Source organism: Chlorocebus sabaeus, chromosome 28 (assembly GCF_047675955.1).
Source record: "Chlorocebus sabaeus isolate Y175 chromosome 28, mChlSab1.0.hap1, whole genome shotgun sequence".
In the NCBI taxonomy this organism is placed as follows: domain Eukaryota; kingdom Metazoa; phylum Chordata; class Mammalia; order Primates; family Cercopithecidae; genus Chlorocebus; species Chlorocebus sabaeus.
This window is the reverse complement of record NC_132931.1, coordinates 11443370-11579320: the sequence shown is the minus strand read 5'-3', so window position 1 is coordinate 11579320 and position 135951 is coordinate 11443370. Positions and strand designations below refer to the sequence as shown.

General features: G+C 52.8%; 8 protein-coding genes, 1 long non-coding RNA gene and 2 pseudogenes across 24 annotated transcripts in view; 4 read left to right on the top strand and 7 right to left on the bottom strand.

Moving 5' to 3' along the window:
- The window catches only part of TRIM56 (tripartite motif containing 56), an 11016-nt gene extending 8745 nt beyond the window's left edge, over window positions 1–2271 (top strand). For both annotated transcript variants that reach the window (XM_037990447.2, XM_073012727.1), the window contains exon 3: window positions 1–2271. This exon is cut by the window's left edge and continues 6860 nt beyond it. The gene's annotated coding sequence lies outside the window, so the exon portion shown is untranslated.
- A 13154-nt stretch (window positions 2272–15425) lies between these two features.
- LOC103246699 (uncharacterized) lies at window positions 15426–26475 on the bottom strand. The gene is made up of 2 exons (XR_502527.3): window positions 26396–26475; window positions 15426–15681 (listed from the first exon to the last, which is right to left on the bottom strand). It is a non-coding gene; the product is annotated as an uncharacterized lncRNA (long non-coding RNA).
- A 4515-nt stretch (window positions 26476–30990) lies between these two features.
- Window positions 30991–43644, top strand: SERPINE1 (serpin family E member 1). Its single transcript, XM_037990449.2, has 9 exons — window positions 30991–31139; window positions 32264–32535; window positions 34234–34467; window positions 36005–36199; window positions 37812–38010; window positions 39933–40033; window positions 40153–40239; window positions 41386–41469; window positions 41795–43644. Exons 2-9 carry the CDS (start codon window positions 32265–32267, stop codon window positions 41830–41832), a joined length of 1209 nt encoding a protein of 402 aa, XP_037846377.2. The 5' UTR covers window positions 30991–31139; window position 32264; the 3' UTR covers window positions 41833–43644.
- A 12190-nt stretch (window positions 43645–55834) lies between these two features.
- On the top strand, window positions 55835–62618 carry AP1S1 (adaptor related protein complex 1 subunit sigma 1). 5 transcript variants are annotated; one of them, XM_008018475.3, is made up of 5 exons: window positions 55835–55939; window positions 57978–58156; window positions 58749–58857; window positions 60428–60565; window positions 61861–62618. In XM_008018475.3, the coding sequence occupies exons 1-5, from the start codon at window positions 55937–55939 to the stop codon at window positions 61906–61908; spliced, it is 477 nt and encodes a 158-aa protein (XP_008016666.2). In that variant the 5' UTR covers window positions 55835–55936; the 3' UTR covers window positions 61909–62618. The 5 variants fall into 5 exon arrangements, with proteins under 5 accessions (XP_008016666.2, XP_037846380.1, XP_037846379.1 ...); XM_037990452.2 differs by lacking the exon at window positions 55835–55939 and adding an exon at window positions 55953–56021; XM_037990451.2 differs by lacking the exon at window positions 55835–55939 and adding an exon at window positions 55975–56074.
- Window positions 62619–63845: 1227 nt separating this feature from the next.
- VGF (VGF nerve growth factor inducible) lies at window positions 63846–66914 on the bottom strand. Of its 3 annotated transcripts, none has more exons than XM_008018473.3 (3): window positions 66701–66914; window positions 66319–66367; window positions 64278–66196 (listed from the first exon to the last, which is right to left on the bottom strand). In XM_008018473.3, exon 3 carries the CDS (start codon window positions 66174–66176, stop codon window positions 64329–64331), a length of 1848 nt encoding a protein of 615 aa, XP_008016664.2. In that variant the 5' UTR covers window positions 66177–66196; window positions 66319–66367; window positions 66701–66914; the 3' UTR covers window positions 64278–64328. The 3 variants fall into 3 exon arrangements, with proteins under 3 accessions (XP_008016663.2, XP_008016664.2, XP_072868826.1); XM_073012725.1 differs by having other exon boundaries at window positions 66806–66914; XM_008018472.3 differs by lacking the exon at window positions 66319–66367 and having other exon boundaries at window positions 63846–66196; window positions 66701–66913.
- Window positions 66915–71779: 4865 nt separating this feature from the next.
- On the bottom strand, window positions 71780–81832 carry NAT16 (N-acetyltransferase 16 (putative)). Of its 4 annotated transcripts, none has more exons than XM_073012726.1 (5): window positions 81443–81832; window positions 77026–77118; window positions 75724–76135; window positions 74535–74759; window positions 71780–73893 (listed from the first exon to the last, which is right to left on the bottom strand). In XM_073012726.1, the coding sequence occupies exons 3-5, from the start codon at window positions 76129–76131 to the stop codon at window positions 73321–73323; spliced, it is 1206 nt and encodes a 401-aa protein (XP_072868827.1). In that variant the 5' UTR covers window positions 76132–76135; window positions 77026–77118; window positions 81443–81832; the 3' UTR covers window positions 71780–73320. The 4 variants fall into 4 exon arrangements, with proteins under 4 accessions (XP_072868827.1, XP_037846378.1, XP_008016661.2 ...); XM_037990450.2 differs by lacking the exon at window positions 81443–81832 and adding an exon at window positions 80498–80760; XM_008018470.3 differs by lacking the exon at window positions 77026–77118.
- Window positions 81833–98505: 16673 nt separating this feature from the next.
- MOGAT3 (monoacylglycerol O-acyltransferase 3) lies at window positions 98506–104875 on the bottom strand. Of its 3 annotated transcripts, XM_008018468.3 has the most exons (7): window positions 104585–104875; window positions 104245–104352; window positions 104072–104142; window positions 102494–102698; window positions 102076–102250; window positions 99672–99874; window positions 98506–99582 (listed from the first exon to the last, which is right to left on the bottom strand). In XM_008018468.3, the coding sequence occupies exons 1-7, from the start codon at window positions 104691–104693 to the stop codon at window positions 99428–99430; spliced, it is 1026 nt and encodes a 341-aa protein (XP_008016659.1). In that variant the 5' UTR covers window positions 104694–104875; the 3' UTR covers window positions 98506–99427. The 3 variants fall into 3 exon arrangements, with proteins under 3 accessions (XP_008016659.1, XP_037846269.1, XP_037846268.1); XM_037990341.2 differs by lacking the exon at window positions 99672–99874 and having other exon boundaries at window positions 99483–99582; window positions 104585–104693; XM_037990340.2 differs by having other exon boundaries at window positions 99505–99874; window positions 104585–104693.
- Window positions 104876–105760: 885 nt separating this feature from the next.
- On the bottom strand, window positions 105761–107526 carry LOC140710596 (putative diacylglycerol O-acyltransferase 2-like protein DGAT2L7P; annotated as a pseudogene).
- Window positions 107527–110700: 3174 nt separating this feature from the next.
- LOC103246691 (small ribosomal subunit protein uS2-like) lies at window positions 110701–111748 on the bottom strand (annotated as a pseudogene).
- A 1240-nt stretch (window positions 111749–112988) lies between these two features.
- Window positions 112989–125225, bottom strand: PLOD3 (procollagen-lysine,2-oxoglutarate 5-dioxygenase 3). 2 transcript variants are annotated; one of them, XM_008018465.3, is made up of 19 exons: window positions 124798–125225; window positions 124327–124418; window positions 124038–124174; window positions 123791–123954; window positions 123538–123650; window positions 122717–122780; window positions 120907–121004; window positions 120642–120743; window positions 120330–120455; window positions 120044–120165; window positions 119637–119741; window positions 119382–119507; window positions 118323–118464; window positions 118122–118235; window positions 117884–117952; window positions 115711–115815; window positions 114554–114700; window positions 113767–113892; window positions 112989–113441 (listed from the first exon to the last, which is right to left on the bottom strand). In XM_008018465.3, exons 1-19 carry the CDS (start codon window positions 124898–124900, stop codon window positions 113286–113288), a joined length of 2211 nt encoding a protein of 736 aa, XP_008016656.2. In that variant the 5' UTR covers window positions 124901–125225; the 3' UTR covers window positions 112989–113285. The 2 variants fall into 2 exon arrangements, with proteins under 2 accessions (XP_008016656.2, XP_008016657.2); XM_008018466.3 differs by having other exon boundaries at window positions 114554–114643; window positions 124798–125196.
- Window positions 125226–125714: 489 nt separating this feature from the next.
- ZNHIT1 (zinc finger HIT-type containing 1) lies at window positions 125715–131782 on the top strand. 3 transcript variants are annotated; one of them, XM_073012722.1, is made up of 6 exons: window positions 125744–125835; window positions 128554–128651; window positions 130192–130362; window positions 131070–131149; window positions 131266–131435; window positions 131530–131782. In XM_073012722.1, exons 2-6 carry the CDS (start codon window positions 128648–128650, stop codon window positions 131549–131551), a joined length of 447 nt encoding a protein of 148 aa, XP_072868823.1. In that variant the 5' UTR covers window positions 125744–125835; window positions 128554–128647; the 3' UTR covers window positions 131552–131782. The 3 variants fall into 3 exon arrangements, with proteins under 3 accessions (XP_008016658.1, XP_072868823.1, XP_072868824.1); XM_073012723.1 differs by having other exon boundaries at window positions 125781–125835; window positions 128557–128651; XM_008018467.3 differs by lacking the exon at window positions 128554–128651 and having other exon boundaries at window positions 125715–125835.
- Window positions 131783–135951: the final 4169 nt, after the last annotated feature.

Sequence of the window (135951 nt, the reverse complement as noted above, 5' to 3'; positions counted from 1 at the left end):
ATACTAAGTTTTCTTCGTAAAGAGGTGAGGGGGTGGGAGCAGCAGAGGACACTGGAAAAATGAGAAACATGGATGGGAAGTGCTGCCTTGAGCATAATTTGGAGGTAAAATCTCCAACACTGTAATTGGGTGGCCTGGGGACCTGATAGAAAGCCCTGCTTAGGACTAAGGCAGAGTTCCTAGTTATATCGCAGATGCAAAGAGACCAGGAACACGCTTGTAATCCCAGCACTTAGGGAGCCTGAGGTGGGTGGATGACCTGAGGTGAGGAGTTCGAGATCAGCCCGGCCAACATGGTGAAACCCCATCTCTACTAAAAATACAAAAATTAGCCAGGTGTGGTGGTGCATGCCTGTAATCCCAGCTATTCGGGAGGCTGCGGTGGGAGAATCGCTTGAACCCAGGAGGCAGAGGTTGCAGTGAGCTGAGATCGTACCACTGCACTCCAGGCTGGGCAACAGAGTAAGACCCTGTCTCAAAAAGAAAAAAAAAAGAGAGAGAGAGAAAGAGAGCAATCGGGAACATCATGAAAGATACAGCAAAATGTTTCACCCCAGCCCACTGCACCACACCTGGGATTGTGACAATTAACTTGATAGATTGTTCCTTTTCCTGTTCGGAACTGACTAGGTTGTGCATGGATGGACCAGTGAAAAGAAAATCCTGTTTGGGTAGAGAGGAGGGAAGTAAAAAACCTCTTTTATATTCTTGGTGCCAAGAAATAGGAAGAGAATGAGGGAGCAGAGACCTGGGTTGAGTGCTGGCTCTGCACTAAACAGCTGTGTGATCTTGGTCTAGTTCCTTAACCTCTCTGAGCCTCAGTTTGTCCATCAGTAACATTGGATGATGACATCCACATGCCCACTTCACAGAGCTGCTGTGAGGACTGCATGAGAAATGTAGAGAAGTATTTTGGACACCATAAAGCTCAAATCCAAGGTATCGGTTAGGAAAAGGTTCGACTGACTTGTACCCACCTGATACCCCTCCATCAGCATAAGCGTGTATGAGGATGTTAGGTACATGTGTTGTGTGGTGAAAGCTCTGGAACACCGGAGTAGAGCTTCCTGCAAATCAGCTTCTCCTTTAGAGGAGACCATTTTGTTTTGCTTTCCAGCAGTTACTTGAAGAAACCATATCTGAAGTCACAACAGTGACTTCAGGAATAGAAGGGACCAACGACCAGCTTGCTGAAATGTAACGCCATTCCTAAAAGCCAGCTAAGAATCAGACCGCATTAGTTAAGGACCCATAACCGTAGACATTTAGAAAAAGTGAAAAATGGCAAGAGTAGCCCAATCTTTTGAGAGTCTAGAGAAAATATCATTTAGAAAGGGAGTAACTCTCCTTCTCTTATAGCCTTATTATTACGGTATCTATAAAGCAATGCCATATTCTAAATCTGCAGAAATAAAATTCTAAGGGGCGAAAGTCCAAGGCAGAAGTCAAAAGTTTTGCAAGGAAATTGATGAGGTTGGTGACCTGAGCTGGGCAGGGTTGGACAGTTAAGTGCCAAGATCAAGGTCTCCGATTATCTCTCCTTGAAAGGTAAGCAGAGAACTAGGGCTATCCCATAAATTAAGTGGGAGATTGGAAAGGGGTGCAGACTTCTGTACTGGGGAGAAAGTCTTGGATGAGCTGGGGTAAAGAACTGCCAGAGAGAGTACCCGGGGAGACGTTATTAGCAGGAGAAAGACCAAGTTCAGATGCAGACTTGGGAAAGTAGATAACTTGACAGGAGGAAGCGAAATTAGACTACCCAACTGGATTGTGAATGCAGTTTATGAAATGGATCAGGACAGGAGCCAAAATAGATTTTCTAGAAACGGCAGACTCCTGTGATTGGAGCAGTGTACAAAGTACAGCAACATCAGACACGATCTCACCTGAGGTGCTGGGTGAGAAATCTTAGGGACCAGGTAGAAGAGGGCCTGTGTATAAAGAGATTAGGAAGGAGGTTTGGGAGGGCAGTCTGACTTGTCTCCAGAGAAAGTTGGAACTGGTTGGCTTAGCGACCAAGAGATACTGGGTTGAAGATGAGGAATCAGGGCTTCGGTGCCTAGTGACTGAGCACCAGCCCAGCCCATTTCTCTACATTGCCATGGGGTAAACCCAGTGTGCTAATAAACTCTTCAATTCCTTTGGTTATGGATTTTGTATCTTTCCTGTGTTTCTTAATAAAGTTCTTTTGAAAAAAATGGGAAACTTTCTCAGATGGAAATTTTGTATCTTTCCTCTGTTTCTTAATAAAGTTCTTTTGAAAAATTGCAACCGTTTCTCAGAAGGGTTTATGGATACAGGGAAACTTTTTTTTGAGACAGTTTTGCTCTTGTCGGCCAGGCTGAAGTGCAGTGGCGCGATCTGGGCTCACTACAACCTCCACCTCCCAGGTTCAAGTGATTCTCCTGCCTTAACCTCTCAAGTAGCTGGGATTATAGGTGTGTGCCAACACGCCCAGTAATTTTTGTATTTTTGGTAGAGATGGGGTTTCACCATGTTGGCCGGGTTGGTCTCGAACTCCTGACCTCAGGTGATCTACCCGCCTCAGCCTCCCAAAGTGCTGGGATTTCAGGTGTGAGCCACCGTGCCCGGCTGGATACGGGGAGCCTTTAACACCCAGGCCCAGATAGTGAAGGAAATCAGGTCATCAACGCCACCCAGTGGAAGGTAGCTCCCAGGGTGGCCACACAGATTCCTTGGGGACATTGCAGAATCATGCCAACCTGGGTGGGAACCAGCCAACCCTGGGTGGGAACCAGCAGGTGATCTGGCCCGTGCTGACCCGTGCAGGGCTCCGCCTGGGCACATATAGGTGTGATGTGCAGGACGTGCATGAGGGACCCGGGTCATGGTGGCTGTGCCCATCACGTGGGGCTTTGTCTGTTTTTTGTTTTGGGGGAGCCAAACAAGCATCTGTGGATACTTTCCCTTTTTTATTTTTTTAATTGATTTTTTTTTTTTTGAGATGGAGTCTCTGGCGTTCAGGCTGGAGTGCAGTGGCGCAATCTCAGTTCACTGCAACCTCCGCCTCCTGGGTTCAAGCAATTCTCCTGCCTCAGTCTCCTGAGTAGCTGGGATTACAGGCACCCACCACCACGCCCTGCTAATTTTGGTATTTTTAGTAGAGACGAGGTTTCACCATATTAGCCAGGCTGGTCTTGAACTCCTGACCTTGTGATCTACCCGCCTTGGCCTCCCAAAGTGCTGGGATTACAGGCATGAGCCACCGCGCCTGGCCCACTTTTTTTATTTTGTTTTTTGAGACAGGGTCTCACTGTGTCACCCAGGCTGGAGGGCAGTGGTGCGATCTCGGCTCACCGCAGCCTCTGCCTCCCAGGTTCAAGTGATTCTCCTGCCTCAGTCCCCCGAGTAGCTGGGATTACAGGCGCCTGCCACCACGCCCAGCTAATTTTTGTATTTTTTTGTAGAGATGGGGTTTCGCCATGTTGGTCAGGCTGCTCTCAAACTCCTGGGCTCAAGCGATCCGCCCACCTCAGCCTCTCAAAGCACTGGGATTCCAGGCCTGAGCTGTCGCATCTGGCTGCATCTGTGGGTACTTTCCAGCATATGGCATTTGGGGTCCTCCCTGCAGGGGCGGGGTTTCTAGGAACATCTGCCTACTGGCCAAACCCACTCCCTTAACCTGGTATCCAAGAGCCCCCAAAAAAGGCTTCTTCCTCTCCCCTCCAAGTTTTCCCAAAGAGGAAGAGGAATGATCTCAGCCTCTGGCCTCCCCATCAAATACAGGAGATCCAATAGCAGTGGCTGAGATCTTGCCGTCGCCTGCTACCTATCCATTAACTCCCGGAAGCCTTCACATTCTGTTACAGATGAGAAAACCAACCGAGGCTTGGTGAGGCTTGCTTAGAATAAGTCGATTTCGATTTAGACTGAGAATTGTCTGACTCCAAAGCTGCCCTTCCTAGCATCCAATGCCCAGTTCTCTGCCTTCTCAAGCAGCTCGAATCCTGGCCGAGTCACTCGAGCCTATCTGTATCTCTGTTTCCTCATTTATAAGATGAGTGAGTGAATGAAATAAGATCTGAGATGCTAAGCCGGGCACAGTGGCTCATGCCTGTAATCCCAGCACTTTGGGAGGCTGAGGCGGGTGGATCACCTGAGGTTGGGAGTTCAAGACCAGCCTGACCAACATGGTGAAACCCCGTCTCTACTAAAAATACAAAATTAGCCAGGTGTGGTGTCGCATGCCTGTAATCTCAGCTACTCAGGAGGCTGAGGCAGAAGAATCGCTTGAACCTGGGAGGCAGAGGTTGCAGTGAGTGGAGATCGCATCACTGCACTCCAGCATGGGTAACAACAGCGAAACTCTGTCTCAAATAAACAAACAAAAAAGATCTGAGATGCTGCCCTGTGCTAATAAACCAGGCCCCTGTCCCTATTAGGAGAGGTCTGGAATTTTGACCTAAGTGGGGTGCTCAGAGACACCCCAAGCACCCTGCTGGCATCCTGTTCAAGGCCCCCAAGACAGAGACTGAGACAGAGACACAATGACAAGGGGGGAGGGAATGCTTTGAATGACTTGGCGGGGGAGCAGGGCCCTCGGCTGCCGGTGACAGCCTGAATAAGAATTCTGCAATTCATCCTCTGATGACTCAGTCAGTTGGACCGGCGCCTCTGCCAACCCTGGGGAGCATGAGTCAGCAGCTGAGGGGGCCGGTGGCAGGAGAGATCACTGTGGTCCATGTGAGCAGTGACTGTAGGGAGAACGGCCTGTTCCCAGCTCCTAACCCCAAGGCGGAGCATCTGCCTCTGCGGTCGGACACACACGGGCCTCGGGTTCTTAGCCATGTGGCCAAGCCTCCTCCCTCAGACCTGATCTCTCCTCTTTTGCACTGGTGCAGTCACAGCCCCAGAAATGCAGGGGTCGCTTCTGCTCCCCACAGCCTTGGTGAGCAGCAGTGTCTGCAACAAGAGACTCTGCTCCTCCCTCCTCTTCACTGTTTCAGTGGGTTAGGTTGGCCTCCCAAGGACAGCAATGAAGCCCATGCCGGAGAAGAGGAGAAGAAGGGAAATGGCGCAGGCTGGGTACATGGCTGGGCAGATGGCCACGGCGTCCCTCCCTGCTCCTGGGGGCTGGGGAATGGGTCTCTCGGGGCTTGATATTTTTGCTCAGGGACCAGCTCAGAAAACATCTCTTCACACTTGGAAATAGCCGTATCTATGTTGCCTCCCGTGATCGTAGGTTAGGGATAGTCCATCCACTTATTAGAAGAAAACAGCCAAAGCAAGCCAAGGTGCAGCAGACCCCTGAGTCTAGAGAGAGGCCGGCGGGACGAGGCGGCAGAGTGAGGCGCACACACAGACCTCACCGCCTTCAGCAGTGCCTGCCTGTCATGCCTGTCAGCTCTGATCACCATCTAACTTTTTTTTTTTTTTTTTTTGAGACAGAGTCTCTGTCACCCAGGCTGGAATGCAATGGTACAATCTCAGCTCACTGCCACCTCTGTCTCCCGGGTCCAAGTGATTCTCCTGCCTCAGCCCCCCGAGTAGCTGGGATTATAGGCTCACACCACCAAGCCCAGCTATTTTTTCTATTTTTAGTAGAGACGGGGTTTCACTATGTTGGCCAGGCTGGTCTCGAACTCCTGACCTCTAGTGATCCGCCCGTCTCAGCCTTCCAGAGTGCTGGGATTACAGGCATGAGCCACCGCACCCAGCCTCACTGTCTAACTTAGATTGTTCACATGCAGCTCTTTCTCTGCCTACAAAACCCTTCAGGGGAACAAGGGCTTCTAATTCATAGTGGGCACTCCATAATCAGGTATTTTGGAGATATCTGTTGGTTGAAATAACAAGTGAGTGAATGTATGCTAAAACCTAGTCATTTTCATTCAGATCGCATATACCTTCCAGGGCAGGCAGCAACTCTATTGAGGGGGTGAGGCCCTTCTGCGAAAGAGATTTATTATATTACTCCTTTCCTTGGAAGGGAGGCATAAGTAAGAATGAAGTTATTCAAGCGCAGTGGCTCATTCCTGTCATCCCAGAGCTTTGGGAGGCCAAGGAAGGAGGATCACTTGAACCCGGGAGTTCGAGACCAACCTGAGCAGTATAGCAAGACACCATCTCTACAAAAAGCTTAAAAATTAGCTGGGTGTGGTTGTGTGCACTTGTAATCCCAGCTACTTGGGAGGCTAAGAGCAGGAGGATCACTTGATTCTAGGAGGTGGAGGTTGCAGTAAACTGAGATTGCACCACTGCACTCCAGCCTGGGCAACAGAGCGAGACCCTGTCTCAAAACAAAACAAACAGAAAGATAATAACCCGTCCCTGCTGGGCTTTTTATTTTTCCATATCTCTCTAACTTTCTAACATACTCTACCCTTTCATTATGTATTCTGCTTATTGTTACTGATTTTCAACCCCTGTAGAATGCAAGCCCCACGAGGACGGGGACTGTGTTTTGTTCACTGATAGGTCTGGAATAGTGCCTGAACTATAGTGCATACTGAATGCATGAATGAGTGAACGCATGCAGGCATGATGGTGGGATACAGTGTACATTTCCTCCCAGCCAGGCGCCTTTCTGCTTGCCGTGCACACCACATGGATTCTCTTTTAGTTCTCTCAGCAATTCTGTGTGAGGGGGTATCACTCTCATCCCCATTTTATTTATTTATTTATTTATTTATTTATTTATTTATTTATTTATTTATTTTTGAGATGGAGTTTCGCTCTTTCGCCCAGGCTGGAGTGTAGTAGTGCAATCTCAGCTCACTGCAACCTCCACATCCTGGGTTCAAGCAATTCTCCTGCCCCAGCCTTCCAAGTAGCTGGGATTACAGGCATGTGCCACCATGCCCGGCTAATTTTTGTATTTTTGGTAGAGACGGGATTTCACCATGTTGGCCAGGCTGCTCTGGAACTCCTGCCTCAAGAGATCCACCCGCCTCAGCCTCCCAAAGTGCTGGGATTACAGGTGTGAGCCACTGCTCCTGACCATCCTCGTATTAAAGATGAGGAAGGTAGCTAGATGTGTTGGCTCATGCCTATAATATCAGCACTTTGGGAGACAGAAGCCAGTGTATCACTTGAGCCCAGGAGTTTGAGACCAGCCTGGGCAACATGGCGAAATCCCATCTCCACAAAAAATACAAAAACTTAGCCAGATGTTGTGGCGTGTACCTGTCGTTTCAGCTACTTGGGAGGCCGAATTGGGAGGATCATCTGAGTCTGGGAGGTTGAGGCTGCGGCGAGCCATGACTACACCACTGCACTCCACGCTGGGCAACAGAGCTAGACCCTGTCTCAAAAACAAAGAAATAGGCAGGGTGCGGTGGTTCACGCCTGTAAACCCAGCACTTTAGGAGGCCAAGGTGGGAGGATCACAAGGTCAGGAGTTCAATACCAGCCTGGCCAGTATGGTGAAATCCTGTCTCTACTAAAAATACAAAAAAAAATTAGCCTGACGTGGTGGCAGACGCTTGTAATCCCAGCTACTTGGGAGGCTGAGGCAGGAGAATTGCTTGAACCCGGGAGGTGGAGGTTGCAGTGAACTGAGATCGCACCACTACCCTCCAGCCTGGTGACACAGCGAGACTCTGTCTCAAAAACATACGAACAAAAAAACCATGAGGAAGGTGAGGCTAGAGAGATTATGCAACAAGGTCACCAGTTAACTTCACCACACCCTGGGGGTCTGCACAAGAGACTTTTCAGGAATGCCACACCCCACTTCATCTTCCCAGTGTTTTTCTCTATCTCCCTGCCCACCGACTTCACATGTGACCTCATTCCATCCCACAAAATATATCTCTGCCCTGAGGTACAGTTTCCCCTCAGCTAAGATTTCCTTCTGGCAGGAAAACAGGGAGTTCACAGAGACACAGGGGCAGCGTAGGACTAGGCAGGTGAGGTGGAACGAGAGTGGGTGTGGGTTCAAGCTGGCCCGAGGCTCCCGGACCTGGCACCCCCTGCCCTCCACCTGCAGAACTGGTCTTCAGAGGAAGGTGTGTCTTGGAGCAGTGGGGTTTTAGGGTAGGCAGAGCTGTCCCTACAAGCTCAGCTCCAGACAGCAGAAATGTGAACAGAGGTCGGGTGCGGTGGCCCACGCCTATAATCCCAGCACTTTGGGAGGCTGAGGCGGGCGGATCATTTGAGGTCAGGAGTTCAGGACCACCCTGGTCAATATGGCAAAATGTCATCTCTACTAAAAATACAAAAATTAGGCTGGGCGCAGTGGCTCACGCTGTAATCCCAGCAGTTTGGGATGCCACAAGGGGGTGGATCACTTGAGGTCAGGACCAACCTGGCCAACATGGTGAAACCCCATTTGTACTAAAAATACAAAAATTAGCCAGGCCCAGTGGCACATACCTGTAATCTCAGCTACTCAGGAGGTTGAGGGTCGATCGCTTGAACCAGGAGGTGGAGGTTGCAGCAAACTGAGATCGTGCCATTGCACTCCAGCCTGGGCAGTAGAGTGAGACTTTGTCTCAAAAGAAAAACAAAACAAAACAAAACAAAAACCAAAACAATACAAAAACAAACAAAAAATTGGCCAGATTAAGTGGGGTGTGGCTTCCCCGGAAGCCCTCATGTGCAGCCTTCGCCAAGGCTGACAAAGTTGTCCCAGGCCGGCCACGTGGGCTTTGATCTCTCCCCCACTGTTTGCTGCCACGTGATCCCTGGAGAAAAGAATGGAGATGCTTGAATATCAGCAACAGGCGGCAGGATGCAGATCCTCCTCCCCTCAGGAAGACACGCGCGGGTGTCTCCACCCATGGGAGAGCCTGTCGAGAGAGCCCCTGGTGTCTCCTGTGGGGGTCCTGCACTTGGCTGGGGAAGGCCCTCCTCTTTGGTGTTTTTTTTTTTTAATATTTATGTTTATTTTTTGAGATAGGATCTCACTGTGTTGCCCAGGCTGGAGTGCAGTGGTGCGATCTCGGCTCAAGGCAACCTCCACCTCCCGGGTTCAAGCGATTCTTCTGCCTCAGCCTCCTGAGTAGCTGGGACTACAGGCCTCTGCCAGCATGCCTGACTCATCTTTGTATTTTTAGTAGAGACAAGATTTTGCCATGCTGCTCAGGCTGATCTCAAACTCCTGACCTCAGGGGATCCGCCCACCTCAGTCTCCCAAAGTGCTGGGATTACAGGTGTGAACCACCAAGCCTGGCCTCCTTGGTGTTTAGATGGGGAAGGGGGTGTATCTCTGTGATCTGTCAGGGTGTACCCAGACAGGGCACCAGACCAGCTCCTGCGTCATCCAAGGATCAAGACTGGAATTTCCCTCCATTTCTTATCATTTAGTCCTCATCTGAGGACCACAGCTGCCAAGTCTGTCTCTCACAGGCAAATGCTGGGCATAGGCGAGGGGCAGAGCCCTCCCCATCACCTCTATGTCCTGCCCAACCTCCCTCCAGAAGCCCCTGTCCTCAGACAGAAGGTGCATCCTCTCCACCTTGGGTCCCTCTGCCTTTCCAAGACAGGGATTCAGGGCAAGGAGAGCTTAACGCAGCTCCACCACTCACTAACTGGGTGACCTCTGCATCGGTTACTTAACCTCTCTGAACCTCTGTTCTTCGTCTGTAAAATGATCACAGTAAGACATGCCATGGGATTCCTGGAATAAATGAGATTAATAGCATAAACAAACCAGGTGGCAGTGACTTGTGCCTGTAATTCCAGCTACTCAGGAGGTTGAGGCGGGAGGATCACTTGAGCCCAGGAGTTCAAGACCAGCCTGGGCCACATAATGAGACCCTGTCTCTACAACATACTTTTTTTCTTTTTTGAGACAGGGTCTCGCTGTCTTACCCAGGCTGGAGTGCAGTGGCGCAATCTAGGGTCACTGCAACCTCTGCCTCCCAGGTTCAAGCCATTCTCTTGCCTCAGCCTTCTGAGGAGCTGAGATTACAAGCGCCCACCACCACGCCCGGCTAATTTTTGTATTTTTAGTAGACATGGGGTTTCCCCATGTTGGCCAGATTGGTCTCAAACTTCTGACTTTAAATGATCCACCCTCCTCGGCCTCTCAAAGTGTTGGGATTATAGGCATGAGCCACTGTGCCTGGCCCGTCTCTACAAAATATTTAAAAATTAACAAGGCATGATGGCGCGTGCCTATAGTCCCAGCTACTCAGGAGGCTAAGGTGAGAGGACCGTTTGAGTCTGAAAGTTTGAGACTGTAGTGAGCTATGATGGCATCCCCGCACTAAAGCCTGGATGACAGAGCAAGACTGTCTCTTAATAAAAAAAATAGGCCAGGCACGGTGGCTTATGCCTGTAATCCCAGCACTTTGGGAGGCCAAGGTGGACGGATCACCTGAGGTCAAGAGTTCGAGACCAGCCTAGCTAACATGGTGAAACCCCATCTCTACTAAAAATACAAAAATTAGCCAGGCATGGTGGCACTCACCTGTAATCCCAGCTATTCAGGAGGCTGAGACAGGAGAATCACTTGAACCTGAGAGGTGGAGGTTGCAGTGAGCTGAGCTGGCGCCACTGCACTCCAGCCTGGGCAACAGAGCAAGTCTCTGTCTCAAATAAAAATAAATAAATAAATAAATAAATAAATAAATAAATAAAACAATAAAACAAGGCCAAGGCAGAGTGTTGGATGATCCTAATGACTGCTGTAGTCTAGCAATGACAATCAGAGACAGCCTCACCACTTGGGGACACATCTGTCCCATGGCCTGGGCAGTGACATTTTTGGGACAGGACACCAACTCTTCTGAACAATTGGAGATCCAGCACCAAGCATGCTCTCTCTGGATTCCCCCCTTTCTAAAGCCTGCAGAACACCCTCCTAACGCCCACAGAACACCCTCCTCAAACTGGCATTTTCCTTCAGACAGACAGCGATGCTGTTGCTTCTCTATGTTGCCATCAAACAATTGCATCGGCTCCTCTGAGGTTCCTCCCAGGTCTCCTTAATTGGATTTGGAACATTTGCAGACAGACAGTCGCCTAAGGTAATTTCTAGAAGGCTAATATCCTCTCCTAAACTGAGTTTCTTCCTAATTAAGTTCTCAGAAGGCCATGTTCACTTTGGAGCACTTCACTGTTGGACCCAAGGACCATGCCTTGTTAAGTGCAGTATTCTGTTTGTTCATTTTTGGCTTTTTTTGCTTTTGTTTGTTTGCTTTAAGATGGGCTCTTGCTCTGTCCCCTAGGCTGAAGTGCAATGGTGTGATCTCAGCCCACTGCAGCCTCCGCCTCCCTGGTTCAAGCAATTCTCCCACCTCAGCCTCCTAAGTAGCTGGGATTACAGGCGTGCGCCACCATGCCCGGCTGATTTTTGTATTTTTAGTAGAGATGGGGTTTCACCATGTTGGCCAGGCTGGTCTCGAACTCCTGACCTCAGGTGATCCACACTCCTCACCCTCCCAATGTGCTGGGATTACAAATGTGAGTCACCGTGCCCAGCCTGTTTTTTTTTTTTTTTTTTTTTTTGAGATAGGGTCTCACTCTGTCACCCAGCCTGAAGTGCAGTGGTGTGAGCATAGCTCACTGCAGCCTCCAACTCTTAGGCTCAAGCAATCTTCCCATCTCAGCCTCCCGAGTACCTGGGACCACAGGTATGTGCCACCACGCCCAGCTAATTATTTTATTTTTTGTAGAGGAGGGATCTCACTGTGTTACCCAGGCTGGTCTTGAACTCCTGGGCTCAAGTGGTTCTCCTATCTCAGTCTCCCAAAATGCTGGGATTACAGGCATGAGCACTTGGCCCATATCAGGCAGTATTAAGGGGCATAGGAGGAAAGTGTAGACCCAAACTGTTCCTAACCCCTAAATCGCTTACCATCCAGTAGGGAAAGCAAAATGAATACATGGCAGTATTTTTAGTAGGGACAGGATTTCGCCATGTTGGCCAGGCTGGTCTCAAACCCCTGACAGCGGAAAGCAAGCCAGTGCTGAACTCTGTGTGTGATGCTGTGGGTCCTGTTGCAAGAATTTTCAGGTTCAAAGGACAGACAGCAGAGGGTGGCTTTGGGGGAAAGGTGGAAGCCCTAGAAGACTCTGCGGACCGCAGATCTGCAAAGGAGGGGCAACATTCCAGAGATGAGTGTGTGTGGCGGGAGACTGGCTGCAAAAGAGCCCCAGAAGTTGAAGTGGGGGCAGTGAGTGGCCCAATTGCAAGAGATGGGTGGCAAAACCAAAAATCAAATCGTGTGATGGGAGGAGAGGAACAGATGTGGCAAATCGAGATGTGCCCCCAACCCCGCATTTACAGATAACTTCCCAGTTTCCCCTTTCACCCACACAGCTTCTGCTCCTCTCCTGCAGAAGAGGCACAGGGGGCCGGGCACGGTGGCTCATGCCTTTAATCCCAGCACTTTGGGAGGCCGAGGCAGGTGGATCACTTGAGGTCAGGAGTTCGAGACCAGCCTGACCAACATGGTGAAACCTGTCTCTACTAAAAATACAAAAATTAGCCAGGCGTGGTGGCACATGCCTGTAGTCCCAGCTACTTAGGAGGCTGAGGTAGGAGAATCACCTGAACCCAGGAGGCAGAGATCGCAGCGAGCGGAAATCACGTCACTGCACTCCAGCCTGGGCGACAGGGCAAGACTCTGTCTCAAAAAAAAAAAAAAAAAAGAGTCACTGGGTTTGTTGGGAAATGTGGGGAGCCCTGGGGAGGCCCTGTAATTAGCACAGCCCTGACAGATGCCCATTACACAAACACAAACACACACACACACGCATGCACGCTCATTCATCCGGCCAGCGGAACTAACGGTCTACTAGACAGGAAAGCCTGTTGGAGAGAGAGGGTGGGGAATCCCGCCCAGGCCAAGGGGGACAGCCCTGCTGCCCTCCACCTGCTGCAGAGCTGCTGACCGGCTCTGATTCAACCTTGTGTTTTGGACACAACATGACCTCTTACCCGTGAGCCCCTCGGGATTCTCAGAAATGGCAACAGGTGGGGGGTGGGGCGGTTCCCGAGTCTGGGGCTTTCCTTCTGGGCTCAGCCCCCGCCTCCACCCCCATTTCCCTGATGAGCTACTACCAAAGACAGACAAGAGCAAATGGAGTTTGGCTTATCAGTTCCTGAAAGGATGGGGACTTGAAGACAAGATCCCCTGGGCCCAGTTCCCAGAGTTTAGGTTCAAGAATGAGACGCTAGATCCACCCAAAGCAAAACAGCTTCTGTTAGCTCTAAATCAGTGGCTTAGAAATTGAAGGGGGCTCCCAAACCTCCTAGACCCTAAAACTCCTCTGTTGGTCTCTCTGTAGTTCCCCTGGTGTCGCCTGTCCAGGAGCAAGGCTGTGGACACACGACAGCTGCCTCTGCTTCCTGAGATGCTGATCCTTGAACCAAGCTGGCCAGCCCAGGGCTAAGGGGCTCAGGAGGAGGGAGAGGCCTCTGCCTGCAGGGCCCCAAGCATCTGCTGTCCCTGGCACGACCCGGGTTGTCTGGGTCTGGGGCCAGCCTCCTAGGGGAATGAGCTGGCAGGCTGGGTTGTACCCAGGGAGTGTGCCTGGAGGGAGACAGCCGTCGTGGTTCAGGCTGTGAATAACGGGAGCCTCATCTCCTCCCCAGAGCTTCAGGGAAGGGAACAACTGGCACAGGAGTGACTAAGAGAGCAGGTCCAGGCGGGCAGGTGATGTGCAGTGAACAAGAAAACAGGAGGTTCCCCCAGGTTCCCTCACACGGAGCAAATCCCACGGCCTGCCCTTTGGGGGTCCTCCATGTCCAGACCCTCCAACCTAGTTTCTGCACACAACTCTGCTACTCCAGGCTGAGACGTCCTCCCAACCAGTCCCCCACCATGCCCCTCTGCTCTATGCCAAGGTCACTGGACCCTTCCCTGTCTGCTCCAGGCCTCCCACATACCCTCCCTAGGGGCCTAATCTGATCTCATGGGTCACTCAATAGCCCCTTGGTGTAAATCTCCTTAAAACCTGTTTTTTGTTTGCTTGTTTGTTTGAAACACGGTCTCACAGCCAGGCACAGTGAGAATTGCTTGAACCCGGAAGGTGGAGGTTGCAGTGAGCTGAGATTGCGCCACTGCACTCCAACCTGGGTGACAGAGGGACACTCCATCTCAAGAAAAAATAAAAAATAAAATAAATAAATAAATAAATAATTTAAAATGGGTATTGAGACCAGATGTGGGGGCTCACGCCTGTAATCCCAGCACTTTGAAAGGCTGAGACTGGAGGATCCCTTGAGGCCAGGAACTGGAGGCCAGGGGTTGGAGACCAGCCTGGACAACATAGCAAGACTCTGTCTCTGCCACACACACACACACACACACCCAGTAATAATACTAATAATTAGCTGGGTGTGGTGGCATGCACCTGTAGTCCCAGCTACTCTGGAGGCTGAGGTGGGAGGGTAGATTGAGGGCAGGAGTTCGAGGCTAGAGTGAGCTATGTTCATGCCGCTATACTCCAGCCTGGATGACGGAGAAAGATTCTGTCTCTTAAAATAACAAAATAAGGTATTGGTCCTATTCTCACTTGAAAGATGAGGAAACTGACAGATAGAGGAGTTGCTGTCTTGCTCAGAGTCACTCAGCTAAGAGAGAGACTGGCTCCAGCAGCCCCAGCTCTTAACCAGACTTCATCCTGTTTCTCAGTATCTCAGCTGTTCCCCCCACGTGACCCTTGCCTGCCTGTCCCCCATTCCCAACCCAGGATAGCTCAAGCCCCTCACCGTGTGTCCCACTGCTCCCTATAAGTCCCTTCATTGGCCCCTTCCTTCAAAACTTTTTTTTTAAGAGACAGACTCTCACTCTGTCGCCCAGGCTGGAGTGCAGTGACATCATTTTGGCTCACTGAAGCCTCCACCTTCCGGGTCCAAGTGATTTTCCTGCATCAGCCTCCTGAGTAGCTGGGATTACAGGCACCTGCCACCATGCCCGGTTAATTTTGTATTTTTAGTAGAGATGGTATTTCACCAAACTGTCCAGGCTGGTCTCGAACTCCTGAGCTCAAGTAATCCACCCACCCTGGCCTCCCAAAGTGTTGGGATTACAGGCATGAGCCACCACGCCCGGTGGTCAATCACCCATTTTTCAGTTGTGTGAAAATGAAGTAGAATAATGAGTATGAAACAGGGCCTAGCAAACAGCAACTACTATATGTATCTTAGCCCTGTTATTGCTGCAGTTTGGGGATGGGAACTTCAAAAAAGAAAAGGCAAGCAGGGCCGGGCGTAGTGGCTCATGCCTGTAATCCCAGGACTTTGGAAGGCCGAGGCGGGTGGATCACCTGAGGTCAGGAGTTCGAGACCAGCCTGACCAACATGGTGAAACCTCGTCTCTACTAAAATACAAACATTAGCTAGGCGTGGTTCGGGAGGCTGAGGCAGGAGAATCGTTTGAACCAGGGAGGCGGAGGTTGCGGTGAGCCAAGATCGTGCCATTGCACTCCAGCCTGGGCCACAAGAGCGAAACTCCATCTCAAAAAAAAAAAAAAAAAAAAAAAAAGGGCAAGCAGACCCTGAAAGCTGAAAAACAAATGGTTTCATAGATCAAAAGCCACCTAAACAAATGACAGAAGCAACCACAAATCCAGACGAAGGCGGGCATGAATTTTCAGACTCCTTGCATCAATCCTCCCTCCAGCCCTGCCAGCATGGGAGGCTGGGCTGGGGATCCCAGGCGCGCCGTGTCATTTCTTTGGCCCCTTCCGGATGGAAGCTTCTTTTCCAGCCCTGGGAGAAGGCTCATTCCTGCTCTGCTCAAGGCTAGCCTGGTCTGGGCCCTGAAAGAAAAGGAAATTTTCCCCTGTAGCACCACAGAGGGTGGCCCTAGACTGGCCTCTTTCACCCCTAATGGAGCTTTCCACAAGCTCTGGCTCCTGAAAATCCTGCCCTAAACCTGGAGCCCACTGGGCATGGTGGCTCATGCTTGTATTACCAGCACTTTGCGAGGCCAAAACAGGAGGATTGCTTAAGCCCAGGAGTTTGAGACCAGCTTGGGCAACATAGCGAGACCCCATTTCTAGAAATTTTTTTTTTTTTTTTTTTTGAGACGGAGTCTCGCTCTGTCGCCCAGGCTGGAGTGCAGTGGCTGGATCTCAGCTCACTGCAAGCTCGGCCTCCCGGGTTCACGCCATTCTCCTGCCTCAGCCTCCCGAGTAGCTGGGACTACAGACGCCCGCCACCTCGCCCGGCTAGTTTTTTGTATTTTTTTAGTAGAGACGGGGTTTCACCGTGTTAGCCAGGATGGTCTCAATCTCCTGACCTTGTGATCCGCCCGTCTCGGCCTCCCAAAGTGTTGGGATTACCGGCTTGAGCCACCGTGCCCGGCCTAGAAATTTTTTTTTTAATTTTTGGGTGTGCTGGGCGTGCTGCTGTGCGCCTATGGTCCCAGCTACTAGGGAGGCTGAGGAGGGAGGATCACTTGAGCCCTAGAGCTTGAGGCTGCGGTGAGCCGTGATCATACCTCTGAACTCCAACCTGGGTGACAGAAAGAGACCCTGTCTCAAAACAAAAATAGAAAACAAACAAACAAAAAAAACCTAGGGTGGTCTTATTTGGTGGCCAGCAGCTGACTGGCCATTGAGGGCTATGGCCATTGCGGCCTCAGCCACAGCGGAACCTCTTTAGCTGTTTCCTCCTCCAGTTCTTCCCTTGATCCCCCTGACTTTGGCAGTGGAATCCTGTTCCTCCCCATAGGAGCATATCAGCCTTGAAAGGCCAGAAAACAGCGCAGGGACACATTTCTTCCCGCTGGTCCAAGGCAGCGCCTCACCCAGCACTCCAGCCCTGCCCGGAAGACGCTAGCAGCTGTGGGCTTCCCCAGGCCTGGGTTGTTTACCCCACTTGGGGCAGGAAGGCCCTGTCTCTTCCCTTGCCCCCGTGGGGATGACTCTATTCCCTACGCATTGTTTCCCTTCCGCTGGAATTTCTGTTCTTGAAGACTTCGTGTTCTACCCCTCACATAACGGTTTCCTCCTGTCCAGACAGGGCTGGCCACCAGCCAGGGCCTTGACCATTGGTGCAGAGGACGGGGGCCGAACACAGCAAAGCGTTGAAGTAGGAAGAGGGAAGCTGGAATTCTTCCTGGGTCAGGGCCTTGGGGCCCCTTCTGCAGGGGCCTGCGGTGCATTCACTGTGGATGGGACTTCAGGCCCAGGCCACCACGCCGGAATATATATACATACACACACACATATACACACACACATATATACATATATACATATGTGTGTGTGTGTGTGTATATATTTGTATTTTTTGTGGAGACGGTGTCTCACTATGTTGCCCAGGCTGGTCTCAAACTCCCAAGCTCGAGCGATCCTCCTGCCTCGGCCTCCCAAAGTGCTGGGATTACAGGCATGAGCCAATGCACCTTGTCCCCAATACCCATTTTTTTAGTTTAGTTGTATGAAAATTAAATAAAATAATGGTATGAAACAGGGCCTAGCAAACAAACAGCAAGTGGTCTGTATATACTAGCCCTGTTATTGCTGAAGTTAGGGGAATGGGACTTCTAAAACTCTAAAGAAGGCCAGGCGCAGTGGCTCACGCGTGGAATCCCAGCACTTTGGGAGGCCAAGGCAGGCAGGTCAATTGAGGCCAGGAGTTTGAGACCACCCTGGCAAATATGGCAAAACCCTGTCTCTAGTAAAGATACCAAAAAGAGCAGGTCGTGGTGGCACATGCCTGTAATTCCGGCTATTTGGAAGGCCGAGGCAGGAGAATCGCTTAAACCTGGGAGGCAGAGGTTGCCGTGAGCTGAGATTGCACCACTGCACTCCAGCCTGGGTGACAGAGCAAGACTTTGTCAAAAGAGAAAGAGAGAGAGAAAGAACTGTAAAGAAAAAGCAAGCCAGCTGGACGCAGTGGCTCATGCCTGTAATCCCAGCACTTCGGGAGGCTGAGGCAAGTGGATCACCTGAGGTTAGGAGTTCGAGACCAGCCTGACTGATATGGTGAAACCCCGTCTCTACTAGAAATAAAAAAATTAGCTGGACGTGGTGGCACGTGCATGTAGTTCCAGCTACTTGGGAAGCTGAGAGAGAAGAATTGCTTGAACCTGGGAGATGGAAGTTGCAGTGAGCCAAGATTGCGCCACTGCATTCCAGCCTGGGCAACAGAGGGAGACTCCATCTCAAAAATAAAATAATAATAACAATAATAAAAGAAAAAGTAAGCTGGCCGGGCGCAGTGTTTCACACCTGTAATCCCAGCACTTCTGAAGTCTGAGGCAGGTGGATCACTTGAGGTTGAGTTTGAGACCAGCCTGACCAACACCGTAAAACCCCGTCAACTTCGCCTCTACTAAAAATACAAAATTAGCTGAGTGCAATGGTGCACGCCTGTAATCCCAGTTACTTAGGAGGCTGAGGCAGGAGAATCACTTGAACCCGGGAGGCAGAGTTTGCAGTGAACTGAGATCGTGCCACTGCACTCCAGCCTGGGTGACAGAGGGAAATTCTGTCTCAAAAGAAAAAAAAAAAGAAACAAAAAGAAAAAGCAAGTGAGAGGTCCTTCCTCTCTGCAGTGGAGCAGTGTGAGTCCACGGAGCAAATCCAGACTGGACAGATGAGGAAGTTCCACGCAGATGGGGACACACCCTACCACTTTGAATTTCATACTCCCAAATTGGGTTCTCCTGCCATTTGCTACAAGACCCTCCCAGCTAATGAGGAAGGCAAAGAGCTCAAATGGACAGGTAACGGTTGAGGCCAACCTCCAATGTCATCACAGGGCAGGGGGTGGTTCTGCCCCATACCTGTCCCAACTCTCCTGCCCATGGCATTCCCTGTGGGGTTTTGCGAGGTAGGGAGAAGGGGGAGATGCGGTGGGGTTGGCGATGGCCTCCCCTCTCCTGTCTTAGCCCCTAGCCTGAGTGCTGAGTCTGAAAAACAGCCCAAGTCTGATCCCTGAGGTGCTCAATACGCCCAGATCATCCTGCCTCCCAGACCCAGAGCAGAAGGGGCCCCAGAGCCCTTTGTCAAGTCTTAGCTGCCTCATATCTGCCACCTCAGCGCCCCCTCACCCCAACAGCCCCAGCTCCCTCCCCCAGGCACCCGGGAAGTCAGTGCTATTGTGTGAATAACAGTTACTCGTCCTGCCTGCATCAGCTGTTACTCACACAGTCCCGGGAGTTCCTGACACAGATGGGGGAGGGGGGACAGAGAGGACTCATCAGAGCCCCCCAGGAGGGGACTCAGGGGGAGAGCATGTCATAACTCTCAGATGGCGCTTCGGGCCCTGGGAGTAGTGGAGGCATCAGGATTGCAGACTGGAGGGGTCAGCTTTGGATTCGAGTTCTTTGTTTGCTTCATGTCTTTTTAATTTGTTTTTATTATTTATTTATTTATTCATTTATTTTGAGACCGCTCTGTCACCTAGGCTGGAGTATGATGGTGTGATCTCAGCTCACTGCCACCTCTGCCTCCTGGGTTCAAGCAATTCCCAAGCCTCAGCCTCCCGAGTAGCTAGGATTACAGGCGTGTGCCACCATGCCCAGCTAATTTTAGGATTTTTAGTAGAAACGGGGTTTCACCATGTTGGTTAGGTTGGTCTTGAACTACTGGCCTCAGCCTCCCCAGTAGCTGGGACCACAGGTGTGCACCACTGCACCCAGCTAATGTTTTAATAAATATATTGTAGCTACAGGGTCTGGCTATGTTGCCCTGACTGATCTCAAACTCCCTGCCTCTAATGACCCCCAGTCTTAGCCTCCTAAAGTGCTGGGATTACAGGCATCAGCCACCTCACTCAGCCTAGATTCAAGTTCTTACTGTGGTATGAATGGCCTCGTTGGGCCTCCTTTTCCACAGTTCTTACAGGCCAGTGCCAGACATAGGCCACAGCCCTTGGTGGCCTTCCCTGTCCAAGCAGGGCCTGGCGCAGTGCCACCTGGTGACTGTCTGGAGTTTCGTCACCTTAGAGCCTCATTGGTGAACCCCCTTCTAGCACAGGAGACCCTCAGGAAACCAATGGGCTCAAGAAAAGACGTCTTTTTTAAAATAATTACTTTTTTTTTTTTTTTTTTGGAGACAGAGTTCCACCCTGTCACCCAGGCTGGAGTGCAGTGGGGCAATCTCACCTCATTGCAACCTCCGTCTCCCAGACTCAAGCAATTCTCCTGCCTCAGCCTCCCGAGTAGCTGGAACTACAGGCGCCCGCCACCACGCCCGGCTAACTTTTTTTTTTTTGTATAGAAATGGGGTTTCACCAGGTTGGCCAGAATGGTCTCCATCTCCTGACCTCGTGATCCACCCGTCTTGGCCTCCCAAAGTGCTGGGATTACAGGAAGAGCCACCGCGCCCAGCCACCATTTTTGCAACCTACTGATGACTTTCTATGGATGGATGCAGTTGGGCTTTTCATTCACACCATCCATTGAAATCCGAATGCCACTGTTACGGAATTGGCATCATTATTCCCACTTTACAGGGCAGAAAATTAAGACTCAGAGGAGAAATGGGAGTTGCCCAGAATTTCCTGCTTGTACATGTGCCCTGTCAGCCTCTTTCTCCAGAGATGGGAGTTCTAGAAGGTAAAGAACCTGTTCACGATCACCCAGCTCACTGGAGCCAGAGCTGTATGGTCACGGTCATGACCACAGGAGAAGTCTGTGTCCAGAGCAAACACGAAGGGCTCCTCAGAAGCAGGTTGGATTTGAATCCTTTTTTTTTTTTTTTTTTTTTTTGAGATGGAGTCTCGCTCTGTCCAAGCAGGGAGAGGCCAGGCGAGGTGGCTCGCCCTTGTAATCCCAGCACTTTGTGAGACCAAGGCAGGCAGACTTGAGGTCAGGAGTTCGAGATCAGCCTGGCCAACATGGCACAACCCCGTCCCTACTAAAAATACAAAAATGAGCCGGGTGTGTTAGCGTGGGCCTACAATCCCAGCTACTCGAGAGGTTGAGGCAGGAGACTTACTTGAACCCGGGAGGCGGATGGTGCAGTGAGCCGAGATTGTGCCATTGCACTCCAACCTGGGTGACACAGCAAGACTGTCTCAAAAAAAAGAAGGAGGAAGCCGAGTGTGGGCAGCCTGGGAAAGTCCTCCTACGCGGCACTCAGTCTGCACTGGAGTAGAGGGCGTTGCTCAGGACAGAGACAACTGCACAAGTTCCTGAGACAAGGCGTGTCTGTCCCATGCATCTGTGAAGGTCCCGTAACAACCATTCCAGAAAAGACCCTAAGATGCCGCTCCGTGCTCTCACTGGCTGTGTTGGAGGAAGGCAGGAGGCAGCCATCCCATGTCTCCCCCATCTAGGCCAGGGTCCCTGCTCCCCTTCTCTCCCACACCTCACTGCTCTCCCAGCCCTCCAGCCACAAACCTACACAAGGGGTTCTGGGATGGGATCTGGGCCCAGACAGATCCAAGCAATCCAGCAGCCCAGCTGCATGACAGTGGTGAGGACAGCTGAGGGAGCCCAGGGTGACTCAGATGAAGAGACATGCAAGAAGCCTGCTCCCATATGGAGGGGAAGCTGGGGAGATAACAATGGCCAGTGACTCTGGGCATGCTGGCGTCCCACGGTGAATTCCATCTGCACTGTATCAGCCAGACAGCTTCATCCCTGGGACCTCCCCCCCTACCCATCCCCCAATGACCTTGGGTCACCGTCTCTCTGGACACCTGCCCAACTCAGTAGGAGCTCAGTCATATAGTCATATCCAGAGCCAGAATGGAGACTAGAAAAAGAACTTTTGTGTCCAAGCCAGGCATGGTGGTGCGAGCCTATAGTTCCAGCGACTCAGGAGGCAGAGGTGAGAGGATCACTTGAGCCCAGGAGTTCAAGACTAGCCTGGGCAATATAGTGAGACCCGATTTCTTTTTTTTCTTTTTTTTTTGAGATGGAGTCTTGCTATGTTGCCCAGGATGGAGTGCAGTGGCAAGATCTCGGCTCACTGCAACCTCCACCTCCCAGGTTCAAGCAATTCTCCTGCCTCAGCCCTCCCGAGTAACTGGGACTATAGGCACGCATCACCACACCCGGCTAATTTTTGTATTTTTAGTAGAGACGGAGTTTCACCATATTGGCCAGGCTGGTCTCAAACTCCTGACCTCATGATCCACCCACCTCAGCCTCCCAAAGTGCTGGGATTACAGGCGTGAGCCACCACTCCCAGCCTAGTGAGACCCCATTTCTAAAAAAAATGTTTTGAATTAGCCAGGCCTGGTGGTGTGCGCCTGCAGTCCCAGCTACTTAGGAGGCTGAGGCAGGAGGATGGCTTGAGCCCAGGTAGTGATGGCTGCAGTGAGCTATGATCGTGCCACTGCACTCCAGTCTGGGTGACAGAGCAAGATCCTTTCTCAAAACAAACAGGAACAACAACAAAAAGCAGAATGTATCCAGAGAAAGGCATAAAGGGAGACACAAGAATGTAGAGAATGAGGAGCAAGTTCTGGTAAAGATGAACGAAAGTGAATCAGAGTCAGATAAGCCACATATGTGGGTAAAGAGAAGTGGATGGAGGGATGGAATCTGGCCAGTGGCCCAGAGGCGCCCTGCAGGCCTGCACTGCCTCATCAGCCTGACGTAATTGGCTCCATGGCCACATCTACCCCAGAAGCCCGGTGCTGCACCATTCCCTGCCGTTGAAATTCCCCTTGGTGACCACATTGGAGGCATGTTCCTTTTTTAAATTAATTAATTAATTTATTTATTTATTTATTTTTCATTTTATTTTATTTTATTTTTTTTGAGATAGAGTCTCGCTCTGTTGCCCAGGCTGGAGTGCAGCAATGCAATTATGACTCACTGCAAGCCTCAAACTCCTGGACTCAAGCGACTCTCCTGTCTCAGCCTCCCAAGTATCTGGGACTACAGGCACATGCCACCATGCCTGACTCATTTATTTATTTTTTGTAGAGGTGGGGGTCTCCCTGTGTTGCCCAGGCTGGTCTCGAACTCCTGGCCTCAAGCGATCCTGCCACCTTGGCTTCCCAAAGTGTTGGGATTACAGGCGTGAGCCACTGCGCCCGGCCGGCCAGCCGGGGAGCCTCATTCTTGCCTGATGGTGAAAGGACATTTGGAATACCCACATTACAAAAGGTCCAGCACTAAGCGCCCTCAGGAAATAAGACACTTCGATGGCCACATAAGTTTAAATTCAGAAATAACTGTAAGAGAAGGGAGAATGCAAATGTATAAAAGTGATTAAAGTTAAAAATTAGCTGAGTGTGATGGTGCATGCCTGTGGTCCCAGCTCCTCAGGAGGCTGAGGTGAGAGGATTGTTTGAGCCCAGGAGTTGGAGGCTTCAGTGAGCCGTGATCACACAACTGCACTCCAACCTGGGCAACAAAGTGAGACCCTATCTTAAAAAAAAAAAAAAAAATCAGCCGGGCGCGGTGGCTCATGCCTGTAACCCCAGCACTTCGGAAGGCTGAGGTGGGAAGATCAGTTGAGCTCGGGAGTTTGAGACCAGCCTGGCCAACATGGTGAAACCCTGTCTCTACTAAAAATCCAAAAATTAGTCAGGTGTGGTAGTGCAGGCCTGTAGTCCCTGCTACGCAGGAGGCTGAGGCACGAGAATCGCTTGAACCCATGGGGTGGAGGTTGCAGTGAGCCATGATCGTGTCACTGCACTCCAGCTTGGGTGACTGAACGAGACTCTGTCTCAAAAAAAAAAAAAAAAGATAAAATTGGCTATGGTAGAACACACATTTTTTAAGTGATTAAAGCATTATAGGTGTCATGGGGAATCGATAAGAGATGGGAGATGGGAGCTGCAGGGGCCTAGCCTGGAAGAGTGGGTCAAGCTCAGCTCTATTTTGGTAAATCAAGTCCCCCTCCTCCCTAGTATGCTCGGAAGATAAGGACACACTTGGAACAGCAGTGGGGTACATCCATGACCTGCAGCCTAGAGGGGAATATCTTCCTGGGATCTGAAACCTGTAAAGTCAGCCAGTGGGAGTATGTTAGGACCAGGGAGACAGCAGAAGGATCTGGTATGAAATGGATGCGTGGGGCTGCCAGGCATCCCCTCGGGTAAGCAGCCACTCCACTTCCGAGGCATTTAAGGCCCACGCTCCGCTAAATGCTGACAGACGTAAAAACAAACACCTAAAACATCCATCCCGCAAGGAGCTTGCATTATATCAAAACGGACAGCTCAGGCTGTCTGGGTTCCTGTCCTGGCTCTGCCGCCCACCAAGAGCAGCTGCCACCAGGGAGAACCTAGAATGTGTCGGGCATTTGGCAGGCGATGTTTTATCTAATTCTCATTGCAACCTTGAAAGATGGGAATCCTTACCTGTCTTTTACAAATAAGAATACTGAGGCTGTGATCCCTCAATCATAGGGAAGGAAAGAAGGGAGGGAGGGGGAGGGGGAGGAGGACGGGAGGAGGAGGGGGAAGAGAAGGAGAAGAGATTAAGTTTTACCTAGTCACATAGCCAATGTCAGATCCCTAACTAGCAGCCAGGTCCGCCTGATCCAATGACCACTATTCTCTCATTTATGGTGTAGTCACCGTGTGGCTTCAAGCACAGTGGACCTCTCCAGACCTAAGTGCCCTTGCTTGTAAATTAGAAGAACTAGGTCAGGGCCAGGCATGGTGGCTCATACCTGTAATCTCAGCACTTTGGGAGGCTGAGGCAGGTGGATCACTTGAGCTCAGGAGTTCGAGAACAGTCTGAGCAACGTGGCGAAACCCCGTCTCTACCAAAAATACAAAAACTTAGCCAGGTGTGGTGGTGTATGCCTGTGGTCCTAGCTACTGGGAGGCTGAGGTGGGAGGATCACTTGAGCCTGGGAGGTAGAGGCTGCAGTAAGCTGAAATGGCACCACTGCACTCCAATCTTGAGCCCAGGAGTTTGAGACTAGCCTGGGCAACATAGAGAGACCCCCATCTCTGAAAAAAAAAAAAAAATTAGGCGGGGCACGGTGGCTCATATCTGTAATCCCAGCACTTTGGGAGGCCGAGGAAGGTGGATCACTTGAGGTCAGGAGTTCAAGACCAGCCTGGCCAAAATGGTGAAACCCCATCTCTACTAAAAATACAAAAATCAGCTGGGCGTGGTGGCAGGTGCCTGTAATCCCAGCTACTTGGGAGGCTGAAGCAGGAGAATTGCTTGAGCCTGGGAGGTAGAGGTTGCAGTGAACCAAGACCGTACCATTGTACTCCAACCTGGGCAAGAAGAGTGAAACTCTGTCTCAAAACAAACAAACAAACAAACAAAAATTAGTGGGGCATGGTGGTGCACACCTGTAGTCCCAACTAGCAGCTCCTCGGGAGGCTGAGATGGGAGGATCGCTTGAGCCTGGGAGGTCAAGGCTGCAGTGAGTCATGATTGTGCCAAGGCTGGGAGCCATGATTGTGCCACTGCACTCCTACCTGGGCGACAGAGCGTGGCCCCCACTCAAAAAAAAAAAATGCAGTTGTGGACAAGCAAGGGCTATATTGGGTGAGGCAGCACCAGTTAGAGTGTTCGGGAATTTAAAGAGAAATGGCCAGCCGGGGGCTGGCAGGGGAGAGGGGACACAGTAGGAGAGGAGGGGGACGTCAGGCACAGAGCCAGGGTAAGGAAGGGCCCCTGGACAGGCTGTCCCAGGGCTACGATCTTCAATAAAAGGCAGTGGAGGGCCAGGCACAGTGGCTCACGCCTATAATCCCAGCACTTTGGAAGGCCGAGGCGGGTGGATAATGAGGTCAGCAGATCGAGACCAGCCTGGACAACATGGTAAAACCTGTCTCTACTAAAAATACAAAAATTAGCCAGGTATGGTGGCGCACGACTATAATCCCAGCTACTCGGGAGGCGGAGGCAGGAGAATCGCTTGAACCTGGAAGGCGGAGGATACAGTGAGCCAAGATCACTGTATTGCCACGGCACTCTAGTTTGGGCAAGAGAGCAGGACTCCATCTCAAAAAAAAAAAAAATAGAGGCAGTGGAGACACCTAGTACTGGTTCCCTCCTAGAGAGGGGCAGAGAGCAGAGCCCAAACACAGGCTATTTTTGGAGTTGTGTTGTTTGGAGAGCAACCAAGCCAGAAATAGTGCTGTTAGCAAGACCCTGCCTTCTCCACCCCCGGCTCTCCCAGTGAAATCACCAGGAATCAGGGAGGCCGGGCCCCACATTCCTGGGAGCCTATGTAACGGGCAGTGCTCTCTTCCCTACCGGAAGGGCTCGGGAGCTGAGCATTTGACTGTAAATGGGATACTGGGATTCCAGAGGGAGAGAAGGACTGAGTCAGAGACAGCAGAAAAGAGAGAGAGAGAGAGAGAGAGAGTAGAAATGGGGGGCAACCTCCTGCAGCAGAGAAGAGGGGACAGGAGGGAAGGTTCGGGGAGAAAGGGTAGGCAGGAGGTCAGAGAGAAGACAGCAGGCAGCAGGAGGCTCTGAGAGAGAAAAGGAAAGTGAAAAAGAGAGCAGGGAAGACAGAAGCAAAGAGGAAGAGCAGAGATCGGGCCAGAAGGCAGGAGGTCAGGGGACAACGGGTGGTGGGAAGGCCCCCGTCCACCCAGGGCCCACCAGTGGGTGGGGGGCAGAGGGACACTCACGGAAAATCTGAGTGTGATCTACAGTCACGAGCCACCTGCTCAGGGACAGATGGACACATCTTTCCCAGTAGGCTGGAAACAGAACTTTCCCCTGAAATCCACAGCCCGGTAACTCACTCTCTTATCTCTGACCTTCCGGAAGCCAGAGATCTAGCTATTTCAACAGCACGGACTTTTCTCTCTGTGCCCGTGTGACCCCTTACAAAAGAGCCCAAGCTGGAAAGAAAGGATTGGATCAAGAAAGAGATAACTTGGGATTCAGGGGAAAAGGGGAAAGTGGTAACCCCTTGAGTCAGACTCTGAGGGGTCGGCTGGGGAGCAGCCCGCAGGCAGCTGGACCCTGGGATGGAAGGGCTCAGCGCCTAAGGCAGGCAAGAGAAGGCAGCGCCATGTGCATGAAGTAGAGGCAGGGGTCATGGCCAAGTCTGGGTTCTATTTATTTATTTATTTATTTGAGACAATCTTGTTATTTATTTGAGACGATCTTGCTCTGTCTCTGAAGTTGGAGTGCGGTGGTGCAATCTCAGCTCACTGCAACCTCCACCTTCCGGGTTCAAAAGATTCCCCCACCTCAGGCTCCCGAGTAGCTGGGACTACAGGTGCGTGCCGCCATGCCCGGCTAATTTTTGTATTTTTTTTAAATAGAGATGGGGTTTCACTCCAAGTCCAGGTTCTAGAGCAGCTAGGCAGCCCCAGCTCATCAGAGTCAAGGGAGAAATCGGAAACTTCACATGGACCCGACAACACAGGTTCTGCCTCGGTTTCTAATACACATCCTCCTTATGCCTACAAGTTTCCACCGATTTGGGTAAAGACCCCTTAGTAAGTCAGTCACTTCTGAGTCCAAAGTAAAACGCTCCCCACCCTCCACCCCAATCAGGACTAGAGCTGTTCCCCAGCTTTCCCGTGCCCAAGGATGGAATGTCCTTTTTGCTCTTTGCCTTGTCCTTTGAGACAGGTCTCTCTTTGTCCCCCAGGCTGGAGTGCAGTGGTGCGATCATAGCTCACTGCAGCCTTGAGCTCCTAGGCTCAAGCGATCCTCCTGCCTCAGCTTCCCAGGTAGCTGGGACCATAGGCACATGGGTTAATTTTTTTTCTTTTTTTTTTTTTTTGGTAGAGATGGGATCTCACTGTGTTGCCCAGTCTGGCTCAAATTCCTGGGCTCAAGTAATCCTCCTGCCTCAGCCTCCCCAAAGACTGGGATTACAGGTGTGAGCCACCACCCCCAGCTGGGGTGTCTGTTTTGGATCAGCATCAGGATCATCCACCCAGTCTATCAGTGGGGACTAAATTGGTGAGTGCTCCTGCAGAGCCCTGGCTGTCCACAGAAAATAGCAGAGACCTGGCAAAGTATGGGACAATGGCTCCTGGTATGACAGGCAAGGAAGGGATGGAGGCTAAGCTGCAGGCTGGAGAGGCTGGCACTGACACCTGAGGAGGCCACATCTAGCTATGTCTAGACTCATTGATCTTTCAAGTCCTTGAGGCTTGGTACTCCCTGATCCCTGTTCCCCACTGATCCTTAAGGTCAGAAAGCAAAGCCTTGGGGGGTACTTTTTTTTTTTTGAGACAGATTCTTACTCTGTCACCCAGGCTGGAGTGCAATAGCATGATCTCGGCTCACTGCAACCTCCACCTCCCAGGTTCAAAAGATTCTCCTGCCTCAGCCTCCCAAGCAGCTGGGATTACAGGTATGCACCACCATGCCTAGCTAATTTTTGTACTTTTAGTAGAGATGGGGTTTCACCATATTGGCCGGGTTGGTCTTGAACTCCTGGCCTCAAGTGATCCACCCACCTTAGCCTCCCAAAGTGCTAGGATTACAGGTGTGAGCCACCACACCCAACCTTGGGGTGCTTTTGAGGACAAGAGATAAGTTTGGGACTAAGCATGGTGGCTTATACACTTTGGGAGGCAAAGGTGAGAGGATTGTTCCAGCCCAGGAGTTCGAAACCAGCCTGGTCAACATAGCAAGACTCTGTCTGTATAAGAAAAAATAATCATTAGCTGGGCGTGGTGGTGCTTGCCTGTAGTCCCCGCTACTTACTTGCTCGAGCCCAGGAGTTCAAGTCTACAGTGAGCTATGATCACACCACCGCACTCCAGCCTTGGTGACAGAGTGAGACCCTCTCTCCAAAAAAAAAAAAAAAAAGATAGGTTTGGGGCTGGACTTGTCTTCATCCAAGAGGTCAGGGCAGTTTCTTCTTCCTCACCACTAACCACACTCTCAGGGACTCCAAACCACAACTAACAAAAGGAAAAAGACATAAACAAGAGGCAGTTTCACAGGAAGAGTTCTCCTAATGTGTCTGTGAGCCTAACTTTCCGACTGACCGAAGTTCTCCTCTCTTTGCCCGCCAGCTGTGAGAAAACAAAGCCTAAGGCAGATTAAAAAGCAGGAGGACTGCTCAGAGTGGTTGCCCTTGGTATCTGTTTACCGAAAAAATCCAAAACAAACATCCGACGCTTCCACCCACTGAAACTTCCTGTGACTCTGCTACCAGCTGTCTCCATGGATTCTCCCAATTAAACCCCACCATCTACACAAAACTCAACTGTGTGTGGACCCCAAGTATGCCGTCTCTCCGATACAGGACCCCCGGGCAGCACCCTGGCCACCCTTACATCCACAACATCTAGACCACACGGCCAAGGGCGCCTGACCCTGTCAAAACCCCAAATGCGGCCAGGCACAGTGGCTCATGCCTGTAATCCCAGCACTTTGGGAGGCTGAGGCAGCCGGATCACGAGGTCGGGAGTTCGAGACCAGCCTGACCAACATGGTGAAACCCCGTCTCTACTAAAATACAAAAATTAGCCGGGCATGGTAGTGAGCACCTGTAATCCCAGCTACTTGGGAGGCTGAGGCAGGAGAATCACTTGAACCCAGGAACCCAGGAGGCAGAGATTGCAGTGAGCCAAGATAGTGCTACTGCACTCAGCCTGGGCAACAAAACAAGACTCTATCTCAAAAAAAAAAAAAAAAAACCAAAAAGGAAAATCCACTAGTCTAGTCCTACACGCTCACCCACGGCTAGCCAGCTTCCACCCTCTACAGCAGAGGTCCCCAACCTCTGGGCCAGGGGCTGGTACTGGTCAATGCCCTGTTAGGAACCAGGCTACATAGCAGGAGGTGAGTGGCAGGTGAGTGAAATTTCATCTGTAGTTACAGCCACTCCCCATTGCTTGCATTACCACCTGAGCTCCGCCTCCTGTCAGATCAGCGGCGGCATTAGATTCTCATAGGAGCTTGAACCCTGTTCTAAACTGTTCATGTGAGGGATGTAGGTTGCACGCTCCCTATGAGAATCGAATGCCTGATGATCTGTCATGTCTCCCATCACCCCAGCTGGACCGTCTAGTTGCAGGAAAACAAGCTCAGGGGTCCCACTGATCCTACACGATGGTGAATTGTGGAATTATTTCATTATATATGTTACAATGTAATAATAATAGAAATAAAGCACACAATAAATGTAATGCACTTGAATCATCCTGAAAGCATCCCACCCTGGTCTGTGAAAAAATTGTCTTCCATGAAACCGGTCCCTGGTACCAAAAACGTTGAGGACCACTGCTGCTCAGAATCTATCAGTCACTCTTCTTCCCCTCACCCCCTTGCCCTAGAAGCACACCCTGCAAACCCGCCGTGAATTGACACTCTGCTTCTATCCCTCTTCCCCTCGTGTCTGTTTCTGGAGGAAGAGGATAAAGGACCAGCTGCCCCAAGTCCTAGCGGGCAGCTCGAAGAAGTGAAACTTACACGTTGGTCTCCTGTTTCCTTGCCAAGCCTTTACCATGGTAACAACCCCTGGTCCCGTTCAGCCACCACCGCCCCACCCAGCACACCTCCAACCCCAGACAAGGTTGTTGACACAAGAGAGCCCTCAGGGGCACAGAGAGAGTCTGGACACGTGGGGGAGTCAGCCATGTATCACCGGAGGCGGCTGGGCACATGGCGGGGATGAGGGAAAGACCAAGAGTCCTCTGTTGGACCAAAGTCCTAGACAGACAAAACCTAGACAATCACGTGGCTGGCTGCATGCCCTGTGGCTGCTGGGCTAGGCCCAGGAGGAGGGAGGGGCGCTGTTTCCTGGAGGTGGCCCGGGGCACCGGGTGGACAGCCCCGGGGGGAAAAACATCCACATTTTGATGGAAGTTATCTTTGATAACTCCACAGTGACCTGGTTCTCCAAAGGAAAAGCAGGCAACGTGAGCTGGTTTTTTTTCTCCAAGCTGAACACTAGGGGTCCTGGGCTTTTTGGGTCACCCGGTATGGCAGACGGTCAACCTGGCAGGACATCCGGGAGAGACAGACACAGGCAGAGGGCAGAAGGGTCAAGCGAGGTCCTCAGGCCAAGGCTATTGGGGTTTGCTTAATTGTTCCTGAACCCTCTTACACACGTACACACACAGAGCAGCACGCACACACACACACACACATGCCTCAGCAAGTCCCGGAGAGGGAGGTGTCGAGGGAAGGGGGCCCCGCTGGCTGTTCAGACGGACTCCCACAGCCAGCGAGTGGGTGGGGCTGGAGTATGAGTTCATCTATTTCCTGCCCACATCTGGTATAAAAGGAGGCAGCGGCCCACGGAGGAGCACAGCTGTGTCTGGCTGCAGGGCCAAGAGCGCTGTCAAGAAGAGCCACACGCCCCCCTCCAGCCACTGAATTCCTGCAACTCAGCAGCCGCCGCCAGGGCAGGTCGAATCGCCAATCGCAAAGCACCTCTGAGAACTTCAGGTAGGAGAAAAGCAAACTCCCTCCAACCTCTTACTTCGGGCTTAGAAGTAAGGCAGAGAACTTGCCTCCCCAGAGTCCCCTCCCTCCATCATCCCCCGCTATTCCTCTATTTTCTTTTTCTCAGACCTGCAGCCTTGAGTCGACCCTGTCCTGGGGTGATTGCAGGAGAGCAGGGAGGATGGTCAGGCCCCACCAACAACCCCATCACCCAGAAACAAGAACCTTGACTCTCTCGGTCCCTCTGCATCAAGACACTTACCCATTTCCCACCTCATACCTCTTAACTTGAATGAAACAATCACTGGGAAAGCATTATAAGAGAATTAAGGCCAGGCACTGTGGCTCATGCCTGTAATCGCAGGACTTTGTGAGGCTGAGGCAGGCAGATAACTTGAGCCCAGGAGTTTGAGACCAGCCTGGGCAACATGGCAAAACCCTGTTCTCCCAAAAAAAAATACAAAAATTAGCTGGGCGTGCTGGTGTGCCTGTATTCCCAGCTACTTGGGAGGCTGAGGTGGGAGGATTGCTTGAGCCAAGGAGGCAGAGGCTGCAGTGAGCCAAGATTGAGCCATTGCACCCAGCCTGGATGACGGAGCAAGACTCTGTCTCAAAAAATGAATGGAAGGAAGGAAGGAAGGAAGAAAGAGAGAAAGAGAGAGAAAGAGAAAGAGGAAGGAAAGAAAGAGAGAGAAGGAAGGAAGGAAGGAAGGAAGGAAGGAAGGAAGGAAGGAAGGAAGGAAGGAAAAGAAAGCAAATGTAAAGGCTCATGCAAATCAAAGATGTTGTGATAATTGATAATTGAGCCCGGGCTAAATCCCCCCTCTGCTGCAAAGGCAGCGGGACACAGAGAGAAGGCAGATGGACTGGATTCCAAGATTCCCGTAGGGCAAGATGGCCAAAGACTCACTGCCACTGCCCGGGGATAAGTCCGTCTGAGTGAGATGGAGTGGGACGGGCTAAGAATCTGAATGTGTCATGGTCTGTTCCTGCACCTTGCCCTAGTGTTCACCCACCACCTGCTTGCAGGAAACAAGAAGAGCAGGGCCCACAGCTGGCCAGCTCCCCTCCCCTCCTGCCTGTCTTCCAGAAAGATTCCTTCACCAGCCCTCTTTCCATTGCTCTAGGATGCAGATGTCTCCAGCCCTCGCCTGCCTAGTCCTGGGCCTGGCCTTCGTCTTTGGTGAAGGGTCCACCGTGCACCATCCCCCATCCTACGTGGCCCACCTGGCCTCAGACTTCGGGGTTAGGGTGTTTCAGCAGGTGGCGCAGGCCTCCAAAGACCGCAACGTGGTTTTCTCACCCTATGGGGTGGCCTCGGTGTTGGCCATGCTCCAGCTGACAACGGGAGGAGAAACCCGGCAGCAGATCCAAGCGGCCATGGGATTCAAGATTGATGGTGAGCCACGGGACACTGGGGGAGGTGGAGGCATGCAAAATAGACCAACCAGAAGCCAAGGAAAGGCTGGCTCTGGCTTAGCCGAGCCAAGCCCCGTACAGCTGTGCTGCAGGGGTCACCCCATCTTCTTCCCACTACACCCCAAGTCACTGGACCCTTGAATCGCCAAGGGTGTCTGGCCAGTGGATTTACCGCTTATTCACCACCGCATGATCTTAACCTCATTAAGCCTCAGTTTGCCCATCTATAAAATGAGGATCATAAAAATACCAACCACATAGGGCTGTCCTAAAGAATTCATGGGCCGGGCGCGGTGGCTCACGCCTGTAATCTCAGCATTTTGAGAGGCTGAGGCAGGCGGATCAGGAGGTCAGGAGATTGAGACCATCCTGGCTAACATGGTGAAACCCCGTGTCTACTAAAAATACAAAAAAATTAGCCGGGCGTGGTGGCGAGCGCCTGTAGTCCCAGCTACTCGGGAGGCTGAGGCAGGAGAATGGCGTGAACCTGGGAGGTGGACCTTGCAGTGAGCCGAGACCGTGCCACTGCACTCCGGCCTGAGCAATAGAGCGAGACTCTATCTCAAAAAAAAAAAAAAAAAAAAAAAAAAGAATTCATGGAATTACACTTGTGAAATGCTTAGCACAGCCATCACTATAAGAAAAAAAAATCTAAGGCCAGTCATAGTGCCTCGTATCTGTAATCTCAGCACTTTGGGAGGTTGAGGCAGGAGGATCACTTGAGGCTAGGAGTTCGAGGCCAGCCTGGGCAATACGGTGAAACCACGTATCTACTAAAAATATAAAAATTAGTCCGATGTGATGGTGTACACCTGTAATGCCAGTTACTCAGGAAGTTGAGGCACAAGAATCGCTTGAACTCGGGAGGTGGAGGTTGCGGTGAGCTGATATCGCACCACTGCACTCCAGCCTGGGTGACAGAGTGAGACTCTGTCTCAAAAAAAAACAAAAACAAAAAAAAAAAGAAAAGAAAAAAAGTAAGGTCAGGCAAGGTGGCTTATGACTGTAATCTCAGCATTTTGGAAGGTTGAAGCAGGAAGATCACTTGAGGCCAGAAGTTTGAGACCAGACTGAGCAACAGTGAGACCCCTGCCTCTACAAAAAATTTAAAAATTAGCCAGATGTGGTGGCACACACCTGTAGTCCCAGCTACTTAGGAGGCTGAGGTGGGAGGATGGCTTGAGCCCAGGAACTGGAGGCTGCAGTGAGCTATGACTGCACCACTGCACTTCAGCCTGGACAACAAAGGGAGGCCCTGTCTAGGAAAAAAAAAAAGAAGAAAGAAAATATTTAGGGTTCATCCAGGAGGTGGAGGTTGCAGTGAGCTGAGATCACGTCATTGCACTCCAGCCTGGGAGGCAAGAGCAAAACTCCATCTCAAAAAAAAAAAAAAAGAAAAAGAAAAAAATCAGGAAGAAAATATTTAGGGTTCATAACTTAAGAACAGAGAAGAATATTCTAGCCCAAAGAGAGGGTTGGGATCTGAGACGTTTGAAGAAAGGAAGAGATACAGAAAAGAGATTTTGTCCTGGAATGAAATCTCCCTCCAGAGAGCCCTGGGAAAGCATGGTAGCCCCCATTCATCAGGGTGGAGCCTCTTGTGGAGGAAGTGGGCTCGGCTGGGAACCCTCGATTCAGCACGAGCCTGACTTGTCCTCTCCTCTCTGCCCCTGCGCAGACAAGGGCATGGCTCCCGCCCTCCGGCATCTGTACAAGGAGCTCTTGGGGCCGTGGAACAAGGATGAGATCAGCACCACAGACGCGATCTTCGTCCAGCGGGATCTGAAGCTGGTCCAGGGCTTCATGCCCCACTTCTTCAGGCTGTTCCGGAGTACAGTCAAGCAAGTGGACTTTTCAGAGGCGGAGAGAGCCAGATTCATCATCAACGACTGGGTGAAAACACACACAAAAGGTGAGCAGGCAGGGAAAGGAAGCCAGTTCCCCGGGCCTCAAGAGAAAGGGAATTTGGAAACAAATTCATATATCCCAGTTGGGTGCAGTAGTTTACACCTGTAATCCCAGCCCAACACTTTGGGAGGTCTAGGCGAGAGGATGGCTTGAGGTCTGGAGTTTGAGACTAGCCTGGCCAACATAACAAGACCCCATCTCTACAAAAAATTTAAAAACCAGCCGGGCATGATGGTACACACCTGTAGTCCCAGCCACTTGGGAGGCTGAGGTGGGAGGATCACTTGAGTCCTGGAGTTCAAGGCTGCATTAAGTAAGCTATGTTTGCAACACTGCACTCCAGCCTGGGAGTGCAGAACAAGACCTCATCTCTAAAAAAACAAACAAAAACCAAACCCACATATCCTAAACAACGCTCCTTTTCAGCATTCTCTTCTCTATGGACAGAGGGCTGGATGCTTTAAGAACCAAATCTTAGGCTGGGCATGGTGGCTCACACCTCTAATCCTAGCATTTTGGGAGGCCGGGGCGGGCAGATTGCCTGAGCACAGGAGTTCGAGACCAGCCTGGCCAACATAGTGAAACCCTGTCTCTATCAAAAATACAAAAAATTAGCCAGGTGTGTTGGCACCTGCCTATAATCCCAGCTGCTCAGGAGGATGAGGCTCAAGAATCACTTGAACCCGGGAGGCGGAGGCTGCAGTGAGCTGAGATCGTGCCACTGCACTCCAGCCTGGGTGACAGAGCAAGACTTTGTCTCCAAAAAAAAAAAAGGAACTAGACGGGTTCATTTAAACCCCTGACTGCAGCCCTTTGATATACATCCAGTTGAGGACTGTGAACTCTGGGAAACATCTAAAAGGCTTGAAAATTTTGTCTAGGCCGGGCGCGGTGGCTCACGCCTGTAATCCCAGCACTTTGGGTGGCCGAGGTGGGCGGATCATAAGGTCATGAGATTGAGACCATCCTGGCTAACACGGTGAAACCCCATCTCTAATAAAAAATACAAAAAATTAGCTGGGTGTGGTGGTGGGCGCCTGTAGTTGCAGCTACTCGGGAGGCTGAGGCAGGGGAATGGCATGAACCCGGGAGGCGGAGCTTGCAGTGAGCCAAGATCGCACCATTGCATTCCAGCCTGGGTGAGAGTGCAAGACTCCGTCTCAAACAACAAAAAATAATAATAATTTGTCTAACTTCAGCCGGGCGTGGTGGCTCACACCTGTAATCCCAGCACTTTGGGAGGCCGAGGCAGGTGGATCATGAGGTCAGGAGTTTGAGACCAGCCTGACCAACATGATGAAACCCCATCTCTACTAAAAATACAAAAATTAGCCAGGCATGGTGGCGGGTGCACGTAATCCCAGTTATTCAGTAGGCTGAGGCAGGAGAATCACTTGAACCCAGGAGACGGAGGTTGCGGTGAGCCAAGATCGCGCCACTGCACTCCAGCCTGGCGACAGAGCGAGACTCCATCTCAAAACAACAACAACAAAAAAAGCTGTCTAACTTCCTGATCTTCCTGATCGTTGGTTTTCCCACAGGGATGATCAGTGACTTGCTTGGGAAAGGAGCTGTGGACCAGCTGACACGGCTGGTGCTGGTGAATGCCCTCTACTTCAACGGCCACTGGAAGACTCCCTTCCCCGACTCCAGCACCCACCGCCGCCTCTTCCACAAATCAGATGGCAGCACTGTCTCTGTGCCCATGATGGCTCAGACCAACAAGTTCAACTACAGTAAGTCCAAGAGCCCCTTCCCCACAGCCCACAGCAACTACATCTCATTCCTGGGGTATCCCAAGGGATGCCCAAATTGTCACCCTCCGAGGGAGGAAGACCACAGGGAATGCTCCCCTTTAAGGGAGGAGAGACCCTAGAATATACTCCAGCTTTGACAAAGATTCCCCAAGCAGGAGACATCAGGATAATGGGAACAGAAGACAAGAGGTTTATCCCATGAAGGATGAAGCTGAAATCCAGAAATTCCCTCAGGGCCACATTTGTCCACCTGACTCCAGGGTCTCCTCTTCATGTGTTGCTGGTGTGACTACCTGGGGATGAGAAATCCTGCTGGGGGAGTTGAGGTTAAGAGGATGAGGACTCCAGGTGCGGTGGCTCATGCCTGTAATCCCAGCACTTTGGGAGGCCAAAACGGGTGGATCACCTGAGGTCAGGAGTTTGAGACCAACCTGGCCAACACGGTGAAACCCCGTCTCTACTAAAAATGCAAAAATTAGCCAGGCGTGGTGGCACGTGCCTGTAATCCCAGCTACTCAGGAGGCTAAGGCAGGAGAATCACTTGAGCTTGGGAGGTGGGGGTTACAGTGAGCCGAACAAAATTGAGCCACTTCACCCCAGCCTGGGCGAAAGAGTGAAACTCCGTCTCAAAAAAAATTAAAATAAAATAAAAAAAAAGGATGAGGACTGGGATGAATTGGTGGCTGGGTGTGAGGAAAATGGAAGTGAAGGAAGGCCAAAAGAGACAGAGAAGGCCTGGCACGGTGGCTCACGCCTATAATCCCAGCACTTTGGGAGGCTGAGAAGAGGGATTGCTTGAGGCCAGAAGTTGAAGACCAGCCTGGGCAACATAGCAAGACCCTGCCTCTACAAAAAAATTTTTTTTAATTAGCCAGGCTTGGTGACATGTATCTGTAATCTACTCAAGAAGCTGAGGTGAGGCCAGGCGCGTTGGCTCGCGCCTGCATTCCCAGCACTTTGGGAGGTCCAGGCGGGTGGATGACCTGAGGTCAGGAGTTCAAGACCAGCCTGGCCAACATGGTGAACCCCCATCTCTACAAAAATACAAAAATTAGCTGGGCATGATGGCAGGTGCCTGTAATCCCAGCTACTCGGGAGGCTGAGGTGGGAGAATCGATTGAACCGGGGAGGGGGAGGTTGCAGTGAGCTGAGATTGCACCATTGCACTCCAGCCTGGGTGACAGAGTGAGACTCCTCAAAACAAACAAACAAACAAACAAAAAACAGAAGCTGAGGTGGGAGGAGCATTTGAACCAGGATTCAGAGGCTGCAGTGAGCTATGATTGCACCACTGCACCACACTCCAGTCTGTGTGACAGAGTGAGACCCTGTTTCTTACAGACACACACACACACACACACACAGAGAGAGAAACTAGAAGATACTGAATTGGCAGAAGAGAAGGGCAATAGAAATTAAAATACTGAATAGGGGAGCAGTGAACAGGGGATCTCCAAAAGCCAAGAGGGAGAGAGAGCCTGGCTTCCAGAAAAAGCGGAGAAGCCAGGAGAACTAGGTGAAAATCCAGTGCTGGGTTGCCATCAGCGAGAGCTGGAGCCCTTTCCAACAAGCCATCTTGGTGTCTTCACAGCCGAGTTCACCACGCCCAATGGCCATTACTATGACATCCTGGAACTGCCCTACCACGGGAACACCCTCAGCATGTTCATTGCTGCCCCTTATGAAAAGCAGGTGCCTCTCTCTGCCCTCACCAACATTCTGAGTGCCCAGCTCATCAGCCACTGGAAAGGCAACATGACCAGGCTGCCCCGCCTCCTGGTTCTGCCCAAGTAAGTCACAACCGCTATCTCTCCCACCCACCCACCCACCCCTCTCTCCAGGCTCCCCAAAGTCGCTGCCCCCCAGGTTGAATTTCCCCGATCTGTGACGTTTGCAGGGCAGGGACATGCATGTGTGGGAGGCTGATGGGAAACTGTGGCCTGGGTTTGATTAGGAGTCATGTAATCATCCCTCCCCCTGTTTCTGCTGGAGGGCAGGGGACAGCTCTTCCCGACCACACCTCCACATTGACTATCCCCCCAGAATACTCAACAAAAGCCCCCAAAGGAGAGCCAGAGAAATGAGGGAGGTGGGGGCCCAATCAGTCCACATCGACTTAAGGTCTCACCCCACCAGCACTCCCATCCCCCACCCTTTCAAGTCAACATCCAGACAAAAGAAATCACTTCCAAGGACAGAGCAGCTCAAAGCGCAGCTTCTAGCTGGGGTTCCAAGAAAGCAGATTTTTCGAAATCCTTCTGCAGAAGGAAGCAAAGAGATTTTTCGAAATCCTTCTGCAGAAGAAGGCTGGGCCTGGGGAACTCCAGAATTATAGGGAAGCCTCCCACCACGCTCATCCCAAATTTCCAGATGCTACAATGCCAGGCTTGGGGAAAGAACAGAATGTAGTTGGTTAGCTGGTGCATGCTCTCACTTGCATCCTCTCTCTCTCTTCCTCTTTTCCTCCCCGCCCCCCCCCCTGGCTCATAAAAATCGAGGTAATTAGTCGTGCCCTAGTGAGAAGCAGAGAGTGCTCAAAGGCCCCCTGCTTGAGTCCTCTTCAGGGTTAGCTCTCAGAAACACAATCTGCAGAACAGATTTTTGTTCCAACATCCTTGCAGGAGAATTTGCCCTTAGCTTCCCCCGCCCCAGCCAGGCTGAATAAAATTGTGCTGAAACTACTGTCTTATTTGAGGAAAGTAATTAGTCATAGGTGGGAGGGGGTGGGGAGATTGCAGAAGAATGTTCATGAATATTAGGATTTCCAGCAATAAGGAGGACTTTGTAAACAGCTTTAGAAAAAGAATGAGGCCGGCTGGGTGCTGTGGCTCATGCCTGTAATCTCAGCATTTGGGGAGGCCAAGATGGGTGGATCACTTGAGGCCAGGAGTTCAAGACCAGCCTGGCCAACAGGGTGAAACCCTGTCTCTACTAAAAATACAAAAATTAGCCAGCCATGGTGGCAAGCGCCTATGAGCCCAGCTACTCGGGAGGCTGAGACACGAGAATTGCTTGAACCCGGGAGGCAGAGGCTGCAATGAGCTGAGATCACACCACTGCACTCCAGCCTGGGGGACAGAGCAAGACTCTGTTTCAAAAAAAAAAAAAAAAAAAAAAAGAAGGCCGGGCGCTGTGGCTCACGCCTGTAATTCCAGCACTTTGGGAGGCTGAGGCGGGTGGATCACGAGGTCAGGAGATCGAGACCATCCTGGCGAACATGGTGAAACCCTGTCTCTACTAAAAATACAAAAAAATTAGCCGGGTGTGGTGGTGGGCTCCTGTAGTCCCAGCTTCTCGGGAGGCTGAGGCAGGAGAATGGCGTGAACCCGGGAGGCAGCGGAGCTTGCAGTGAGCCGAGATCGCGCCACTGCACTCCAGCCTGGGTGACAGAACAAGACTCCATCTCAAAAAAAAAAAAAAAAGAAAAGAAAAGAAAAGAAAAAAAGGAAGGAAAGAAAGAAAAGGAAAGGAAAGGACAGGACAGGACAGGACAGGACAGGACAGGAAAGGAAAGGGAGAGGAAGGAAGGAAGGGAGGGAGGGAGGGAGGGAAGGGAAGAAAAGGGAGAGGACCAGGCCTCCCTCTCCAAACTTCACCTCCATTCCTATTCTGGCCACTTGATTTGGGGGACACCTGGTAGGGGATGGGGAAAGGTGCAGGCTGCCAGTCAAAGGGGACCCCGGCTTGAGCAGCCTCTTACTGCTATCCACAGGTTCTCCCTGGAGACTGAAGTTGACCTCAGGAAGCCCCTAGAGAACCTGGGAATGACCGACATGTTCAGACAATTTCAGGCGGACTTCACGAGTCTTTCAAGTAAGAGGACCTTCTTTGCTTTTTCTTACCCCAGTGGAGTGCGGGGGCCCCTAAGAGGAAAAAGCAACCTCTCCTTGAGAGTGGCAGCTGATCTAATCCTGTATCCACATCTGTTTCAGACCAAGAGCCTCTCCACGTTGCGCAAGCGCTGCAGAAAGTGAAGATCGAGGTGAACGAGAGTGGCACGGTGGCCTCCTCATCCACAGGTGAGTCTGGCTCAGGTGAGGCTCCATGGGCCTGTCGCCTCCATCACCCCTCAGGATAACTGGTCCCCAGACCCAGGAAGGACCCGCATCCCTCTCCACACAGACCTCTCTGCACAGAGCAGCTCTGTCTGTGCTTAGCCATCACCCGTTCCCCACCTGTTTCTCAGCCTGGAAAACGGGCTTGGGACCATGGAACCCTGTTTCCTCACCTGATGGCTCCTAAGTTCCCTGACTGTGAAAAGGCCTCCTAAAGGAAAACCCAAGTTGTTCCCACAGTGGGAAGTAAACTTAAGAAATGTGCTTATCAGGCTGGGCGTGGTGGCTCACATCTGTAATCCCAGCACTTTGGGGGACCAAGGCGGGTGGATCACTTGAGGTCAGGAATTCGAGACCAGCCTGGCCAACATGGCAAAACCCTGTCTCTACTAAAAATACAAAAATTAGCCAGGCCTGGTGGCGTGTGTCTGTGGTCCCAGCTACTCGGGAGGCGGAGGCAGAAGAATCACTTGAATCCAGGAGGCAGAGGTTGCAGTGAGCTGATATCACGCTGCTGCACTCCAGACTGGGCAATAGAACGCAAGTCTGAAGAAAAGAGGGGGAGAGAGAGAGAGAGAGACAGAGAGAGAGAGAGAAAGAGAAAAGAAAAGAAAGAGCTTATCAATAAGCCCTTAAAGGATTTAGATAAATGTGTGTAAGGGAAGAGCTGATCCATTGCTACCAAGCTCCTGGAGGAAACCAGGTCTCAGAGGATATCCCTAAACTTTTAAGGTTCATATTCAGGAAAACAACTTCCAGCTGGGCTCAGTGGCTCACACCTGTAATCCCAGCACTTTGGGAGGCTGAGGCAGGAGGATCACTTAAGCCCAGGCATTTGAGACCAGCCTGGGCAGCATAAGGAGATGCTGTCTCTATAAAAATTAGAAAAAATTTAGCCAGGCATGGTGGCATGCACCTGTAGCCCCAGCTACTTGGGAGACTGAGGTGGGAGGATCACTTGAGCCCAGGAGTTCGAGGCTGTGGTGAGCCATGAAGGCACCACTGCACTCCAGCCTGGGCAACAGAGGGAGACCCTGTCTCTAAGAAAAAGGGTGGGGGGTGCCAGTGCCAGCATCCCTCTGTTCTAAGGCATTGTCCCTTCTCTTGCAGCTGTCATAGTCTCAGCCCGGATGGCCCCTGAGGAGATCATCATGGACAGACCTTTCCTCTTTGTGGTCCGGCACAACCCCACAGGTGAGCCTGGAACCCATCATGTTCCACATCCTCCCACCCATTCTTTCTCTCAGGAACTAGTCCCGACAGATGCAGACATCTCTCTACCCCGAGAGGGCTCTGGGCAGGGAATCCATAACCCTACCCTGCTTCCTGTCCCAAGAGGAGGCCACCTTCTATCACCCACAGACAGTGCCGGGCCACCATCCCTGCTCTGTCACTCAGGCAGCTGAGACTCCAGACAGCTCACTCATCTGCCCAGATCTCAGTCCTTCCACCCACATCCAGCCTGATGAGCTGTCCCACTCCTTCCGCTTCTCAACTCCCACGGTTCTTTCATCCTCAGGAACAGTCCTTTTCATGGGCCAAGTGATGGAACCCTGACCCTGGGGAAAGACACCTTCATCTGGGACAAAACTGGAGATGCATCGGGAAAGAAGAAACTCCAAAGAAAAGAATTTTAGTGTTAATGACTCTTTCTGGAGGAAGAGAAGACATTTGCCTTTTGTTAAAAGATGGTAACCCAGATCTGTCTCCAAGAGCTCGGCCTCTCCTTGGAGGACATTTAGGTCAAAATCCCTAGTCTCCACCTGGAACCCTGGGAGAGAAGTTTGAAGCACAACTCCCTTAAGGTCTCCAAACCAGACGGTGACGACTGTGGGACCATCTGGGGCACCTGCTTCCGCCTGTCTCTCTGCCCACTCGGGTCTGCAGACCTGGTTCCCACTGAGGCCTTTTGCAGGACGGAACTACGGGGCTTACAGGAGCTTTTGTGTGCCTAGTAGAAACTATTTCTGTTCCAGTCACATTGCCGTAACTCTTGTACTGTCTGCCACCGTGGAGGAGGCTGGGGACAGGCCAAAGGCCAATGGAAGAAGCACCCTTTCATCTCAGAGTCCATTCTGGCACTGGCCACCCCTCCCCAGTACAGGGGTGCTGCACATGGCAGAGTGACTATCCCCCATCACGTGACCCAACCCTCCTGGCCTGGCTGTCTCCCTCCCCAGAAACAGTGTGCATGGGTTATTTTGGAGTGTAGGTGACTTGTTTACTCATTGAAGCAGATTTCTGCTTCCTTTTATTTTTATAGGAATAGAGGAAGAAAGGTCAGATGTGTGCCCAGCTCTTCACCCCCCAAGCTCTTGGTGGGGAGGGGTGTACCTGAATATTTATCATATCCTTGCCCTTGTGTGCTTGTTAGAGAGAAAGAGAACTATTAAGGAAAATAACATTATGTAAACTTGCTCCTAGTGTTTCTTTCTGGTCTGTGTCACCGTATCTCAGGAAGTCCGGCCACTTGACTGGTACACACCCCTCGGGACATCCAGCGTGATGGAGCCCACACTGCCACCTTGTGGCCACCCGAGCCCCTCGCGCCCCTCTTGTCCTCGTCTTTCTCCCCTTGATGGAAATTGACCATTCAATTTCAGCCTCCTTCAGGGGACCGAAAGGACGGAGTGGGGGAGAGAGACTCAGATGAGGACAGAGTGGTTTCCAATGTGTTCAATAGATTTAGGAGCAGAAATTCAAGGGGCTGCATGACCTACCAGGACAGAACTTTCCCCAATTACAGGGTGACTCACAGCCGCATTGGTGACTCACTTCAATGTGTCATTTCCGGCTGCTGTGTGTGAGCAGTGGACACGTGAGGGGGGGTGGGTGAGAGAGACAGGCAGCTCGGATTCAACTACCTTAGATAATCTTTCTGAAAACCTACCAGCCAGAGGGTAGGGCACAAAGACGGATGTAATGCACTTTGGGAGGCCAAGGCGGGAGGATCACTTGAGCCCAGGAGTTCAAGACCAGCCTGGGCAACATACCAAAGGCCCTGTCTCTTTAAAAATATATATTTTAAATATATTTAAATATATATTTTTAATATCTTTAAATATATATGTATATATTTTAAAGACCAATTTATGGGAGAATTGCACATAGATGTGAAATGAATGTAATCTAATAGAAGCCTAATCAGCCCACCATGTTCTCCAATGAAAAATCCTCTTTCTTTGGGGTTTTTCTTTCTTTCTTTCTTTTTTGATTTTGCACTGGATAGTGATGTCAGCCACATACAGGATCCACAGGGGTGGTGTCAGATGCTATTGAATTGTGTTGAATTGTATGCTTTTTCACTTTTGATATATAAACATGTAAAAATGTTTCAAAAAATAATAAAATACATAAATATAAAAAATATTTCAGGACAGTCACTGCCCTCACCTTCTCCATTTCACACCATACAAGAAATCAGAAGCCTAGGCCGGGTGCTGTGGTTCACGCCTGTAATCCCAGCACTTTGGGAAGCCGAGGTGGGTGGATCACCTGAGGTCAGGAGTCTGAGACCAACCTGGACAACATGGTGAAACCCCGTCTCTACTAAAAATACAAAAATTAGCTGGGCGTGGTGGCATGTGCCTGTAATCCCAGCTACTCAGGATGCTGAGGCAAGAGAATCACTTGAAGCCAGGAGGCAGAGGTTGCAGTGAGCCGAGATTGCGCCACTGAACTCCAGGCTGGGTGACAGAGCGAGACTCCCTCTGAAAAAACAAACAATAACAACAACAACAAACCCAGAAATCAAAATCCTGTTGGTCCATAGACCTTATGGGTGGAAGGGAACTTCCTACATCCAGGTTGACCCAATATGGGGGTGTCCATGAAATGGTCACCTCAGCTCTACCACAAGCCCCAAGGATACGTTGATTCTCTGCCCCTGGGAATCATCTTCAAAAAGGAAAAAAATGCTCCCCTGCCATAAACTTTCCACTTATCCAGATGGACCTGCTCATAAGTCACCATCCCTGTGGGCTCCCAACTCTGTTCATGCCACTTCCTTCCAGCACCAAATGCTTCCCACTCCCCATTCTTCAAACCCAGCTCAAGTTCCAGTTCCTCCACCTAGCACTTCCCATGGATCCAACCAATATCATTACTATCAGGCCCGGAGCAGTGGCCCACACCTGTAATCCCAGGACTTTGGGAGGCTGGGGCAGGAGGATTACTTGAGGCCAGGAGTTTCAGACCAGCCTGGACAACAAAGTGAGACCCTTCCTCTAAGAAAAGAAAGAAAGAGAAAGATAAAGAGAAAGAGAGAGAAGAAAGAAAGAAAGAAAGAAAGAAAGAAAGAAAGAAAGAAAGAAAGAAAGAGGGAGGGAGGGTGGGTGGGAGGGAAAGAAAGAAAGAAAGAAAGAAAGAGAGAGAGAGAAAGAAAGAAAGAAAGAAAGAAAGAAAGAAAGAAAGAAAGAAAGAAAGAAAGAAAGAAAAAGAAAGAAAGAAAGAAAAAAAGAAAAAGAAAGAAGGAAAGAAAGAAAGGAGGGAGGGAGGGAGGGAGGGAGGGGAGAGGGGGGAGGGAGGGAAGGAAGGGGATGAAAACATCATCACTCCCAACTTGACACTGAGTTTTCTTCTCCCTGGTCTGTAACAGTGCTTGGATTGTCGAGTGTTCTTTAGCTTTGCCTGTGTGTGTCTTACCCTCCCCAAACCCATCAAGGTATCAGGTTTCTTGAAAACAAGGCTCTCTTGTTATATATACTCTAGCATCTTCCTGAAAATGGCTTCCTGAAAAGTCTTTTATTATCTTCCTGCAGCATCTTGAAGGCTCTTGGCAGAGGCACACTTCCCTCCATTAGTTTCTGTTCAAATATTCAAAAATAATTTTTTTAACTGAAAAAAGACCAATAACCATCTGTCGAACTTGTATACTGTCTAACTCCAGAACCCTGAAGATAGGATTCAGAGATGTGACCCTCTGAACACCCAGCTCGTTTCTATTGCTTTTTAAACATTTTTTTTTTTTTTTTGTAGAAACGGGGTTTCACCATGTTTTGAACTTCTGAGTTCAAACAATCCTCCTGCCTCAGCCCCCCAAATTGCTGGGATCACAGGTGTGAGCCACCATGCCCAGCTTGGCCCAGGTATATCTTTCAACCTCCTTATACCCTGTAAATATGACTAATTCCAGGCCCTAGGCTAGTGGCTGAAAAGTTACCCATCTGTAACAGATTTGCTTGGAAAGCTAAACAGCCTCTTTTTGCACAAAATGCTTCAAAAAGCGGAACAAATTAGCCCCAACTCTGCAGTATACAGTTCAAAAACTGCCCGCCCATGCTGAGATGGCTCTAGAGGAAAAAGAGTTCTTCAAAAAGCCCCCTCACCACAGAGGAGGCTTGTTCCAGGAAATGCCCCATGTAACAGACTGTCAGCTATTGTGAGGATAAAAATGATGTAGACTCACCTGCCCAGCCCTGTTTGACTTTGCCTGGCCCTGTTCCTTGCCTGTTCTAAGTTTGTCTTCCCTTCTCTATTGTTTTGTTTTGTTTTGTTTTTCCTTTTAAGACAGGGTCTTGCTTTGTTGCTGAGGCAAAAGCGCAGTGGCACAATCTCAGCTTATTACTGCCTCCATCTCCTGGGCCCAAGCCATCCTTGCACCTCAGCGTCCCGAGTAGCTGGGACCACAGGTGTGCACCGCCAAGCCCTGCTAATCTTTGCATTTTTTGTAGAGATGGTGTCTCACTGTGTTGCCTGGGCTGCTCTCAAATTCCTAGGCTCAAGCAATCCACCTGTCTCGGCCTCCCAAAATGCTGTGATTACAAAGTGCTGGGCCACCATGCCTGGCCTGCTATTCTTTAGGGATAAGAAATTAACAAGATCTGCCTCCAGCCACCGTTATTGTAGATTTCTTGTAAACCTTAAATAGTGGAATTATTTATCTGCTCATGTGTGGGCAAAGAGTATGAATGTTGTAAATCCCTTGATGGTAAAAATATTCTATCAAAGGAAATTTGTCAAGGAGACACTATCGGTTTTTGAAATCATTTTTTTAGGTGGTTTCTCAAGTAAGGTTTGTTGAAATAATAGTAGCAAGTGGCCAGGCACGGTGACTCAGGTCTGTAATCCCAGCACTTTAGGAGGCCAAGGTGGGTGGATCACCTGAGGTCAGAAGAGAAAGAAAGAAACAAAGAAAGAGAGAAAAGAAGGGCTCAGATGTGGTGGAGTATAAAGGTGCTGGCTGGGTGGTGGCTCATGCCTGTAATTCCAGCACTTTGGAAGCCCAAGGCAAGTGAATCACTTGAGTCCAGGAGTTCGAGACCAGCCTGGGCAACACGGCGAAACCTTGTCTCCACAGAAAAATACAAAAATGAGCCTGGTGTGGTGGCGGGAGCCAGTAGTCCCAGCTACTCTGGAGGCTGAGATGGGAGGATCGTCTGAGCCAGGGAGGTCGAGGTTGCAGTGAGCCAAGATCATGCCACTACACTCCAGTCTGGGGTGACAGAGCAAGACCCTGGCTCAAAAAAAAAAAAAAAAAAAAAAAAAAAAAAAAAAGAAAGAAAGAAAGAAAAGAAAAGTGCTGCCCTCACGTGCAGCAGCAGCTTCTACATTGCCACCAGCCGCCTGGCCAGCCTGAACACTCGCTTGCTGAACGGGGTCTTTGATCCCCTCGCCACCAGAGGTCGCTTTCGCTCCAGTGGAAAGCTCTTCCCTGAAGCAAAGCAGCTGTGGCTTCCACCAAAATCTTGCCAAGTTGGAATTCCATTCAAATTAATGAGTATTTATTTAAAAGCTGACCTTTAGACCGGGTACTGGGAAGCACTAAAAAGAAAGTGTCAGCTATTCTTCTTCTTTTTTTTTTTTTTTTGAGACGGAGTCTTGCTCTGTCGCCTAGGCTGGAGTGCAGTGGCGACATCTTGGCTCACTGCAAGCTCTGCCTCCTGGGTTCAGGCCATTCTCCTGCCTCAGCCTCCCAAGTAGCTGGGACTACAGGCGCCCGCCATGACACCCGGCTAATTTTTTTTTTTTTTTTTTTTTTTTTTTTTTGTATTTTTAGTAGAGACGGGGTTTCACCATGTTAGCCAGAAAGGTCTCTATCTCCTCACCTCGTGATCCACTCACCTCGGCCTCCCAAAGTGCTGGGATTACAGGCGTGAGCCACCGCGCCCGGCCAGCTATTCTTCTTAATAGCAGATATCTAAGGACAAAGGACATCAAAAAGCTGGGCAACAAAGCTATGCTGGCCAGGTGCAGTGGCTCATGCCTGTAATCCCAACATTTTGAGAGGCCAAGGTGGGAGGACCACTTGAGGCCAGGAGTTTGAGATCAGCCTGGACAACATGGTGAAACATTGTCTCAACTAAAAATCAAAAAACTTAGCCAGGCATGGTGGTGCATGTCTGTGATCCCAGTTACTCCGGAGGCTGAGGCCAGAGGATCACTTGAGCCCTGGGAAGTCGAGGCTGCAGTAAGCTGTGATTGCATTACTACATTCCAGCCGGGGCAACAGAGCGAGACCCTGTCTTGAAAAGAAAAAAGAAAAGAAATGGAAGAAAAACTATGCAAGTCACTACAAAAATAATTGAAAGGAACACTGTATAAATGATCACTATAGTCTGGACTAGAATGTAGACCCATTAGAGGAGGGGCTATTTGAAACCATAAAGGATAAATCAGATGGGTTTGCGTCTATAGGGAGGGAATGGCAGGGCATTCCAGAAAATAGCATGAACAAAATCCCAAAGGAAAACGTATAGCAAGGCAGATGCAAGGGACACTTGAGAATGAAGTCTCAGATCTCCAGCTGGTTTCAGCCTGTCCCCTCGTCCCTCCTCTGATAACCCAGCCACTCCTCTCTAGGCCCTCTCCTAATCTAGTCCAGCAAGTCTTCCCTAGGGCCCTTGAATAAGCCACAATTTCGTGTCACCCGCCTCATGTCCCAGGCTTACAGCTCACAAGGCTAGAAAAAGGCAGTGACATCAACCACAGTGGGAAACCAAGAGGGGATAATTTCAGGGGAAGGAAGTGGCAGCACGTTTTTGGCAAGTGAAGTTTGAGATGACAATGGAATACTTACTTTATTTCATTTTATTTTTAAAAAATGGAAACTGGCTGGGTGCAGTGGCTCACACCTGTAATCCCAGCACTTTGGGAGGCCGAGCAGGTGGATCACCTGAGGTCTGGAGTTTGAGACCGACCTGGCCAACATGGTGAAACCCCATCTTTACTAAAAATACAAAAATTAGCCCGGCATGGTGGCGGGCACCTGTAAACCCAGCTACTCGGGCGGCTGAGGCAGGAGAATTGTTTGAACTCTGGAGGCAGAGGCTGCAGTGAGCCAAGATCATGCCATTGCACTCCAGCCTGGGCTCCAAAAAAAAAAAAGGAGGAGGAGGAGAAGGGAAGGAAGAAAAGAAAAGAAAAGAAAAGAAAAGAAGGAAATTGGGCAATTCAGGAAATCGCCAGGGCAGCCAGAGAACCAAACTGGAGGGAGGTCTCACACTATCGCACTAGGAACAATGCCCCACATCATACCTGTGCCCCTGCCTGTCCTGTGGACACAAGACACTGCCATTAGCGCCACTCTACTGCCACCCTAGGAACTTGATCCTCTGTCCTTCTGCCAGGGTCTTAACTACCCTCCATCTCCTAATGCCCACCCCAGTCTCTCCTGGAGCAAAGTTTGGCAGGTGCACAGATGGGTAGAGTCCAGCTGACAGGCCCATGCTATGCCCAGAAACAATGCTGCGAAAGTGAATATCTGGAAATTGCAAATGCTACTCTGGGAGGTTGGTCTATCTCCTCCCTAGATTCGTAAGACAGGGGATTCCCATACTCCAAGAAGCAGGGTTAGAACCTGAGTGCTGAAAGAATGACAAACATCAACCACAGAGAGTGTTCCAGCCGAGTGTGGTGTATGGGATTACGCCTGTAATCCCAGCACTTTGGGAGGCCAAGGCAGGAGGATCACTTGAGCCCAGGAGTTTGAGACCAGCCTCGGAAACATAGCGAGACCTGGTGTCTACAAACAATTTTTTTTTTTAGACAGAGTCTCACTCTATTGCCCAGGCTGGAGTGCAGTGTTGAGATCTCAGATCACCGTAACCTCTGCCTCCCGGGTTCAAGCAATTCTCCTGCCTCAGCCTCCCAAATAGCTGGGATTACAAGTGTGCACCACCACACCCAGCTAATTTTTGTATTTTTAATAGAGACGGGGTTTCACCATGTTGGCCAGGCTGGTCTTGAACTCCTGACCTCAAGTGATCCACCCACCTCAGCCTCCCAAAATGCTGGGATTATAGGTGTGAGCCACCGCACCCAGCCCTACAAACAAATATTTAAAAATAGCTAGGTATGGTGGCGCGTGCCTACAGTCTCAGCTACTTGGAAGGCTGGGGCAGGAGGATCACTTGAGCCCATGAGTTTGAGGCTGCAGTGATCGTGATCACACCACTGCACTCCAGCCTGGGGAACAGAGCGAGACCCTGACTCTTAAAAAAATGGGAAAAAAAAATGGTGGGAAGGAACATGGATCATAGACTCACAAAGATGAGAGGCTTCAGAAGCCATCTGGCCACCCTCTCAACCACCACAGGAACTACCTCTACAACCACATGAGTAAAGGCATGGGGAGGTGTCAGTGTGGTTTATAGGATGACAGTACAAACACCATTCCTAATGATGAAGATAAATCTTACCTCTTCAACCAGGTGCGGTGGCTCAGGCCTGTAATCCCAGCACTTTGGGAGGCCAAGGTGGGTGGATCACTTGAGGTCAGGAGTTCAAAACCAGCCTGGCCAATATGGTGAAACCCCATCTCTACTAAAAATACAAAAATTAGCCAGGTGTGGTGGCGTGCGCCTGTCATCCCAGCTACTGGAGAGGCAGAGGCAGGAGAATTGCTTGTACCCAGGAGGCAGAGTTGCAGCGAGCTGAGATCGCGCCATTGCACTCCAGCCTGGGCCACAAAGCGAGACTCCATCTCAAAAACAGAAGAAGAGGAAGGAGAAGAATAAGAGTAAGAATAAGAATCTCACCTCTTCCACGTTTCCTTTTATACAAGTGGCACCACTAACCCTCCAAGATTCTTCTCCCTTCCTCTCTACCTAGATGACGATCAACTTCAGATCACCAGCTCCTTTGAGGGATCTCTCTAATTTGTCCCTCCCATTTCATCCTGGAGCCAGGATTCCCAAAACTCTCAGACAATCTTTCAGCTTTCCAGTTGTCCTCTCAAATTCTCCCACATATGACTGTAAGATTAATTTTTTTTTATTCTGAGACAAGGTCCTGCTCTGTCACCCAGGCTGGACTGCAGTGGAAAAATCATGACTCACTGCAGCCTCTACCTCCTGGGTTCAAGCGATCCTCCCACCTCAGCCTCCTAAGTAGCTGGGACCACAGGCATGTGCCACCACGCCTGGCTAATTTTGTTTATTTTTTTCTAGAAATAGGGTCTATGTTGCCCAGGCTGGTCTCAAATCCTGAGCTCAAGCAATCCTGCCACCTCAGCGTCCCAAAGTGCTGGGCTTACGAGCATGAGCCACCATGTGCCTGGCCAAGATTAACTTTCTTAACACTGTTTTCACCAAGTTATTCACTAGTTCACACAGCCATAATGACTCTCAACTGCCAACTGCATCAAATCTCAATTCAGCTCCATGCACAAACTGTATCGGATCCACTAATTCATAGATTCTCCACATTCATCATTCACTAACAATGAAGAAATCCCAGTTGGGTGTGGTGGCTCATGCCTATAATCCCAGCACTTTGGGAGGCTGAAACAGGTGGATCACTTGAGGTCAGGAGTTCGAGACTAGCCTGGCCAATATGGTGAAACCCTGTCTTTACTAAAAATACGATAAAATTAGCCAGGTGTGGTGATGCATGCCTATGGTCCCAGCTACTCAGGAGGCTGAGGCAGGAGAATCACTTGAACCTGTGAGGCAGAGGTTGCAGTGAGCCAAGATCGCACCACTGCACTCCAGCCTGGGAGACAGGGCAAGACTTTAGTTTCAACCACTTGAATTCTATGACTCCCTACAAGCAAAACCCATATTTCTTTTTCATTTGTAACTTATTTCATTTTTTGAGACAGGTTCTTTCTCTGTCATCCAGGTTGGAGTGCAGTGGTGAGATATCGGCTCACTGCAACCTCCACCTGCCAGACTCAAGCAATCCTCCCACCTCAACCTCCTGGGACCACAGATGTGTGCCACCATGCCCAAGTAATTTTTGTATCTTTTGTAGAGACAGGGTTTTGCCAGGTTGCCCAAGCTGGTCTTGAACTCTTGGGCTCCTGCAATCCTCCCGCCTCAGTCTCCTGAAGTGCTAGGATTATAGGCGTGAGCCACTGTGCCTGGCTGCAAAACCCACATTTCTAACAATTCTCTCACAAAGCCTATCTTTCCTGCAGTTACGCATATCACATTGAGGCAAGGAATTTTAAAGAGTGTCGGCTTTCCAAGAAGTGTAGGAGTTGACATCTCTAGAGCTTCCAAACTTCTGCAAGCTGCTGCCTGGCCCTCTGCTTTATTTCTTTTTCTTTCTTTCTTTCTTTTTGAGATGGAGTTTTCTGCTCTTGTTGCCCAGGCTGGAGTGCAGTGGTGCAATCTCGGCTCATCGCAACCTCCACCTCCCAGGTTTAAGCAATTCTCCTGCCTCAGCCTCCTGAGTAGCTGGGATTACTGGCAGGTACCACCATGCCTGGCTAATTTTGTATTTTTAGTAGAGACGGGTTTTCTCCATGTTGAGGCTGGTCTCGAACTCCTGACCTCAGGTGATCCGCCCGCCTCAGACTCCCAAAGTGCTGGGAATTACAGGCGTGAGTCACTGTGCCCAGAATTTTTTTTTTTTTTTTTTTTTTTTTTTTTTGAGGCATAGTCTTGCTCTGTAGCCGAGGCTGGAGTGCAGTGGTGCGATCTCTGCTCACTGCAGCCTCTGCCTCCTGGGTTCCCGCGATTATCCTGCCTCAGCCTCCTGGGTAGCTGGGATTACAGGTGCCCACCACCATGCCTGGTTAATTTTTGTATTTAGTAGAGACGGGGTTTCACCATGTTGGCCAGGCTAGTCTCCAACTCCTGACCTCAGGTGATCCGCCCACCTCAGCCTCCCAAAGTGCTGGGATTACAGGCATGAGCCACCAAGCCTGGCAGCTAAGGTGGAGAGAGAGGAGAAAAGGAAACAAAAGCAAAAGGAAGAAGAAAAAGTAAAAGAAGAAAGAAGTTGGAGCCGGGCACGGTGGCTCACAGCTGTAATCCCAGAACTTTTGGGAGGCCAAGGCAGGTGGATCACTTGAGGTCAGGAGTTCGAGACCAGCGTGGCCAACATGATGAAACCCCCATCTCTACTAAAAATATAAAACTTAGCGAGGTGTGGTGGCAGGTATCTGTAGTCCCAGCTACTTGGGAGGCTGAGGAAGGAGAATTGCTTGATCCGGGGATGTGGAGGCTGCAGTGAGCCGAGACTGTGCCACTGCACTCCAGCTTCGGCAACAAGAACAAGACTCTGTCTCAACAACAGCAACAACAAAAAAAAAAAAAAAAAGAAGAGGCTGGGAAGAGGAAATGATAGGTACCATTATGAAGTGTTTACAGATACTTTCTATAAATACCTCTAATCCTCAGAACCAGAACCACCTTGCAAGATAGGTACTGTTGTCTTCTTTTTTTTTTTTTTTTTTGAGACAGAAGACTGAGTCAGGAGGCTGAGTCAGAAGAATCACTTGAACCCGGGAGGTGGAGGTTGCAGTGAGCCAAGATTGTGCCACTGCACTCCAGCCTGGACAACAGAGCGAGACTCCATCTCAAAAAAATAAATACATAAAATAAATAAATAAATAAAGTGGAGACAGGAAGTGAGCCCTTACCAACAACTGCATCACATGCTACTCAAAAATAACAGCACATTAGTTGCCAACAATGATCTATCATTAACTTTTCTGCATGACAAAATTTAAGATTTTCTCTTATCCTTCTATCCAGACCTCTATGCTTTATCACTTGTGCTAGGGAAGCAGGGGCCTCAGAGAGCCAGTCTAAAACCATTTTAAGTTCAGCTCCATCTTGAAACTAACAAGGGACATTCCTTGTCAGTCACAACCCATAGCTGTTTACAGTTGGGGAAATAGTTTAAAGATACCTGCAAGGACAGACTCCTCCAACTACAGAAAATCCAGATGCCCCAATACCCATAACAATATATGCTTTTAAGATAATTATAGTTCTGGCTGGGGGTGGAGGCTAAGGCAGGAGGATTGCTTGAGGCCAGGAGTTCGAGACCAGCCTGGCCAACATAGCGAAACCCCCCTCTCTGCTAAAAATACAAAAATTAGCTGGACGTGGTAGCACATGCCTATAATCCCAGTAGTGAGACCCCATCTCTACAACAAAATATTTTTGTAATTAACTGGATGCACTGGTTCATGCCTGCAGTCACAGCTACTTGGGAGGCTGAAATGGAAGGATGTAACTATAATCCAGCTACTAGGGAGGCTGAGACACAAGAATGGCTTTAACCCAGGAGGTGGAGGTTGCAGTGAGCTGACATCACACCACTGCACTCCAGCCTGGGCGACAGATCAAGACTCTGTCTCCAAAAAAAAAAAAAAAAAAGGGAAGAAAGATAATTATAGTTTTGCTTTGATGTACTTACCTACTAGAATGTCAAGGATAGTTAAATCAACAGAACAATACATTTTGTCATGCCATTGGCCCATCTGCACATTGACTCGGCTTAGTTTAGTCTCTACAAAAACAAGACCCCTATATAAGAAAAACTTGGCGGGGCGCGGTGGCTCACGCCTGTAATCCCAGCACTTTGGGAGGCCGAGGCGGGCGGTTCACGAGGTCAGGAGACTGAGACCATCCTGGCTAACAGGGTGAAACCCCATCTCTACTAAAAATACAAAAAAATTAGCCGGCTGTGGTGGCGGTCACCTGTAGTCCCAGCTACTCCGGAGGCTGAGGCAGGAGAATGGCTAAACCCGGGAGGTGGAGCTTGCGGTGAGCTGAGATCGCACTACTGCACTCCAGCCTGGGCAACAGAGCAAGACTCTGTCTCAAAAACAAAAACAAAAACAAAAACAAAAACTTAAAGGTCAGGGGCGGTGGCTCATGCCCGTAATTCCAACACTTTGGGAAGCCGAGGAGGTTGGATAGCCTGAGCCCAGGAGTTCCAGACCAGCTTGGGTAGCATGACAAAACCCTGTCTCTACAAAACATACAAAAATTAGCTGGGTGTTGGGGTGGCACGCCTGTAGTCCTAGCTACTTGGGAGACTGAGGTGGGAGGATCGCTGGAGCCCAGGAGGTGGAAGCTGTAGTGAACTATAATCAGGCTACTACACTCCAGACTGGGCAACAGAGTAAGACCCTGTCTCAAAAAAAGAAAAAGAAAAAAAAAGAAAGAAAGAAAGAAAGAAAAGGAAAAATTAAGACAGTGTGTTCCTCTGTTTGCTTTCTGAGGACGCCCTACTCCGTAAGGGGACAGCTTTCAATAAACTCTCTCTTCCCATAGCACTCTGCGGCTTGCTTTGAATTTCTTCTGCATGAGATCCAAGAATCCTCTCTTGGGGTCTGGATCAGGACCCCTTTTTCCAGTAACACGTAGACACACACACACATTCAGTTTAAAAGCCCATATTACAACGTACATCCACCACATCTTCACACTGAGATTTGGGTTACATCTGTCCCTTTTTGAGTTTTGACCCAAGTTAACCTTTTCAGACGCTCTTTATTTCTTCCCCTTTTGCCTCAGTTCACGTTCCTCCTCCTTCTCCTTACATGCCTTTTATAGCAGCCTCTCCTTTTCTCTTTTATTCATTTTCTACACATTTCTCTTACTTTAAGATCAGAAGTCAGGTGCGGTGGCTCACGCCTGTAATCCCAGCACTTTGAGAAACCAAGGCGGGAGGGTCTCTTGAACCCAGGAGTTCGAGACCAGCTTGGGCAACATAGTAAGACCCCTGTCTCTACAAAAAAAAAAAAATTAAAAATTAGCTGGGCATGATGGTGTGCGTCTGTAGTCCCAGCTACTCAGGAGGCTGAGGCGGGAGGCTCGCTTGAGGCCAGGAGTTCAAGGCCGCAGAGAATCACGATCTCACCACTGCACTCCAGCCTGGGTGACGCGACCAGACCCTGTCTCTAAAAAGAAAAAAAACAGAGGGGTGTATCTATCACGCTCTCAGTAGGTATTTAGCTTGAGTTCTATACTTTTTTCATGACCGTTTGTCTCCTGTTTTCCAGGTCATTCCTCCTCCCCTACACTTAATTCCCACCCTGCTCCCTCTTCACAGCTCACGCCCCTTCCAGGGGTCCTGCCTGCTGCCTCGAACTCCAATGATCGTCCCATTCACCTCTCACCCCTTTTCCCGCCTTTTTGCCCCACAAGGCTTCAAAGCACGAGGACCTCATTGTCCTCCTCCCCCATCCTCCAACCAGCCCACAGGACAGCCGCGTTACCATGACGACCGGGCTCCTAGAAGCTGCAGTCAAGGACCTGGTTGCCATGGTTTCCGCTTCTCCGCCTCCAGCCCCGCCCGCGCTCCCCGCGGCGTCGGCGCCTGCGCAGTGTGTGGCGCGTCGGGAGTCAGAACCTGGGCGGGACGGGGCGGGGCTTCGGCCGAGAGGGAGGGAAGCCGGAGAAAGGATAAGAAAGGGAGTGGGACTGGCGCCTACGGTGGCCGAAGTGGGACGCGCCGAGCCGGAGGCTGCAGGATGGTAGGCTGTGCGAAGAGGGAGGGGAGGGGGAAGCGAGGGGCGTGGGCTGCACCTGCGGGGGTCCTCGGGGGCCGCCCTCGGGGTGAGCCGCTCTGTCTTCCCTCTGGTCCTCAGAGGCCTCCCTTGCCTCAGCTGGTGGGCGAGCCGGGCTCGGGAGGAAGAGTGGGAGGTGGCATTCGGGAGAGGGGCGGGGAGGGGGTGCATTTGCAGGGAGAGCGTGGGCTGACGAAGGGGCGGCTGGGCAGTCCCGAGCCGGGAGGGGCGCTCGGGTCTTGGCTCCCGGGGGTCCCTCGATCCCCGCCGCAGGGAAGCAGCCTAAAGCAGAGGGTTGTGGGGGTCTCTTTGCGGAGGGAGGGAGTGGGGGTCACCGAGAACCCCTTCCCGGGCGGCACAGGCGGGAGCGGGGACCCCGGTGGGGAGAGAGGTGTGGGAGGGGAGTTTCCGGGTCGGAAAAGGGAGCGCCCTTTTGGGTTCGTGGCAGTGCTTGCCTAGAGGCTGGGCCCAGGTAAGGAAGCGAGGTGGACTCGTGGTTTTGCTCCGAGGGACCCAGGCTTTGGGATCCCGGGCTCCAGGGCTCTCTGCCCCCAATCCCACTCTCTTTCCGGAACCCAGGCCTCTCGTCTTCCTGCTCGCTCCTCACCCCGCTATCTGAGCGCCGCACGAGGCTCCCCGGTGCCCCTCTTTTCCCCTCCACCAAAAAAATCAGTTCTGAATTCTGATTTTTCACCTACTAAGCTATACAGTGCCACACACCCAGGGATTCCAACCCTGGGCATGTCCATGAATAGGAGAGCTTCTGGGGGAAGGAGAAGACTCCAGGATGTGGCCCAGACCCCCTGGAACTGGGAAGCTGGGGTGCACTGGGCAGTGAGGGTTCTGTCTTCCATCCCACTTGACCCAGCTTGCTGTCTGTTCTGCAGACATTCTTTAGGGGAACCCCCTGGGTGGCGGGGCCCTGAGGGAGATTGGTCACCTGGTGTCTGGGGAGGAGTGGGTGCTTAGCAGGAGGCACCCTAAAAGGGAGAACAGTTAAAGAGAAATGTCAAAGACATCTGGGTGCCCACAGAGAGGAAGGTGGAATTTGGGCATCTCCATACGCTGTGTGGTGTTGGAAATACATACTGCAGAGGAGGATACCCCTGGCACTGGAGGGTGGTGTGTTTGGGAGATCATTAAGATCTTATGGTTATGATGGGGTGGAAAATTGAGGTAGCTTCTCCAGGGACAAAATACCAGATTTCAGCACGGTGGTGGATAGAGAGAGGGTGGAAGAGAACAGGCATTTCTTTGGCATTGGTTACTGGTTTCTTGTCGCTCTGCTAGGCATTTTACTTACCTTTAGAAAGCAGAACCAGTAAGCAAGAGGTCAGGGAATCATGGTAATAATAATAGTAACTAACAGCCGGGCGCAGTGGCTCACACCTGTAATGCCAGCACTTTGGGAGGCCGAGGTGGACGGATCACCTCAGGTCGGGAGTTGGAGACCAGGGCCTGGCCAACGTGGTGAAACCCCGTCTCTACTAAAAATACAAAAATTAGCTGGGTGTGGTGGCACATGACTGTAATCCCAGCTACTCAGGAGGCTGAGGCAGGAGAATCGCTGGAACCCAGAAGGCGGAGATTGCACTGAGCAGTGATCGTGCCACTGCACTCCAGCCTGGGTGACAGAGAGAGAGGACAGAGAGAGATTCTGTCTCAATAATAATAATAATAATAGCTAACATGTTATACTGCCTGCCTGTGCTAGGGACTTGCATATATCAACTCATTTAGTCTCAACAACTGTGCAAGGCAGGTACGATGTCCATTTTATAGATAAGGAAACTGAGGCCCAGAGACTTACAGTAGTAATTGGCCCAAGGCCCTGCATAACTAGTAGAGCCAGGATTTGAACCCAAATGATGGACTCAGAAGCTCTGACTTCCCCCTGCTGGTGGAAACACCCAGTGTTGAGAGCAAGGGGCTGGATGAAGAATTACCGGGGATGAGTTTGGGGAATGTGTGTTTACCCTTGGTTCTGCCCTCCCATCCCCCGCAGATGCGGTTCATGCTGCTATTCAGCCGGCAGGGAAAACTGCGGCTGCAAAAATGGTACCTGGCCACTTCGGACAAGGAACGGAAGAAGATGGTGCGGGAGCTTATGCAGGTTGTCCTGGCTCGCAAGCCCAAGATGTGCAGCTTCCTGGAGTGGAGGGACCTCAAAGTTGTCTATAAGAGGTGACTCCCCACCTACTTTCAGACCTGCCTAGATTCGAGTTGGGCAGTGGGTTAAAATGGCTGAGAAATGGTCGTCCCTTAGGTCAGGGAGACCTGGGAGCTGAGGACCTCTGGAGGACAGTGATGAATGTCAGCTTCCTTTTTTTTGCCCCCCAAACTCTTAAATAAGTTCTTGTTTACCACTTGGTTGTGCTCACACGCAACACCTGCCTCACTCACGTGTCCCTTTGGGCCCTATCTTGTCCCACCGCACATGTCCCTTGCAGTCAAAGGTCCTGCCCTACTTTTCCTAACACACACGCGCACACACCCTTTCCAGTTCCTTCTCCTCGGAGCAGGTAAATTACTTGGCTCAGGTTTTTGCTGAGTCAGACTTAGGAGGTCAGAGGGCAGGAAGGAAAAAGCGTGCATTCTGTGCATGTTTTTAAGACAGAGCAAAGAGGCAAGAGAGTTACTCTTTACATGCCCTGGGGCCACCCCACCTGTGGCCAGCCAGGGCACAGACCACCCCCAGGCTGGTGGGAGGTTTGAGCCCGGAATGCCTGGGTCCTGAAGCAAGCTTGTAGCATGTCTCATGCATTCCCCCCCGCAGATATGCCAGCCTCTACTTCTGCTGCGCCATCGAGGGCCAAGACAATGAGCTCATCACACTGGAGCTGATCCACCGATACGTGGAGCTCTTAGACAAATACTTTGGCAGTGTAAGTCTCCTCTGCCCACAAGTTTCCATTCCCAGCAATCCCCTTTGGTAATCTACCAAACTTTGAGGCACCTCCAGTCTCTGCTCTGGAAGTCTCAGGGGAGAGGTGAAGTTGGAGCAGTAAGAACAGTAATTAATTTCCCTTTTTAAGCTTTAAGCCTATTAACCATGTCCCATAATCGTCCCTGAGTGGGGAGAGTGGGGGCAGGATCAGGCAGTTAATCTCCACTTAGTGCTTAGCTCGGACTTTTCACACAGAGACCAAGTTCAGATTTTTTGTTTAGTTTAAATTTTTATTTTTTTAGAGACAGAGCCTCACCCTGTCACCTGGAGGAATGCCTCCTATGGCTGGAGTGCAGTGGCACAATCATAGCTCACTGAAGCCTTAACCTCTGGGCTCAAGCCATCCTCCTGCCTCAGTACCCTGAGGAGCTGGGACTGCAAGTGCACACCACTATGCCCAGCTAATTTTTGTATTTTTTTTTTTTAGAGATGGGGTCTCGCTATGTTGCCCAGGCTGGTCTCTGGGGCTCAAGTGATCCTCCCACCTCAGCCTCCCGAAGTCTGGGATTACAGGCGTGAGCCACTGTACCTGGCCCCATATTCAGATTTTTATCACTGGTTCCTGATCTTGGATTTGCATTGGAATTTTCTGGAGAATTTTTTTGAATAGCAATGTCCAGGTTCTACTATCAGAGATTCTGAATTAACTTATCTGAGGGACAGCTCAGATCTTAGATGGGGTGTAGTAATAACTCCATAATTTGTGTCCCACTTAACAATTTATAAAATGCTTTTGCGTCCTCTTGTTTGCTCCTTATCCCATCCTAGCAGTAGGTGTTGGTATCTCCATTTTTGAGGCCAGAAAACTGAGACTTAGAGATGTTTAAGGACATGTTTAGCTAGATGGTTAGTGGCAGAGCCCTGCTTGGAACTCAAGTCTTCCACCCCATGGTCCAGAATTCTCTCCTTCCCTGCCCCATGGGCTACCGCAACCTTTGGTGGGAACAACGTCACAGATTTTGTGGGGAAGGCAAGGGGAACCACAGGCAAGGGTAGATAAAGCAACTAATGTTTCATGATCAGGAGGAAAGAGGCAAGAGGAAGAGGGAAAAAACTGATCCAAGGCAAGGTGCGGTGGCTCATGCCTGTGATCCCAGCACTTTGGGAAGCCGAGGCAGGTGGGTCACTTGAGGCCAGAAGTTCGAGACCAGCCTGGCCAACATGGCAAGACCTTGTCTTTACAAAATATTTTAAAAATTAGCTGGGCATGATAGCGTGCACCTGTAGTCCCAGCTACTCAGGAAGCTGAGGCAGGAGGATCACTTGAGCCCAGGAATTCGAGGCTGCAGTGAGCTATGATCATGCCACTGCACTCCAGCCTAGAAAACAGAACAAGAGACCCTGTCTGTAACAAAATAACGAAACAAAACAAAAAAAGTGAAAAAGCTGAACCAACTACTAAGGCTTGGGGGTTGAGGACAGAACCCAAGGTGGGAGGCATTGTCTAGAAAAGGAAGTGGCTCCAGTTGACCCTCCATGCTCAACTGAGCCTCTCCCCGCCCTCCCAGGTGTGTGAGCTGGACATCATCTTCAACTTTGAGAAGGCCTACTTCATCCTGGATGAGTTTTTGATGGGGGGGGATGTCCAGGACACCTCCAAGAAGAGTGTGCTGAAAGCCATCGAGCAGGCTGACCTACTGCAGGAGGTATGGGCCAGGGACAGTGAGGAGGAGGAGGAAGCTCACAGTGGTGGATAGGGCCTTCCCTCCCCTGGACGCCCTGCCTGTCCTGCCCATCGTCACCAAGGGCCCCCCCTCCCTGTGGTATCTGACCCCCACTACGCCCGGCTCTCCAGCTTACCCTCAAGCCCTGACCCCATGGGGTGGGAGGTAGGGTGGCAGATAGCCCACCTGTGCACCCCTCATTCCAAGCTCTGTCCTTCCCCCAAGCCCCCAGATGTCTCATGGCCACCCAGTCTCCTTTGTCCAATTCTCTGAGCAAGGCTTAACGCCAAGGGGTTAAGGGTTTGCTTTGGAGTTAAGGGTTGCTTGGAGAATTGGAGAAGGGGCCCCTGGTAGGTCATTCTTTTCTTCCCTGGTTTCTTCCCCCACCCCTCTTTTTTTTTTTCAACACACACATACTCCAAAGCCTCTGCATCTCAGGAGGAAAAGGCTATGGGGATTTGGGGGCTGGGGCAGAGGGCACCTGGATGTTGGTTCTCCCTGCTCCCCAGCGCCCCCGCTCTCACCCCATTACTGCCTGCCCCCTCTCTGCTGTGCCATCACCGAGCCCTGGTGCAGGGAGATGAGTCACCGGAATCTGCAGTGATGAGCGAGCCCGGCCTGAGCTGGCTCTGAGGAGGGGGAGAGATGGGGGGCGAGGGGGGGCTCATCTCTGCAGTGGGAGAGAGGGCAGAGCTGAACTTGCCACCTCACTGGTTGAGCTTCACCTTCCCACACACTCGCATATACACACCCTGGCACACACACACATGGCCTGGCACACACACCCACCGTGTCACCAGTGTTGTGCTCAGACCCTAATGACGCATCTCCCTGCTGCCTGGTTCACCTTCCCTCAGGGACCTGGCACTCACCTCCCACTGCCTCACCCGACTCTGAAAAACAGGACCCAGCCATCTGTACCCCCCAGGGCCCCAGAAAGATCCCCCACCTCCTTGTCCCAGCTTCACTCCCTTTACTCCCAGGTGTCAAGGCGGGGCCCCTACTCACCAAGCTCCCAGCTTTGGGCTCTCTGGGTGGTGGCGGACTCAACCTGGACCCCACCTGCCACCGTTGGCTGGCTCTGGGGCTGGCCCTGGGAGGCTGGTGGGCGCCCCCTGAAGGGCTCGCTGGTCCAGCCTTGGGCTCACATTGGCTTCTCTCCCCCTCCCCCGTGTCTGTGCCTCCCCCGTCTGACTCTTCCTCGTGACTGCTGTCTTGCCCACCCTGTTGGCCTCTCCTGGTGTCTCTGCGTCACCCTCTGTCTGTCTCTGCCTTAGGAGGATGAGTCGCCGCGGAGCGTGCTGGAGGAGATGGGTCTGGCATAGCCCCCGCTGGGCTGGGGCATGGCGATGGGGTCCTGGCAGCATGGCGGGAACGGCTGCTTCTCCTCTGCCCAGGGCCCTATTCTTGGTGGGACTCGGCTGCCCCTCCTCTGCTGCCTCACCTTCTTTCAGAGTGAGCTGTGGGCTCAGGCCCTTCAAACATTCCCTCCCTCCACCCCCTACCTCCACTTTCCCCTTTACCCACCAAAGGTTTTAGGAGCTAGGAGGCAGGAAAATGTGACCCAGATGGGGGTGCTATTTGGCTTTTATTCCCTGCCTTTGCAGAACTGATGTCACCCCAGACGTCCTTCCCTCCCTAATAACTGTAAATATATAAATATGTCAGGTTAAAGGGAAAAGGTTTTCAGGGCACTTCTCTTCCTCTCTGCCCCGTAACCTACCTCCACCCTCCCCCTAGCCAGCCAGGGTGGCTTCTCTGCCTGGGAGGGGAGCCTGACCCCCCTCTTTCTCCTTGGCTGCAGTGGGGCTTCTATCCAGTGCCAGGGAGGAACAACATAGTTCATTTTTTTCTAACCTTGCCACTTTGAGGGAAGGAAGGGTTGGGGGAAGGGCGAGCTTTATGAGACCCTGGTCCTGGCCCTGTCCCTCTTTCACTCCAGTTCTGGGTGAGGCAGGAGCTGGGAGGGGTGCGGAGGGGGAAGTGTCTGCCTTTATTTCCTTTCTTCTGAAATAAAAGGAAAAGCATTTCTGGACTTTGCTGGCCTCGGGCTCTATGAAGGAAGGCAGGGCTGCTGGCATCATCGGGAGGCCAAGGGGATCCTGCCAGCCTTGGGAAGAAAGGGAGAGCACGCAGTTAAATGAGAATTTCAGATACACAAATCATTTTGGGGATACATGTGTCCCAGCAATGTTTGGGACACATTGAACTCTAAAACTTCATCCGTTGTCTATCTGGAATTTCAAATTTCCATTTCCTGTATTTTATCTGGCTACCCTACCTTAAACGGACTTTTATGCCCAATGAGTCTCCAAACAGGCTGCCCCCAACTCCCTGAGCTGCCTTTATGGAAGGAGGAACAACTCCTCAGGATGCGGATCTGTTATGGGCGATTTCATTTGCCCAGTTTAGTTTTATTTGAATCAGTTCACAAGTACCTGTGATTAGAAAAGGCTTAAGATGGGAGGCCAAGGTGGGCAGGTCGCTTGAACCCAGGAGTTCCAGACCAGCTGAGCAACATGGCACAACCCCATCCCTACAAAAAAATGCAAAAATTAGCTGGGCATGATGGTGCACACCTGTAGTCTCAGCTACTCAGGAGGCTGAAGTAGGAGGATCACCTGAGCCCAGGAAGGTGAGGTTGCAGTGAGCTGTGATTGCAACACTGCATTCCAGCCTGGGCGACAGAGTGAGATCCTGTCTCAAAAAAAAAAAAAAAAAAAAAAGTTAAGAAGTAGCTTTAGCCAGGGTGTCTCTGTGGCTGCCACCCCCTCCTCCCGGCATTTCTTGCAAAGTACCTAGGACCAGGAATTTAGGGAGCAGTGGAGGGAGGTGGGTGGGTGAAAACAGGAAACTCTGGCATTACTCGTGTGGCCCCAGGATCTTGGGAAGAAGGAGCCGAGTGGCGCCCAGAGCTGTGGCACCTTCTGCGGGTCGCCTGTTTCTTTTGAATCAGAGGTGGCTGGACTCATCGCAGACAATTGGCTCTTTTATTGCATACCGCTGGGCCTCCCTCTGTCAAGCCCTGGGGAACGATGACTTTCCCACCATCCCCCAAGCTGGAAGTGGAATTTCGGGTTTTTTAATGGGTGCAAGCCATATCCTCCTCTAAAAACAGTTTCAGACTTTCTCCACTTACCCCTCGCCTTAGTTTGAGGTCAGGAAGCAGGAGGACATGGGGACTGTAGCTGGCGCTTCCCTCACCGCCCCTTGGGAAGGACCACACAGGCCCAAGGGGACGGGTGAATAACCGAGAACAAAGTCCTAATAAAATAGTCACTTTTATTTCTTAGCAAAACTATTTCCTCCGTGAGGGGTATTTACAACAGAGAAAGGAAAGAAGGGGTCGATTCACAGCGATTTGGAGAGGTTGGAGGGGCTCGTGGGAGGCCCGAAGGGCTGGAGACAGACACACTTCACACAATTAACTGGAACTGCTTTTTCCGGTTTCGGACGGGGACGTCCCCAGAGGGACTTGATGGGGCTGGGGCCCCGCGTGGGGAGGGAACTCGCACAAACCACCCGCCGTCCTGGGCTGGCCCCGGGTCACCCGCGGGTGAGCTCTGGGAGTTCGGGCTCTGGACCCGGGAAGGGGGTCTGGCAGGTCCCGGCGCAGCCTGGGGACGGGGGCGGGGCCGAGGGGCGGGGCCGGGTCGCATGCAAACACCGAGGGGGAGCGGGCGACACGGAGGGGGGCGGCGGCGCGCGCGGCGGGGGCGCGCGGGGGCGGGGCCGGGGGGGGCGGTCACGGGCGCCGGAGCAGCACGTGCTCGATGTAATTCTCCAGCTCTTCCTGCTCCTGCAGCCGACGCTCCTCAGCCTCCGCCTCCTCCTGTGCGCGCCGCGCCTGGGCCTCCCGGCCGGGATAGTGGCGCGAAGGCGGCAAGGCGTGGTGGTAGTGGCGGCGGCGCAAGGCCGAGGGCGGCTGCAGTGTCCGCGGCCGGATGTAGTTGGGGAAAGGGTGGTACGGCCCTGGCGGGTACACCTCGTCCTCCTCTCGATCCCAGGGCGGGAGCACCTCGTTCCAGTCCGGTAGCTCGTCTCTAGCGGGGGCGGGGGCCGGGGGCGGGGGCTGCGGGGAGCGGACGTGGGTGGGGGCGGGGGCGGCACGGGGGGGCGGCACGGGCTCTGGAGGGGCGTTCTTCTTCCGCTTCCGCTTCTCCTCCACCTCCTCGATGATGCTGACCACGTCGTCCGCTGGCAGGTGGAGTTTGGTGGACAGCTCAATGAGGCTGTCGATCGTCTGCGGGTCCATCTCCTCGTCGTCGTCCTCCTCCCCGCCCTCCTCTGCCCCCTCGGCCTCCTTCCGCCGGTGGCCCGGCGTCTCCTCCTGGGAGCGCTTGTCCTCGGCGCCGGCTTCCCCGTCCTCCTCCTCCGCGAACAGGAGCGCGTTCTGCCGCGCCCTCTCCGCCTCCTCCGCCTCTGCCTCCGCCTCCGCCGCCTCCTCATCCTCTTCCCCCACCCTCTCCTCCCCGCCGCGTCTCTCCTGCTCCGCCTCCTCCTCCTCCCTTGCGCTCTCTCGCTCCTCTGCCGCCTCCTGCAGCCCCCGACCCCCGAGGCCGCGCTGCCGAGCCCCGCCCTGCAGCAAATACTGGAGCAGCAGGTCCGAGGCGAGGTCGGCCAGCCGCTCTTCCTGCGCCGCGGCCTGCCGCGTGGCCTCCGCCTGCCGCCGCCCGGCCTCCACCTGCGCCAGCCCTTGCTGGAGAAGGCGCTCGCCCGCCTCGGAGCCGCCAAGGAGTGCGCTCTCCGGCCGGCGCGCCTTGGGGAACGGGGCGGCCAGGCCTTGGTACGCCTTGGACAAGGGTGCCAGTGCCTCGCCTAGGTGTGTTTTGGGGGAGGACACTCCTTCCCCGAACTTGTGGGTTTCGGGAAGGGGCCCGCTCTCAGGCATACGCGCCTGAAATTGCGAGGGGGCCGGGGGCGGCAGGGGCGCGCGCTCCGGGACACGCGCCTGGAACTCTCCCCAGGAAGCGCGCCACACGCGCTCTGGCCCCGGGCTCTCCAGATTCACTCGGGTCAGCGTGTGCGTGCGGGTTTCCGTCTCTGCTGCCGCCGTCTCCTGCTGGCGCTTGGCGCTACTTGGACTGAAATCTCGCAGTTCCTGGAGCAGGGACGCTAGCGCCTCGAGCTCCTCGGAGGGATCGCTCGCCTCGGGCCCATTCTCCGGAGTCTGAGGGCGAGGCGGAGCCGCGGGCTCCGGGCTCTCCGGCACCGGGAGGCTGTGGGTCTGGCTGCGCACGGTCTCAGTCAGCAGAGCTTCAGCTGCTTCTTCCGCCGGCCCCTGCTGGGAGCCGCTTGGTGCGGGGGGCGAGGCGGGGCGGTCGAGTGCCTGCAGCAGCACCGCGGCCAGCGCCCGGGGATCCACGCCCTGGAAAAGCTCTCCCTCGTCCTGCGGCTCGGAATTCCGAGCGGCTCGGACCTCTGGGGCGCTGCCATCCTTTGGCCCGGGCACTGCGTCCCCGGCTACCGGCTCTTTATGCTCAGAGCTGAGGGGAGGAGGCTGTGCCTCAGGGCGACCCGGGGGTGCTGCCCCTAACCCCTTGATCAGCAGAAGGCAGAAGAGGGCCGAAGCCGACAATCTGAGGGCTTTCATGACCAAGGGGCTGCCGGAGACTGAAAAATAGAAGGGACCAAAAAAAGAGGATTTCTGTAAGAATTCCCCTCTCTAGGTCTACGTTCCCTTCCCCCACCTTTCAGCAGGAAACCCGGGGCTTCCCTGATCCCCCAAACCTTACCCAGAAGAGGAACGTTTAGGAGCAAAGGAGGAAGATGTTGTGCCGATCTCTGGAGCCGTGTAAATGGGAAAATAACCACCGAAGCCCTCGCTTACCCAGGGCCTCCTCGCCCCCTTCCCTGAGCCATCTCACTGCCATCGCCCACGTACTAAGCAGCAGCAATATGGGGGAAAAAAATCTCTGCTCCCTCCCTGTAGGACTCCCCGGATGGTGCGTGGGCGACTTCAGCAGCGAGAGAAAAAGCTGCGACTCCCCCGTTTACCGGGGACCCTTACCAGGGGGCTCCCTGCTGTGTTTGCAACACCCGCATCGAGAGGAGAGAGAACCCTCCCTCACGCCCACGGCTGCCGAGGGTTTGAGGGACGGACAGCGGAGTATTTACCAGCTGGTGTCACGACGCGAGAGGTGGAGAGGAGGGTCGGGGCGGGGTGGGGACAGGGGAAGATCGGGACGCGTCCGCCTCGGCTCGGAGCGGTGGCCGGGATACGAGCGACGGTCGAGGTCTGGCGTCCCGTGGGCTGGGCTCAGCTGGGTCGGCGCGGCTTCGGGCGGCTCGTTCGCTCCGGCTTCAGCACGCTGGACAGCGCCCGCGCCTCCACCGCCTTATAAAGGGGAGCGCGCGGGGTCACGTGGGCGCGCCCCGCCCCATTGACGTCAATGTTCATTCATGGGGAAGCGGGCGGGCGCCCGGAGGAGGGAGGACGCCCTATGATTGGAGGGTGCCTGCCTCTCCCGGCCTGCGCCTGCGCGCTGGGGCCTTCGGCTGAAGGGGTGTGCGCTAGCGGAGCTCCGGGAAATGAATGAATGAATGAATGAATGAAATGCTGAAGCGGGCAGGGCGGGGGGCTATGAATGAATGAAGGAGGGACGAAGAGAAAAGGATGAATGAATGAATGGGAGAATGAATGGAAGGGTGGATGCAGAGGCGCTGGAAGGCGGGAGGGTGGGTTGCAGAGCAACTTGGAGCTGCTGGATGGAGCCCGCGTTGCTGAGTGGAATAGAAAAAGGGCAGCCCCAGCGTCTGACTGGGCACCAGTGGGAGATCAATACTGGGGAGGGGAAGGATAAAGATTCAAGAGCCGAGGAGGGGGCCGGGTTCCCTACCCCAAGACCACGCGCCCAAGGACGGCATGAACCTGAGCGCGGAGGGACAGATCTGCGCGCCTGCAGGCGCTGTCCGTGGATCAGCGGTGCGGGTGGCAGCCCCCTGGCAGGGTCAGATGGGTGGATCTTGCGGTTTTGGTAATCCCATCGGGAAGGGTCCGAGTCGGAAGAGAAGGGGGAAAGAATGAGCATGTGTGTGCCTCTGGGTCGTGTCTGTTTCACGACCCGTGCTGTGTCTGGAGAAAAAGGTGTGTCTGTCCTTCTGTCCCCTGACTGCCGCTTGTGTCAAGGCCCCCCGCTGTGCCTCCTTAGCCCATCTCTTCCCACCCTCCCCCGTCGCTTTCCCTCCTGCCGCTCCCCTCCCCCAAGGACGTTTGGAGGGCGAGACCAGACCAGGTGGGGAGGGGGTTGCGCAGGTGGGGGGGTGACTCAACTCCAGCTCTCTCCACCGCTTAAAGGGAAGGTTTGAACGCGATGGGAGGGGGGCCTGCAACGTCAGAGATAGCCCCTCTCTGCCACCAGCCCCTTCGACCGTATCTCCTGCCAGAGAGGTTGGGGCTGGGGGCTTGGACAGCTAGAGGTTCCGGGGGTGGGGGGCGATGACGCACAGATTTGCGCAAAGAGAATCCATCAGCGAGCTGGGTCCGGTGAAGGGAGACCAGCCGTGGGCGGGGGTGGGGGGGAGGACGGAAATGGGGAGGGGGCAGGGGAGAGGAGAGGGTGGCAAGGGGGGCAGCCACTGCAGGAATGAAGGGGAGGGAGGGAGGAAGCCTGGAGGGGGCTGCGGTGCTGGCAGAGAGCGGTGCGGGGGCGTGGGCAGGGAAGGGGGGAATGACAATGACACACGCCAGACACACACGAACTGCGGACACAGGGGTGCTCGTGGGCACACGCAGGGCACCCGCACCCTGAGACTCTGGAAACCGAGGTCAGGGCTGTCTGTCAGGGGCTTAGAGACTCTTTCAGAAATGGTCCTCGCCCCCCTCCTCACCTCTTCCTGGCACTGACCCTCCTTCTAACCTCCCCCTCCCTACACACACACTCACGTGCTTTCTCTCTATAACCAGCAGTGGCTTCTCGCTTCCATCAGTGGCTCGACTTTCCCAGAAGAAAGCCCATCAGCTCTGCGGGGAAAGAAATGGGGAGGAGTGGAGAGGGAGAAAAGAGAGAAGAGATGGCAGGGGAGGAGGAAGGAATGAAGGGATCTGGAACAGGTAGAAAGAGCAAGCTAAAGGAGAAAAAAAAAAAAAAAAAAACTGAGAACCAAGGTGACAGTGGAAATTCCAAAGAAAGGAGGGAAAAGAGGGGATAGGAGACCCCGAGGCAATGCCTCCCATCCCCACACACAACTAGCCATGGCCTCCCCTCCTTCCTCTCCCTGCCCCCCATCTCCCCTTCATCTTCCCAGCCTGGATACAGAGAGCAGTGGGATGGGGAGGGGGTCACGTTACCTTCCTGAGGAGGATGAATCAGAGAGAGATGGCTCAGACATCTGGAGAGGGGGAGGGGAAGCCATCCAAGAGAGAAGGGAGAGGGGAGGGAGCCAGCCAAGGGGGCTGACTGAGTAGCTGATGGGGATTAGAGACCAAGTTGCAAGAGGAGAGGAGACAGGCACCTAGAGAAACTATTTGCCTGTAGGCTTGTGTGTGCACACACACCTGCGTGTACATGTACATGGCTTGTGCATGTGTGTTTATGTGTGTATGGAGATGAATGAGATACATGGCTGGGAGCGGGGAGAAAAATAAAGGGAATGGGGGGAAGCAATTGTGCATTTAATCAGATCAAGAGTGGATGGGCATGGTAGTGTTTGCAATTTAACTACGTGATGTTCTATTCCGGTCTGTGTGGCTGTGATTGTGTTTGCTTCCAGGTGTGTGTGCATGTGTGTGTGTGTTGGGGGGTTCCTATCTATTCTGCATGCCTGTATGCCCGTGCAGTTTGGAGTCTTTGAGCACACCCAGTTCTGGGCATCCGTTGGTGTCCAAAAAGTGTGCCTGGCTTGGTGGCACACAACAATGTATGTGTAAGCACACACATGCCCCCACTCCCCATCCCTCCCTTCCTCCACTTAAGTTCAAAAGCCCAGGAGAACTTCTCAGAAATCAGCATCCTCAAGGCTCCAGTCATCCTATGGTGAGGGACGGGGTGGATGTGAATGCCTGGGGCACCAAAGGCTTGGAGATTCCACAATCTGGGTCTTGACTCTGTCTGCATGGTCTCTGGACTCATTCTGTTTCTGCCACTCTCCATCCCAGTTCCCTACTGGGTCAGCTCATTCACACACTCCCCCCCTCTACTGGGGGTGAGCTGTGCCCTTCATACCCTGCTGCCTCTAGGGGCTTCTGGACTGGGCACAGGTTCTTGGGATGGGGAAAGGAGGGAGACAGTAGAAAAAGAAAGAGAACTGAAGAGAGTGGGAGAGACAGAGTGCTGGAAAAGGCAGAGCCGATATGGGGACCTGGTTGGGGATGCCTGGTATTGGCTCTGACTTGTTTGTGTGAATCCATCATCTCTCTTTGTATTTGTTTCTGAATCTCCCTCCAAGAGGGTTTCTGGAGAAGATGGGATCCAGCATCGTAGGAATCCAAGCTGAAGATTTGGAAAACCAGGAGAGTGAAGAAGAGCACTGGGTCTTTTCTCTGAGAAGGTCTGGGAGAGAAAGAGAGAGCAGGGGCTTGTGGACCCCGAAGCTCACCGTTCCCCTCTTCTCCTCCCCCTCCCCCCAACCGGTGACTCACCTCTGCAGCCTTTAACTGCGTCAGCCATGGTGGAGGGGAAGGCAGGAAGGGGCCACTTTATGAGAGGGGAAGGGGTCTCCACTTTGAACTTACAGAAGATGCTGAAGGCCCCCTGAAAATTGCCCCATTGAAAATCTTGCCCTATCCCCTCCCCATCCCAGAGCTGGGGAGTCCTGGGGAAGGGACTGAGGGGTGGGCTGGGGGCTATGGGAGGGTCTAGAATGATGAGTGATGGGAAGGGGGTGCCCACCCTGATTTTTAGTCCCTAGGTCCCACTCGCCCTCAGACCCCCACCCACTCCTGAGTGGGGGAGGGGAGACCCAGCAAGCGGGGGAGGGCAACGCCGCAGAGATGAGTCACCAAGAAAGAGAGAGAAAGAGACAGAGATGGGGAGAGACACGAGGAGAGAGCCACTGGGGAGAGACACACACACACACACACACTCAAATACACACAGACACACACACACACACCATCAAGGTGTTACCCACCAAGAGAAAGAAAACCACTTCAGTCATCCTGAACCAGCCTCTTGCAACTTCCACCTGTCACACACACAACACACTGTCCTACAGAATCACACTGAGATTCGGAGACACACCCACTTACACAAACACAATGTCACACCTAGCCTAGCAGTTACCCAGACCTAGGCTGGAGATGTGTGCAGGGCAATGGAGATGTGCTCTAAGTGTTCTCATTCATTCCTTTTACCAGGTGGAGGGAGGGGCGCCAAAACCCTCAAGGAATGCGACTTCAGAAATCCAAGACGCGGTTGCAGGGACTCACAGGCTGCGCTGTGCACACTCGACAATACACACAAGTCGCCTGCCTCCCCGTCCACACGTACATAGTAACATATCAAGCATCGTCCTCATCAAAAAACAAACAACAGAAAAAAAAACCACTTGAGGTACCTGATTCTGGGGTACACCAGGCACGTTGTCCCGAATCCATCCCACCCAGACACCCCCCTGACTCGTGCACACATGTACAGAAACGCAGACACACAAAGACGCCCACGAACACACTCACACGGACGAAAACCACCTTGTGCTGCCTCGCCCGCGTCCGCGCACGTCCTGGCGCCCCCGCGTGTTACTTTGGGGGATCGCAGTCTCCGCAGATCCAGAGCAGGCTCGCGGGGGCGGTGCCCAGGCTCTCTCCACCTCCTCCACCCACCACGGGTTGCCCACCTAGAAAAGGGGATAGCAAGCCCGGCTGGCCACGGGCGAGTCTGGAACTGGGGGGTTAGAGGCCTGGATCCTGGCTGATGGAAGCTGGTCTTGGATGCCAAGCAGGACTTGGATGCCACAGAATTGGGTAGCCGCCGACTCCCAGGTCCAGGGAAAAGCGAGGCCCAGGGCAAGCCAGGAGGCCCCGCCGCTGCCCACCTCGGTCCTGAGCAGCGGCTTCTTTCCTCCACTTGGCAGGGGTGGGGTAGGGGCGCACAGCCGGCAGCCCTCCCCAGAACCCCTCCCCACCTCCCCCGCTCCCTGGGGAGTCATTAGCCCAATTGCCACAGGGCTTAGAGATCTCTGATACAGGCTGCTGGGGAAAAGGGAAGAAAATGTGTCTCATTCCTCTTCACTGGGAAGTGAAACAGACACAGAGGGTGGCCAAAAGGTCCATTTTATTGTCATACAGTCATGGTCACCTTGACAAGGAGGGTGGCAGTGTGGCCAGGCACAGGAGGCAGCCAAGCAGAGCAGCACAGTAGCAAAACCAGAGCTGGGGCAAGTGGCGAAGCGGCGGTTGCCCCTCCTCCCCCACCTTGTCTACATTCTTCCACCTGCTGGTGTCCACCTCTGCCCACATCTCAGATCCCATCCCCAGCGAACCCCGAACTCACTGCCAACATTCTCCTAGCACCTATGCATTGCTAACATCATCACACAGAGTGAAGTTCTAGGTCATGCTCTAGGCTTGGGACACCTGGGTTCTTTTCACTGGGAGGCTCCTAGCTACTATGAATGACTTAGAAGTCACTTTGATCTTTCCCAGCCTTCTGTTTTCTCCCTCTGCCTTTGATGTGGGGAACCAGTATTGGAGACAGCGCTGTGCAGATGCAGCTGTTACTACTTGCAATTAAATAGAAGACTCTCAAAGTTCTAAAAGCATAAATGATCCAGAGGAAGGGAGTGGTGTCCAGAAATACCAGGAGGTGGGGATTCCAGTTGCACTAGAAGGCGGCCTGGTTGGAACCAGGAGACAGCCCCTATGCCACGCTGAGGGACCTGCCGTCCACTGTACCAAACTCTCCAGCCAGAACCACACCACACCCGCGCCCGGGTGAGCTGGGGCACGGGGGAGCCTGCGAAATAGCAACGTTGTGCAAAGCTGGAGGGAACCCCGGTGAGAGAGGCAGGCTCAGAAAGTGCATCACCAGATGAACAAGGACTCAAATGGGGGAGCAATCTAAATACGTTTCATTTTACAGGATCTCTCTCTCTCTCTCTCTCTCTCTCTCGATTGCACACTGGGCTGGTGATAGGAAGAGAAACAGGGACAGAAAAATGGGCACTGTGATGTTAAGCGTGGTAGAGATCCAGAGAGGATGAGGATGGGAGGCTAGAGAGAATTGGGGAGAGGGCACTGATCTCTGGCACCAGAGCAGATCTCTGGCACTTGAGCAGGGGGAGGGGCTTGAGGTGGAGAGGGCAGTGCAGGGCCAGTTTTTAGGGCTTTAGAAAGGGCAGGAGGAAGAAAAGAAATGTGAATTGGCATCCCACACACTTCTGAGCGCTTCCACCCAGGAGGGGGCAGAAGGGAGAAGCCAGGAAAGGGGGAGTTCACGCCCGGGCTGAGGTGATGGAGAAGGAAGGAAGGACTCTGAAGCCTGTGCAGGGACCAGTTCTTTGGGAAAAGGGTGGATAATAGCAACTCAAGGCCCCCACCTCCACCCCACACCCAATAGTCCGCAAGTTCAGGTCAGGGAATGGGCAATGGTGTTTGGGGGAGCTAGAGGCAAGATAGTAAGGGGAAAAGGAACAGAGTGGGGGGACCCGCGCCGGCAAGGGCAGGAGGGCAGGACTCAGAGGGGACTTCCCAGGGGATGCAGCGTCGGAAATGGCAGGAGAGAGGCTGGTGGGGGAAACTGTGGAAGGGGGCGGGTCCAAAGTACTTCTTTTTCCCATTCCCCGCCAGAGGAGAGGCCTCAGATGTCGGCCTCCAGCAGGTACTGTTCAGTATAACCCTTCACCAGCTCCAGCCCCAGCCCGGCCTGGCAGAAGTCAGCCAGCTGCGACCACAGCTGGGGCTCCAGGAAGAGCTGGCACATGACGTTGAGGCCGGCGAGGCGCGGGGCCTGGCGCTGCAGGTGCCACAGCAGCTGGCTCTGCACCTGCGCGCCGTCGCTGCCGAAGGCGTCGATGTTGAGATAGCGCCAAGTGCCGTCCCCTCCGTGCGGGATGGGGAAGGGGCGCGTGCACAGCGTGAGCACGCGCGGGCGCGCGCGGCTGTCCACGCGCCACTCCAGGCCCTTGGCCGCCAGCAGGCTCAGGTTGCTCTCGCTAGGCCGGTAGGGCTGCCAGTCCTGGATGATGGTCCCGCCCGGAAGCACTTCGCGCTGCACGGAGGGCGACAGCAGGAGGCGTGCCACGTCGCCGCCTGCCTCGGACACGGCCTCGGTGGGCAGCGGTGAGAAGGTGCCGGAGGTCCGCAGAGCCGCTAGCCGCGCGCCCAGCCCGGCCAGCAGCGCGGACGCGTTGAATCGGACCAAAAGGATGCCCTGCGGGGGGCACGAGTGAGCGCGGGGCCGGCGCGGGAGGGCTAGCGAGCCCGGTGCCTCTCGGCAGGCATCTTCACTCCCAAGTTCACGGCCACGGGCTCCCACCTGCGTCCCTCCGGAGGAGCGACTGTGAGGGCTCCGGGCCGAGTAGGGTATGGGAAAGCCTGGGTTTCAAGGGTACCAGACAGGGACCAGGGACACGGGCTCCCAATACGTGGGTCCCCAAGAAGAGGTGGGATCAGTATGGTGTAGCCAGGGAACCGAGGGTGCGGGTCCCCGAGATTCCAGGGACGTGAAAGCCAGGGAGGCCGATCAGTCCGTAGGATTGGAGAGGCGCAGAGGGAGGACAAAGGCTCAAAGGAGGATGCTTGGGTCCCTGAACAGAGGCAGGATCCTAGGGGAGGCAGGGTGCCCGAAGTTGGGAAGCGAGGACTAGGGTTTCAAGCTGGGAGTCGGGAGTTTGGCTTCCCCTGGGTCAAAAGGTCTGGTGAGGACTGGGAGTCCCAGGGCAAGGCTTAGGGGCCGCGCCACTCGGTAGAGCCCAGAGAGAAGGCAAGCCCGTGTTCTGCTGGGGGTGGGGAGGGTCTCCTCTTGTGCCCCAGCAGAGAGGCCCAGCCGTCCGAGTTCCCCGTCCTTCTCACCTGCTTGGTGATTAGGCGGTATTTCTTCAGCTCCCGGGGGCCCAGCTGGTCGTCCCGGGTGAGCCGTGCCACCTTGACCCCCGGGTGCTGTCGCTTGACCAGCTGCGAGCAGAAGCGCTGCAGCAGCCCGGCCACGCCCTTCCCGCGCTCCCAGGGCGCCACGCGCAGGCCCTCCACCAGCGCCGTCTCCCCGGCGTCGATCACGTTCACCGACTCCAGCGCGATCTGCGGACCGAGGCCGTTAGCCGGGGCCCCTCCCCGCCTCCGTCCCTGCCAGGGCTGTCGGCTCACTGGGCTCTCCACTTCCCACACGCTGAGCACTCCGTCGTCACCACTCGGGCACCAGGCCAGGCCTGGGTTGGCACGGCCCTTGGGCCTCAGATTACAGAGCCGACAGAACAGTCATTCGCCGGGGCCTCGTCCACCATTTTTTTTTTTTTTTTTTTTTTTTTTTTTTTAATTTAGGACAGGGTCTCCTCACCCAGGCTGGAGCGCAGTGGTGCGATCACAGGTCACTACAGCCTCAAACTCCTGGGCTCAAGCGATGCCCCCCACCCCCAAGCCTTTCTAGTAGCTGGGACCACAGACACGCACCCCTACTCCCGGCTGTTTCTTTATTTTTATTTTTTAGAGCGGAGGTCTCCCATGTTGCCCAGGCTGGTCTGGAACTCCTAGCCTCAAGTGATCCTCCAGCCTCGGCCTCCCAAAGAGCTGGGGTTACAGGCGTGAGCCGACGCGCCCGGCCCCTTCTACCTCGTGAGATGCTCCAGCTCCGAGTGTGTCAAGTCCTGGACCGCTAGCCACGCCCCTTCTCTGGCTCCTTCCTGGGGAGTTTGCCACGCCCCACATCCTCTTAGCTCCTCCCCCAGCCCAATTCTAAGCTCATCCTGCTCCCAACCTTAACCTACCCTGTCTCTCCTGCTCCCCACCTCTTTTGCTTTTACCCCCAGAAAAATCCTCCAGTGGATCCTCAAACTTTCAAGCGCTCACCTGTCCCTCTTGTTCCTCTGCTTTAGGAGTCCTCCACCCCACCCTCACTGACATAGCCCCTGGATCCGCGCTGCAAGCCCTGCGCTTCCTCAGCATCCGGACGAAGGCTGGGGAGAAGCTCTCATCCTCCTCTTCCTAAGGTCCACGCACCCTCAGGTGGCTTCACCCCATGTCACCTGGGCCCTGCCCCCGGGCTCACCACGCCTCCGTTGCGCTTGGCCAGCACCACCGTGCGGTCCGGGTCCCGGAGCCAGCTGTGGTAGCGGCTGGGAAGGTAGTCCAGGCCGCCGTAGATGCCCCCCGAGATGGCCAGCACTTCCTCAAACTCCCGTTCCGTGGCTACCACGAAGTCCAATGGCTCGGCCTCAGCCTCAGCCTCAGGCCCAGATCTGGACCCAGGCTCGGCCCCGGACAACTCGGCCTTGGTCTCAGGCCCTGACTCGGCCCCCTGGGGCTCAGCCTCAGCCTCAGGCCCCGATCCGGACCTGGGTTCGGCCTCCACCTCCTGTGGCCGGGTTTCAGAGCTTGGCTCTGCATCTCGGGCAGCCTCTTTTTCCGGCTTAGTGACCTCTGAGGTGTCTGTGCCACAGCTGGCTTCCAGCTTCATGATCCTGCAGAAAAAAGAGAATGCAGCACCTGGATCAGAGCCCTTTGTTTCCACATCTGGGCCCCTGCACACAAACGGTCCTAATGCCCCTTCCTACACAAATACCCTTTCTTTTTTTTTCTTTTCTTTTCTTTCTTTCTTATTTATTTATTTATTTATTTATTGAGATGGAGTCTCCTTTTGTCGCCCAGGCTGGAGTGCAGTGTCGCCATCTCGGCTCACTGCAATCTCTGCCTGCCAGTTTCAAACTATTCTCCTGCCTTCACCTCCTGAGTTGCTGGGACTACAGGCACGGTGCCGCCATGCCTGGCTAATTTTTATATTTTTAGTAGAGACGGAGTTTCACCATGTTGGCCAGGCTGGTCTTGAACCCCTGATTTCAGGTGATCCTGCCACCTCAGCTTCCCAAAGTGCTGGGATTACAGGCATGAGCCACCACACCGGCCCCTTTCTTCACTTCTTCTTATTATTATTTTTAAATACAGATAGGGGTCTCACTATGTTGCCCAGGCTGGTCTCGAACTCCTGGGCTCAAGATCCTCCCACCTTGTCCTCCCACAGTGCTGGGATTACAGGTGTGAGCCACTGTACCTGGCCCACAAACACCCTTTCTTTTCTGCTGTCCACACAGACCCTGGGAGTGGAGGGCTCCCAGCTCCCTCCCTCTTCCACCAGTTTCCAGAAATCTCAGCTCTACCCACTCCACTCTTACGGGATGCTCCCTAACAGTCAGAAACTTAGAACCCTGTGAGCTCCCCATAGACCAGCCCCAGATCTCCTCCAGGCCCAGCCAGCAACCAGGGACCCAGGCAAAAGAAAAAAGGCATTTGGGGGTAGTTAAAAAAAAAAAAAAAAAAAAAAAAAAACAAGAAGGCCGGGCACGAAGACTCATACCTGTACTCCCAGCACTTTGGGAGGCCAAGGCAGGTGGATTGGTTGAGTCATGGAGTTTAAGAACAGCCTGGGCAATATAGTGAGACTCTGTCTCTACAAAAAAAAAAAAAAAATTAGCCGGGCATGGTGGTGCGGTGGGCCTGTAGTCCCAGCTGCTCTGGAGGCTGAAGTGGGAGGATCATTTGAGCCAAGGAGGCAAAGGTTGCAGTGAGCCATGATCATACCACTGCACTCCCGCCTGTGTGATAGAGAGAAACCCTGTCTCAAAAAAAAAAAAAAAGTAGTAAAAAAAAGAGGCACACTCCTTCAAGGATCCCATAACCTCTCTAAGACTTCTGCAAGGACAACATGAGAAAGAAACTCCCCTCTATACACAAGAAAGTTCCCAGAGAACAGTGAAGGATTCACCCCCACCCCCATTTCCTGCCACTGCCAGTTACAATCCCAGCCAGGGCAAAGGGAGGAGAGTGTAGACCCCAAATATCCTCCATATTGCTGCCCCAGTTCCCCATCCCCCCACCTCCACCTCTTGACATACACATTCAAATATAAGCAAGATAGACAGCTCCACTAGAAAATGTCAAGGCAGCCTAGCACGGTGGCTCAGCCAAGGTGGGTAGATCACCTGAGGTCAGAAGTTCGAGACCAGCCTGGCCAGCATGATGAAACACCATCTCTACCAAAAATACAAAAATTAGCTGAGCATAGTGGTGGATGCCTGTAAGCCCAGCTGCTAGGGAGGCTGAGGAACAAGAGTCACTTGAAGCCGGGAGGTGGAGGTTGTAGTGAGCCTGAGCCAAGGTTGAGCCACTGCACTCCAGCCTGGGCAACAGAGACTCTGTCAAAAAAAAAAAAAAAAAAAAAAGAAAGAAAGAAAAAGAAAAAGAAAATGTCGAGCCATTCCTTCTAAGCCAATCAACCCCCACCCCCCACCCTCCTTTCCTTCCTTCTGCCCCTCTTCCCCATAGGGAGACTTGGGCTCTGTCCACTCCAGGACTAGGAACCATTTGAAAAGGTTCCATCAAAACGAAAGAGAAAGCCCCCTATCCAAGTCCCAGCGACTTCTATTTCTGGGCCTGTCTCTTCCAGATCAGCCAAATCGACCAATCAAATCCCCCCTCTCTCTTTCAGCCAATGATAATGCTCACCTCAGATAACCTACATTAAGCCTCATTAACCAACATCCCAAGGGCACAAAGACCAGCTACTCTGTGGGGGTGATATTGACTTAACTGGAGTTTTTTTTTTGTTTGTTTGTTTTTTACAAAAGCCTGACCTGGGTTCTTAGGTTTGGGGAAGGTTGACCAGCAGTGGGACCAAGGAGTGCTTTGCACTTCCAAGTCATAAACAGAGCTTGCCTAAACGCGGTATGCTCGCTATACAAACCAAGCTTCAAGACAAGAGTTCCATCTCCCTCTTTGTTTTCTGATTCTTTCTCATCTGATTCCAACACCTGGAAGTTACCTGGATATGGAGCCAGAATTATCAGAGGAGAGGAGGAAGCCAAGCTCAGAGGATTTAGATCCCCTGCTGGGGCCATTAGAGACCATCAGTTTCAACCCATTGTTTTCACAATCAAGGAGATTACCCTTGATTTCACAATCAAGGAGATTAGCCTTGATTTCACAATCAAGGAGATTAGCCTTGCCTGAGGTGACTCAGTCTGGGTAGAGCCAGGCTAAAAGTTAAGTTTCCTTGGCTTCCAGGCCAGGGGAGAAGACTTATTATTTTTGTTGTTGCTTATTTGTTTATTTTATTTTATTCTTTGAGTCAGGGTCTTGCTCTGTCGCCCAGGCTGGAATGCAATGGCATCATCATAGCTCACTGCAGCCTCAACCTCCTGGGCTCAAGCGATCATCCCACCTTAGCCTCCCGAGTAGCTGAGACTACCGTGTGCCACTACACTTGGCTACTTTTTTAAATGTTTAAGTTTTTTAGAGATGGGGTCCCACTATGTTGCCCAGGCTGGTCTTCGTCCCACCTCCACTTCCCAAAGTGCTGGGATATTAGGTGTGAGCCACCATGCCCAGCCAAGATCTCTTTGTGGTGTATCTGGATCTCTGAACTCAGCCTGAAGGGCAAGGAGGGGAACTACTGGGTCCTCGAACAGGAGTTGAAGGGCTCAGGTGGTATAAGATGATGAAGAACCAGAGATGGGGTTGCTGGGAACTCCCTCACTGTCTGGCCCACACGGTCAGCAATCCCTATGCCAATACACAAGCCTCCATGCCTGGGACCAACCCAAGCCCCAGACCTCTTGCACCACACTCTGGGGACAATGCGACCCAAAGAAGAGCAAGTTAGCTTCTGACTCCATCTGCAGCTCCAGGCAACATGAAGCAGCTATTCATGGCTCCCAGGAAAATGCAAGCTGGTGGTTCAGTGGTGCCTCCAGTAATACCCTCGCTGCCCCCAAAGGTGATGAGGTGTGAGCAACGGGTAGACTGGAACCCACCTGACTCATTCAAGACATTCGGCTCCAGTCTCCTTCCCTTGCTTACAGTGGGGAGACCTTTTCCAAATGGTATTTCTACATCTCAGATAAGGTTGTTTGTGGCAGGAGGTAAGGGTAGGGGTGGACGTGGGGAGTTCTCAGAGTCACGGGGAAGGAAGAACTTTCCAACGCATCCCCCATCTTTCAACCTAGGCACCACCACTACCCCATTCCTTTTTTGGGGACATGAACAAAGCTTCCCAGCTCCTTAAACCTTGGAGGAGGTGAGTAATAAAACAGGTCAGGGATTTCAGACCAAGCCAAACCTGTGGGCTGGCCCGTAACCCTTGCTTCACGCGCTGACCGCTTCCTACCCTCCAGTCCAGCACCCTCTAGCCTGGTTCCATGGAACTCTTAACTCTCATCAGATGTCTAGGCAGAGGTGGAGGCAGCTGGTGAGTCCAGGGCACTGTCGGGGATGTAGTCCAGGTATCTCCTGGACCAAACGCCCTCCTAAAAGAGGAACAGCATTTCTTGGCCCGGCAAGGTGGCTCATGCCTTTAATCCCCGCACTTTGGGAGGCGGAGGGAGGCGGATCATCTGAGGTCAGGAGCTGGAGACCAGCCTGACCAACATGGAGAAATCCTGTCTCTACTAAAAAAACAAACAAACAAACAAACAAAAAAACAAAATTAGCCTGGCGGGCTGGTGCATTCCTGTAATCCCAGCTACTCAGGAGGCTGAGGCAGGAGAATCGCTTGAACCCGGGAGGCAGAGATTGTGGTGACCCGAGATTGTGCCATTGCACTCCAGCCTGAACAACGAGAGTGAGATGCCGTCAAAAAAAAAAAGAGGGACAGCATTTCTTTCTTCATCCCTATCCCCACATCCTTGGGGACATTCTTTAAATCTCATAAATATGAATGATTGCTTTGGGGAGGGGGTGATCCGAGTCATAGCTGGGCATGATCGGAGTCAGAGCTGGGAATGCCGGGAGCCCACCCACCCGCACCCCACTCCCACCGCACCCCCACACACCTGAAATATCGATGCCCTTGAGGCCGATGGTTTCTTGACACTGGGGGAGGGAGCAGAGGGAGGGAAGGGAGAGCCCAGTCGCCGGGGAGGCGGAGACAAAGAAGGCGGCTGCACAAAGCGCCCAAAGATGAGAGCGAAAAGAACGGGAATGGAGGCAGAGAGCAGACAAAAGCAGACAGGAGATGCGGCCGCAGGGGACAGGCCGGGAAGCGGGAGGAGGCTTCGACACTGAATCACAGACATGACACCTCGTGACTCAGGGCCCAGCAGATTAAAAAAAAAAAAAAAAAAATCCTAGCACGCACCCCCTCCCCTGGGACACTGTAAATAGAAAGGAGCGTGACACACCCCCTTCGCCCCGGGGTGTGGAGGGCGGGGATCCGGGGGCGGAAGGGGTCAAGGGGAAAAGAAAGTCAGAAAAAAGGCTGGAAGAGAACAACCTTGGAAACAGAGACAAGGGAGAGGCGATGAAGTGGGGGCTGGAGGGAAGGCCTAGGGAGTGGGCAGAGGCAGGGGCTGAGGAAGTTGGCCCAGCGAATAGGGGTGGGGACCCCAGAGGGCCATAGTCGTGGAGGAGGGGGGCTGTCCTGGAGGGTCTTCCCGAGTGAGGGTCATCCCCCTGCCTCTATCCCGGTGTGGGGGCTTGGGCTTGGGCGAGAGGAAGACTGCGAAGGGAGCGGTCTGTTTGGCGGGGGTTCCCCTGGGCACCGGACCCTGGGGACAGGTGGGAGCGACATGGCAACAGAGGGGGGCAGGGGAGCGCTTCTGGACACCTGAAGCGCAGCCTCTGACTCAGTTTTCTGGGTCACCGGACTGGGAGGGGTGGGCAGGAGGGGGCGCAGCCCCTTGGTACCCCTGGGGGGCGGTGGCCTTCTGCTGCCCCATTCTGAGGTGAAGGAGCACGGTAGTCCCCTCCCCAGTCCCCAGGCCCGGCCGCCCCCCTACCTCGCCGGAGCCGGAGCTGGAGCCAGGGCCGAGATGCCGCAAAGCCAATCGGGGCGGGCGGCGGGCGCAGACACCCCCGGTGCCAAGCGAGAGGTCCCTTTGGAGCCCCCAAGAGTCAAAGGAGGATGATGCTCGGGGACTCCGCCGCGCTGTCGGAGCCCGACTCGAACGTCGAAGGTCAGCTCCGGGGCTGCGCCGCAGCACCGTTGGCGACGCGGGCCGGGGCGCCCAGCGGTTCAGGGGTTCGGGTGGCACGCGTGGCTCCCGCGGCGACGCTTCGGCGGCAGCTTAGAGGGGCGGAGACCCCGGCGACACGGGAGAAACCCGGGACGGATCCGGAGCGGACTCGTGCCCTGCTGGCGGGGCCGGGGGTCGGGGTGCGCCCTGGGCAGCTGGGTGGCCTCAAGCCCTACTGCCGAGACTCCGCCCTGTATCCCGGCTGGGGAGTGGGACTGGGGATCGGGATGTCTCGGGTTTTGGTGGTGGTGATGCTGGAGTTGCTGGCTTAGTTATCTCCCCACCCCACGCCCAGCACCTCTGTTCTCTGCCTGGGGGTCCACCATTGCCCCGAAGTCCCCCTCCTCTAGGAGCCACCCCTCAATGAAATCTCCTGTCTCCATTGTAAGAGCGGCTGGGAAGGGGGACTCTGAGCCTTCGTCCCCAGAAACTGATCGAGGGAATCAGAAACCTTAGAACACCGGGAAGGCGAAGAGACATCAAGAGACAGAAGTTGAGAGGCTAAAAAGGGCAGAGGGAGGCCAAGACCTCTCCATCTTCTCACCACGGTGTGGGCGCCCGAGCACCCTGGTCCCCCAGGTGCACAAGGCCCCTCAGTCCACAAAGTACCCCGCGGGGCAGCAGGCAGAAAGACCTCCAGGTAGGCAGCGCACACCGTGGCACATTCACACAGACCTCTGCACGCAGGAGGCTCTGCACCCCATGCTGATCCTGGTAGCTGGGGAGGAAGAGGGAAGTGTGGAGTTGGGACCCGGGTGGGTGCAGCGCTGCCCCTGGCTCTAATAAGCTGGTGGCCCAGGCTCTTAACTCCTACAAGGTTCTCCATCCCACCTATAAAATGAACTTAAGGCTGGGTGCGGTGGCTCACGCCTGTGATCCCAGCACTTTGGGAGGCCGAGGCGGGCGAATCACTTGAGGTCAGGAGTTCGAGACCAGCCTGGCCAACATGGTGGAACCCCGTATCTACTAAAAATACAAAAATTAGCCTGGCCTGGCCGGGCGCGGGGGCTCATGCCTGTAATTCCAGCACTCTGGCAGGCCGAGGTGGGCGGATCACCTAAGGTCAGGAGTTCAAGACCAGCATGGCCAACATGGCGAAACCCCGTTTCTACTGAAAAAAATACAAAAATCAGCCGGGCACAGTGGCGTGCGCCTGTAATCCCAGCTACGCGGGAGGCTGACGCAGGAGAAACGCTTGAACCCAGGAGGCAGAGGCTGCAGTGCGCCGCGATCGTGCCATTGCGCTCCAGCCTGGGCGGCAGAGCGAGAATCCAACTCAAAATAAAATAAAATAATAAATAAATAAAGTGAGATCAGAACACCTTCAGTTCTACCTTGTAAGGAACCAAGAAAGTGATGGACAAAGTAACTGTAAACTGGGTAATGGACATAGTAACTGATGGAAAGATGATGGGAAGTGATGGACGTAGTAACTGTAAACTGCTTTGGAGATGCAGGGAAAAATGTTAAGGACTTTCAAGGTCTGCTGGAGTCCTCTCTCCAGGGGCTGCCCAGCTCTCATGCTCCCCCTACCCTCTCCCCCACCCTGAAATTCATTTTCACTCATCTTATTCCTTTTTTTTTTTTTTTTACTTTCCGAGGTGATAACTTCATAGCTAGGCAAACTGACCCCATTGGATGTGCCAATGTAATAAGAAGGAAGGTCATGTTCCTGGAATCCCACATACAGGAATTCCAACCGAGGGTTAAAGGGCTAAACAGAAATAACACCAAGGGTTAAAGGGATGAGAATCAGGACGTTTAGGCTGAGGCAGGGCGAAAGGCAACTGACAAGTTATTCAACCTTTTGATATAATAGGACTTCCCCCATTTCTGATTTCTGAAAGCGCTAACACATTGTGCGTCTCACCAAACTGCAGATTGCAGTTAAGGTGCCATATGTTTCACAGTGGGAAAGAACTTCAAAAAGTTACAGATTTCAAGGAAAAAATCACTAGTGGCCAAAGGGAGAGACCATCATACGCTAATCCCGCCCCTGTAGCCAGAAGCCACACCTTCCACCAACAGAAACTCTTGGATTGGCCCAACACTCACACACTTCCAGTTCCATCAGCCAATCAGAATCAAAAGTTTCCCAACGTTTCGACCCCTCCCCTTAATCCAAGCCACTCAGAAGCAACTTGTCGCTGTAAGTCCCGCCTCCAAACCGCTCACTGGACCAATGGAAAGCCATCTTGTTCCAGGCTTCATTCTCAGACATCTAGGAGAGCCGGTTTCCCTCTCAGCAACAGAACAAGTGGCTTTCAGCTTCTTAAGTGTTCAGAGGATGCAGGGAGGCGGCCTACTCTGGGATGGAGGAGAGCTCTGGCTGAGAGGAGACAGCCCTGGAGTGGCTGGCCTCGGTTCCAGGACTACCCTCTACCCAGTACTGGTGGTGATGTGGTGAATGTTTACTAAGCACTGTAGCTGAATCTTCATAACGCTGTAGGGGAGGGGGGATTGTTTAGCCATTTTACAGAAGAGCAAAGTAGCTTCGGAGAAGGCTATGGACTAGATCCCATAGGATTTGTTTTATTTTATTTTATTTTTTATTTTTTATTTTGAGAAAGAGTCTCGCTCTGTCGCCCAGGCTGGAGTCCAGTGGCGCGATCTCGGCTCACTGCAGCCTCCGCCTCCTGGGTTCAAGCGATTCTCTGGCCTCAGCTTCCTGAGTAGCTGCACCACCACGCCCAGGTAATTTTTTTTTTTTTTTTTTTTTTTTTTTTTTTTTTGAGACAGAGTTTCACTCTTGTTGCCCAGGCTGGAGTGCAGTCTCTTGATCTTGGCTCACCGCAGCCTCCGCAGCCTCCGCCTCCCGGGATCAAGAGATTCTCCTGCCTCAGCCTACCAAGTAGCTGAGATTACAGGTATGCGTCACCACGCCCGGCTAATTTTTGTATTTTTAGTAGAGACTGGGTTTCTCCATGTTTGTCAGGCTGGTTTTAAACTCCTAACCTCAGGTGATCCGCCCACCTCGACCTCCCAAAGTGCTGGGATTACAGGCGTGAGCCATGGCACCTGGCCATGCCCAGCTAATTTTTGTATTTTTAGTAGAGACAGGGTTTCACCATATTGGCCAGGCTGGTCTCAAACTCCTGACCACAAGTGATCCTCCTGGCTCAGGCCTGTAATGCCAACACTTTGGGAGGCCGACGCACGGTGGCATGCACCTGTGGTCTCAGCTACTCAGGAGGCTGAGGCGGGAGGATCGCTAGCACCCTGGAGTCTGGAGTTGCAATGAGCTCTGAAGGTGCCACTGGGTGACAGCCTGGGTGACAAAGGGAGACACGTCTCTCTCTCTCCCCCCCCCACACACATATATACACGTGTATCTATATGTATATGTATATATATGTGTATCTACGTGTGTGTATGTGTGCGTGTATATATATACATACATATATATACACATACATATATACATATATACACATACATATATATATATATAGAGAGAGAGAGAATAAAGCACCAATCAAGTATTAGTGCCATTAATACTGGAGATAGGCTGGGTGCCGTGGCTCATGCCTGTAATCCCAACACTTTGAGAGGCCAAGGCATGTGGATCACTTGAGGTCAGGAGATCAAGACCAGCCTGGCCAACATAGCAAAACCCCTTCTCTACTAAAAATACAAAAATTAGCTGGGCATGGTGGCACGTGCCTGTAATCCCAGCTACTCTGGAGGCTGAGGCAGGATAATCTTTGAACCCGGGATGTGGAGGTTGCAGTGAGCCAAAATGGTGCCACTGCACTCCAGCCTGGGCAACAGAGCGAGACCTAGTCTCAAAAAAAAAAAACAAAATTTTTTTTTAAGAGACAGGATCTTGCTCTTTCACCTGAAGTGGAGTGTAGTGGCACAATCATAGCTCACTGCAACCTCAAACTCCTGGGCTCAAGAGATCTCCCACCTCAGCCCCCTGAGTAACTGAGACTACAGGCACATGTCACCACACCCAGCTAATTATTGTATTTTTTGTAGAGGCAGAGTCTTGCTATGTTGCCCAGGCTGGTCTTGAACTCCTAGCCTCAAGCCATCCTCCTGCCTTGGTCTCCCAAAGTGCTGGAATTACAGACATGGGCCACCTCTCCAGGCCATAATAAGCCACCTTGACTCTTCATACTCAGCAAGCTGAAAGCCTTGGCATCTCAGGATTCTGATGAAGACTTCTTCCTCTGGATTTTTGCTTTTGAGTGTTTTCCTCTTAGACCCCGCTTCTCCCTGTCCCACTGTGAAATCAATGCTAAGTCTTCTGCCATCCCCCTTATCACACCCTATCCAGTGACCTCTCTCTCTCGACAATTCCCCAATCTACAAATCAAGTCTTGACCTCCCAGGCTGTCTCCAGCTATCTATGGAACATCTGTGCTGTGACGAGGGCAGTGAAATAAAAGATGTGAATGATTTACAGGAAATGACCTGGACCTGGATCCCTCATATGCTTTTTCTCTTTTTATTTTATTTTTTAAATTTTTTGTAGACATGGGGTCTTGCTACATTGCCCAGGTTCATCTCAAATTCCTGGCTTCAAGTGATCCTCCCACCTTGGCCTCCCAAAGTTCTGGGATTACAGGCATGAGCCACCACCTCTGGCCAATACCTTGTATGCTTTACAACCTTCACAATCAGCTCCTCTTGCAGACAAAGGAAGGAGACCAGAGATGAAAGGGTTAAGTAATTGCACCCACCCCCCCCACAAGTCACAGAGCCAGTAAGCGCCTAAAAGGCTTACTCAGAATGATAGACTAAAAGGAATCATCTAGCTCATCCCACAAGGCAGATATCAGAGATGCCATACTTTCCTGGTGAGTCATGAAGTCACGGCTTTCTCAGTCTCAAAGAGGACATAGCACCCAACTTCCAGTAAGGATTAAATAAGGTAATGTGTGTAAAGTGCCTGGCAGAGCATTCCTGGCACAACATTTCAATTGACGGTAGGTATTATTATCCAGCCAACTGGAGCAGCAATTCTCACATGGGGTGTATAACAGCCTGTACTTTGGAATTCAGGCATAACTGAAGCCTCTTGTTTATTCTGCAGGCAGGACTGTCAGGGCTCGAGGAACACCCACAGGAGCTTCAGGAATCAGGCAAGAAGAGAAAGAGGGAAAATCACTACGCGTGATCATGAACCGTTTTATTTGATTTTTGGAGACACGGTCTTGCTCTTTCGCCCACGCTGTAATGCAGTGGCACAAACACAGCTCACTGCAACCTCAAACTCCCAGGCTCAAGTGATCCTCCCGTCTCAGCCTCCCGAGTAGTTAGTAGCACAGATGCACACCACCACGCCCTGCTAATTAAAAAAAAAAAAAAAAAAAAAAAAAAAAATTTGTAGGGCCGGACACGGTGGCTCAAGCCTGTAATCCCAGCACTTTGGGAGGCCGAGACGGGTGGATCACGAGGTCAGGAGATTGAGACCATCCTGGCCAACATGGTGAAACCCCGTCTCCACTAAAAAATACAAAAAACTAGCCGGGCGAGGTGGCGGGCGCCTGTGGTCCCAGCTACTCAGGAGGCTGAGGCAGGAGAATGGCGTAAACCCAGGAGGCGGAGCTTGCAGTGAGCCGGCTACTGCACTCCAGCCTGGGCGACAGAGCAAGACTCCGTCTCAAAAAAAAAAAAAAATTTTGTAGAGGCGGAGTCACACCGTGTTGCCCAGACTGGTCTTGAACTCCTGGGCTCAAGTGATCCTCTCGCCTCCACCCAAAGTGCTGGGACTACAGATGTGAGCCACCGCACCCAGCTATAAACTATTTATTTATTTTTTATTTATTGAACAGAGTTTTGCTTTTGTTGCCCAGGCTGGAGTGCAATGGCACTATCTTGACTCACTGCAACCTCTGCCTCCTGGGTTCAAGCAATTCTCCTGCCTCACCCTCCCAAGTAGCTGAAATTACAGGCATACACCACCACACCTGGCTAATTTTGTATGTTTAGTAGAGAAGGGGTTTCACCATGTTGGTCAGGCTGGTCTCGAACTCCTGACCTCGGGTCATCCATCCACCTGGACCTTCCAAAGTACTGGGATTACAGGTGTGAGCCATCACGCCAGGCTATAAACCTGTTTTAGAACAGGGATGATGTCATACTTATTTTTATGCCACTGGTACTTAAGTACTTAGTTCAGTTCTTGGCACATAGTAGGTGCTTAATTTGTATTTATGAATGCATGAATGCCTCCAGCCTATGTCTGCAGTTGGGGACAGTGAGACCAGACTGATCACTTATGTCAGGTCACCCAGTTGACCTGAGGTAAAGATAAAACCTGACTCTGGTATCCCTGTTTTTTGTTTGTTTTGGTTTTTGAGATGGAATTTCACTCTGTTGCCCAGACTGGAGTGCAGTGGTGACATCTTGGCTCACTGCAACCTTTGCCTCCTGGGTTCAAGCCATCCTCCTGCCTCAGCCTGCCGAGTAGCTGAGACCACACCCAGCTATTTTTTTTTTTTTTTTTTTTTTTTTTTTTTGTATTTTTAGTAGAGATGGGGTTTCACCGTGTTGGCCAGGCTGATCTCGAACTCCTGACCTAAAGTGATCTGCCCACCTTGGCTTCCTGGCTGGTTTTTTTTTTCTTTTTGATACAGTCTTCCTCTATCCCTCTGTCCCTCTGTCGCCCAGGCTGGAGTGCCGTGGTGGCGGGATCTCAGTCCATGGCAACCTTTGCCTCCCGGGTTCAAGCGATTCTCCTGCCTTAGCCTCCCAAGTAACTGGGATTACAGGCACCCACCACACACCGAGCTATTTTTTTTTTATATATATATGAAACGGAGTTTCATCATATTGATCTCACATGTTTCATCACATTTAGTAGAGACAGGGTTTCATCATGTTAATCATCACCTGATCTCAAGTGATCCGCCTACCTGGGCCTCCCAAAATGCTGGTAGTACAGGCATGAGCCACCGTGCACCCTGATTCCCAGTATCCTAATCCCAAACCAGTCCACAGCCCAGCCTCACACTACACTTCTGAAGGTTAGAAGTGTGACTATTGTGCTTGGATGTACGTGAAGTTTCACACCTGTGCTCCCCCAGTCCTCAGCTTCCTCTTTCCCATGCACATAAACCAATACTGGCTACAATGTCTGCTCATTTACTCAGCAAGTATTATTGTCATCTTCTAAGGGCCTGGTTAATTCCACTTCTTCTTACAAGTAGCTCACTTTAGCTGGCTATTAAACATACACTGTTTTGGGCCAGGCGCGGTGGCTCACGCCTGTAATCCCAGCACTTTGGGAGGCCGAGGCAGGTGGATCATGAGGTCAGGAGATCGAGACCATCCTGGCTAACATGGTGAAAACATGTCTCCACTAAAAATACAAAAAAATTATCCAGGTGTGGTGGCGGGCGCCTGTAGTCCCAGCTACTCGGGAGGCTGAGGCAGGAGAATGGCGAGAGCCCAGGAGGCGGAACTTGCAGTGAGCCAAACTCGCACCACGGCACTCCAGCCTGGATGACAGAGTGAGACTCTGTCTCAAAAAAAAAAAAAAAAAAAAAGGCCGGGCGCGGTGGCTCAAGCCTGTAATCCCAGCACTTTGGGAGGCCGAGGCGGGCGGATCACGAGGTCAGAAGATCGAGACCATCCTGGCTAACACGGTGAAACCCCGTCTCTACTAAAACTACAAAAAAACTAGCCGGGCGAGGTGGCGGGCGCCTGTAGTCCCAGCTACTCAGGAGGCTGAGGCAGGAGAATGGCATGAACCCGGGAGGCGGAGCTTGCAGTGAGCTGAGATCCGGCCACTGCACTCCAGCCTGGGCGACAGAGCGAGACTCCGTCTCAAAAAAAAAAAAAAAAAAAATACAGTTTGATTTTTTATTATTTAATTTAATTTAATTAATTAATTTTTTTTTTTTTTTTTTGAGATGGAATTTCACTATTGTTGCCCAGGCTGGAGTGCAATGGCACCATCTTGGCTCACTGAAACCTCTGCATCCCGGATTCAAGTGATTCTCCTGCCTCAGCCTCCTGAGTAGCTAGGATTACAGGCACGCACCACCATGCCCGACTAGTTTTGTATTTTTAGTAGAGACAGGGTTTGTCTATGTTGGTAAGGCTGGTCTCGAACTCCAGACCTCAGGTGATCCACCTGCCTCAGCCTCCCAAAGTGCTGGGATTACAAGTGTGAGCCACTATGCCTGACCTAGGCTAGACCAGCCTGGGCAACATAGCAAGACTCTGTCACTACAAAAAATTTTAAAAATTAGCCGGGTGTGGTGGTGCACACCTGCAGTCCCAGTTGTAGGAGGATCTCTTAAGCCCAAAAAGTCAAGGCTGCAGTGAGCCCTGATCATGCCACTGCACACTGCAGCCTGGGTGACAGAGTGACATCCTATCTAAAAAAAACAAAAACAAAAACAAACAAACAAGCAAAAACACTTTTTTATCTGGAGAATATTTAACATACACAAAATCAGAGAGAATACATATTTCAAAGCATCACTTTGTATATGATAAATATATATAATTTTAGCTGGGTGTGGTGGCTCATGTCTGTAATCCCAGCACTTTGGGAGGCTGAGGCGGGTGGATCACTTGAGACTAGCCTGGCCAACATGGTGAAACCCTGTCTCTACTAAAAATACAAAAATTAGCTAGGCATGGTGAGGCACACCTGTAATCCCAGTTACTTGGGAGGCTGAGGCAGGAGAATACCTTGAACCCGGGAGGTAGAGGTTGCAGTGAAAATTTACAGGATGATCTCATTTCTTCCACAAATAAGTTGGAAGAAGAGACAGAGAGAGATGGAGAGGAAACCTACGGATTAAAAGAAAATTAAGGCTGGGCACGGTGGCTCACACCTGTAATCCCAGTACTTTGGGAGGCCGAGGCAGGTGGATTGCCTCAGATCAGGAGTTCGAGACCAGCCTGGCCAGCATGGTGAAAACCCATCTCTACTAAAATTTTAAAAATTAGCCGGGCCGGGAGCGGTGGCTTGTGCCTGTAATCGCACCACTTTGGGAGGCCAAGGCGGGCAGATCATGAGGTCAGGAGTTCGAAACCATCCTGGCCAACATGGTGAAACCCTGTCTCTACTAAAAATACAAAAATTAGCCAGGCGTGGTGGTGCGTGCCTATAATCCCAGCTACTCAGGAGGCTGAGGCAGGAGAATCACTTGAACCTGGGAGGCGGAGATTGCAGTGAGCCAAGATCGGGCCATTGCACTCCAGCCTGGGTAACAGAGTGAGATTCCATCTCAAAAAAAAAAAAAAAAAAAAAAATTAGCCAGCCGTGGTGGCATACACCTGTAATCCCACGTACTTGGGAAATTGAGACAGGAGAATTGCTTGAACTCGGCAGGCGGAGGTTGCAGTGAGCTGAGATCCCACCATTGCACTCCAACCTGAGTGACAGATCGAGATTCAGTAAAGAGAGAAAGGAAAAAAGAAAAGAAAGAAGGAGAGAAAGAGGGAGGGGAAGGCAGGGGCAGGGAAGAAGGGGAGGAAGGAAAAAGGAAGGAAAGGAAAATTAAAAAAAGAGACTCCTGTGGCCAAATGTGTGGGTTTTTTTTCCCCACACACCAAGTAAGCAATTAGTTCTGCAGCCTGGTGTCTCAACCCAGTCCAATCTGGATACTACCTGGAGTAGTGACAGATCCCACAGGTGGAGGCTCAGTCCCACAAGACTGTCCCCTACTACCAATGCCACTCACAAGCCTCAGGTCATTCTACCTGCACTTCTGACTGACTGGCTATATACTGGGGGTCCCATGACCCCCTTTTGGGTTCGATTAATTTGCTAGAGTGGCTCACAGAACTCAAGGAATCACTCACTTATATTCACCTGTTTATTCTAAAGGATATTACAAAGGATACAGATGTGCCAGGTGTGGTGACTCATGTTTGTAATCTCAGTACTTTGGGAGGCTGAGGTGAGAGGACTGCTTGAGGCCAGGAATTCGAGACCAGCCTGGGCAACACAGCAAGACCCCATCTCTAAAAATAAAACAAACAAACAAAAAAAAAAGAAAAAAAAAGGATACAGATTGGCTGGAGGCAGTGGCTCAAGTCTGTAAGCGTAGCACTTTGGGAGGCCAAAGAGAAAGGATTACTTGGGCTCAGGAGTTCGAGACCAGCTTATGCAACATGATGAAACCCTGTCTGTACAAAAAATACAAAAAAAATTAGCCAGGCATGGTGGTGCAAGCCTACAGTCCCAGCTACTTGAGAGGCTGAAGCAGGGGGATCGCTTGGGCCAGGGAGGCGGAGGTTGCAGTGAGCTGTGATGGTGCCACTGCACTCCAGCCTGAGCGACAGAGTGAGAGCCTGTCTCAAAAACAAAAACAAACAAACAAAAACAGAGCTGGGATCATGCCTGTAATCCCAGCCCTTTGGGAGACCAAGGCAGGAAGATCACTTGAGGCCAGGAGTTCAAGACCAGCCTGGCCAACATGGCCAAACCCCCCTCTATTAAAAATATAAAAATTAACCAGGCGTGGTGGCACATGCCTGTAATCCCAGCTACTTGGGAGGCTGAGGCAGGAGGATTACTTGAACCCAGGAAGCGGAGGCCGCATTTCAGCCTGGGTGACAGAGTGAGACCCTGTCTCAGAAAAAAGAAAACAAAACTATACAGTTGAAGATGTGCCTAAGGTGAGGAACGGGGAGTGGGGTTTGGAACTCCATGTCCTCTCAGAGTGCACCACCCTCTGAGAACCTCCACATTTTCACCTAACTAGAAGCTCACCAAACCCAGTCCTCTTGGGCCTTTTACAGGGGTTTCCTTGAATAGGCATGATTGACACCTGTGTGGAAATGTGATTGAAAGCCGGGCGTGGTGGCTCACACCTGTAATCCCAGCACTTTGGGAGGACGAGGTGGGCGGATCACTAGAGGTCGGGAGTTCAAGACCAGCCTGACCAACATGGCGAAACCCCGTCTCTACTAAAAATACAAAATTAGCCGGGTGTGGTGGCACATGCCTGTAATCCCAGCTACTCGGGAGGCTGAGGCAGAAGAATTGCTTGAACCTGCGAGGCGGAGGTGGCGGTGAGCTGAGATCACGCCATTGCACTCCAGCCTGGGCAACACAAGAGCAAAACTCTGTCTCAAAAAAAAAAAAAAAAAAAGAAAAAGAAAGAAAGAAAGAAATGTGATTGGACAAAAGGGGTACGACCTAATACTAACAGACCGAGTGGGAAAACCCAGCCAGGCCTGTCTGTTCAGATTCTCCTCGGCCTCTCTCTGTATAGTGCTCCTTCCTCCAGGGCAGGACCCCTTCTGAAATGAGGGTCTCACAACCCATAAGCAGACAAGGTAGGTCAGAGCATCTCTTAATAACCAGCTTCAGACAGAACGGCAGGGGAAGATTCCAGTATATTTTTAGTTTCTATGGCCTGCCTAGGTGAGAAAAAGGAGCAGGAGAGAGGAGGCCAGGAGGAGGTCAGAGACAGAGAGATTGTGTTTTCTGAAGCCTGCTTCTGAGGTCAAAAGTGCCCCCACATTCTAACAAAAGACCGTCTTTCACTTTTATCGCTCTGAGGCTGTTCCGAAGTTGCTTCGGGAATTGAGGACATAGGCCAACTACTCTAACAAGAGAAGGGCTGATTGTTTTAGTTACTTAGGAAATAACAAAGGCTTTGGGAGTTATGAGCCGAGAACCTCGGACCCATATATAGGATCTATAAATGGATATATAGATAATAGCACAGTGCCCTTAAAAAAGAGACCTGAGAGAGACCCTCCTCCCTTCTCCGTGTGAGGTTAGGGCGAGACGATGACACCTGTGATGAAGTGAACCCTCTCCAGACACCATTTCAGCTGGTGCTTTGATCTTGGACGTCCCAGATTCCAAAACTTTGAGAGAGAGAGAGAGAGATTTTTTGAGACGGAGTTTCGCTCTTGTCCAGGCTGGAGTGCAGTGGCGCAATCTCGGCTCACGGCAACTTCCACCTCTCGGGTTCAAGTGATTCTCCTGCCTCAGCCTCCCAAGTAGCTGGCATTACAGGCATGCGCCGCCACACCCAGCTAATTTTGTATTTTTAGTAGAGATGGGGTTTTGCCATGTTGGTCAGCCTCTTCGCTCTTGTTGGCTGGGCACGGCAGCTCACTCTTGTAATCCCAGCAATTTGGGAGGCCAAGGCAGGCGGATCACTTGAGGCCAGGAATTCGAGACCAGCCTGGCCAACTTGGTGAAACCCTGTCTCCACAAAAAAAAAAAAAAAAAAAAAAAAAAAAACCCAAAATTATCTGGGTGTGGTGGCACATCCCTGTAGTCCCAGCTACTTGGGAGGCTGAGGCAGGAGAATTGCTTGAACCCAGGAGGTGGAGGTTGCAGTGAGCCGACATTGTGCCACTGCACTCCAGCCTGGGCAACAGAGCCAGACTCCATCTCAAAAAAAAAGAACCCACGGATTGAAGCATGTTTAATGTGTTTCAATCCAATGCAGTTGCCTGCCTTTTTTTTTTTTTTTTTCAGATGGAGTCTTGTTCTGTCGCCAGGCTGGAGTGCAATGGCACAATCTCAGCTCACTGCAACCTCCGCCTCCTAGGTTTAAGTGATTCTCCTGCGTCAGCCTTCCGAGTAGCTGAGACTACAGGTGCACACCACCATGCCCAGCTAATTTTTGTATTTTCAGTAGAGACGGGATTTCACCATGTTGGCCAGGGTGGTCTCGATCTCTTGACCTCATGATCCACCCACCTTGGCCTCACAAAGTGCTCGGATTACAGGCGTGAGCCACAGCGCCCAGCCTGAAGTTGCCTTTCTTACTGATGCTCAAGTTATTTAATTTTTTGATAAATTGCTGTTTTAAAGCAACACAGAGGGCCAGGTGCGGTGGCTCACACCTGTAATCCCAGCACTTTGCGAGGCCAAGGCAGGAGGATTGCTCCAGCCCAGGAATTCAAGACCAGCCCGGGCAAAATGGTGGAACCACTACACTCCAGCCTGGGTGACAGAGCTAGACCCTGCGTCAAAAAAACAAAATAGCAAAACAAACAACCAAAAAGCACAGAAAGTCGTAATAGTTTTTTTTTTCTTTTTTTTTTTTTTTTTGAAATGGAGTCTCACCCTGTCATCTAGGCTGGACTTCAGTGGCACAATCTCTGCTCACTGCAACCTTCGCCTCCTGGGTTCAAGTGGTTCTCCTGCCTCAGCCTCCCAAGTCCCTGGGATCACGGGCACCTGTCACCATGCCCAGCTAATTTTTGTATTTTTAGTATAGATGGGTTTTCGCCATGTTGGCCAGCCTGGAGAAGGTCGTGACAGATCTTTTTTTTTTTTTTTTTTTTTTGAGACGGAGTCTCGCTCTGTCACCCAGGCTGGAGTGCAGTGGTGAGATCTCAGCTCACTTCGAGCTCCGCCTCCTGGGTTTACGCCATCCTCCTGCCTCAGCCTCCCGAGTAGCTGGGACTACAGGCGCCCGCCACCACGCCCGGCTAGTTTTTTGTATTTTTTAGTAGAGACGGGGTTTCACCGTGTTAGCCAGGATGGTCTCGATCTCCTGACCTCATGATCCGCCCACCTTGGCCTCCCAAAGTGCTGGGATTACAGGCTTGAGCCACCGCGCCTGGCCCGTGATAGATCTTTAAGCAGAGCTATGCGGATGGCGAGGAGGGCCCTGGACCAGCCCGGCAGGTTGGCAGGTTGGGGAAGGTGTCTTGGAAATGGAACCGAAACTGAGTCTTGAAAGTCCCCTTCCAGATAAGAGGGGCTGGGTCCCTCAGGTGGGAGGGGACAGCCTGAGTAACGCCCAGGGCTGAAACACAGCCTCGTTTGCAAGAACAAGCAGTTCTGGGTTGTCTGCCCCGGGTGGGGCCGCACCTTGGACCCAGCCTGTAGGCAGAGGCTGGCTAGCCCCTCCCAAGGACTTCAAGGAAGAGGGACAGATTTGCCTTCTGTGTAGAGACCGCCCTCTGGTGGCCACATGGAGGATGGCAGGAGAGAATAGCCCCGAAAGAAAGCGACAGGCTGAGCTCATAACGCCGCCAACGCTGCTGCTTCTTCCCCTTTATTAAAAGACAGGATTGTGCTCTGTTGTCCAGGCTGGAGTGCTGTGGTGCAGTCTTGGCTCAGCCTGTAACTCCTGGCCTCAAGCGATCCTGCCACCTTGGCATCTCAAACTCTGGAATGACAGATGAGCACTACCACACCCAGCCCATCCCCAGTGTCTGGAAAATGTGCCCACTAGAGAAATCTATTGGCCGGATTGTGACTGGTTGAATGCTGCCACAGCAGGAAAGAGGGAAGGACAAGTGGCCACGTCGAGGCTTGCCTGTACTCCAAGGGTATCCAGGCTGAGGTTACTCAAACCCGGAGCTGATTTATTTTTATTTTTTGACAAGAGTCTCACTTTGTCACCCAGGCTGGAGTGCAGTGGTGCTATCTTGGCTCACTGCAACCTCCGCCTCTGGATTGAAGCAATTCTCCTGCCTCAGCCTCCAGAGTAGCTGGGATTAGAGACACCCACCACTATGCCCAGTTAATTTTTGTATTTTTGGTAGAGACTGGTTTTCACTATGTTGGCCAGGCTGGTCTTGAACTCCTGGTCTCAAGTGATCCTCCTGCCTTGGCCTCCTAAAGTGCTGGGCTTACAGGCATAAGCCACCGTGCCTGGCCTGAATGAAACATTTCTGTGCTCCAACTTAAAATGAATGTAGAACTTATTATCTGAGAATGACCCAGGGAAGTCATGGGACTGCCCAGATTTTCATCCAATAAAGGGAAAATTCTTCCCACAAATAAATTTTACAGGATGGTAGAAGCAAATACAGGACATTCCAATTACATTCCAATGAGTTATTCTTGATGAAGTCCTGAATACACAAAGCCAGCCAGCAAATAGGATTGACCAAAGTAGGAGGATACTGTGACCACCCCAGGGCTCTTTTCGTTTGTTTGTTTGAGACAGGTCTCTCGCTTTGTTACCCAGGCTGGAGTACAGCGGCAGGATCTCGGCTCACTGCAGCCTTGACCTCCTAGGCTCAAGAGAGTCTCCCACCTCTGCCTCCCAAGTAGCTGGGATGACAATCATAAGCCACCACATCTGGTTAATTTCTAGTATTTTTCTTTTTTCTTTCTTTCTTCCCTTTTTTTTTTTTTTTTTTTTAAGCTGGAGTTTCACTCTTGTTGCCCAGGCTGGAGTGCAATGGCGTGATCTCGGCTCATCACAACCTCCGCCTCCCGGGTTCAAGCAATTCTCCCGCCTTAGCCTCCTGAGTAGCTGGGTCTACAGGCGTGTGCCACCATGCCCAGTTAATTTTGTATTTTTAGTAGAGACTGGGTTTCTCCATGTTAGTCAGGCTGGTGTGGAACTCCCGACCTCATTTGATCCTCCCGCCTTGGCCTCCCAAAGTGCTGGGATTACAGGCATAAGCCACCGCACCTGGCCCTAATTTCTAGTATTTTTCATAGACATGGGGTTTCACTGTGTTGCTGAAGCTGGTCTCAGACTCCTGAGCTCAAGTGATTCTCCCACCTCAGCCTCCCAACATGCTGGAATTACAGGCATGAGGCACCATGTCTGGCCATACCAGGGCTCTTAGACCATTTAGTCTCAGCCCCTCACTTTACCAGTACCGTGCCTCTAAGGATGATAGTGGTGAGGATGATGATACAAACGCTGACTGGCTCCTATTTTGTGCCAGTCTTTGTTCTAAATCCTTAGATCTTAATTAAGATTTAATCTTCATTTAATCTTCAAAACCATCTGTAATTTTGAGCCAAATGCTAAACTCAAATACTGAGCAAAAAAGAAAGAAAGAAAAAAAAGAATGCTGTCTTTTTTTTTTTTTTTTTGAGGCGGAGTCTTGCTCTGTCGCCCAGGCTGGAGTGCAGTGGCACTATCTCGGCTCACTGCAAGCTCCGCCTCCTGGGTTCACGCCATTCTCCTGCCTCAGCCTCCCGAGTAGCTGGGACTACAGGCGCCTGCCACCACGCCCGGCTAATTTTTTTGTATTTTTAGTAGAGATGGGGTTTCACCGTGTTAGCCAGGATGGTCTCGATCTCCTGACCTCGTGATCCACCCATCTCGGCCTCCCAAAGTGCTGGGATTACAGGCTTGAGCCACCGCGCCCGGCCTTTTTTTTTTTTTTTGAGACGGAGTCTCCCTCTGTCACCCAGGCTGGAGTGCAGTGGCCGGATCTCAGCTCACTGCAAGCTCCACCTCCCGGGTTTATGCCATTCTCCTGCCTCAGCCTCCTGAGTAGCTGGGACTACAGGCGCGCGCCACCTCACCCGGCTAGTTTTTTGTATTTTCTTTTAGTAGAGACGGGGTTTCACCGTGTTAGCCAGGGTGGTCTCGATCTCCTGACCTCGTCATCCGCCGGTCTCAGCCTCCCAAAGTGCTGGGATTACAGGCTTGAGCCACTGCGCCCGGCCTTTTTTTTTTTTTTTTTTTTTACAGAGTCTCACTCTATTGGCTAGGCTAGAGTGCAGTGGCATGATCTTGGCTCACTGCAACTTCTGCCACCAGGGTTCAAGCGATTCTCCTGCCTCAGCCCCCTGAGTAGCTGAGACTACAGGAGAGCACCACCACGCCCAGCTAATTTTTGTGTTTTTAGTAGAGACAGGGCTTCACCATGTTGTCCAGCATGGTCTTGATCTCTTGACCTCATGATCCACCTGCTTCGGCCTCCCAAAGTGCTGGGATTACAGGCATGAGCCACGGCGCCTGGCCGTAAGCTGTGTTCTTAACTCTATCTTTCCTTCACTGGTGATGGTACCATTTCCCCGTCCTGTTAAGTGTCCTTCACTGCTCTTACCTTTAGCTCTTGGAATTCCGCCATCTACCCTAACTTCACCTCCACCTAAATCCTGTTCACTCTTCAAAGCCTGCCCCTCCACACATCCTCGCTCCTAACTCCACCTCAATGCGCAACAGCTCTTTGCTAAGCAGATGCCTTTATTTACAGACAAAGAAGTAAACAGGCAAAAGGAAGAGGCTTGTCCAAGGTCATGCCACAGACTGAACTCTCACTGGGAGGACAGTTCAGGGTCCTGATACCCGATCTAAGGCAGCAGCTTTGCAGCACACCAGGATGGGGGCGAGTCATGCCTGGCCATGTTCACTTCCAGAACGATTATAGATTTAACAACTTTTTTTTTTTTTGAGATGGAATCTCACTCTGTTGCCCAGACTGGAGTGCAGTGGTGCGATCTCAGCTCACCGCAACCTCTGCTTCCTGGGTTCAAGCGATTCTCCTGCCTCAGCCTCCCGAGTAGCTGGGATTATAGGCATGAGCCACCATGCCCGGCTACTTTTTGTATTTTTAGTAAAGAGGGGGTTTTGCCATGTTGGCCAGGCTGGTCTTGCACTCCTGACCTCAGGTGATCCACCTGCCTCGGCTTCCCAAAGTGTTGGGATTACGGGCATGAGCCACCACACCCAGCCTACTATAGCTTTAACAACTCTTTTTTTTTTTTTTTTTTTTTTTGAGATTGAGTCTTGCTGTGTTGCCCAGGCTGGAGTACAGTGGTGCGATCTCAGCTCACTGTAACCTCCACCTCCCGGGTTCAAGCAGGTCTGCCTCAGCCTCCCGAGTAGCTGGGATCACAGGCACATGCCATCATGCCCGGCTAATTAGCAATATTATTTTTTAATCTTTGTAGAAATGAAGTCTCACTATGTTGCCCAGGCTGGTCTTCAACTCCTGGGCTCAAGCGATCCTCCCACCTCGGCCTCCCAAAGTACTGGGATTATAGGCATGAGGCACTGCGCTGGGCCCAGAACTACCTTTTATTGGAGGCATGGAGTCCACAGTGGATGGAGGTCTCAGTGCCTTAAGCTCAGGGGCTCAGCATAAGGCCTAGATGAAGGTGAGGCAGGTGGAAGCGGGGACCCCACAGCTTTCCTTGTGCTCCTCAAAGAGCTGCTCCAGGGCCTTCATGTAGAGGGCATGATAGTGATTGACTTCCTCCTCGGTGGGGCGGAGGCGCTGGGGGACCGGGATGGGGCGGCCCACTGCAGGGAGAGGGAGACATAGGTGGGTGAGGGGGTCCCTGATGCCCACTCAGCGGCTGGTGGCTGTCCCCCCGGAGGTGGGCACTCACCCACAGTGGTGATGGGCGCAGCAAAGGGCAGCAGGCCCCAGGAGGTAGCTGAGAAGAGGCCGCGACCCCAGAAGATGCAAGGAGAGAAGCCCATGAGCTTCTTGAAGGTGAGCTGGCACCAATGCTGCCAGGAGCCTGTGGCAAAAGCCTTAAGTCTAAAGATGTCATTCTCCCCAAAGGAGTACACGGGCACCAGGGACGCCCTGGGAAGGAGCAAGAGAGAAGAGGGGGCTCAGGCTGCTAGGCTGCTCCCAGATGGGCACCCCCAGGGGCTGCAAGTCCCTCCCACTACATCCAGATGCTACTTTCCAGGGCCATTCAAAGCATATGACTATGGCTACAAAGAAAGATCTAGAAGACAGGACTCACATTTCTTTCTTGTTCTTTTTCTTTGTTTTAGAGAGAGGGTTTTGTGACTAACCACACCTGTAATCCCAGCACTTTGGGAGGCTGAGGGGAGGATCATTTGAGGTCAGGAGTTGGAGACCAGCCTGGCCAACATGGTGAAACCCCCGTCTCTGCAAAAATATAAAAATTAGCCAGGTGTGGAGGTGCGTACCTGTAATTCCAGCTACTACAGAGGCTGAGGTACAATAATTGCTTGACGCTGGGCGTGGTGGCTCACGCCTGTAATCCCAGCACTTTGGGAGGCCGAGGCGGGTGGATCACGAGGTCAGGAGATCAAGACCATCCTGGCTAACACGGTGAAACTCCGTCTCTACTAAAAATATAAAAAATTAGCTGGGCGTGGTGGCGGGCGCCTGTAGTCCCAGCTACTTGGGAGGCTGAGGCAGGAGAATGGCGTGAACCTGGGAGGTGGAGCTTGCAGTGAGCCGAGATTGTGCCACTGCACTCCAGGCTGGGCGACAGAGCGAGACTCCGTCTCAAAAATAATAATAATAATAATAATTGCTTGAACCTGGAAGGCAGAGGTTGCAGTGAGCCAAGATCGCACCACTGCACTTCAGTCTGGGTGACAGAGTGAGACTCTCAAAAAATAAATAGCTATACGCGGTGGCTCACGCCTGTAATCCCAACACTTTGGGAGGTCCAGGTGGGTGTATCACCTGAGGTCAGGAGTTCAAGACCACCCTGACCAATACGGTGAAACCCCATCTCTACTAAAAATACAAAAATTAACCGATGTGGTGATGTGCACCTGTAATCCCAGGTACTTGGGAGGCTGAGACAGGAGAACTGCTTGAACTCAGGAGGTAGAGGTTGCAGTGAGCCAAGATCGCATCACTGCACTCAAGCCTGGATAACAGAGCGAGACTCCATCTCCAACAATTAAAAAAATTAAAAATTAGAAAATTTAAAATAAATACATAAATTAAATTTTTTAAAAAGAGACAAGGCCTTGCTCTCTTGCCCAGGCTGGAGGGCAGTGGTACAATCATAGCTTGCTGCAGCTTCAACCTCCTTGGCTCAAGTCATACTCCCACGTCAGCCTCCCGAGTAGCTGAAACTTCAGGCGAGCACTACCACACCTGGCTAATTTTTTTAAAATATATTTTTGTAGAGAATGAGGTCTCCCTACATTGCCCAGGCTGGTCTTGAACTCCTGGCTTCAAGAGATCTTCCTGCCTTGGCCTCCCAAAGCACTGGGATTGCAGGTGTGAACCACCACACCCAGCCAGGACTCACTCTTCTTGAATTGTGTAGTGGGCCTTCTCATAGTCATTTTCTCTCAGTCTTTGCAATAACAACATTGTGGCAAGGTAGGTATCAGCCCTCTTCACAAGTAAAGAAACAAGTCTGGCCGGGCATGGTGGCTCACGCCTATAATCCCAGCACTGTGGGTTTTGTGACTAACCACACCTGTAATCCCAATACTTTGGGAGGCTGAGGTGGGCGGATCACTTGGGGTCAGGAGTTGGAGACCAGCCTGGCCAAAATGGTGAAACCCCGTCTCTACTAAAAATATAAAAATTAGCTCGGTGTGGTGGTGGGCGCCTGTAGTCCCAGCTACTCTGGAGGCTGAGACAGGAGAATCACTTGAACCGGGGAGGCGGAGGTTGCAGTGAGCCGAGACCACGCCATTGCACTCAAGCCTGGGCCACAGAGCCAGACTCTGTCTCAACAACAATAACAAAAAGAGAAACAAGCACAAGGTTTTGCTTTTGAGATGGGGTCAGAGAGGGAAGACAGGGCTTCTGAGCCCGAGGGCCCTGCTATTTGCATTATGGTTTTGTCTCCACGGAGGTGGAAGGGAGGCTGGGGTAAGCCGGCCCCATGTTTGGCACCGAGTCATGCCCTGGAGAGCCCACGTGGGCCTCGGTGCAGGGCACAGCGCTGGTCTCTGGGCACCCAGATCCCCCCTACAGGGACCTAGATGTCTGGGGACTGAGAGAGGGCATAAACCAACAGAGAACTGACAGGTAGGGCCTGCCCGCGCACTCACCCGTGCCTCAGCGCCAGGCGCACGAAGCCTTTGCGCTTCTGGAGTGTGAGGCAGTGCTCCCCGGGGACTGAATACAGGGCCTCGTGCGCACCCCCCACCATGATGACCACGGCCTGCCCGAGCTGGGGCTGGGACAGGATGAAGTCCAGGCTCTGGCGGCTTACGGGACAGAGTCCTGTGGGCAGGAGGTGGAGGAAAGTAGTCCTCATCTGCCTCCACAGCACCCTCGCCCCTCACCCAGCCTTCAGTTTAAAGCCATCCCCATCTCCAAGGCAGGGAACCTACCCAAATTCTCACTGCAAGTCTGGCCAATGCTCAGGCTGGCCCCTGTCCCGGGTGGGGGACTTATTATGGGGGGGGGATCCCAGAGGGGCTGGGGAACATCTGGTTAGGAGTCACCTCCTCCCACTGGGCTCACCAAAAGACATGATGTAGTCGCGATAGACCGGGAGGTAGAAGAGGCCAGCCAGCACGGCTAACCAGGGCCGGAGCCCTGGGAAGAGCTGGGAGAAGCCATTGCTCTCGGTGGAGAAATTACAGAGGAAGCCTGTACACATGATCCCATGAGGGTGGGCACCTAGCACGTAGTTCTGATCCGGGGGCAGCTCTGCCGTTTTCACCAGCTTCCGGGTGTTGAGCAGGATGAAGGGAGGATGGAAGGCAAGACACTGGTTGAAAAGAGGGGCCCTCCACCCCAACAGAGTTTCGAGTTAAAGGTTCTTCGGATACAGTCAAGGGCCCAGGTTTGTTTTTTGTTTGTTTGTTTGTTTGTTTTTGAGACGGAGTCTCACTCTGTAGCCCAGGCTGAGGTGCAGTGGCGCGATTTCGGCTCACTGCAACCTCCGCCTCTCCATCCAGGTTCAAGCTATTCTCCTGCCTCAGCCTCCCTAGTAGCTGGGATTGCAGGCACGTGCCACCATGCCCAGCTAATTTTTGTATTTTTAGTAGAGACGCAGTTTCACCATGTTGGCCAGGTTGGTCTTGAACTCCTGACCTTGTGATCTGCCCACCTTGGCCTCCCAAAGTGCTGGGATTATAGGCTTGAGCCACTGCACCCAGCCTCTTTTTATTATTATTTTTTTTAGGGACAGGGTCTCACTCTGTTGCTCAGGCTGGAGTACAGTAGTGCAGTCATGGCTCACTGCAGCCTCTAACTCCTGGGCTCAAGCGATCCTCCCACTTCGGCCTCCCAAAGTGCTGGGATTATAGGTATGAGCCATGGTGCCCCACCAAGGGCCCACTCTTGAACATCATCCACTCCCAAGCCGGGCGCAGTGGCTCATGGCTGTAATCCCAGCACTTTGGGAGGCCGAGGCAGCTGGATCACTTGAGGCCAGGAGTTTGAGACCAGCCTGACCAACATGTTGAAACCTGTCTCTACTAAAACTACAAAAATTAGCCAGGCATGGTGGCGGGCGCCTATAATCCCAGCTACTAGGGAGGCTGAAGCATGAGAATAGCTTGAACCCAGGAGGTGGAGGTTGCAGTGAGCTGAGATTGTACCACTACCCTCCAGCCTCCGCGACAGAAGGAGACTCGGTCTTAAAACAAGGCTGGGCGTGGTGGCTTATGCCTGTAATCCCAGCACTTTGGAAGGCCAAGGCAGGCGGATCACGAGGTCAGGAGATCGAGACCATCCTGGCTACCATGGTGAAACCCCATCTCTACTAAAAATGCAAAAAAATTAGCCGGGCATGGTGACGGGCGCCTGTAGTCCCAGCTACTCGGGAGGTTGAGGCAGGAGAATGGTGTGAACCCGGGAGGCGGAGCTTGCAGTGAGCCAACATCACACCACTGGACTCCAGCCTGGGTGACAGAGTGAGACTCTGTCTCAAAAAAAAACAAAAACAAAAACAAAACAAAACCCACTATCCATTCCCTGTCCCCTGCCTGAGTTTAGGCAGCGGGGAGCTCAGGCCCCAGCACAGGGAAGGCCTCCTAGGTGTGGGAGATGGGGAGAGGGAGGAAGCAGTGTTTCTTCAGGGTGACCCATCACCTTGACAGGATAATAATCCCTTAGTTGTCTCCAAATTGCCTGGTTCCTTATCCACTCCGAACGCCTTCCACCTGCAGACAATGAGATACTGGTGGAAGAACTCCTGGAGCCACCTCCCCTTACCCCCATGTCCCCACCATCTCTGGCTACCTGGGCCCCCATCCAGAGCTCACCTTGGTTGGGTGTGTCCCAGTCCATGTAGAGCCACACCAAGTAAACAACAGAGAAGGTCCAGAGTGATGTGAAGAGGAGGACAAAGACAAGAAGGGAGAAGAAAGGGCCTGGGTGAAGGATGAGGAAGAAAAGAGAGTTCACTTCTGAAACTCCATCATTCCCTCCAGCTGCTCCCTTCCCTTCCTCCCCTTCAGATCAAGCAGCTATCTCCTCTGGCCCTCTCCCAGACCAGTCACCTGCTCACTGTCCTTAGGCATGCAAGTCAGCAGCCCAGCCACTCTCCCTCCAAGGCCTACTCCCCTGGCAGACCCCAGGCACCCATGCCTCCCCTGTTCTCACCCATGAAGAGGAAAGTGAGCACATATTGGTAGGCGCCCACTGCTTCTAGATACTGCTTCTGTAGGGTTTTGGAGGTGGTGGGGGGCGGTGGGGCTGTGGCAACTCCCATTGCAGAAGCTCCCCTCTTCCAGCAGGACCCCAGAACCCAGAGGACAAACGATGAAGGCTCGGATGTGGACCTGGGCAGACTTTCTCCGTACAGCAGCCCAACCTTGGGGGCCTGGCTAAGTCGAAAATCACCTCCCGGAGTAGCGTGTGTCCCCAGGTATGTGAGTGGGGAGACCTTTGGATTCAGAGCCCCAGATGTCACCGGGTTTTTTCTCAGCCTGATCTTTGAACTTCCTGTCAGTCACCAGCCTGGGCTGGCTGCTGGGTGGGGCTGGGAGGCATAAAGGGTGTGCAAGGGAGAGGTGACACCTGAGTGCCCCAGGAATTGATGTTGGAGTGGACAAGAGTGATCTGGCTAGCCCAGCCATTGGGTTCCAGGTGCTGGCAGGGGCCAGGAGCCCTGCTGAGACTATTTGACCTCTAGTTTGGGGGGCAGGGCCTGGTCCACATCTCCAGGAATTACCCCTACCTTGACCTCCCCCGCTGTGCAAATACACACACATAGGCTGCAGGTCTGTTTCCCACATTTAATTATTCTTCTTCCTCCTCCTTCTCCTCCTTCTTCTTCTTCTTTCTCCTTCTCCTCCTCCTCCTCCTCCTCCTTTTTTTCTTCTTCCTTCTTCTTCTTCCTCCTCCTCCTCCTCCTCCTCCTCCTCTTCTTCTTCTCCTTCTCCTTCTCCTTCTCCTTCTTCTTCTTCTCCTCTCCTCCTCCTCCTCCTCCTCCTCCTCCTCCCTTTTTTTGAGATGGAGTCTCACTCCGTCACCCAGGTTGGAGTGCAGTGGCACCATCTCAGCTCACTGCAACCTCCATCTCCTGGGTTCAAACGATTCTCCTGCCTCAGGCTCCTGAGTAGCTGGGATTACAGGTGCACCACTACGTCCGGCTATTTTTTTTTTTTTTTTTTTTTGTATGTTTAATAGAGACGGGGTTTCACCATGATGGTCAGGCAGGTCTCGAACTCCTGACCTCAAGTGATCCACGTGCCTCGGCCTCCCAAAGTGCTGAGATCACAGGGGTGAGCCACCGCGCCCAGCGGCCAGTCTTTAATTTCACTTCTCCACCCGCAGTCACCCAGGGGACAGGCGAGGCCAGGCGGTGGGGCGCGCCTAGGTGGAGGACCAGGTGCCTGTCGGCGGGGACACCATAGCGCGCCTTGTGCGCCTCGAAGACTGGGATCCCCGGTCCGCCCCCTCCCCTCCCTTCCTCCTTCTCTCCCTTCCGCCCGCGGGGATCGGCGAGGACAGAGTTCAGGGCTGGCGCGGCGGCCAAAGGCCAGTCTGGGTGGCGAGGCCCTAACGCTGGACGGGGAGGGAGCGGGCACCGGGCAGGAATCGCGGGACAGAGGCAGGGGCTCACCGACGGTGCGGATGGGCGCACGGAAGGGCAGCTGGAGGCCCCGGCGGCCAAGGAACAGCGGCAAGGCCACGCTTAGCAGCGGATGCAGCGCCTCCTTCACCCTCCGCAACACGAGCCCGGCGGGTTCGGGAACTGCTGGAAGAGCTCGTTCTCCCTGGAGAAGACAGGCACCAGGGAGGCCGCGGGGGAGCAGGGCGCGGCTGACTCCTGGCCCCGGGGTCCGCGGGTGGCGCCGCTCTCCTCCTCCCCGGCCCGGCATCCCTGGCGTCCCCACCGGGCCACGCTCGGGTCCTCACCCGGGTTCCAGAGCTGACTTAACGAATCCCTTCTGATTCCGAATCCGAAAGCTCAGTGCTCCGAGTTTTGCCAGCAGCGCCTCCAGGGGCCCTCCCACGGCCAGGACGGACACCTGGCCACCCCTGAGGCAGTGCTGGCCTTGTCAGAGGAGACTAGACCTGGGGAGAGGGCAGAAGTTGGGGGACTCAATGCCTGGGTCTTATTTATTTATTTATTTATTTATTTATTTATTTATTTATTTGGGGATGGAGTCTTGCTCTGTTGCTCAAGCTGGAGTGCAGTGGCCTGATCTTGGTTCTCTGCACCCTTGACCTTCAGGGCTCAAGTGATCCTCCCACCTCAAGCCTCCCAGTAGCTGGGACCACAGGTGTGTACTACCACACCTGGCTAAATTTTTGTTTTTGTTTTTTGTTGTACATGTGGAGATAGGGTTTCACCGTGTTGCCCAGGCTGGTCTTGAACTCCTGGCCTTAAGTGATCCTCCCAAAGTGCTGGGATTACAGGTGTGAACCACCACACCCAGCCAAAGCCTAGGACTTGGAAAGAAGAGCAGAGAGGACATGGGGAAGAGAGAACTGGGTCCCAGAGCCCCCCAGGAGGAAGATGGTGGGACAGCAGCAAGGTCCCCCTCTTCTCACCACCTGACATGATGTAGTCCCAGAAGAAAGGGAGATGGAACCAACAAGGCAGCATGAGCGGGTGTGGCCGGAGCTCGAGGAAGAGGCAGGAGAAGCCAGTGGGCTCTGTGCAGAAGTTGGCGAAGGCTCCCACAACCAGGACCCCGTGAGGGTGGAAGCCAAAGGAGTAGTTCCAGGAGGGGTGCAACTCTGCAGTTTTAACCAGCTGGGGAGCAGAGGGGCGCACCCCACCCCAACAGTGAGATTGCACTTTGGGAGATGGTGGTCCCAAGAGTCTATTCTGAAGCCCCAACTGCACCCAGTACCCCACTGCCCGAGGTCCTCACCAAGAGGGGAAAGTAGTCACGGGAATGTCTCCAAACTGCCCAGTTGCGAACCCAGGCAGATCTTTGGCCTCCAGCCCTGGGTGTGTTTCTATCCCAATAGAGCCAGGCCAGGTAGAGGACCACCAGCATCCAAGCCCAGCCGAGGAATGCAGGGAGCCAGGCGCACCTGGGCTGGAAGACGGGGCAGGGGGAGCTCACAGTACAGGTGTGTAAACTAAGTCTTCCCTCTGCCCCCTTCCATCCCACCTGCTCCCCAGACTCCCTCCCTACCCCTCCTCCCTCGGGGTAAAGGAAAACAGACCACCAGCTGCTGGGGCCCTGCCCAGATTCCCAGGCCTTCGGGACTCACGCAGCCCTAAGAAGGAGAAGACCCATTGCAGGACAGCAAACACTTGGAGACCCCTTTGGAGAAGGCTGGAGGAGGCCGCCATATTCTGGAGGAATGTCACACAGGGGCCACCCCCATCTCTTAAGCACACCTCCTTTTGGCCCAACACACTGGCCCTGACCCTTGACCTTGGTCCCGCCCCCATTTTCCGCCCCCTTTGCAGCTCTGCACACTGGAGCCCATGCTCCCAGGGAAGGAAGGGCTAATCACTACCTGGGCTCACAAGGCTATGATCAATGGGACTAACAGAGATGACCACGGGTGTGGCCCAGAGCCTGGGGGAGGTGTTTGAACTCTGCAGAGGTCAGGGGGTTAGTCAGTTTCGGTGGCTCAGACCTATTGTTTTTTGTTGTGTAGAGATGGGGTTTCACTGTGTTGCCCAGGCTGGTCTTGAACTCCTGGCCTTAAGTGATCCTCTCGCCTGGGCCTCCCAAAGTGCTGGGATTACAGGTGTGAACCACCACACCCAACCAAAGCCTGGGACTTGGGAAGAAGATCGGAGAGGACATGGGGAAGAGAGAACTGGGCCCCAGAGCGCCCCAGGAGGAGGATGGTGGGGCGGGAGACAGCAGCAAGGTCCCCCTCTTCTCACATGATGTAGTCCCAGAAGAAGGGGAGATGGAACCAACAAGGCACACTTTGAGAAGCCAAGGATAACTTGAGCCCGGGAGTTCAACCAGCTGGGGCAACAAAGCAAGACCCCATCTCTACCACAAAAAAAAAAAAAAAAAAAAATACAAAACTCAAAAAACATTAGGCAAGTGTGGTGGCACATGCCTGTAGTCTCAGCTACTTGGGAGGCTGAGACGGGAGGATTGCTTGAGCCCAGAAGGTTGAGACTGCAGCAAGCCATGATTGTACCACTGCGCTCCAGCCTGGGCAATAGAGGCTGTCTCAAAAAACAAAAACAAAACAAAATAAAACACACACACACACACACACCAGGACCCTCCGGGAAGGAGAGAGGTGGTCTGAATGGGGTGTCCTTATAAAGGGCAGGGCTCCCGCATGAATCGAAACAGCCTGAAAACCTGCTAGTCACTGAGGCTGGTCCCTGAGGCCCAGGACATGCAAGAGCAGCATAGGCCTCTGTGAGAAAACACTTGCCAAGAGGTGTTTTCTCCTGTCCCTACTCGGCTCACCGCCATCCACAGGACATAGGACAAGGGTAGTGGGGCCCAGGGTGAGATGGGTTCCCAACTCTGGCCAGAACGATGCCCAATCCCATGGAAACGTAACCAACCAGATAATCAGCTCCACCTAGCAGGAAGGAAGGCTCCTTAAAGGAGGTTTTCCCTGAAGACTAGAGAGGAGGAAGAAAAGGGATTCCAGTCCAGCCGTGGAGGCTCACATCTGTAATTCCAGCACTTTGGGAGGCCTAGATGGGAGGATCAGTTGAGGCCAGGTGTTCGACACCAGCTTGGTCAACATAGTGAGACCCCCCCCCATCTCAAAAAAGTCAAGATAAGGCCAGGCGCGATGGCTCACACTGGTAATCCCAGCACTTTGGGAAGCTGAGGCGGGCAGATCACTTGAGGTCAGGAGTTTGAGACCAGCTTGACCAACATGGTGAAACCCTGTCTCTACTAAAAATACTACAATTAGCTGGGCATGGTGGCAGGCGCCTGTAGTCTCAGCTACTCGGGAGGCTAAGGCAGGAGAATTGCTTGAGCCTGGGAGGTGGAGGTTGCAGTTAGCTGAGATTACACCACTGCACTCCAGCCTGGGTGACAGAGTAAGACTCCATCTCGAAAAAAATAAATAAGAAGGCTGGGCATGGTGGCTCACACCTCTAATGCCAGCACTTTGGGAGGCTGAGACGGGTGGATCACCTGAGGTCAGGAGTTCGAGACCAGCCTGACCAACATGGAGAAACCGCGTCTCTACTAAAAATACAAAATTAGCCGGGTATGGCGGCACATGTCTATAATCCTAGCTACTCGAGATGCTGAGGCAGGACCATCACTTGAACCCGGGAGGTGGAGGTTGCCGTGAGCCAAGATGGCACCATTGCACTCCAGTCTAAGCAACAAGAGCGAAACTATATCTCAAAAATAAATAAATAAATATAAAAATAAAAAGTAAATTAAAAAAATAAGAGGATTATAGATGTGGATGGTGAGATGTTGGAGGCAAGAGATGTCTTAGGAGAGGTGAACAAGCCTGTTTGATATGTGTGTGTTGTGTGTGTGTATATATTTTTTTTTTTTTCCGAGATGGAGTCTCGCTCTGTGGCCCAGGCTAGAGTGCAGTGGCGCGATCTTGGCTCACTGCAAGCTCTGCCTCCCGGGTTCACGCCATTCTCCTGCCTCAGCCTCCTGAGTAGCTGGGACTACAGGCGCCCGCTACCACGCCCAATTAATTTTTTGTATTTTTAGTAGAGACGGGATTTCACTGTGTTAGCCAGGATGGTCTCGATCTCCTGACCTCGTGATCTGCCTGCCTTGGCCTCCCAAAGTGCTGGGATTACAGGCGTGAGCCACCGCGCCCGGCCTATATGTATTTTTTGAGTCAAGGTCTCACTCTGTCACCCAGGCTGGAGTGCAGTGGCTCAATCATAGCTCACTGCAGCCTCCAACTCCTGGGCTCCAGTGATCCTCCCACCCGAGCCTCCTGAGTAGCTGGGACTACAGGCGTGTGCCACCATGCCCAGTTAATTTATTTTTATTTATTTATTATTTATTTAGAAACTGACGTTTATTTTCCATCAACTTTATTTCCATGTTGCTTAAGAGCCCATGCAAGGGTCGGGCACAGTGGCTCACGCCTGTAATCCCAGCACTTTGGGAGGCCAAGGTGGGTGGATCACCTGAGGTCAGGAGTTCGAGACCAGCCTGGCCAACATGGTGAAACCCCATATCTACTAAAAAGTCAAAAATAAGTCGGGTGGGGGCTGGCACATGCCTGTAATCCCAGCTACTCAGAAGGCTGAGGCAGGAGAATCGGCTTGAACCTGGTAGGCGGCGGTTACAGTGAGCCAAGATTGCAGCACTGCACTCCAGCCTGGGCGACAGAGTGAGACTCCATCACAACAACAACAACAACAACAACAACAAAAAAGGACTCTTGCAAGAACAGCTTAAGACCATTCAGTGGTTGCTCCTACCCATCCAGTGGCCTTAGCAGTAGGAGCTGCAGACCAGTCTTCTGTGGCAGGCTGAGTGCTCCAGTCTTCAATAGGGAACTGCTGGATAGTCATAGAGGGCACGTGCACACCTTCAGACCAGTCTGCAACCTCAGGATGAGTAGCAGTGAACTCAGCAGCTGGAGCAGCCCATTCACCCTGAAATTCCTCCTTGTCACAGCCTTTTCAGCAGCAGCCTGCTCTTCTTTTTCAATCTCTTCAGGATCTCTGTAGAAGTAGAGATCAGGCATGACCTCCCACGGGTATTCACAGGAAATGGTGCCACGCATGCACAGAACTTCCCGAGCCAGCATCCACCACATCAAACCCACCGAGTCAGCTCCCTTGTTGTTGCCTGGGATGGCAATGTCCACATGGTGCAGAGGAGAATCCGTGTGACACAGAGCAAGGTAGGTAGGTTAACATAAGATGCCTCTGTGAGAGGCTGCCGATCAGCCCTGGGGTGAATAAACATAAGAAGCCGTGGCTCCCGGAAGGCTGCCTCGATCTGGTTAGTGAAGGTTCCAGGAGTGAAGCGGCCAGCAATTGGAGTGGCTCCAGTGGCAGCAGCTAACTTCAGCATGGCCCTCTGGCCAGTATTCCTGGAGGACGTGATGCTGACATCAGCGGGGTTTTCAGTGGCAACAATGCCACGAGCTGCCGGAAGAAGCTTCTCCCAGGTCCTCTTCAGATTTAGGATGTAGGTGCCATCACTTTTCCTTTTATACATGTACTGTTTCATCTGTAAGTCAAGATTGGTGCCACCTAAGTGGGTTCCTGCTGCAAGGAAATTAAGGACATCTTCCTCCTTCATTTGCAGGAGGGACATCAAGGGCTCCGGATGCTGTGAAACTTTCTCAAGTTACAACAGGAAACCAGAACAACGCCAGATGGACCCCTCTGTGGGTAGCGTGGAAAGCTTTTTTTTGTTTTGAGACGAAGTCTTGCTCTGTCGTCCAGGCTGGAGTACCGTGGCACAATCTTGGCTCACTGCAGCTTCCACCTCCTGGGTTCAAGCAATTCTCCTGCCTCAGCCTCCCGAGTAGCTGGGATTACAGGCATGTGCCACCACGCCCGGCTAATTTTTGCAGTTTTAGTAGAGATGGGGTTTCATCATGTTGGCCAGGCTGGTCTCAAACTACTGACCTCAAGTGATCTGACTGCCTCGGCCTCCCAAAGTGCTGGGATTACAGGCATGAGCCACCATGCCTGGCATATTTTTTTGAGATGGAGTTTCGTTCTTGCTGCCCAGGCTAGAGTGCAGTGGCGCATCTCAGCTCACTGCAACCTCCGCCTCCCAAGTTCAAACGATTCTCCTGCCTCAGCCTCCCAAGTAGCTGGGATTACAGGCATATGCCACACCTGGGTTTTTTTTTTGTTTTTTTTTTTTGGGACAGAGTCTTGCCTTGTCACCCAAGCTGGAGTGCAATGGTGCGATCTCAGCTCACTGCGACCTCTGCCTCCTGGGTTCAAATGATTCTCCTGCCTCAGCTTCCCAAGTAGCTGGGATTACAGGTGTCCGCCACCATGCCCAGCTAATTTTTATATTTTTTAGTAGAGATGCGGTTTCACCGTGTTGGCCAGGCTGGTCTCGAACTCCTGACCTTGTGATCCGCCCGCCTTGGCCTCCCAAAGTGCTGGGATTACAGGTGTGAGCCACTGTGCCCAGCTTAATTATGTATTTTTTTTAGTAGAGAAAGGGTTTCACCATGTTGGCCAGGGTGGTTTCAAACTCCCAACTTCAGGTGATCCATCCACCTCAGCCTCCCAAAGTGCTGGGATTACAGGCGTGAGTCACCGTGCCCAGCTAATTTATTTTTTGTAGAGATGGAGGTCTTGCTATGCTGTCCAGGCTGGTCTTGATCTCCTGGCCTCCAGTGATCCTCCGCCTGCCTTGACCTCCAAAAGTACTGGGATTACAGGTGTCAGCTACTGTGTCCAGCCTGGGAAGTCCTTCTTTTGGTCTGTGCCCTCTCACACACTCTCTCCAGCTCAGGCAATACAGGGGAAGGGGAAAGTGGGAGCCAGGGAAGCTTCCAGGTTCCCACGAGGGTCTAACATTCTGCCTCTCCCTTTTTCTCTCATCTTCTCTTTTCAGGGTCTCTCCCTCTATGCTGGTGGCAGGAGGGGAGATGGGGTTAATGGGCAGACGAATGGACTCAAGACTTAGAAACTGTCCTTTAATGGCACTGAGGCTGAGGAACATTAATAATTTATCACACAGGGAGTCCCCAGAAGCCCTGTCCCCATGAACCCCTGTGGGCGGAGGAGAGAGGCGGGGACTCCGGGTACTTCCTGAGAGGGCCGTGTGTTGGGAGCAAGATGACATATTCAGTCCAGGCACACGGAACATGCACTCAGGAAGCGGGGAGTGAGAGAGACCCATCCCCCCACTCCCAGGATGGGGGCCAAGCCCCCTAAAAAGGCACAGTGGCAGGGCAGGTTTGGCAGAGTGGTTGAGTGTCAGGGGTCGACAAAGGACACCATGATGTAGCGTGTGCCCCGGGTCGTGGGCAGCCCCTCGTGGTAGTGGGTGAGGCGGCCGGGGTGCAGGAGCGCCCAGCCCTTCCTCGGGGACGAGATCACGCAGTCGTAGCGCAGGAAGCGGCAGCCGCCTCCCTGAAAAGAGGAGAAGGGAAAGGAAACATGGAGTGAGCAGACATGGGGCCTGGGGAGCAGGCAGATACAGGGGGCGGGGCGGCCAGGCGAGGGGGCACGGTGCGGTGACAGACCAGTGTGACAAGGGAGATGGCAGATATGGGGGGCTGGGGTGCCCGTAGACAGGAAGATCCAGGAGAAGGCTGAGGCCACCTGCCCAGAAGAGATCTAGGAGCTGACACCCACAAAATCACTGGGAAATGGGCAGGGCAGGGAGCTGGGGGTGCACGCAAGGGCTCTAGGTGGGGACCCGAGGGTCCTGAGGTGAAGCATGGCTGGGGCGCACCTCATAGTCCAGGCCTTTGTGGTTGAGGGCGACGTTGAGGGTGAAGGTGGATGAGTCATGGTGTGGCCGCAGAGATGGCTGCTCATCTGGTCGGTAGCGAACCACAAAGTTCATCACCGCCCGCGCCTGGGAGAGAAGAGGGAAGATGCTGTGGGGATGGCTGCGAGTGCAGGACTTTTTTTTTTGTATTATTATTATTATTATTTTTGAGACAGTCTCGCTCTGTCACTCAGGCTGGAGTGCAGTGGTGCGATCTCAGCTCACTGCAACCTCTGCCTCCTGGTTTCAAGCAATTCTCATGCCTCAGCCTCCCGAGTAGCTGGGATTATAGGCATGCACCACCACACCCAGCTAATTTTTTATAATTTTAGTAGAGATGAGGTTTCACTATCTTGGCCAGGCTGGTCTTGAACTCCTGACCTCAGGTTATCCGCCCACCTTGGCCTCCCAAAGTGCTGGGATTACAGGCGTGAGCCACCAACACCTGGCCATTGCAGGGGGTCTTCAGGGAGATGATGGTCCCTGTCCAGGGAGGGGAGGAGCGGCAGGATTCCTGCGTGGGAGGGTCTCGCTGCTCATTGGCATTAGATTAGGGCCAAGCCTTGCCCCGGGTCTCAGCCTGGCTCCCTCCCTCCCCTGGGCTGCCTCCTGCAGCATCTCATTTCCCTGGGAACTAAAGTGTGTGGAGCCCAAATGCTGCGCGGGCCAAAAGGGGTCTCTGTGGAGACTTCCAGCCTGGGACTGGGGTGGGGAAGGTGGGGAGGCAGCGGGCAGATGGGTGGCGCACCTTGGTGTGGTAGCCGGGAAACAGGCTCTCCGTCATGGGGCCCACATACGTCCGCAGCAGCTGCAGCCATTGGTCCTCGTACCCCACCTGCTTCATGTGGATGTCCACAGTGGGCACATTCTCGTAGCCTCCAGCCAGCCTTGAATCCTGGGGGCGGCGGGCACTGAGCCACCCGCCCCTCCAGCCATGGTGCCCCCCCAAAGGGGCAGTCCAGCCTCCTTCCTCCTGTGCCCCAGCCTTTACACCTGTGTTCCTCTGTGTGGAGCAGTCTTCTTTGCTACTTCTCAGCCTGACTCACTGCTCCCGGCCCTTCAAGTCTCAGCTAAGATGTCACCTGTCCTGTGAAGCTCCCTAGTTCTCCCAAGTCTGGGTCAAGGCTTCCCCGTGGCTTCCACTGTACCCAGGCTGCTCATCGCAGCCTTCGAAGCTGTGTGGTGGCTGCTGCTCACAGCAGGGCAGAGCTCGGCTGGCACGAGGCATTCCTGCAGTGCAAGCTAGGACAGTGACCCAGAAACTATTTCCTTTTTTCTTTTTTTAGAGACAGAGTCTTGCTCTGTCACCCAGGCTGGAGTGCTGCTACATGATCATAGCTCACTGCAGCCTCTAACTCTGGGGTTCAAGTGATCCTTCTGCCTCAGCCTCCTGAATAGCTGGGACCACAGGCAAACGCCACCATGCCTGGCTAATTTTGTGTTTTTAGTAGAGATGGGGTTTCTCCACGTTGATGAGGCTGGTCTTGAACTCCCGACCTCAGGAGATCCACCTGCCTCGGCCTCCCAAAGTGCTGGGATTACAGGCGTGAGCCACCATGCCTGGCCCAAATCCAGCTAATTTTTAAATTTATTGTAGAGACAGGGTCTTGCTATGTTGCCCAGGCTGGCCTCAAACTCCCTGGCTCGAGCAATCCTCCTGCCTTGGCCTCCCAAAGTGCTAAGATTACAGGCGTGAGCCACTGCACCCAGCAGTAAATATTTCTTGAATACATGAATGAATGCAGTTGTGACACCAGGGTCTGTCTCCCCCTTGGGGTTTTAGTAGAGAAAAAGAGGGAGTTCCCCCTCTTTGCTCCCATTTTCCTGATTCCATTGTTCCTTTACCAGATCCCACACCACCTCCTCTTCCCGGGAGCCCTCTGCCTTCCTCACCCAGGCCCTTACCTCATGCCGGCCGCCTGACCACTGGCCATAGTGCTCCATCTCCGCCACCAGCTCATCACACATTTGTTCTGACAGCAGTGGGAACCAGTACACGTCCGGGCATGGCTGAGGACGGGGCGGGGGAGAACAGGGCTTAGCTGACGCCACAGAACAGGGAAGGGGACAGGCAGTGGGCAGAATGGGAATGGGAAGGGGCAGGGAGGAGCAGGGAAGGCTCTGTGAGAGCAGCTGGGGACCTGCCAGGTAGGGCCTGGGGGAGTGGCAAGGCTGAGAGCTGGTATCTGGCACAGCAGAGGTGGCAGAGGGTCCTGGAGCCCCTTGTGCTGGGACAGGGGTTTCCAAACTTCCATAACAGTGCATCCCTCTTTTTTTTTTTTGAGATAGGGTATTGCTCTGTCACCCAGGCTGGAGTGCAGTGGCACAATCATAGCTCACTGCAGCCCTGACCTTCTGGGCTCAAGCGATCCTCCTGCCTCAGCCTCCCAAGTAGCTGGAACTACAGGCACATGTCACCATGCCAAGCTAATTTTTTCTTTTCTTTTTTTTGAGACAGGGTCTCGCTGTGTCACCCAGGCTGGAGTGCAGCGGCATGATCTTGGCTCACTGCAACCTCTGCCTCCCAGGTTCAAGCGATTCTCCCACCTCAGCCTCCAGAGTAGCTGGGACTACAGGTGCACGCCATCACATCTGGCTAATTTTTGTGTTTTTTTTTGTTGTTGTTTTTTTTTGTTTTGTTTTGTTTTTTGAGATGGAGTCTGGCTGTGTCGCCCAGGCTGGAGTGCAGTGGCCGGATCTCAGCTCACTGCAAGCTCCGCCTCCCGGGTTTACGCCATTCTCCTGCCTCAGCCTCCGGAGTAGCTGGGACTACAGGCGCCCGCCACCTCGCCCGGCTAGTTTTTTGTACTTTTTTTTTAGTAGAGACGGGGTTTCACCGTGTTAGCCAAGATAGTCTCGATCTCCTGACCTCGTGATCCGCCCGTCTCGGCCTCCCAAAGTGCTGGGATTACAGGCTTGAGCCACCGCGCCCGGCCTTTTGTTTTTTTTTTTTGTAGAGACAGGGTTTTGCTATGTTCCCCAGGCTGGTCTCAAACTCCTGACCTCAAGTGATCTGCCTGCCTCGGCCTCTTGAAGTACTGGGATCACAGGCATAAGCACCACTCCTGGCCTAATTTTTTATTAAAAAAACTTTTTTTTGTACGGACAGATTCTCGCTACGTTGCCCAGGCTGGTCTTGGACTCTTGGCCTCAAAAGATCTACCCACCTTGGCCTCCCAAAGTGCTGGGATTACAGGCATGAGCCACCGCGCCCGGCCCCATTCTTCTTTTTTTTTTTTTTTTTTTTTTTGAGACGGAGTCTCGCTCTGTCGCCCAGGCTGGAGTGCAGTGGCGCAATCTCGGCTCACTGCAAGCTCCGCCTCCCGGGTTCACGCCATTCTCCTACCTCAGCCTCCCGAGTACCTGGGACTACAGGCGCCCGCCACTGCGCCCGGCTAATTTTTTTCTATTTTTTAGTAGAGACGGGGTTTCACCATGGTCTCGATCTCCTGACCTTGTGATCCGCCCGCCTCGGCCTCCCAAAGTGCTGGGATTACAGGCGTGAGCCACCGCGCCCGGCCCATTCTTCTTTAAAGATGTGATTTCAGCCAGGTGCGGTGGCTCACGCCTGTAATCCCAGCACTTTGGGAGGCTGAGGTGGGCGGATCACCTGAGGTCAGGAGTTCGAGACCAGCCTGACCAACATGGTGAAACCCCATCTCTACTAAAATACAAAAATTAGCTGGGCATAGTAGCATGCACCTGTAATCTCAGCTACTTGGGAGGCTGAGGCTGGAGAGTCGCTTGAACCTGGGAGGCGGAGGTTGCAGTGAGCCGAGATCACGCCATTGCACTCCAGCCTGGCAACAGAGCGAGACTGTCTCGAAAAACAAAACAAAACAAAAAAAAGATGTGATTTCATTCGTAACACCAATCTACCCAATACACAGGAGAGCAGAGGCCATCTGATCAATGCCAGGTTTGGGATCAAGAGTCCTATCTGCTCGGTCTTTGCCTTCATCTTGCCTCAACAGAAAACCCTCAGGCCCCTGGAAAACTCAGTGTGAAAACTTTGAATCCAGGTGGGGGCCCCCAAGAGGTGATGGCCATGAGGGCAGTGGGGGCTGCACGGGCTCACCTGCTCCACGATTCCCTCCCCTTCCAGGGCCCGGCTGTAGTTCTCATGGATGTACTGCTCCTTCCAGTCCTGCGGGAGGGTGGGGGGTACATCAGATCTGTGACCCCCTCACTCCCAGCCCTCAGGGGACCGCCCCCTCCCACTCAGCATCCTGCACTGGCAGCAGCCATCACGTTTGGCGTCTTCCTTAGCACAGGGTGGGGAACCTGTGTGCTCTGGGCACGGGGGTCCCACTCACGACGGGGTTGTCGAAGATCTGCCAGAGGTCGGGGTGCAGGTGCTCCGTGTCGTATCGGGAAGTGGCCAGGAGCCGGCCAAATTCATGCTGATTGCTCAGATGGAGGAAGATGCCCTGTAGTGGGGTGGGGGTGTCCATGATGCAGGCCATGCCCGGAGTCCGGGATGCTGCCCCCAGGCCACACCGCGCACCCGCGCTCACCTTGTCTCGAAAGCTCTTACAGAAGGCCATGTCCGGGTCCGTGTCACTGCCCGAGAACACGTCCCTCTGGGGCAGCTCCGTCCGCAGTGTGTCCCCCCGGATCACATAGGCCTGCGAGATGTATGGCACGTTCCACACGCCCCTGGAGGCACCGACAACCGTGGTCAGCTGGGAGGGCGGCCCCCCAAATTCTGCCCAGCTCATCCCGGGAAGTCCTTCTTCCTTTAGAGTATTGCAGTCCCTGAACATAAGGCTCCTGCATGTCCCTTGTCAAGCACTGCTTGTCACAACCGCCCCATCTCCCAAAACGCAGTCAGTCCCTACCCCAAGCTGTGGCACTTCTTTTTTGTTTCTTGTTTTTGGCTTTTGAGACGGAGTCTTGCTCTGTCACCTAGGCTGCAGTGCAGTGGTGTGATCTTGGCTCACTGCAATCTCCGCCTCCCAGATTCAAGCAATTCTCCCACCTTAGCCTCCCAAATAGCTGGGATTGCAGGTGCCCACCACCATGCCCAGCTAATTTTTGTATTTTTTATAGAGATGGGGTTTCACCATGTTGGCCAGGCTGGTCTTGAACTCCTGACCTCAAGTGATCCGCCTGCCTCGGCCTCCCAAAGTGCTAGGATTACAGGCGTTGAGCCACCATGGCCAGCCCTTGTTTTTTATTTTCTTGAGACAGGGTCTCCCTCTGTTTCTAGGCTGGAGTGCAGTGGTGCAAACATGGCTCACTGCAGCCTCAACCTCCCAAGTTCAAGTGATCCTCCCACCTCAGCCTCCGTAGTAGTTGGGACTACAGGCACGTACCACCGTGCCCAGCTAATATTTTAAGATTTTTGTAGACAGGATCCTGCTATGTTGCTCAGGCTGATGTTAAACTCCCAGGCTCAAGCAGTCCTCCTACCTCGACCTCCCAAAGTGGTGGCATCAAAGGTGTGAGCCACTGCACCCGGCCTCGTGGCACCTCTGGCTGGTGACCACTCCAAACCCCTGAGAGTGGGGGCCTTGGGTCTACCCGGGCCCTGGGTCGGAGGAGGCGGGGGGCTGCAGGCTGGCGGGACTCACACTCGCTTTCGCTGCACCAGCTCCACGTAGTCCTCGGAGCGGGCGTAGTACTCATCGGGGCTCAGGGCGCCCCAGAAGTTGGACCACAGCTTGCCGTGGCGGGACAGCATGGGGGCGATCACCTTCCTACAGACAGGCGGGGGTGAGGGCTGGGCAGACGGGAGCAGGCCTGGGGAGCCCTGTGCCCAAGGCAGAAGTGGGGTTCCCGAGGCCTGTTGGGGTGCCCTCCGGCTGCGGGGAGAGGGGGTAAGCCACCTGTTCTCCTCAATGAGGATGCGCAGGGTCTGCAGGTTGGTGAGGACGGCGTCAGCGTCCAGGCTGAAGTAGAACTCACACTCCGGGTCCTGCCGACACATGTCCCTGGAGGTGAAAGGCGAGCTGAGACAGCGGCGGGTGGGGAGGCAGTGTGGATGGGGGGACTGGCCCACGCCCCCAAGAGAAGAGGAGGGAGGCAGTATCTATCCTTCCTTCCCCAGGCTCTCTGCTGTCTGGGTGAGCTGGCAAGGGCGGGGGTGACAGCGTGGGGGCTGCAAGGACGCAAATGGGGAGGCCCAGGAGGGGTTGGACGGGTGACAGGTGAGGTGAGGGCCAGGCATCAGGTGGCAGCAACCCCCACCCTGCACCCTCATCCCACTCCCTCCTCCCCCCAAGCACCCGCTCACATGGCCATGTCCCTGGCCTCGCCTGGGCTCAGAGCCTCCTCCGGCCCTACCAGCTTCACAGCTGCGAAGTGGTCCTGGAGCTGTGGCCAGGAGTCAGCGATGTGGGGCTCATGGAAGACCTCCTGGGAGGGGATGACATAGGGGTATGGGCTCAGAGGGCAGGGAGGCGGCACCTGAGGTATGGGGGGTGCGGGAAGGAGATGGGGGTAGGGGGCACAGGAGTTCTGATCAGGGCAGGGGAAGGGTCCCTCGGGAGAGGCTCCAAGATGGGGGGGGGCGGTCTCACGTTGTTGTGCAGAAAAAGGGTGACCCTGTCAGGGGGATAGTCCAGGAGCAGCAGCCGCTGCAGGAAGCGGGGCAGAAACGGAGTAGGCTGTTCCACAAACACGGCCAGAAACACCCGGGGGGGAGGCTGGAAGATGCACCACACATGGGCTCAGAGGGAAGCCTGGACTTCTCCGTTGCCCCCACCCACCCTCCACCCTGACAGGTGCGGGGACCCAGGAGCGATGGCCCCACCACCACCCAGCCCACTGTCCTTGCACCTCCTGCTCAGCACGCTGCCCTCTCGTGCCCCTCCCCGGCACCCCCACCTCACCTGCCCCCCCGGGAGTGTCCTCCGGTCCCGGTTGCAGAAGCCACAGCCTCCCTCAGGCGTCCAGCCGTTGGGGACGTAGTTTCCCAGGTAGTTGAGCTGCAGCTGTTGAGGAGAGACTGAGGCTGAGTGGCTGAGGTCTCCAGAGGTGGAGGTGGGGATCAGGCACCTTTGGTATGGGGGCTGGTAAGGGCCGGCTTCTCAGAAAGGTTGGAGGTGCCCGGGGGTTGGGGCAGGGCAGGGTGGCGGTTGAGACCACTGGTGGCACCTTAGTGGGACCGTTTCCATGGACCACAACGGGGAGCGTGTCATAGGCCACATTCCGGATACGCACACGGTTCCGATCAAACTTTAAAACCACTTCATCTGCGGAAGAAAAAGGCTAGGCTTCAGACTCCCTTTCTCTGGGAGCTGCCAAGCAACATGTTCTTCTAAATATGGGTTCCCATATTCTCCAGGGAATAAAGGGACACCAGGGCCATCCTAGAGCGTCCCTCGTTGTGGGGCAGGAACCCTTGGGTTCTGACCAGGCTGCTGGCCCAGAGAGCTCCACTGCCTACTACCTGCGTGATCACATCACAGCTGGGTGAGGAAGGATGAGCTGAGCTGGGGTCCACTAGGAGCCTCAGCATCCCTACCCCTCCTCATATTCTCCCTCTCTCCTTTTTTTTTTTTTTTTTTTTGAGATGGAGTCTCACTCTGTCGCCCAGGGTGGAGTGCAATGGTGCGGTCTTGGCTCACTGCAACCTCCGCCTCCTGGGTTCAAATGATTCTCTTGCCTCAGCATCCCAGCTAGCTGGGATTACAGGCACACACCACCACGCCTGGCTAATTTTTGTGTTTTTAGTAGAGACGGGGTTTCACCATGTCAACCAGGCTGGCCTCGAACTCCTGACCTCAGGTGATCCACCTGCCCTGACCTCAGGTGATCAATCCTCCCAAAGTGCTAGGATTACAGGCATGAGCCACTACACCCGGCCTAATTTTTGTATTTTTAGTAGAGACGGGGTTTCACTATGTTGGCCAGGCTGGTCTCAAACTTCTGACGTCATGATCTGCCCGCCTTGGCCTTCCAAAGTGCTGGGATTACAGACATGAGCCACCGCACCTGGTCTCCTTTCTTTTTTCTTTTTTGAGGGAGTCTCACTCTGTCACCCAGGCAGGAGTGCAATGGCGCAATCTTGGCTCACTGCAACTTCCGCCTCCTGGGTTCCAGTGATTCTCCTGCCTCAGCCTTCTGAGTAGCTGGGATTACAGGTGCCTGCCACCACACCCGGCTCATTTTTGTACTTTTTTTTAGTAGAGACGGGTTTCTGCTATGTTGGCTAGGCTGGTCTCGAACTCCTGACCTCAAGTGATCCTCCTGCCTTGGCTTCCCAAAATGCTGGGATTATAGGCATGAGGCACCGTGCCTGGCCTCTCTCTCTCCGTTCTCCCCATCCCGGGGCAAGTCACCAACCCCTCCACAAGCTGCTTTCATCTGTACGAGAAAGATAACCAGGGACCTTCCCTTTGTTAAACGAAATCACAGAAGTAGGCCGGGCACAGTGGCTCATGCCTGTAATCCCGGCACTTTGGGAGGCCGAGGCAGGAGGATCACCTGAGGTTGGGAGTTCGAGACTAGCCTGGCCAACACGGTGAAACCCTGTCTCTACTAAAAATACAAAATTAGCTGGGTGTGGTGGCTCATGCCTGTAATCCCAGCTACTCGGGAGGCTGAGGCAAGAGAATCACTTGAACCCGGGAGGCGGAGATTGCGGTGAGCTGAGATTGGACTATTGCACTCCAGCCCAGGCAACAAAGCGAAACTCCATCTAAAAAAAAAAAAAAAAAAAAAAAGCCCCTGGCCTGGTGCCCAGGCGCAGCATGTGTGCAACAGATGCCAGACACATTTTTGCCTCCCTTGCTTCTAGTACCATCAGCACAGTGCAACTCACACAACCAGCCACTCAGACGCCCAATAAAACCACACAGAGGTGGACTCAGATCAGCCCAGCTCCTCCAGAAGCCTTTCCCAGCTCAAGACCCCAAGCTGCAGAGGCTGCGCACTGCCCACCTGCAGCTGTCTTCCTCCTCACCTAAAGCCCCGTTGAGGTTCTGAAAGATCCGAGACTTATGATCCAGATTAAGGCTGAGTTTCTCCTAAATGGAATGAGATTCGATAGAGTGGTTAAAATGGGAGGAGTGGGAAGGACATCATTTCTCTCTTTTCTCTCTCTCTCTCTTTTTTTCTCTCGCTTTTGTTGCTTAGGCTGGAGTGCAATGGCATGATCTCAACTTACTGCATTCTCTGCCTCCCGGTTCAAGTGATTCTTCTGCTTCAGCCTCCCAAGTAACTGGGAAAACAGGAGAGTGCCACCATGCCTGACTAATTTTTGTGTTTTTAGTAGAGACAGGGTTTCACCATGTTGGCCAGGCTGGTCTCAAACTCCCGATCTCAGGTGATCCACCAGCCTCGGCCTCCCAAAGTGCTGGGATTATAGGCGTGAGCCACCGTGCTTCTTCTTTTTTGTGAGAGACAGAGTCTCATTCTGTCACAGAGGCTAGAGTGCAGTGGTGCAAAACATCCTCAAACTCCTGGGCTCAAGTGATCATCCCACCTCAGCCTCCCAAGTAGCTGGGATTACAGGCGTACACCATGAAGTCTGGCTAATTTTTTTTTTTTTTTTTTTTGTAGAGATGAGGTCTCAACTATGTTGTCCGGGCTGGTCTTGAATTCCTGGGCTCAAGCAATCCTCCTACCTAAGCCTCCCAAAGCACTGGGATTATAGGCGTGAGCCACCATGCCCAGGCACACATTTTTCTCTTTACAACTCCCTTTGCCCCTCCACTCCCATGCAGCCTGAGGCCTCCACTCCCACAGAGGTGTGGGATGCGCTCACTCCTCTGCCTTCCCTACCCTCAGTCCTGGGTCCAGGTAGAGCCGCGTGTAGAACAGCTGGTCATCGTCATCATCCTTGTATTTCCACTGGCGCACGATCTGGTGGATGGTGGTGGCAAAGCCGATGAATCCTGGTGGGGAGCGGAAGTGTTGACCCCGAGACTCCCAGGGTCCCAGGGCCTGTCCCCCAGGCCCTCTCCAGCCCTCAGGCACCTTTAACACTCTGTCCCACCGCTCTTGGCCCCTCTGCCTTGGGCACCTTGCCACTCACCACCAGAGTTGAGGAAGCGCTTCCCCGTGCCCACCTCAGGGTACTGCTCCGCCAGCCCCCACTCGGGCCAGCAGAAGCTCTCCGCAGAGAACAGCAGGCGGCTGCCACTCTGGACGAACTTCTTCAGCAGCTCTGAGGGGCTGCCGGCCAGAATCACATCGTAGCTGGGTGAGGAAGAGGAGGATGAGCAGAGGTCCACTGGGAACCTCGGCATCCTTACCTTGCTCCCTATCCCTAGCCCCGTTACCTGTCCACAAACATGATGATCATATCCTCCCGGTCAGCGTATTTCTCCATTTCCTTCTTGAGCCACCGGACCTTCTGTCCTCCACCGACTGTTCGGGCCACATCACCCCCTCGCCACTCCTCTCCGAGGCCCAGGGTCTGTGGAGAAGATGCCTCATGCCAGGCAAGGGGTGGGGAGTTGTAGGAGGGGGGAAGCTCCTGACCAGGCTCACCGTGGGGACCTGGGCATCCAGACTTCAGCCCACCCCTCCTGCTGGGACCCCCTCCCAGAGGCTTTTCCCTCTCCTCACCCGCACGGTGTAGTTGAAGAACTCCGCAGAGCGCAGGAACCGCAGGTACCCCTCGGTTTCAGCTGTGGCCACAGTCATTACCAGCAGCTTCTCTGTTACCAGAGGGAATTGGCACTTGGGATCCAACGCCCAGCTCCGGGCCCCACGTGCTTTGCTGTCCTCCCTCTCACTCGACTTCCCTCCCTTTCCTCCTTCCCATTCTTAAACTCTTCTCACCCAGGAACACTCTGACCCCAGGGAGGACAGGGTGGGAGTGGCGCCCAGGAATTCCGAGTCCGTTTGCACAGGGAGGCTGGAAACCTCAGTTCAGGGTGGTAATGTGCAAGGGGCTTGGCGCGACTCAGCCCCAAGAGCACGCTGGGCGGCGGACGGGCCAGACGCCTCCTCGAGCCCCCGACCGTCTCCGGACCAGGCTGGCAGGCACGTCAGCCTCTGCGCGCTCGGCCGCGCCGGGCCTCCCCGGGATCTCACCTGGGTTGACTGGGTCTCGGCCCCGGGGCCGGTCGGAGGCTGAGGCCGCAGGAGGCAGCAGCAGCAGCAGCAGGAGCCGGAGTCCTGGCCCCGAGGAGGTCATGGTGGGGAGCGGGCCCAGACAGCACCCAGGATCCTGGGACCTCAGCTACGCGCCTGGATCCCAGCTCCGGAGGGGAGCTCCGGGAACGGGGCGCTCGGGCTGCTGTGCAGCCGCCGCCGGGAGCAGCTGGGCTGGGGCCACGCCCTGGAAAAAAGGCGTATCCGGAGGCTGCAGAAAGCTCCAGATGCCGGCGCCGCAGACAAGGCGAGGATTGTCCCGGGCGCACGGGAGGCGGGGGATGGGCGGCAGCTCGGGCCGGCGGGCGGGAGACAGGGACTCTGGGCCGAGCCCCCCACTTTACACATGTGGAAGCTGAAACCTGGACAGGGGAAGTGACCCCTGGCGGTGGGTCCGGAGGGACGCGGGGGCGGGTCCTGGCAGCAGCCCTGCCGGGAGAGTGCGGGCGGAAGACGGGGAGGGAGGAAGCCCAGGAGTCCCCCGCGGGACGGAGGCCTGGGGGAACTGGGAGCTGAGCTTTCTGCAGAGGGCCACTAGGAACCTCGGATTGCCCACGGAAGCCAGTCCGCTGGGATCAAAGCCACTTTCTTTGACAGTCCGGCCCACTTCCTCTTCTGCCCGGGGAGAAGCTCCAGGGTCTGCCTTTGTGATCAGAGCATCTTAACAAAGACCAAAGGAAAATAAGGTTTCTCGTAAGAACACCGTGAGCACATCTTTAAAATGACCCATTTCGTGTCTCCTGCAAGATTTACACCTCCACACTGAGGCCGGAAGTAGTTTTGCCCCTATAAAACATGGCGAAAAGCTTTCTTGTCTCCAAGGAAACGCCACGTAATGAGTCAAAGCGGTGGCGCACGCGCAGAAGTACAAGCCACCGGAAGTGATGGCGCCCCTACCAAAGCCGTGGGTTTATTACGCGTGCGCAGCAGTCTCTTCCGACAGTTGTGTTGTGCAAATGGTGGAGAAGAAAACTTCGGGTATGTGAGCCCCCGCGGTTTGCCCCCTTCCCCTTCCCAAGTCCAAACCAGTCCTAGAATTTTCTTACCTAGTCATTCCTCTTTTTTTTTTCTTTTGAGACGTGGTCTCGCTCTTTCACCTAGGCTGCAGTGCAGTGGCGTAGTCATAACTCACTGCAGACTCGAACTACTGGGATCAAACCTTCCTCCCATCTCAGCCTCCCGAGTGGCTGGAACTGAAGGCATGAGGCACCACGCCTGGCTAATTTTTAATTTGTTATGTGATGACGGGCTCTCGCTATGTTGCCGAGGTTTGTCTCCAACTGTTGGCCTCAAAGCGATCCTGCCGCGTGGGCCTTCCAAAGTGCTGGGATTACAGGCGTGAGCTGCCGCGCCCGGCCCCAGCTATTCCTCTTAAATCCCTTCCTTAGCCCTCGGGTCCTGGCGTTGACCCTTCATTCACGTTTTATTGATGCCTGCTCCAAACCGGGCGCTGGGGATGAAGAGGAGAAAGATCCCTGTTATCCAAGCATTGGCTTTTTCTGGAAGGGAGACAGAAACGCAGACTTACCACTGTATTTCACTGTGATTTGTGCTATGGCAGAGGGAGGCAGAGCGCCTGCGAACAGGGAGGCGTGGCATCTAGCCCAGGTTCTGGGGGGCAGGGGACTGTGAAAGCTTGAAGGAAAAACGAAAAAGCTTGAATTGAGTCTTGAAAGTCTAGTTAGGGTTTCTCTCTGGGAACCTCACGTGCAAAGGCAGTAAAACAAGAAAAAACCTAGTGCCTTAGGAAACCAAGTCCACAGTTTGGATCTTACAGAGTGATAAGAAAGGATGGAAAACTGGGGAAAGGTTACATTTTGAAAGGCATTATACACACTGCCCAGGAGTTTGAACTCTGTGGGGAAGCACTGGAGAGCTAGCAAAGGCTTTTTTTTAGATGGAGTCTCGCTGTGTCACCCAGGCTGGAATGCAATGATTCTATATAGCTCACTGCAGCCTCAGCCTCCCATGCTCAAGTGATTCTTCCGCCTCAGCCACCTGAGTAGCTGGAACTATAGGTGGGTGCAGGCCGCCATGCTGGGCTAGTTTTTATATTTTTTGTTGAGATGGGTGTCTCACTATGTTGCCCAGGCTGGTCTTGAACTCCTGAGCTCAGATGATCCTTCTGCCTCGACCTTCCAAAATGCTAGGATTACAGGCATGAGCCACTGTGCTTGGCCTTTTCAGTTTTTCTTTTCTTTTCTTTTTTTTTTCTTGAGATGGAGTCTCATTCTGTCCCCCAGGCTGGAGTGCCGTGGGGCAACCTCGGTTCACTGCAAGCTCTGCCTCCTGGGTTCACAGCATTCTCCGGCCTCAGCCTCACGAGTAACTGGGACTACAGGCGCCCGCCACCACACCCAGCTTATTTTTGTATTTTTAGTAAAGATGGGTTTTCACCGTGTTAGCCAGGATGGTCCTGATCTGCTGACCTCGTGATCCGCCTGCCTCAGCCCCCCAAAATGCTAGGATTACAGGCATGAGCCACTGCACTTGGCCCTCAGTTTTTCAAAGGCATCGCAGTCTCCCAGCCATTACTGTTTTCATGTTGGCCTCAAGGCCTGAAATACCCTGCTGTCTCCCCTAGCCAGGCCATTCACCAGTTAGGCCTTAACCTAGACTTACTTTCTTCTGGGAGGTCTTCCCTGACTACTCCAAGGCCAGGTTGGGCATTTCTGTCCTGGGCTCCGCAGCACTTTATACTTCCGTATCCTAGCCTACTCCATGCTGTACATTGTTTGTTTGTTTGATTAATCATTTGTGTTGGCCACTGGACTGTAAGCTTTTGTATCCCTAGAACCTAGAGCACTGCCTGGCATTTGGAAGGGAGACAGAGTAGTACGGTGATCACAATCGTCGTTTTTTTGTTTGTTTGGTTTTGGGTTTTTTTTTTTTTTTTTTTGAAACAGGGTCTTGCTCTGTCGTCCAGACTGGAGTGCAGTGGCACAAACACAGCTCACTGCAGCCTTGAGCTCCTGGGCTCAATCAATCCTCCCGCCTCAGCCTCCTGAATAGCTGGGACTACAGGTGTGTGCCACCACGCCCGGCTAATTTTTGTATTATTTTGTAGAAACGGGGTTTTGCCATGTTGCCCAGGCTGGCCTCAAACTCCTGGGCTCAAGTCATCCACCCACCTTGGCCTCCCAAAGTGCTGAGATAACAGGCATGAGCCACTGCGCCTGGCAAGGTCATGCTTTTTGATGCTGGGCAGTTCTTTGACTTCTGACCTGGCCACTTGCTAGCTGTGTGAACTTTGGACACATTTCTTAATCTTTGAATGTTGGTAAGTTGGGGATGGAATGATACTGTCCCATACAGCTGTTATAAGGGTTAAACAGTTCAAGCGATGCAAAGAGCTGAGCACGGTGCCTGGCTCATAGTAAGTGTCCACCAAGTGATAGCTACTGGGGCTGCTGCTGTTATTATTATGGTTAACAGGTGGTTAACGAATAAAGAGATGTATTATGTAAAATTATCAGAATCTGGCAAATAGCTGATAAGGCAATGAGGAAGAGGTTTTTTGTTTTTTGTTTTTGAGCCAGGGTCTCGCTCTGTCGCCCAGGCTGGAGTGCAGTGGCGCGATCTCAGCTCACTGCAACCTCTGCCTCCCAGGTTCAAGCGATTCTTCTGCCTCAGCCTCCCGAGTAGCTGGGATTACAGGCATGTGCCACCACACCCCGCTAATTTTTGTGTTTTTAGCAGAGACCAGGTTTCACCACATCGGCCAGGTTGGTCTCGAACTCCTGACCTGAAGTGATCTGCCTACTTCAGCCTCCGAAAGTGCTGGGATTGCATGGGTGAGCCACTATGTCCAGCCAAGGAAAGAGGTTCAAAATAACTTCTAGGTTTCTAGTTTGGATGTCTGCATAGATGGTTCTATTCACTTAGAGAGAATCTGCAGGAGAAGCAGATTTGGATGGGAATTTTTTTTTTTTTATTTTGAGTTGCAGTGTCCACGGGGCCAGTCGGTGACTTTTTTCTTTTTTTCTCTTTTTTTTTTTTTGTTTTGGGGACAGTCTTGCTCTGCCACTCAGGCTGGAGTGCAGTAGTGTGATTACGGCTTGCTGCACACCGCAGCCTCAACCTCCCGGACCCATGCAATCCTCCCACCGCAGCCTCCCAAGTAGCTGGGACTGCAGGAGTGTGCAACCACGCCCAGCTTATTTTTCAGTGTTTTGTAGAGATGGGGTTTGTCTATGCTGCCCAGGCTGGTTTCTAACTCTTGGCATCAAGTGATCCTTTAGCCTCACAAAGTGCTGAGATTACAGGCGTGTGCCACCATGCCCGGCCTCACCAGGCGCTGCCTGCATGGCCAGTTCTGGAGCCCAGGAGCAGGTTCTGGGTTGAGGGAGTCACCCTGGGAGTTATTTGCTTGTGGGTGATCATCAGAGCCCTTTGTTTGGGTTCGAAATCCCAGGAAGAGTGCGTAGACTGAGCAGAGAAGGGGGCCAGCCACCTCCATAGAGGCAGGGAGAGCAGCCGAGCTGGAGCGGGAGGATTGCTAGACATGGAGAAGGCCTGCAGTCTTGTCAAGGAAGCAAGCAAAGGGTCTCTTTCTACTCGATGAAGGTAGTCAGCACCGCCACAGGGTGGACAGGGCTCAGGTCCCAGGAGGAGGAGGAGGAGGAGGAAGGCACACTGGAGCCTGGACTGTGGGTGGTCCCCCTGCAGGTGTCAGATTTCGGGGTCGAGGAGAGGATGGGAGGTGAAGAAGCAACACTGTCACATGAGTTATTCTGAAGGAGAAGGAGCCGTGAAGCCGAGTAGACGCATGAGTGTTACCAGCTTTTTGATGGAAAGGAAAGTGCCGGTTGAGGAGGAGGGGTTGAAGATGGAAGAGGGAGGGAATGGGCTGGAGGTGAAGGCTCAGGTTCAGTGGTGGGACTTAGGGGACCCCGGGGCAGGGGTGTGCCCACTTGGCATCATGTTTGCGGGTGGGTGGCCTGGAAGATGAACGTGTCCAAGCGTGGGTGGCCCCTGGTTCCTTTGAGGTAGGAGGTGAGATGCTGAGTGTGAGGGCCATGTGCATTGAGGGCTTAGGACAACCTGGAAGCCCCAGGGCGCCATGACCTCCCCAGTCTGCAGTGAGCTGTCTCTAGGAGGGGGCTCCTGGAGAAAACAGGCGGGAGAGACTGAAAGGGTCTCAGCTGACGGGACAGGAAGCATGGGCCCGGGGGCTGGCCTGGGAGGAGACGAGGGGACCCAGGCCTTGGCGATGGGGATGAGATCAGAGAGCTGCAGCTTCCACCCTGGGTGCCTTCCTTGCCCTGCCCAGAGCGGCAGCCACACTGCTCTTTCTCAGAAGCCCTGTAACTTTGTGTGCCCTGCCCCATCCAGTTCGCTCCCAGGACCCCGGGCAGCGGCGGGTGCTGGACCGGGCAGCCCGGCAGCGTCGCATCAACCGGCAGCTGGAGGCCCTGGAGAATGACAACTTCCAGGATGACCCCCACGCAGGACTCCCTCAGCTCGGCAAGAGGCTGCCTCAGTTTGATGATGATGCGGACACTGGTGAGGCGGATGGAGGAGGAAGCAGGGGATGGGACTGAGAGGAGGGCAGGAGAGGTCCGCCCAACTCAGGCTGCGGGAGGACCCAGGAGCTAGCTCCTGGTGCCTCTGCCGGTGACTGGCTCCCATGGCTGTGAGCAACCACACCCCCTTTCTGTGCCTCAGTTTCCTCTTGTGTATGTGAAATAAACAAGAGAGACTGGATGAGCTCTGACATGAAGCCTTAGGCTTGGGGGCATGGAGGTGACGGCTGGGATTGGAGAATTGGGGTGGAGGGCAGAGGCTGGTAGCGAGGGACCAACTTAGAGCCAGGAGGGCAGGGCCAGGTGTGGTGGCTCATGCCTATAATCCCAGCACTTTGGGAGGCTAAGGTAGGCAGATCACTTGAGGTCAGGAGTTCAAGACCAGCCTGGCCAACATGGTGAAACCACATCTCTACTAAAAATACAAAAACAAAATTAGCCAGCATGGTGGTGGACACCTGTAATCCCAGCTACTCAGGAGGCCAAGGCAAGAGAATCACTTGAACCCGGGAGATGGAGATTGCAGTGAGCCAAGATTGCACCACTGCACTCCAGCCTGGGTGACAGAGTGAGACTCTTTCTCAAAAAAAGAACCAGGAGGGCACATGGGCACAGGGAGTGATGAACCAGAGAAAGCTGCTGTCTTTCTGGGCAAGTGCCAAGCAACTGATTGCCTTTGACCCCTAGGAAAGAAAAAGAAGAAAACCCGAGGTGATCATTTTAAACTTCGCTTCCGAAAAAACTTTCAGGCCCTGCTGGAGGAGCAGGTGAGAGGAGGGTCGGCCTGGGAGGACCTCACAGGGAAGGGGTGAGCCTGGCCCCAGCAGGTGTTTGCTGCACGGGTGGGTGGAGGAGTCTTAGAGCCGGCCCCTTGTCTCTGCAGAACTTGAGTGTGGCCGAGGGCCCCAACTACCTGACGGCCTGTGCGGGGCCCCCATCGCGGCCCCAGCGCCCCTTCTGTGCTGTCTGCGGCTTCCCTTCCCCCTACACCTGTGTCAGCTGCGGTGCCCGGTACTGCACCGTGCGCTGTCTGGGGACCCACCAGGAGACCAGGTGAGTGTGAGACCTGCTGTCCACACCCACTGCCTCCTTCCCACAGCCTCCCCAGACCTCTCTCCCCTCATCCTGGCTTCCTCTCTGTCTGCAGGTGTCTGAAGTGGACTGTGTGAGCCTGGGCATTCCCAGAGAGGAAGTGCCGCTGTGCACTGCCCGGCCTTCAGAAAGACAGAGTTTCATCACCCAGTGGAGGGGGAGCTCTTCCTGGACCGAGGGAGAAGCCGCTCATTCACCCAATGAAACTGTGTCTTATCTGCCAGGAAAGACCAACCTCACTCCTGGGAACTGTCTGGCAGGTAGGCTGGGCCCCCAGTGCTGTTAGAATAAAGAGCCTCGTGCCGGAAGCCTGCCTGTTTGGTCGTGGTGTGTTTGAGGTGATGGCGATGGGTCACCTGTCTCTCCTGCTCACGGCTCCATCTCTTCCTCCTGCCTCCCACTCACCCCTGCCACTGTCCGCCCCTCTGTGTCCCTGATCATGAGAGATTCTGTCCCATTCTCCTGCCACCCCCGAGCCCCTGCCCTCCTTGGCTACTTTTCTAAGTCTTTTTGGTTATTGATTTAGTTGTTTAAACTATTTTATTTATTTATTAGAGACAGAGTCTCACGCTCTAACCCAGGCTGGAGTGCAGTGGTGCAGTCTCGGCTCACTGCAACTTCCGCCCCCCAGGTTCAAGGGATTCTCCTGCCTCAGCCTCCCAAGTAACTGGGATTACAGGTGCCCAGTACCATGCCCAACTAATGTTTTTGTATTTTTAGTAGAGTTGGGGTTTTGACGTGTTGGCCAGGCTGGTCTCGAACTCCCAACCTCAGGTGATCCACCCGCCTCGGCCTCCCAAAGTGCTGAGATTATAGGCATGGGCCACCGCGCCCGGCCATAATTTTCCTTTGTATTTCTCCAATTGCTATATTTTCAAAGTACAGCTAGGCTCCAGGGATGGGTGACAGGGAGATGGCAGGAGGACTGTGGAACAGGTGCAGAATGCTACCCCGGAGGGAGCTGGGCCTGTCTTTGTCTTAAGGTACTTAAGCAAAGGGGAGTGGTTGGGTCCTTATCCTTGGTGCTGCCAGACCAAGGGAGCAGTTGTCCTTAGGAAACCCCTGTTACCAGGAGCTGCACTGTGTGAAGTTATTAGCAGTACGGAAAACCCAGAAGTTTCTGGGAAACATGGCAGAATTCATGGTATAGATCTAATTTGTCCAACCTGCAGCCCACATGTGGCCCAGGATGATTTTAGTGCAGCCCAACACAAATTCGTAAACTTTCTTAAAACATTATGAGATTCTTTTGCGATTTTTTTTTATTTTAGCTCATCAGCTATCGTTAATGTTAGTGAATTTTATGTGTCTCCCAAGACAGTTCTTCTAGTATGGACCAGGGAAGCCAAAAGAGTGGACAGCCCTGGATTAGAGGCCCCTGGTCTTGGTGGCCCTGGGTGCTGTGACACATGTGAACTTCTTATACCCATACCTTGTCTAAATGAATTGCAAGCTATAATCTCGTAAGGTCCTTTTGGTTGCTGAACCCTGTTAACCTCATAGCAAAGCAAGTGCTTAGTAAGTATCCGTTGAACAGATGGCCTCATTAAGATATTAGAGAGATCCAGCAAAGTCAGTGTTAGGCACCATCTTTCTTTCTTTCTTTTTTTTTTTTTTCTGAGATGGAGTCTCGCTCTGTTGCCCAGGCTGGAGTGTAGTGGCACCATCTCAGCTCACTGCAACTTCCACCTCCCAGGTTCAAGTGACCTCATGCCTCAGCTTTCTGAGTAGCTGGGATTACAGGCGCCTACCACTATGCCCAGCTAATTTTTGTATTTTTTTGTAGAGATGAGGTTTCACCTTGTTGTCCAGACTGGTTTTGAACTTTTGACCTCAGATGATCCACCCGCCTCAGCCTCCAAAGTGGTGGGATTACAGGTGAGAGCCACCATGCCTGGCCAGTCACCATCTTAGGCCTTCACTTTTGGGTTCTTTCCTGGGAGTTGGCTCAAGTATTCGCCAGGGTTTTCCTGAGGAACTGCCTCCCTTTCTCTGAAGACTTGCAGCTGGGCACGTCGTACTGGTTTTGGTGTCAGCTTCATGTTGCGGGGCTGATGTCAGGATTCAGAGACAATCCAGGTGAGGTGGTTTTTCAAGATGGCTCAAAATTCTTTGTCCTCCCATTAAAAAGTGGAGTGTTATGGCTGGGCGCGGTGGCTCACACCTGTAATCCCAGCACTTTGGGAGGCTGAGGTAGGCAGATCACTTGAGGTCAGGTGTTTGAGACCAGCCTGGCCAACATGGTGAAACCCTATCTGTACTAAAAATACAAAAATTAGCTGGGCATGTTGGCGTGTGCTTGTAGTCCCAGCTACTCTAGAGGCTGAGGCAGCAGAATCGCTTGAACCTGGGAGGCGGAGGTTGCAGTGAGCCGATATCGCACCACTACTCTCCAGCCTGGGCAATAGAATGAGACCCTGGCTAAAAAAAAAAAAAGGCCAGGCGCAGTGGCTCATGCCTGTAATCCTAACACTTTGGGAGGCCAAGGCAGGTGGATCACCTGAGATCAGGAGTTTGAGACCAGCCTGGCCAACATGGTGAAACCCCATGTATACTAAAAGAACAAAAATTAGCCGGGCGTGGTGGTGAGTGCCTGTAATCCCAGTTACTTGGGAGGCCGAGGCAGGAGAATTGCTTGAACCTGGGAGGTGGAGGTTGAGCTGAGATCTTGCCATTGCACTCCAGCCTGGGCAACAGAGTAAGACTCTATCTCAAAAAAAGAAAAAAAAATTAGCCAGGCATGATGGCATGTGCCTATAATCCCAGCTACTCAGGAGACTGAGGCAGGAGAACAGCTTGAACCCGGGAGGCGGAGGTTGCAGTGAGCTGAGATCGCACCATTGCATTCCAGCCTGGGCAACAGAGTGAAACTCCGTCTCCAAAAAGAAAAGAAAAGACTATTTCAGGGCTGAACAACACCATCTGTGCTTCTCCGTGGCGTCCTAGGCCGGGATTCCCGTCCAGCTTGCACTGTCAGCACAATCTCTTTGGATTCTTTCCTAACTTAGCTGACTGTTTCATATTTTGTGGTTATAAAAAGAGGCACATTGGTTCTGCTCAATGTAAGATTTCTTTCCCCAGTGACGTACTCCGCCTTCTAAAATGACCTTGAGAGGACAGGGCTGGACCCTGAGGGCCTCTGGTTGCTCTCTGATGCCATCCATGACATTCTCTAGGAAGCTGAGTCCAGGGTCTTTGTACCCGCATTGAAAAATCATAATTTGGCTGGGCATGGTAGCTCACGCCTGTAATCCCAATAATTTGGGAGCCTGAAGCAGGCGGATCACTTGAGGTCAGGAGTTTGAGACCAGCCTGGCCAACATGGTGAAACTCAGTCTATACTAAAATTACAAAAATTAGCCAGGTGTGGTGGCTCATGCCTGTAATTCCAGCTATTCGGGAGGCTGAGGCAAGAGAATTGCTGGAATCCAGAAGGCAGAGGTTGCAGTGAGCTGAGATTGCGCCACTGCCCTCCAGCCTGGGCGACAGAGCAAGACTCGGTCTCAAAAAAAAGAAAAGAAAAAAGAAAGAAAACCATAATTCCCCAAGGAAAGCCTGAAACAATTTTGCCAGCTTCCTTCGTGAGGGAAGATTTTTTTCCGACCTTGGGAGACACCTGGTCTTTGGGAAATCTGTACTATGGTAGAAAGTTCTAGAAGGTAAACCTAGTGTCATGAGATAGGGGCAGCACCATGCTTTTCTGGGAGCACAGAGGAGGAAGAGGTTGGTGCCAGGATTTGGAAGTCTGGACACGGGGGTGGTTACTCCTAAGAACCTCAATGAGGCTGGGTGCTGTGGCTCGGGCCTGTAATTCCAACACTTTGGGAGGCTGAGGCAGGAGGGTCTCTTGATCCCAGTGGTTCGAGACCAGCTTGGGCAACATACAGAGACCCTGTCTCTACAAAAAAATTTAAAAATTAGCCATGTATGGTGGTGTATGCCTATAGTCCCAGCTACTCAGGGGAGGATGGCTTGGGCCTGGGAGGTTGAGGCTGCGGTGGGCAGTGATCACTTTACTGCAGTCCAACCTGGGCAACAGAGCGAGACCCTGTCCCAAAAAAAAAAAAAAAAGATCTTGATTGTAATTGATGTGAGTTAGGAGAGCCAAGAATTCTGGGAAGCAGGGCAGTTGTGTCTTCAGTCTTGGAGAAATCCTGGTTTGAGTGCTTACTAGTGGTGTAGCTTGGACAGGTCACTTCACCTCTCTGATTCTGTTGGAGCCATGCTGCAGCTATTGCAAGGATTCAATACACACCTAGCCCGAGGCCTGGCTTCCAGTGAGTACGCAGCAAATGCAAGCTCTTGATGATACTGCCAAGACCTAAAGCATATTGTTGAGTTTTTCACAGCCAGCTCCCTGGGGACTAACCCCAGCACCTGGCCCAATTGTCAGGTAGTCAGCAGTTTACGTTTCTATTTTTGAGACGGGTGTCACTGTCGCTCAGGCTGGAGTGCAGTGGCGTGATCTTGGCTCACT

Bases quoted from the DNA above. Each gene is read 5' to 3' on its own strand.
- SERPINE1 (XM_037990449.2), top strand. From the start codon at position 32,265: ATGCAGATGTCTCCAGCCCTCGCCTGCCTAGTCCTGGGCCTGGCCTTC. The intron at 34,468-36,004 runs GTGAGCAGGCAG...GTTTTCCCACAG, and splicing joins GGTGAAAACACACACAAAAG to GGATGATCAGTGACTTGCTT. The intron at 41,470-41,794 runs GTGAGCCTGGAA...TTTCATCCTCAG, and splicing joins GGTCCGGCACAACCCCACAG to GAACAGTCCTTTTCATGGGC.
- AP1S1 (XM_008018475.3), top strand. The intron at 58,157-58,748 runs GTGACTCCCCAC...TCCCCCCCGCAG, and splicing joins CTCAAAGTTGTCTATAAGAG to ATATGCCAGCCTCTACTTCT. The intron at 60,566-61,860 runs GTATGGGCCAGG...TCTCTGCCTTAG, and splicing joins AGGCTGACCTACTGCAGGAG to GAGGATGAGTCGCCGCGGAG.
- VGF (XM_008018473.3), bottom strand. From the start codon at position 66,176: ATGAAAGCCCTCAGATTGTCGGCTTCGGCCCTCTTCTGCCTTCTGCTG.
- NAT16 (XM_073012726.1), bottom strand. From the start codon at position 76,131: ATGAAGCTGGAAGCCAGCTGTGGCACAGACACCTCAGAGGTCACTAAG. The intron at 74,760-75,723 runs GTGAGCCCGGGG...CTCGGTCCGCAG, and splicing joins CCAAGCGCAACGGAGGCGTG to ATCGCGCTGGAGTCGGTGAA. The intron at 73,894-74,534 runs GTGAGAAGGACG...TGCCCCCCGCAG, and splicing joins ACCGCCTAATCACCAAGCAG to GGCATCCTTTTGGTCCGATT.
- MOGAT3 (XM_037990340.2), bottom strand. From the start codon at position 104,693: ATGGGAGTTGCCACAGCCCCACCGCCCCCCACCACCTCCAAAACCCTA. The intron at 102,699-104,071 runs GTGATGGGTCAC...AACACCCGGAAG, and splicing joins GGGATTATTATCCTGTCAAG to CTGGTGAAAACGGCAGAGCT. The intron at 99,875-102,075 runs GTGAGTGCGCGG...GCTCCTTCCCAG, and splicing joins CGCCTGGCGCTGAGGCACGG to GGCGTCCCTGGTGCCCGTGT.
- PLOD3 (XM_008018465.3), bottom strand. From the start codon at position 124,900: ATGACCTCCTCGGGGCCAGGACTCCGGCTCCTGCTGCTGCTGCTGCTG. The intron at 118,465-119,381 runs GTGAGTCCCGCC...CGGTGCCTCCAG, and splicing joins CTGGTGCAGCGAAAGCGAGT to GGGCGTGTGGAACGTGCCAT. The intron at 113,893-114,553 runs GTGCGCCACCCA...CTTCTCTCCCAG, and splicing joins TTCCCGGCTACCACACCAAG to GCGCGGGCGGTGATGAACTT.
- ZNHIT1 (XM_008018467.3), top strand. From the start codon at position 125,742: ATGGCGCCCCTACCAAAGCCGTGGGTTTATTACGCGTGCGCAGCAGTC. The intron at 131,150-131,265 runs GTGAGAGGAGGG...TTGTCTCTGCAG, and splicing joins AGGCCCTGCTGGAGGAGCAG to AACTTGAGTGTGGCCGAGGG. The intron at 131,436-131,529 runs GTGAGTGTGAGA...CTCTGTCTGCAG, and splicing joins GGGACCCACCAGGAGACCAG to GTGTCTGAAGTGGACTGTGT.